This window comes from Elephas maximus, chromosome 22, assembly GCF_024166365.1.
Source record: "Elephas maximus indicus isolate mEleMax1 chromosome 22, mEleMax1 primary haplotype, whole genome shotgun sequence".
NCBI classification, from domain to species: domain Eukaryota; kingdom Metazoa; phylum Chordata; class Mammalia; order Proboscidea; family Elephantidae; genus Elephas; species Elephas maximus.
In genome coordinates, this window is record NC_064840.1 from 10,210,736 (window position 1) to 10,324,686 (window position 113,951).

A 113,951-nucleotide genomic window follows, 5' to 3' on the forward strand; every position below is an offset into this window, starting at 1 on the left:
CTACTCACATCTCTGGAACCAGAGAAGAACGGCACTCTTGGCAAAAGTTAAGTGCTTGCGTATCTTTTACTGCGCCCCCTGCCCCCAAGCAGGCTTCGGTGGCTATTGATTTCCCTGGGCCTGAGATGGGCCCATTTCGGTGCCCTGAGCCATGTTCCCGGACTTGGAGAAGGAATAAATTCACAGCAGGGGAAAATGATAATTTGCCAGCTCCACTAGCTGGGGAGCTCAGGACAGAAACAGCTCCTGTCCAGCCATAAACGGTCTGTGGACTTTGAATAACTTTCCCCCCTGCATGGACCCATGTGGGCCTATTTCAGTAGAATAGGCCGTTGCTGGCAGACTGCAACTGTTTAAGCTGTCCAGTGGAGAGGTGGGTGTTTGATATTTGACATGGCTTTGCCTATTAAAGAGTGTCCTTGCCTACCCATATCATGGGCCTCAGGACTGGTGGCTCCACTCAGGTCATCCAGCTACCCACAACAGAGGTCCAAGGATAACTGGTACTTCCCAGTACTTACAACAAAAAGCACTGGGTGCCCATGGTCCATCTGCAGAACTCACTCACCTGTATGCTGTAGGGAACAGGGATGTGCTTTCCTCAGAGACACTTGGGGGATGGTTCTCAGCCCCCTGCCTTATTCAGAGTGTGGTCCCCTGCTGCAACCAGATACCACTACCTACACCAAATACCCGTGCCCCTCTAAGACTGTAGGACAGAGACTGTACCACACACTTGATGACCAGCTACCTGGACACCTGAGCTGAATCCACACAAGAAAAGTGAATGCACTCATATGGCCATATACCTGATAACAGCTCTAGCCATCCGGTGACAGGACGTCAGAGCGCCAAAGGCGAAAATAATCAAGCTAGCTCACTCAAGCAACCCATTTGGGCTATCAAAACAAAACAAAGCAAGAAACTAGGATACGGTAAGCAAACATAAACTGATACAATAATTTATAGATGGCTGGGAGACAACAGTCAATATTAAACCACATAAAGAAACAGACCATGATCACTTCAACATGCTCTCAAAACAGAGAATCAAAGAATCTTCTGGATGAAGGTGCCTTCCTGGAATTACCGGATGCAGAATTCAAAAGATTAATATACAGAACTCTTCAAGACCTAAGAAAGGAGAAATTAAAAAGGTTCTTCAAGAACATAATGAAAAATTTAATAAGCTGCAAGCATCCATACAGAGACAGCAATCAGAAATTCAGAAGATTAACAATAAAATTACAGAATTAGACAACTCAAAAGAATGTCAGAGGAGCAGAATCGAGCAAGTGGAAGGCAGAATTGGGGACCCTGAAGATAAAGCACTTGGCACCAATACATTTGAAGAAAAATCGACAACAGTGAAGAAACCCTAAGAACCATGTGGGACTCTATCAAGAGAAATAACCTACAGGTGATTGGAGTACCAGAACAGGGAGGGATAAAAGAAAATACAGAGAGAACTGTTAAAGATTTATTGGCAAAAAACTGCCCTGATATCGTAAAAGATGAGAAGATATCTATCCAAGATGCTCATCGAACTCCACGTAGGGTAGATGTTAAAAGAAAGTCATCAAGACATATTATAATCACACTTGCCAAAACCGAAGATAAAGAATTTTTTTTTTATGGTTGTATTTTACAAAAATAATTTTTATTGTGCTTTAAGTGAAAGTTTACAAATCAAGTCAGTCTGTCACATATAAGCTTATATACACCTTACTCCATACTCCCACTTACTCTCCCCCAATGAGTCAGCCCGCTCCCTCCTTCCAGTCTCTCCTTTCATGACAGTTTTGCCAGTTTCTAACCCTCTCTACCCTCCCATCTCCCCTCCACACAGGAGATGCCAACACAGTCTCAAGTGTCCACCTGATACAAGTAGCTCACTCTTCATCAGCATCTCTCTCCAACCCATTGTCCAGTTCCTTCCATGTCTGATGAGTTGTCTTCGGGAATGGTTCCTGTCCTGGGCCAACAGAAGGTTTGGGGACCATGACCGCCAGGATTCTTCTACTCTCAGTCAGTCCATTAAGTCTGGTCTTTTTATAAGAATTTGGGGTCTGCATCCCACTGTTCTGCTCCCTCAGGGGTTCTCTGTTGTGCTCCCTGTCAGGGCAGTCATCAGTTGTGGCCGGGCACCATCTAGTTCTTCTGGTCTCAGGATGATTTAAGTCTCTGGTTCATGTGGCCCTTTCTGTCTCTTGGGCTCATAGTTATCATGTGACCTTGGTGTTCTTCATTCTCCTTTGATCCAGGTGGGTTGAGACTAATTGATGCATCTTAGATGGCCGCTTGTTAGCATTTAAGACCCCAGACGCCACATTTCAAAGTGGGATGCAGAATGTTTTCATAATAGAATTATTTTGCCAATTGACTTAGAAGTCCCCTTAAGCCATAGTCCCCAAACCCCCGCCCTTGCTCCGCTGACCTTCGAAGCATTCAGTTTATCCCGGAAACTTCTTTGCTTTTGCTCCAGTCCAGTGACCTTCCGTGTGTTGAGTATTGTCCTTCCCTTCATCTAAAGTAGTTCTTATCTACTAACTAATCAGTACATAACCCTCTCCCACCCTCCCTCCCTCCCCACCTCGTAACCACAAAAGTGTGTGTTCTTCTCAGTTTATACTATTACTCAAGATCTTACGATAGTGGTCTTATACAATGTTTGTCCTTTTGCCTCTAACTTCACTCAGCATAATGCCTTCCAGCTTCCTCCATGTTATGAAATGTGTCACAGATTCGTCACTGTTCTTTATCGATGCGTAGTATTCCATTGTGTGAATATACCATAATTTATTTAACCATTCATCCATTGATGGACACCTTGGTTGCTTCTAGCTTTTTGCTATTGTAAACAGAGCTGCAATAAACATGGGTGTGCATATATCTGTTCATGTAAAGGCTCTTATTTCTCTAGGGTATATTCTGAGGAGTGGGATTTCTGGGTTGTATAGTAGTTCTATTTCTAACTTTTTAAGAAAATGCCAGATAGATTTCCAAAGTGGATGTACCATTTTATATTCCCACCAGCAGTGTATAAGAGTTCCAATCTCTCTGCAGCCTCTCCAACATTTATTATTTTGTGTTTTTTGGATTAATGCCAGCCTTGCTGGAGTGAGATGGAATCTCATTGTAGTTTTAATTTGCATTTCTCTAATGGCTAATGATCGAGAGCATTTTCTCATGTGTCTGTTAGCCGCCTGAATATCTTCTTTAGTGAAGTGCATGTTCATATCCTTTGCCCACTTTTTGATTGGGTTGTTTGTCTTTTTGTGGTTGAGTTTTAACAGAATCATATAGATTTTAGAGATCAGGCGCTGGTCAGAGATGTCATAGCTGAAAATTTTGTCCCAATCTGTAGGTGGTCTTTTTACTCTTTTGGTGAAGTCTTTAGATGAGCACAGGTGTTTGATTTTTAGGAGCTCCCAGTTATCTGGTTCCTCTTCGTCATTTTTAGTAATGTTTTGTATTCTGTTTATGCCTTGTATTAGGGCTCCTAACATTGTCCCTATTTTTTCTTCCATGATCTTTATCGTTTTAGTCTTTATGTTTAGGTCTTTGATCCACTTGGAGTTAGTTTTTGTGCATGGTGTGAGGTATGGGTCCTGTTTCATTTTTTTGCAAATGGATATCCAGTTATGCCAGCACCATTTGTTAAAAAGACTATCTTTTCCCCAATTAACTGACACTGGGCCTTTGTCAAATATCAGCTGCTCATATGTGGATGGATTTATATCTGAGTTTTCAATTCTGTTCCATTGGTCTATGTGCCTGTTGTTTTACCACTACCAGGCTGTTTTGACTACTGTGGCTGTATAGTAGGTTCTGCAATCAGGTAGAGTGAGGCCTCCCACTTTCTTCTTCTTTTTCAGTAATGCTTTACTTATCCGAGGCTTCTTTCCCTTCCATATGAAGTTGGTGATTTGTTTCTCCATCACATTAAAAAATGTCATTGGAATTTGGATCGGAAGTGCATTGTATGGATAGATGGCTTTTGGTAGAATAGACATTTTTACTATGTTAAGTCTTCCTATCCATGAGCAAGGTATGTTTTTCCACTTATGTAGGTCCCTTTTAGTTTCTTGCAGTAGTACTTCGTAGTTTTCTTTGTATAGGTCTTTTACATCTTTGGTAAGATTTATTCCTAAGTATTTTAACTTTTTGGGGGCTACTGTGCATGATATTGATTTGGTGATTTCCTCTTCGATGTTCTTTTTGTTGATGTAGAGGAATCCCAGTGATTTTTGTATGTTTATCTTGTAACCTGAGACTCTGCCAAACTCTATTAGTTTCAGGAGTTTTCTGGAGGATTACTTAGGGTTTTCTGTGTATAAGATCATGTCATCTGCAAATAGAGATAATTTTACTTCTTCCATGCCAATCCGGATATGCTTTATTTCTTTGTCTAGCTCAATTGCTCTGGCTAGGACCTCTAACACAATGTTGAATAAGAGCGGTGATAAAGGGCATCCTTGTCTGGTTCCCGTTCTCAAGGGAAATGCCTTCAGGCTCTCTCCAGTTAGGGTGATGTTGGCTGTTGGCTTTGTACAGATGCCCTTTATTACGTTGAGGAATTTTCAATTCCTATTTTGCTGAGAGTTTTTATCATGAATGGGTGTTGGACTTTGTCAGATGCCTTTTCTGCATCAATTGATAAGATCATGTGGTTTTTGTCTTTTGTTTTATTTACATGGTGGATTACATTAATGGTTTTTCTAATATTAAACCAGCCTTGCATACCTGGTATACGTTCCACTAGGTCGTGGTGGATTATTTTTTTGATATGTTGTTGAATTCTATTGGCTAGAATTTTGTTGAGGATTTTTGCATCTAAGTTCATGAGGGATATAGGTCTGTAATTTTCTTTTTTTTGTGGTGTCTTTACCTGGTTTTGGTATCAGGGATATGGTGGCTTCATAGAATGAGTTAGGTAGTATTCCATCATTTTCTATGCTTTGAAATACCTTTAGTAGTAGTGGTGTTAACTCTTCTCTGAAAGATTGGTAGAACTCTGCAGTGAAGCCATCCGGGCCAGGCCTTTTTTTTGTTGGGAGTTTTTTGATTACCTTTTCTACCTCTTTTTTTGTTATGGGTCTATTTAGTTGTTCTACTTCTGATTGTGTTAGTTTGGGTAGGTAGTGTTTTTCTAGGAATTCATCCATTTCTTCTAGGTTTGCAAATTTGTTAGAGTACAATTTTTTGTAATAATCTGATATGATTCTTTTAATTTCAGTTGGGTCTGTTGTGATATGGTCCATCTCGTTTCTTATTTGGGTTATTTGTTCCCTTTCCTGTATTTCTACAGTCAGTCTGGCCAATGGTTTACCAATTTTGTTAATTTTTTCAAAGAACCAGCTTTTGGCTTTGTCAATTCTTTCAATTGTTTTTCTGTTCTAATTCATTTAGTTCAGCTCTAATTTTTATTATTTGTTTTCTTCTGGTGCCTGATGGATTCTTTTGTTGCTCGCTTTCTATTTGTTCAAGTTGTAGGGACAGTTCTCTGATTTCGGCTCTTTCTTCTTTATGTATGTGTGCATTTATCGATATAAATTGACCTCTGAGCACTGCTTTTGCTGTGTTCCACAGGTTTTGATAGGAAGTGTTTTCATTCTCATTGCATTCTATGAATTTCTTTATTCCCTCCTTAATGTCTTGTATAACCCAGTCTTTTTTCAGCAGGGTATTGTTCAGTTTCCAAGTATTTGATTTCTTTTCCCTGATTTTTCTGTTACTGATTTCCACTTTTATGGCCTTGTGGTCTGAGAAGATGCTTTGTAATATTTCGATGTTTTGGATTCTGCAAAGGTTTGTTTTATGACCTAATATGTGGTCTATTCTAGAGAATGTTCCATGTGTGCTAGAAAAAAAAAGTATACTTTGCAGCTAATGGGTGGAGTGTTCTGTATAAGTCTATGAGGTCAAGTTGGTTGACTGGAGCAATTACGTCTTCCGTGTCTCTATCGAGCTTCTTACTGGAAGTCCTGTCCTCTCCGAAAGTGGTGTGTTGAAGGCTCCTACTATAATTGTGGAGGTGTCTATCTCACTTTTCAGTTCTGTTAAAGTTTCTTTTATGTATCTTGCAGCCCTGTCATTGGGTACATAAATATTTAATATGGTTATATTTTCCTGATCTATTGTCCCTTTAATCATTATGTAGTGTCCTTCTTTATCCTTTGTGGTGGATTTAACTTTAAAGTCTATTTTGTCAGAAATTAATATTGCTACTCTTGCTCTTTTTTGCTTGTTGTTTGCTTGATATATTTTTTTTCTATCCTTTGAGTTTTAGTTTGTTTGTGTCTCTAAGTCTAAGGTGTGTCTCTTGTAGGCAGCGTATAGATGGATCATGTTTCTTTATCCAGTCTGAGACTCTCTGTCTCTTTATTGGTCCATTTAGTCCATTTACATTCAGCGTAATTATAGATAAGTATGTGTTTAGTGCTGTCATTTTCATGCTTTTGTGTGTGTTGCTGACAATTTCATTTTTTACACTTACTTTCTTGTGCTGAGACGTTTTTCTTTGTAAATTGTGTGTTCCTCATTTTCATAGTAGTTGAATTTATGTTTGCTGAGTCGTTATGTTTTTCTTGGTTTTTATTTTGAGTTGTGGAGTTGTTATACCTCTTTGTGGTTACCTTAATATTTACCCCTATTTTTCTAAGTAAAAACCTAACTTGTATTGTCCTATATCGCCTTGTTTCCCTCTCCATATGGCAGTTTTATGCCTCCTGTATTTAGTCCCTCTTTTTGATTATTGTGATCTTTTACATGTTGACTTTAATGATTCCTTGTTTTGAGCATTTTTTTCTTTTTAAAATTAATCTTAATTTGTTTTTGTGATTTCCCTATTTGAATTGGTATCAGGATGTTCTGTTCTGTGACTTTGTGTTGTGCTGGTATCTGATATTATTGATTTTCTGACCAAACAATTTCCTTTAGTATTTCTTGTAGCTTTGGTTTTGTGTTTGCAAATTCTCTAAGCTTGCGTTTATCTGTAAATGTTTTAATTTCACCTTCATATTTGAGAGAGAGTTTTGCTGGATATATGATCCTTGGCTGGCAGTTTTTCTCCTTCAGTGCTCTCCATATGTCATCCCATTGCCTTCTTGACTGCATGGTTTCTGCTGAGTAGTCTGAACTTATTGATTCTCTTTTGTAGGAGACCTTTCTTTTATCCCTGGCTGCTTTTAAAATTTTCTCTTTATCTTTGGTTTTGGCAAGTTTGATGATAATATGTCTTGGTGATTTTCTTTTTGGGTCAATCTTATATGGGGTTCGATGAGCATCTTGGATAGATATCCTTTCGTCTTTCATGATATCAGGGAAGTTTTCTGCCAACAGATCTTCAACTAGCCAACAGATCTTCAACTAGCCAACAGATCTTCAACTATTCTCTCTGTATTTTCTGTTATCCCTCCCTGTTCTGGAACTCCAATCACACGCAAATTATTCTTCTTGATAGAGTCCCACATGATTCTTAGGGTTTCTTCATTTTTTTTTAATTCTTTTATGTGTTTTTTTTTTTCAGCTATATTGGTGTCAATTCCCTTGTTCTCCAGATCCCCCACTCTGCATTCCAATTGCTCGATTCTGCTCCTCTGACTTCCTACTGAGTTGTCTAATTCTGTAATTTTACTGTTAATCTTTTGGATTTCTGAATGCTCTCTATGGATTCTTGCAGCTTATTAATTTTTCCACTATGTTCTTGAATAATCTTTTTGATTTCTTCAACTGCTTTATCAGTGTGTTCCTTGGCATTTTCTGTAGATTGCCTTATTTCATTTATGAGGTCATCCCTGATGTCTTGAAGCATTCTGTAAATTAGTTTTTTATATTCTGCATCTGGAAATTCCAGGATTGTATCTTCATTTGGGAAAGATTTTGATTCTTTAATTTGGGGAGTTGTAGAAGCAATAATGGTCTGCTTCTTTATGTGGTTTGATATCGACTGCTGTCTCCGAGCCATCTATGAGATATTGTAGTGATTTATTTTATATTTGCTCACTGAGTCTTATCTTGTTTTGTTTTCTTTCAATATACGTAGATGGGCTAGTAGATTGTGCTGTCTTGATTGTTGTAGCCTTTGAATCACTTATGTCCTATTACCAGCTGGTTTGGGCTGTTACCAGATATATAAGCCTAAGAGTCCATTCACTATTCTTGAGTAGAATCTGATTTTGGGTCACCAAGTGTGTGGTGCAGACTGTCACCTATCCACCTAGAGTAGTAGTGGTGATAGTTGCGTGTACCAGATTTTAGTAGCAGCAGGGGGTCACACTCCAGGGGGCGCAGGACAGACTTCCCCCAAGTGCCAGTGAGGTAGGTGTGTCTCTATTCCTAAAGCACTTTGGTGGGTGGGCTCTGCAGCTGTACCTCAGGCACCCAATGCAAGTACCTCTACAGATTTGTAGGTGTCACCATCCTCAGACCCCTAAGGCAGGAGGCTAGGTGGTCTGGGGGGAGCTTCAGCCCTCAGTTCCCCGTTATGGGTCAGTAACGGCTCTGTTGAATACGTAGAGATATCAGACCTGGGAAACTTGTCTTTCCAGTAATCCACTAAGACAATTACAGTCAGATCCCTATTGGATTGCCTTTGCATTATAATAGCCACCTCGTTCCCTATAGGGATGAAAGCCCAAGACTGTGGATCTCATATGCTTGGCTGGAGCTGGTTCTGTATTTTTAGTCCAATTTCGGGAAGTCAGGGAAGGATTTTTAGTCCTTGGGTTTTTTGTAGCTGCTTCAAGAGAGAATTTTAAGAGCAGCTAGGGATAAACGAAAAGTCACCTACAAAGGAGAGTCAATAAGAATAAGCTCAGACTACTCGGCAGAAACCATGCAGGCAAGAAGGCAATGGGATGACATATATAAAGCACTGAAGGAAAAAAATTGCCAGCCAAGAATCATATATCCAGCAAAACTATCTCTCAAATATGAAGGTGAAATTAGGACATTTCCAGATAAACAGAAGTTTAGGGAATTCGTAAAAACCAAACCAAAACTACAAGATATACTAAAGGGAATTCTTTGGTTAGAAAATCAATAATATCTGGTATCAACCCAAGACTAGAACACTGGACAGAGCAATCAGATCTTAATCCAGACAGGGAATTCACAAAAATAAATCAAGATAAAAAAACACTCAAAACAGGGAAACAGCAATGGCATTATGTAAAACAAGACTACATTAAAATAATAAAGAGGGACTAGAAAAAAAAAATAAGAAATGTAGTCATAGATCTTTCATATGGAGAGGAAGACAAGGCAATATAAACAGATGAAAATTAGGTTTAAACTTAGAAAAATAGGGGTAAATATTAAGGTAACCAGAAAGGAGACTAACTGTTGTACTCATCAAAATAAAATACATGAAAAAATACAGACTCATCAGAAGCAAAATCAACAGCAATGAATAAGATGAAAAGATAATACATAAAGATAAACTACTCAGCACAAAAAATTAAGTGGGAAAAAGAAACTGTCAACAACACACAAAAAAAGACATCAAAATGACAGCACTAACTCATACCTACCCAGAATGACACTGAATGTTATGGACTAAATGCACAGATAAAGAGACAGAGAGTGGCAGAATGGATTAAAAAAAAACACGATCCGTCTATATGCTGCCTACAAGAGACACACCTTAGACTCAGAGACACAAACTAAAACTCAAAGGATGGAAAAAATGTATCAAGCAAACAACAATCAAAAAAGAGGAGAGGCAATATCAATTTCTGACAAAATAGACTTTAAAGTTAAATCCACCACAAAGGATAAGGAAGGACATTATAAAATGATTAAAGGGACGATATACCAAGAGGATATAGCCGTATTAAATATTTATGCAACCAAGGACAGAGCTTTAAGATACAGAAACTCTAACAGCATTGAAAAGTGAGACAGACAGCTCCACAATTTCAGCAGGAGACTTCAACACACCACTTTGAGTGAAGGACAGGACATCCAGAAAGAAGCTCAATAAAGACATGGAAGATCTAAAAAATGCCACAATCAACCAACTTGACCTTACAGATATATACAGAACACTCCACCCAACAGCAGTCAAGTATATATTCTTTTCTAGTACACATCGAACATTCTCTAGAATAGACCACATATTAAGTCAAAAAGTAAGCCTTAGCAGAATCCAAAACATCGTAATATTACAAAGCATCTTTTTCTGACCACAAAGCCATAAAAGTAGAAATCAATAACAGAACAAGCAGGGAAAAGAAATCAAATACTTGGATACTGAACAATACCCTGCTGAAAAAAGACTGGGTTATAGAAGACATTAAGGAGGGAACAAAGAAATTCATAGAATCCAGTGAGAATGAAGACACTTCCTATCAGAACCTTTGGGACACGGCAAAAGCACTGCTCAGAGGTCAATTTATATCAACAAATGCACACACCCAAAAAGAAGGGACAAAATCAAAGAATTATCCCTACCACTTGAACAAGTAGAGAGCAACAACAACAACAACAAAAAAACTTCAGGCACTAGAAGAAAGGAAATAATAAAAATCAGAGCAGAACTAAATGAAATAGAAAACAGAAAAACAATTGGAAGAGTTAATAAAACCAAAAGCTGGTTCTTTGAAAAAATTAACAAAATTGATAAACCACTGGCTAAACTGACAAAAGAAAAACAGGAGAGGAAGCAAATAACCCAAATAAGAAGTGAGATGGGCGATAATACAACAGGCCCAACTGACATTAAAAGAATCATATTAGATTACTATAAAAAATTGTACTCTAACAAATTTGAAAACCTAGAAGAAATGGATGAATTCCTAGAAACACACTACCTACCTAAACTAACACAGATGAAGAACAACTAAATAGACCCATAACAAAAGAAGAGATTGAAAAGGTAATTAAAAAAAAAACTCCTAACAAAAAAAAGCCCTGGCCTGGATGGCTTCACTGCAGAATTCTACCAAGCTTTCAGAGAAGAGGTAACCCCACTACCACTAAAAGTATTTCAGAGTATAAAAAAGGACAGAATACTCCCAAACTCATTTTATGAACCCAGCATATCCCTGATACCAAAACCAGCTAAAGACACCACACACAGAAAAAAATTACAGACCTATATCCCTCATGAACTTAGATGCAAAAATCCTCAACAAAATTCTGGCCAACAGAATTCAGCAACATACCAAAAAAATAATTCACCATGACCAAGTGGGATTCAAACCAGGTATGCGGGGATGGTTCAACATCAGAAAAACAATTAATGTAATCTATATAAAAATATAAATAAAACAAAAGACAAGAACCACATGATTTTATCAATCCATGCTGAAAAGGCTTTGGCAAAGTTCAGCACCCATTCATGATAAAAAAAAAAAACTCAGCTAAATAGGAACACAAGGAAAATTCCTCAACATAATGAAGGGCATTTATACAAAGCCGAAGGCCAACATCATCCTAAATGGAGAGAGTCTGAAAGCATTCCCCTTGAGACTGGAAACCAGACAAGGATGCCCTTTATAACCACTCTTATTCAACATTGTGCTGGAGGTCCTAGCCAGAGCAATTAGGCTAGATAAAGAAATAAAGGGCATCCAGATTGGCAAGGAAAAAGTAAAAGTATCTCTATCTGCTGATGACATGATCTTATACACATAAGACCCTCAAGAATCCTCAAGACAACTACCGAAATAGAAAAGTTCAGCAGAGCATTAGAATACGGGTTAAACATACAAAAATCATTTGGATCCCTCTACACCAACAAAAAATACATCAAAGAGGAAATCACCAAATCAATACCATTTACAGTAGTGCCCAAGAAGATAAAATACTTAGGAATAAATCTTACCAGAGATGTAAAAGACCTATACATAGAAAACTGCAAGAAACCAAAAGAGACTTACGTAAGTGGAAAAACATACCTTGCTCATGGATAGGAAGGCTTAACACTGTAAAAATGTTTATTCTACCAAAAGCGATCTCTAGATGCCATGCAATTCTGATCCAAACTCCAACGACATTTTTTAATGAGATGGAGAAACAAATCAATAATTTCATATGGAAGGGAAAGAGGCCCCAGAGAAGTAAAGCATTACTGAAAAAGAAGAACAAAGTGGGAGGCCTCACTCTACCTGATTTTAAATCCTATTATACCACCACAGTAGTCAAAACAGCCTGGTAGTGGTACAACAGCACATAGACCAATGGAACAGAATTGAAAATCCATCCACATATGAGCAGCTGATATTTGACAAAGCCCAGTGTCAGTTAATTGGAGAAAAGATAGTCTCTTTAACAAATGGTGCTGGCATAACTGGATATCCATCTGCAAAAAAGTGAAACAAGACCCATACCTCACACTATGCACAAAAACTAACTCAAATTGAAGACCTAAATATAAAATCTAAAACGATAAAGATCATGGAACAAAAAATAGGGACAACACTAGGAGCTCTAATACATGGCATAAACAGTATACAAAACATTACCAACAATGCAGAAGAAAAACTAGGTAACTGGGAGCTCCTAAAAATCAAATACCTATGCTCATCCAAAGATGTCACCAAAAGAGTAAAACGATTACCTACAGACTGGGAAAAAGTTTTTAGCTATGACATTTCCGATCACTGCCTGATTTCTAAAATCTACATAATACTGCAAAAAAACTCAACTGCAAAAAGACAAATAACCCAATAAAAAAATGGGCAAAAGATATGAACAGACACTTCACTAAAGAAGACATTCAGGTAGCTGACAGATAAATGAGGAAATGCTCACGATCATTAGCCATTGGGGATATGCAAATCAAAACTTCAGTGAGATTCCATCTCATTCCAACAAGGCTGACATTAATCCAAAAACACAAAACAATAAATGTTGGAGAGGTTGTGGAGAGACTGGAACACTTCTACACTGCTGGTGGGAATGTAAAATGGTACAACCACATTGGAAATTGATTTGGTGCTTCTTTAAAAAGCTAGAAATATAACTACTATAAACCAAAAAAAACCCAGTGCAATCGAGTTGATTCCGACTCATAACGACCCTATAGGACAGAGTAGAAATGCCCCGTAGAGTTTGCAAGGACCGCCTCATGAATTTGAACTCCCGACCCTTTGGTTAGCAGCCGTAGCACTTAACCACTATGCCACCAGGGTTTCCAGAACTACCATATGACCCGGCAATCCCACTCCTTGGACTATAGCCTAGAGAAATAAGAGCCTTTACATGAACAGATATATGCACACCCATGTTCACTGCAGCACTGTTTACAACAGCAAAAAGATGGAAGCAACCAAGGTGCCCATCAATGGATGAATGGATAAAAAACTATGGTATATTCACACAATGGAATACTACGCATCCATAAAGAACAGTGAGGAACAGTGTTATGCAGATGACGCAACCTTGCTTGCTGAAAGTGAAGAGGACTTGAAGCACTTACTAATGAAGGTCAAAGACCACAGCCTTCAGTATGGATTGTACCTCAACATAAAGAAGACAAAAATCCTTACAACTGGACCAATGAGCAACATCATGATAAAGGGAGAAAAAAAAGATCGAAGTTGTCAGGGATTTCATTTTACTTGGATCCACAATCAACAGCCATGGAAGCAGCAGTAAAGAAATCAAAAGACGCATTGCATTGGGTAAATCTGCTGCAAAGGACCTCTTTAAAGTGTTGAAGAGCAAAGATGTCACCCTGAAGACTAAGGTGCACCTGACCCAGGCCATGGTATTTTCAATCGCATCATATGCATGTGAAAGCTGGACAATGAATAAGGAAGACCGAAGAAGAATTGACGCCTTTGAATTGCGGTGTTTGCAAAGAATATTGAATACACCATGGACTGCCAGAAGAACGAATAAATCTGTCTTGGAAGAAGTACAACCAGAATGCTCCTTAGAAGCAAGGATGGCGAGACTGCATCTTATATAGTTTAGACATGTTGTCAGGAGGGATCAGTCTCTGGAGAAGGACATCATGCTTGGCAGAGTACAGGGTCAGCGGAAAAGAGGAAGACTCTCAATGAGGAAGACCCTCACTGACACAGTGGCTGCAACAATGGGCTCAAGCATAATGACGATTGTAAGGATGGCGCAGGATCAGGCAGTGTTTCGTTCTGTTGTGCACAGGGTCGCTATGAGTCGGAACCGACTCGATGGCACCTAACAACAACAACAACATGTTGTTATTGTTGTTGTTCAGTGCTGTCAAGTTGACTGCGACTCATGGTGACCCCATGATACAGAGTAGAGCTTCTCCAAAGGGTTTTCAAAGCTGTGATCTTTGAGAAGATCACCAACCCTGTCTTCCAAGACAACTCTGGGTAGGTCTGAACCAAGCTTTAGGCTGGTAGTCAACTGCTTAACCATTTGTACCACCAGGGACTAGTTCATCCACTATAATAGGAATAAAATACAGATACAGGTGGATTCATCTGGGGGCTACATGTGAAAGTTCTCCTTGAATTGCTTCTATTTTTCTCAGTAAAATATTAGGCAAGAAGAAATTAGGAGAGGCAGCTGACCAGTGAAATGCAGTAAGAATTGTAGGATCATAAAGTGTGATTAGTTAGCAGTTTCTATGAAGACACTTTTAGTTGAGGAAGGCATGAAACACAGACAACATGCAGCATATTAGACAACGCAGCACCCGTGCCCATGAGTTATTTAATCATTTAATAAATAATTTTTGTTCATTTACTCAAGGACAAGCACTCTTCTAGGCCTAGGGATATAAAGATGAACAAATGCAGGGGAGACTTTTAGGATACTTGGTCTTCAACAGACATAATTTTAGGTTATTAATATGTCAGGGCCATCTATAGGAGATTACGGGCCTGGAGAAACGGAACAATGCCAGGAAAGACCATGGTATAGGCTCTAACACTTCTGTGAGAGGTGTCTGGACCCTGCCCTGTGGATCACAACCCCACTCAGGTCTATCTTGGGGCAAAAGGCAGCCACCTCACTTGGCTTACCTAAGAGACTGGCCCGTGAGATGCACACATCATTACAATGCCTCACTGAGGGAAAAGAATGTCCTGGGTTAAGATGGGCCACGGGCTACAGACCAAGAGTTTTAGAAGATAGGAAACGGGCAATGGCGTGTGCCCTCCAAGTCCCCTGGTATGGAACATTTGGAGTTAGGTGAGCAACTTAGGTGAGCAACGGACGACAGGAGAGGACGGGGGAGGGGTGTTCTAAGAGGCATAGAGATTTTGTTTCCTCTCTCAAGGTACCGTCTTACATTATATAGTCTGTAGTCTTTCTTCATGATACATCCCTCCATGATGTCAAAGGCTTAGTCAGGGAGCACTGAAGCTGATGCTGTGGAAGGACGTCACAGAATAAGGAAACTTTCTGAAGGACAATAGATCAGAAAGACTAGGAAGAGACACAGCAAAAGGCTGTAACTCTCAAGAGGTAGGTCGCTGCCATCCGTTAGGCAGCCAGCATATACCTGGGGCTACCACCTGAGTCTCCGAAGGTTGGCATGTCCGGGAGAGCTGCTGATGGACACAGGCCCTGCATCATCAACTGATTCATTTGGACCATGTCAGTGGCAGCCGCAGTGAGAGACTCTGCCTCCATCCTGCCTTCTCTACAGAAAAACCAAACGATTATGAATGAGACTGAAAGAGCACTTCAGACTTGGGCTCCCCAGATGAAGGACTTAAGGCTGGGGCTAGGACCAGTACCTTCACATGTCAAGTTGGGGATCATGTTGCTCGTGGCAATGATTTTTTTCTCAAGAATGTACTGCGGCACAGAATCGGTGTATTACTCCTCCTACGAAACCATCATCCCCCAGAGTCTGACAGTGAAGGGAAGGGAAGACCCAGTGGAAAAGGCATCCTACACGCTATATATCCAGGGCCAGAAACAGGTGATTCACTTGAAGGTGAAGAAAGACTATTTTGTAAGCGACTTTCGGGTCTTCAGCTACCACAATGGGATCCTGGAGCAAGATATGCCTTTCATCTCACAGGACTGCTACTATGAAGGCTACATAGAAGGAGTCCCAGGCTCTTTTGTTTCTGTCAACACATGTTCAGGCCTCAAGGGCATCCTGATTAAGGAGGAACAATCCTATGGCATTGAGCCCATGGAGTCTTCTAAACGGTTTGAACATGTGCTGTACACCTTGGCACACCAAGCTCCAGTCTCCTGTAGTGTCACCTCCAATAAGAATCAACAAGGGGTGTCCATCAGCCAGCAACAAGGGAGCAGGAAGCTTCATAATCTAGGGGTGCCTTCCTACTTGTGGTCACACACCAAGTACGTGGAAATGTTTGTCGTGGTGAACCACCAGCGGTTCCAAATGTGGGGCAGTAACGTTAATAAGACAATCCAGGGAGTGATGGACATCATTGCTCTGGCCAACAGCTTCACTAGGGGAATAAACACAGAGGTAGTGCTGGCCGGAATGGAGATCTGGACCGAGGGGGACCTAATAGAGGTCCCCGTGGACTTGAGAGTTACACTCAGGAATTTCAACAGCTGGAGGCAACAGAAGCTCTTCAGTCGTGCGAAGCATGATGTTGCTCACATGATTGTTGGGCATCATCCCGGACAGACCATGGGACAGGCATTTCTCAGTGGTGCCTGTTCAAGGGGTTTTGCAGCAGCTGTTGAATCCTTCCCTCATGAAGATGTCCTCCTGTTTGCCGCACTCATGGTCCATGAGCTGGGGCACAACTTGGGTATTGAGCACGACCATTCGGCCTGCATTTGTAAAGATAAGTACTTTTGCCTCATGCATGAAAACATCACCAAAGTAAGTGGCTTCAGCAACTGTAGCTCTGACTCCTTCTACCAGTTTCTCCATGAACACAAAGGGGCGTGTCTGTTTAACAAGCCAGGGCACAAAGGTCGTACACGTAGGGATGCCTCCTGTGGAAATGGTGTGGTGGAGGACATGGAAGAGTGTGACTGTGGTCCTAACTGTGCCACTCACCCATGCTGTGACCCAACATGTAGACTGAAGCCGGAGGCACAATGCAGTAATGGATTGTGCTGTTCTTCCTGCAAATTCAAAGCAAAGGGAACGCCTTGCCGTCACATTCAGGGAGATTGTGACCTCCCAGAGTATTGTGATGGTAAATCTGAAGCATGCCCCGCAGATGTGTACAAGCAAGATGGCACATCTTGTGAAGGAACGAAAGCTTGTGTTGAGGGTCAGTGTAACAGCCCTGATCATCAGTGCAGGAGTATTTATGGGTTCCATGCAAAGTCTGCCCCCAAAAATTGTTACACTTCATTGAACAGCAAAGGGGACAGGTTTGGAAACTGTGGCCGTCCTACTTCGTCTAACCCAAGATACGTTCAGTGTGATGGTGATAACGTATTCTGTGGGAAACTTGTATGTACTGATATTGACTACTTACCAATAATCAAACCCCAACATACAGTGATTCAGATCCCTGATACAAAAGAATGGTGTTTTGGCTTAGATGCTTATGATGGTACTGATATTCCTGATGACGGAGACGTGCAGAGTGGGACTTACTGTGCCCCAAACAAGGTCTGTTTCAATTACTCCTGTACTGATTACAGTACGCTCACCTTTGAGTGTGATCCAGCCGTAACGTGTCATGGGAGAGGAGTGTGCAACAATTTACAACACTGCCATTGTAGGGATGGCTTTGCCCCACCTAACTGCAGTCAACCAGGCACTGGGGGTAGCGTGGACAGTGGTTCCCCTGGCAAGCCTAGCGAAAGTGGAGGAGGTGGTGGGGGTGAGCAATCTGTTTACTTGAAAGAAAAACCCCTCCTAGATTTGCTAATTGTATCAATTCCTGTGGTTCTTTTACTGTTATTACTATGTTTATGCATCATCTGTTGTGTATGTAAGTTACGTGGTGCAAAAAAACAACCTCCTCCCACCGAAAAGGTTCCAGAGGAGATCCCAGCAGAGGCCCCAGAAGAAGAGGTTCCAGAAGAAGAGGTCCCAGAAGAGGAGGCCCCAGAAGAAGAGGCGCCAGAAGAAGAGGAGCCAGAAGAAGAGGCCCCAGAAGAAGAGGCCCCAGAAGAGGAAGGTGGTGAAGAAGAGGAAGAACCAGGGTCAGAAGACTAGTAGTGGGAGAATGAAGCCAACTATATCAAACAACTGAAGCACTGGGTAGGAATGAGAGGCTCAGTGAAGCAAAGGTTAAGTGGGAAGTGCTAGTTCCAGTGACTCTGATGAGGAACTATATATAAAAGAGGAGTTCCCCCTACTTTCTTTATTCATTTTAGTAATTATGATTTTATTTACTAAAATGAATACATTAAATTATTATTTTACAAATTTTTGCTCTTCTTCATTTATGAAAGAATTTCATCTGTACTCTTTAAATAAATCTTTGACAGCAAAGTCCTTGTCTCAAAAGGGTCAACTTTTTTCTCACTAGAAAATGTTTTCCAGGACATGCCATCTTTCATTTAAATTTACATATAGTTTTATCTATACCTGTATTTACTCCTATTGCTGGAATTTTCACCTCAAGTAACAACTGTCTATAATGTCAGGGCAGTTGTTTATATAATTGGTTGTTTTAATTTGTCCTATAAATGTGCATTCATGAAATGAGAGATGAGGCATATCTTGAGGTCCCCTGTGGTTATTGGCTTTGGTTCTGTGGGAGAAACTAGATCTGATAAGACAGAAAAGCCTCATTTATCCTGGGTTAAGGAGGCAGTGTTGTATAGCCATATAACTTCCCAAATCTGGCAGATGTTTAATATGCTGTATATTCAATTCCTCCCACCCACCCCACCCCTCCACCCCAGTATTTCCAGGCCCTTCCAATGGCTATATTCTCTTTTTAGCTAAGAGATTTTTTTTCCTAGCACAGTTTTCATAGCTCTTCCTGTATACTAATGTTCTTGGAATAAATTTTCAAACCTCAGATATCCCAAGTCACCTGCTGGTAGCAGTTAGCCTTTCAAGTACCTCTCAGTATAGAGGCACCTACCACAGTGCTGCGTACATACATGAAATTATTATTTTCTCTGCTATTTATTGTAATTAGTAACTTACTGATTTACAGTTAGAAGGAATCTTCCTGTTATAGGTAACAGAACTTTGCAGGTGTCAATTACTTCTTTCAAAGACAGCACAAAGAAAGTATAATATTAATATAACTCATTCTGTCCCACACACCGTGTTAAACTCTTTACTCTCATTGTCTTAATTTATTCCTCCAAACCACCCTCTCAGGCCTCTATCTAGAACATGAGGAAACAGAAGCCAAAGAAATGATAAAAGCAGTCTAGTGCTAATAAAGGTGGAGCCTGGGTGCCTCCCCTGGTATGACTGCATCTACATTCCCCGCTGCCTCCAGGAGACTTTCACTTGAGTAAAAGAAGTGAGGGAGAAGACACTCAATACGTCTGCAATTGCCTAGAACTGGGCTTCTCCTCAGTGACTCTAATGAAGGAAAGCCTTACAAATGGATGCTGATCTCTACTGTGAACCTACCACATTGTACAGTCAATGTCTATTGAAGTGTCTTTTCTGCTCTTAGATCCTGACATCATGGAGAGGCAGGTTTACATCTTATTCAGCTCTGTGGGCCCTGTACACTGTAGGTGTTTAATAAATGTTTATCACGTGAGTGATTTAACCACAGCCAACTTTGAAATACAGGACCAGATTCCTCCCCTGGGCAGGATGCCTCTTGCCAGTTTGTGGCCATGGAATGACCAAAATCTTGCTCAGGTGCAATACTGCTGCAGACTGATGAACAATCAAGATAGTCATAGAAAGATTATAAAACACCAAACTTCGGGAAGTGAAGGGTTAAGGCTATTAGGTAGACAATGGCAGAAAAGTGATCAGTTTTTATGTGGGGAGGAGTGAGCAGGTAGGTATAATTCGGGGTTTGAAATCTACAAAGTTCAAAGGTCAGCATTCCCTGTAAAGTTTGGGTGAAACAGCCTATTCCGCAATATGTATGACTGCCTCTAGGAAGTGCATTCTTTTGCCTGGGTTATGTAATCTCCCAATATGTGTGGGGGATTCCGAGGAATGCTTACACGGTACACTAGTCTGTGTTGGTAGCCATTCATGACCCAGCCAGCTGCCACTTCAGAAGACTCTGATCATGACTTCTTGCAATCCTTCACCTGCCATCTCTGGGCTGCTTTGTTCTCTCTGGGCTACCTTAAGCCAGTGGAGTCCCAGGCTCTTTCCTTAGTCCCCCAAGGCATAGCCAAGTCCAGGCTCTACAGTTTTTATCCAGACTTGGAGAAAACAAAGGTGAATTACAACGTGAAGAAAACATATTTGAATGCTGTAGATAATAATGTTTCTGGAGTCTACAGGTCTTGCCCCTCCACTGGGGGACTTACATAGGCCATCTCTCTCCTTGGCCCTGACCGGACATCCTTTCTTGTCCCTGTTGGAGTCCCTTTAAGAATGTCTCTCTACTGGAAGGACCCCGGTGGTCATGGCCCCCAGACCTTCTGTTGCCCCAGGACAGGAACCATTCCCGAAGCCAACTCTTCAGACATGGATTGGACTGGACAATGGGTTGGAAAGGGATGCTGGTGGGGAGTGAGCTTCTTGGATCAGGTGGATGCTTGAGACTACGTTGGCATCTCCTGCCTGGAGGGGAGATGAGAGGATAGAGGGGGTTAGAAGCTGAAGAAAAGGACATGAAAAGAGAGAGTGGAGGGAGATAGCAGGCTGTCTCATCAGGGGGAGAGTAATTGGGAGTGTGTAGCAAGGTGTATATGGGTTTTTGTGTGAGAGACTGACTTGATTTGTAAGCTTTCACTTAAAGCACAACAAAAATTATTTAAAAAGAAAAAAAGAACGTTTCTCTAACCCAGAGTCAAACTCTACTCCCTTCTCTGGGGCTCAGTGAAAGGAAAAAATAAACCCAATTTATAGAAAACCTACATTCTGCCAATAATGAAGACAAAATGATACATTAGTTTGAAGAAAATTTAGCTTCTTGCATCCCCAAACTTCAGTCTTGAACAAGATATTGTTTTGTCTGGGGCCAAAAGTGTCATTGAACTCTCAATAAAAGAGCAATAAGAACATTTTGCAGTGAGAACAGGTCTAAGATCCTGACCCTCCCACATGAGCACCAAGAAAAGCTACTAGACATCTGCCCTCAACCCTGTAAGAACTCAGAAAAAATAGATGAAGGATGGCAACAAGTTGCAAGATAATGGCTGTTATGGATTAAATTGTGTCCCCCCAAAATGTGTGTCAACTTGGTTAGGTTATGATTCCCAGTATTGTGTGGCTGTCCTCCATTTTGTGATCTGATTTGATTATCCTATGTGTTACAAATCCAAACCTTTATGATGTTAATGAGGCAGAAGCAGAGGCAGTTATGTTAATGAGGCAGGACTGTATCTACAGGATTAGTTTGTATCTTGAGTCAATCTCTTTAGAGATATAAAAGAGAAAAGCAAGCAAAGAGGAGTGGTACCTCAAGGAATCGAAGAAAGAAGTGCCAGGATCAGAGCATGTCCTTTGGATCTGTGGTCCCCACATTGTGAAACTCCTAGACCAGGGGAAGATGGATGACAAGGACCTTCCCCCAGAATGGACTGTGAGAGAAAGCATTCCCTGGAGCTGACACCCTAAATTTGGGCTTCTAGCCGCCTAAACTGTGAGAAAATAAATTGCTGTTTATTAAAGCCATCCACTTGTGGTATTTCTGTTATAGCAGCATTAGGTAACTAACAGGATTTGGTACCGGGAGTGGGGTGATGCTCTAACAGATACCTAAAATGTAGAAGTGTTTTAAAAACTGTTAATAGGTTGGGGCTGGAAGAGTTTTAAAGTGCCTAATAGTCTATCAGTCTGCCACTTGTCTGTCAGTTGGTTGTACTGTGGTGGCCTGTGTGTTGCTGTGATGCTGGAAACTATGCCACCAGTATTTCAAATACTAGCAAGGTCACCCACAGTGAACAGGTTTCAGTGGACCCTCCAGGCTAAGATGGACTAAGGAAAAGGATCTGGTGATCTACTGAAAAAACTGGCCAGTGAAAACCTCGTGAATAGCAGAATATTGTTTAATACAGTGCCGGAAGATGAGCCCCTCAGGTTGGAAGGCACTGAAAATGTGACTGGGGAAGAGCTGCCTCCTCAAAGAAGAGCAACTTTAATGATGTGAATGAAGTCAAGCTTTTGAGACCTTCATTTGCTAACATAGCATGATTCAAAATGAGAAGAAACACTTGCAAACATCCATTAATAATTAGAACATGTAATGTACAAAGTATGAATGTAGGAGAATTGGAAAGTCATCAGAAATAAAATGTAATGCATAAAGATCAATATCCTAGGCATTAAGTGAGCTGAAATAGGCTGGTATTAGCCATTTTGAATCAGACAATCATATGGTCTATTATGCCAAGAATGACAAATTGAAGAGGTATGGCATTACATTCATCATCAAAAAGAACATTTCAAGATCTGTCTTGAAGTACAACCCTGTCAGTGATAGAACAATATTCATATGCCTACTAGGAAGACCAGTTAATAAGACTATTATTCAAATTTATCCACCAACCACTAAAGCCAAAGATGAGAAAACTGAAGATTTTTATGAACTTCTGCAGTCTGAAGTTGATCAAAGATCACTCAAGATGTACTGATAATTACTGCTGATTAGAATGCAAAAGCTGGAAACAAAGAAGGACTAGTAGTTGGAAATACGGGCTTGGTGACAGAAACAATGCCAGAGATTGCATGAGAGAATTTTGCAAGGCCAATGACTTCTTCATTGTAAATACCTTTTTCCAACAACATAAATTGACTACAGCTGCGGAAGACGATGGAAAAGCTCAATATGATTTGTCAGAACAAGGCCAGGGGAGGACATGGAATAGACCATCAATTGCTTATATATGCAAGTTCAAGATAAAGCTCAAGAAAATAAGAGCAAGTCCCCGAGAGCCAAATACAACCTTGAGTATATCCCACCTGAATTTAGAGACCATTTCAGGAACAGATTTGATGTACTGAATACTAAAGACTGAAGACCAGGCGAGTTGTGGAATGACACCAAAGACATCATACATAAAGAAAACAAGAGGTCATTAAAAAGACAGGAAAGAAAGAAAAGACCACAATGGATGTCAGCAGAGATTCTGAAATTTGCTCTTGAGCATAAAGTAGCTAAAGCAAACAGAAGAAATGATGAAGTAAAATAGGTGAACGGAAGATTTCAAAGACTGGCTTAAGAAGACAAAATATAGTATTATAAAGAAATGTGCAAAGACCTGGAGTTAGAAAACCAAAAGGGAAGAACACACTTGGCATTTCTCAAGCCAAAAGAATTGAAAAAAAATTCAAGCCTCGGGCTGCAATACTGAAATATTCTATGGGGAAAACATTGAATGACACAAAAAGCATCAAAAGAAAATGGAAGGAATACACAGAGTCACTGTACTAAGAAGAACTGGTCAATGTTCAACCATTTCAGGAGGCAGCATTTGTTCAAGAACTGATGGTACCAAAGGAAGAAGTCCAAGCTGTACTGAAGGCATTGGCGAAAAACAAGGCTCCGGGTATTGACAGAATACCAACTGAGATGTTTCAACAAATGGATGCAGTGCTGGAGGTACTCACTTGTCTATGCCAAGAAATTTGAGGACAACTACTTGGTCAACTGACTGGAAGATATCCATATCTGTGCCCATTCCAAAGAAAGGTCATCCAACAGAATGCAGAAATTATCTAACAATATCATTATTATCACACATAATTAAAATTTTGCTGATAATCATTCCAAAGCAGTTGCAGCAGTATACCGACAGGGAGCTGCCAGAAATTCAATCCGGATTCCAAAAAGGACGTGAAATGAGGGATATCACTGCTGATGTCAGATGCATCTTGGATGAAAGCAGAGAATACCAGAAAGATGTTTACCTGTGTTTTGTTGACTACTCAAAGGCATTTGACTGTGTGTATCATAACAAATTATGGACAACATTGTAAAGAATGGGAATTCCAGAACACTTAACTGTGCTCATGAGGATCCTGCCCTTATGCAGTCATTTGAACAGGACAAGGAGATAATGAATGGTTTAAAGTCAGGAAAGGTGTGTGTAAGGGTAGTATCCCTTCACCATACTCATTCAGTCTGTACGCTGATCAAATAATCTGAGAAGCTGGCCTGTGTGAAGAAGAATGGGGCATCACAATTGGAGTAGGACTCAACAACCTGCAATGAGTCTTACGCAACCTTACTTGCTGAAAATGAAGAGGACTGAAAGCACTTACCGATGAAGATCAAAAACTACAGCCTTCATTATGAATTGTACCTCAACGTAAAGAAAACAAAAATGCTCATAGCTGAACAAGTAAGAAACATCATGATAAATGGAGAAAATATTGAAGTTGTCAAGAATTTTACTTTACTTGAATCTACAATCAATGTCCTCGGGAGCAGCAATCAAGAAATTAAACAACATATTGCACTGGGTGAATCTGCTGAAAAAGACCTCTTTAAAATGTGAAAAAGCAAAGATATCACTTTGAGGACTAAGATGTACCTGATCTAAGCCATGGTATTTTCAATTGCCTCATATGCATGCAAAAGTTGGACAATGAATAAAGAAGAGGGAAGAATTGACACCTTTGAATTATGACATGGTTGAAGAAAACTGAATATCCAATGGACTGGCAAAAAAACAAACAAACTGTCTTGGAAGAAGTACAGCCAGAATGCTTGTTAGAAGCAAGGATGGTGAGACTTCATCTCACAGACTTTGGACATGTTATCAGGAGGGACCAGTCCCAAGAGAAGGATATCATGCTTGATAAAGTACACGGCCATCAAAAAAGAGGCAGACCCTCAATGAGAGGGATTGACACAGTGGCTGCAACAATAGGCTCAAATACAACAACAATCCTGAGGATGGTGCAGGACTGGGCAGTGTTTGGTTCTATTGTATGTAGGGTTGTTATTATTCAGAATCAACTTGATGGCACCTATCAACAACAATAATAAAAGCCTAGATTGCATTGAGTATCCCTGGTGGCGTAGCGGTTAAAAGCTTGGCTGCTAACCAAAAGGTTGGCAATTCAAATCTGCTAGCCGCTCCTTGGGAACCCTATAGGGCAGTTCTACTCTGTCCTATAGGGTCGCTATGAGTCAGAAGCGATTCGATGGCACCTAACAACAACAACAGATCGCCTTGAAGAGACTGTTGGTGAAATCATGGACATCAAAAGGCAATTCCAGTGAGGGCTCAGAAGGACATGAGGAGAGCTGTAACACCAAAGATGGTACAGACAGTGAGAAGCAGCAGCAGAGAAACAGCAGCAGCAGAAGCAGGAGACTGGTGTTAGTCAGCATGGTGCTGACCCACGGAGCAAGAATGCTGACTGCCTTCAGGCAGGAGACTTCCAGGCAGAGTAGGGTACCACCAGGCACTTATCGGTGGAGCTAGGCTTGCTGACCCATGGAACAAGAGAGCTTAACGACTTCCAACCAGAGTAGGGTGCCTCCAGGCACTTATCGGTAGTGTTAAAGAGCTTTAGATCACTTGCCCAAGCAGGGCAGATTACGGGCCGGCTCAAGAGGCCCAAGGCACCAAGAGGCGAAGGAACCAGAAAGCAGATGCTGAAGAGACAAGTAGCACAAGCAGCAGAGCTTCCTTCATCTCAAAGGCTAGGGCCACAGTCTCTGGGGTTTCAAGAGTGGGGCCATGGCTTCCTAGATTTCAAAGAGTCAGATCTTCACCATCTCAGTTCTGGAGTGTGAGGCTGCCATTCACAAGTGCCAGAGGGATGGGGCCAGATCCACTGACGAAAGCTGAGGGAGAGGGACTGCCATACCCAAGGAGGAGAAGAACAGGGCCTGCCGGGGCTAAGGGGGAGGGGTGACCACCCAGATGGACTAGGACAATGGGGCCACCCAAATCCAAGTGAGTGGAGTTTCCATCCCAGCGGGCCTGGAGGGCAAAGCTAAAGCCTAGGGTTGAGGGGCCTCCACTCAGAAACCAGAGAGCATGGCCAATACCCAAAGTCTGGAGGGCAGGGCCATTGTATAAATGACCTCACAGAAGAGAGGGTTATTTTCAAGCCTTGGGAGTTAATGTAATGTGTTCCTGCTGACTTGCTTGGTGCCTGTTATCCCTTCTTTCCCTCCAGTTTCTCCCATTTGTAATGAAAATGTCTATCTTGTGCCTGTTTCACCACTGTACTTTGAAAGCAGATAACTTGTATTCTAGATTTCACACCTGAAGAGGAATTTTGCCCCAGGATGAAATCTGGACTGAAGTGGATTTAAGACTTTTGGGATGATATGAAGGGGTAAGTGTGTTTTACATACAGCAAGGATATGAATTTTTAGGGCTAAAGGGTGGAATGTTGTAGATTGAATTGTATCCCCCCAAAATGTGTGTCAACTTGGCTAGGCTGTAAGTCTCAGTATTGTGTGGTTGTCCTCCATTTTGTGATCTGATATGGTTATCCTATGTGTTGTAAATTCTAGTCTCAGTGATGCTAATGAGGCAGGATTAGAGGCAGCTATATTAATGAGGCAGAACTCAATCTACAGGATTGTTTTATCTTGAGTCAATCTCTTTTGAGATATAAAAAAAGAAGTGAGCAGAGAGGAGTGGGACCTCAGACTGCCAAGAAAGAAGAGCTAGGAGTGGAGTGCATCCTTTGCACCCAGGGTCCCTGCTTTGAGAAGCTCCTAGATCAGGGGAAGATTGATGACAAAGACCTTCCCCCAGAACCGACAGAGAGAAAGTCTTCCCCCTGAAACTGGCACCCTGAATTCAGACTTCTAGCCTCCTAGAGTGTGAAAGAATAAATTTCTCTTTGTTAAGGCCATCTGCTTGTGGTATTTCTGTTATTACAGCACTAGATAACTAAGAAAAATGTGGATTTTAAATAGTAGAAAAATCTTTTTCCACTTTCCCTGCCCCCTACCCCTCCCAGCACAGTGGCCAGTAGCCTGTGTACAAAGAAGGGCCCCTAGTTCCTGGCTATTTAGTAAGTAGGACAGACGTTCTGACAGACTGTTCAGTGTCTATGTTCTGACCACTCTGTGAGTGGCCTGAATGACTGAAAACCTCAGTCTTGTCTGAATCAGAGCTTTCACAGGACAGGAGAGGGGCTGGTAGGCCAAGACTGAAGGCTGTGCCCATTTGAGAGCTTCCTGTGTTCACAAAGAAAAGGCCCCAGTCTCTGGCTCTGAAGATTCTTCAGGTGGACTGATCAATGTGTCTGTCCTGACCAGTCTACAAGCTAAAAGGTCTGAAACCTTGGTATGACCTGGGTCTCTCTGACCTTGGTAGGTCAGACAGCAGGCCTCTGGCTCTCACAGGGTACTGGAGGGAGTAGAGAACAAAGACTGAAGGTTATGCCCACCTAAGACTTTCTTCCGAAATTAGTGCTTTCAAAATCACCATGTAGATGGGGGAATTGAGAAAATTATCACATTGTAATATCCTGGATTCAATAAAAAAAAAAAAAAAAAGACAAGGTGTTGCAAAGAAACTGAAAGTATGGCCTATTCAACAAGATGAAGGGAGTGAGATTGCCTCTTTAGAAGGATGGATAATGGAGACAGAATTTAAAACAACAGTATTAAAGCATGCTTGAAGAACTAAAGATGTCTTAGGCTGGGCTTTCTAGAGAAAGAAAATCAGTGAAGTCTATACATGTATATGTATATACACAGAGAGAGAAAATGAGAGACAGAGAGAGAGAGAATTATATCAAGAAAATGGCTCACATGGTTGTAGAGGCTGCAAAGTCCTAAGTCTGTGGGTCAGGCTGGAGGCTTCTCCTTACTCATGTAGCTTCAGGGGCTCAGAAACTCAAGATTGGTAGGTCAGACAGGAGGCCTCTGGCTCACAGTCTGAGGAGGCTGACGAAACCAAAGATCGACAAGTAAGCTGCAAGCTAGTCCCAAAAACCAGAAGTCAGGTGAGAAGCTAGTTGCAAGATCCAGAGCAAGGAAAATCCAGCGGGCAAGTGCGGCGGGGCTGATGGTGGCTTCCTGAGACAAGGCAAGTACTGGATGCAGCCCTAACCTGCTGGGGCAATCTTGGCGGGGACCCAGCCAGTGCATACAGGCTATACACCCCTCTGGAATCTCACATAAAACAGCCCTCACCAAACAAGATAAGTGATTTTGTCTATTTTACAGTGCTACTCTCTCCTATCTATCTGATCCCTCCCCTCCCTGCCCCAGCCGGCTTTATTAACATTCGAATTCCCTGGGCCAGAGAGAGAAGTGCTCTGCGTTTTTTTTTCTTCTTTCTATAACCCCTTCTCCTGGCCTGGGAAAAACAGCAATTAACAATCAGGGGAAAAATCCTTTCCTGACTTCCCTAAACTGGAAAAACAGTACAGAAGCAGCTCCATCCAGGCATAAGAGATCCATAGTCTTTGGCTTTCATTCCTACACGGAACCAGGTGGCTGTTATAATGCAAAGGCAATTTCGTTAGAGATCTGACTGTAACTGTTTCAGCTGAGTAGTGGGGAGGCAGGTTTTGGAGGTCAGATACAGCTCTACCTATTAACAGAGCCCTCACTGACCCACAGCAGGACTGAAGCTCCATCCATACCACCTAGCCACCTGCTAAAGGGGTCTGAGAACAGTGATGCCTACCAGTCTTTAGAGGTACGAGCATTGGGTGCCTAAGGTACAGCTACAGAGCCCACCCACCAGGGTGCTCTAGAGAACAGAGACACTCCTTCCTCACTGGCACTTGGGGGAAGGCTGTCAGCACCCTGCCCTTCTCGGAGTGTGACCCCCTGCCGCTACTAGAAACCAGTGCATACAACCATTTCCACTACTCCTCTAAGACAGTAGATGAGAGCCTACACCACACACTAGGTGACCCACTATCAGGACACCTGAGCTGATTCTATTCAAGAGTGGACTCACAGGCTCATATACCTGTTAACAGCTCAAACCAGCTGGTAACAGGACATAACTGACGCAAAGCCTCCAACAATCAAGTTAGTGCAGTCTAGTAGCCCATCTGGGTGTACTGAAACAAAACAAAACAAGAAGATAAGACTCAGGGAGCAAATATAAAGTAAATCATTACAACAACTTATAGATGGCTCAGAGACAGCAGTCGATATCAAATCACATAAAGAAGCAGACCATGATTGCTTCTACAAACCCCCCAACCAGAGAATCAAAACCTTTCCCAGATGAGGATATATTCCTGGAATTGCCAGTTGCAGAATATAAAAAACTAATATACAGAATGCTTCAAGACATCAGGGATGACCTCAGAAATGAAATAAGGCAATGTACAGAAAATGCCAAGGAACACACAGATAATACAGTTGAAGAAATCAAGATTATTCAAGAACATAGTGAAAAATTTAATAAGCTGAAAGAATCCATACACAGACAGCATTCAGAAATTAAAAAAGATTAACAAAATTACAGAATTAGACAACTCAATATGAAGTCAGAGGAGCAGAATCAAGGAACTGGAATGCAGAATTAGGGAGATGGAGGATAAGGCAATTGGCACCAATATATTTGAAGAAAAATCAGATAAAAGAATTTAAAAAAATTAAGAAACCCTAAGAATCATGTGGGACTCTATCAAGAAGGATAACTTGCATGGGATTGGAATTCCAGAACAGGGAGGGATAACAGAAAATACAGAGAGAATAGTTGAAGATCTGTTGGTAGAAAACCTCCCTGGCATCGTGAAAGATGAAAGGATATCTACCCCAAGATGCTCACTGAACCCCATACAAGATAGACCCAAAAGAGTCACCAAGACATATTATCATCAAACTTGCCAAAACCAAAGATAAAGAGAAAATTTTAAAAGCAGCCAGGGATGCACGAAAAGTCACCTACAAAGAAGAATCAATAAAAAGTTTGGACTACTCGGCAGAAACCATGCAGGCAAGAAGGCAACAGGATGACATATATAGAGCACTGAAGGAGAAAAATTGCCAGCCAAAAATCATATATCCAGGAAAACTCTCTTTCAAATATGAAGGTGAAATTAAGTCATTTACACATAAACACAAGCTTAGAGAATTTGCAAAAACCAAACCAAAGCTACAAGAATTACTAAAGGAAATTCTTTAGGTCAGAAAGTCAATAATATCAGATATCAACACAACACAAGGACACAGAACAGAACATCCTGGTATCAACTCAGACAGGGAAATCACAAAAACAAAATAACACTAATTAAAAAAAAAAAAACGCTCAAAACAGAGAATCATTGATGTCATTATGTAAAAGATTACAATAATCAATAAAGACGGACTAAATACAGGAGACACAGATCTTCCATATGGAGAGGAAATCAAGGCGATATAGAGCGATACAAGTTAGGATTTTACTTAGAAAAATAGGGGTAAATATTAAGGTAACCAGAAAGAGGTCTACCAATTCCATACTTCAAAATAAAAACCAAGATAAACTTAACGATTCAGCAAAAAAAAAAAAAAAAAAAATCAACTACAATGAAAATGAGGAACACACGATTTACAAAGAAAAACTTCTGAGCACAAAAAAGTAAGTAGAAAAATGAAATTTTCAACAACACACAAAAAAAGGCATCAAAATGACAGCACTAAACTCATACTTATCTATAATTACACTGAATGTAAATGGACTAAATGCAACAATAAAGAGACAGAGTTGCAGACTGGATAAAAAAACATAATCCAGCTATATGCTGCCTACAAGAGACACACCTTAGACTTAGAGACACAAACTAAAACTCAAAGGATGGAAAAAAATGTATCAAGCAAACAACAATCAAAAAAGAGCAGGAGTGGCAATACTAATTTCTAACAAAATAGACTTTAAAGTTAAATCCACCACAAAGGATAAAGAAGGACACTATATAATGATTAAAGGGACAATTTACCAGAAGATATAGCCATATTCAATATTTATGCATGCAATGACAGGGTTGCAAGATACATAAAACAATCTCTAACAGCATTGAAAAGTGCGATAGACACCTCCACAATTATAGTAGGAGGCTTCAACACACCACTTTTGGTGAAGGCCAGGACATCCAGTAAGAAACTCAATAATGAAACGGAAGATCTAATTGCCACAAGCAACCAACTTGACCTCATAGGCTTATACAGATGCTCCACCCAACAGCTGCAAAGTATACTTTCTTTTGTAGTGCACATGGAACATTCTCTAGAATAGACCACATATTAGGTCATAAAGCAAGCCTTTGCAGAATCCAAAACACTGAAATATTACAAAGCATCTTCCTAGACCATAAGGCCATAAAAGCAGAAATCAGTAACAGAAAAAGCAGGAAAAAGAAATCAAATACTTGGAAACTGAACAATACCCTGCTGAAAAAAGACTGGGTTATACAAGACATTAAGGGGGGAATAAAGAAATTCATAGAATCCAATGAGAATGAAAATACTTCCTATCAGAACCTTTGGGACACAGCGAAAGCAGAGCTCAGAGGTCAATTTACATCAATAAATGCACACATACAAAAAGAAGAAAGAGCCAAAATCAGAGAACTGTCCCTACAACTTGAACAAATAGAAAGAGAGCAACAAAAGAAACCATAAGGCACCAAAAGAAAACAAACAATAAAAATTAAAGAGCAGAATTAAATGAATTAGGGAACAGAAAAACAATACAAAGACTTAATTTAACAAGACCAAAAACTGGTTCTTTGAAAAAAGTAGCAAAATTGATAAACCATTGGCCAGACTGACTAAGGAAACACAGGAAAGGAAACAAATAACCCGAATAAGAAATGAGATGGACCATAGCACAACAGACCCAACTGAAATTAAAAAAATCATATCAGATTACTATGAAAAATTATACACTAATTTGAAAACATAGAATAGATGAATTCCTAGAAATACACTACCTACCTAAACTAACACAAACAGAGGTAGAACAACTAAATAAACCTTAAAAAAAAAGAAGATTGAAAAGGTAATAAAAAAAACTCCCAACAAAAAAAAGCCCTGGCCTGGACGGCATCACTGCATAGTTCTACCAAGCTTTCAGAGAAGAGGTAGTAACACTACTACTAAAGGTATTTCAAAGCATAGAAAAGGATGGAATACTCCCTAACTCATTCTATGAAGCCACCATATCCCTGATACCAAAACCAGCTAAAGACACCACAAAAAAAGAAAATGACAGACCTTTATCCCTCATGAACTTAGATGTAAAAATCTTCAACAAAACTCTAGCCAATAGAATTCAACAACATGTCAAAAAAAAAATTCACCATGACCAAGTGGGATTCAAACCAGGTATGCAGGGATGGTTCAATATTAGAAAAACAATTAATGTAAACCATCACATAAATAAAAGACAAGAACCACGTGATTTTATCAATTGATGCAGAAAAGGCATTTGACAAAGTCCAACACCCATTCATGATAAAAACTCTCAGCAAAATAGGAATAGAAGGAAAATTCCACAACACAATAAAGAGCATTTAGACAAAGTCAACAGCCAACATCATCCTTAACGGAGAGATTCTGAAAGCATTCCCCTTGAGAATGGGAACCAGACAAGGATGTCCCTTATCACCACTCTTAATCAACACTCTGCTGGAGGTCCTAGCCAGAGCAATTAGGGTAGATAAAGAAATAAAGAGCATCCAGATTGGTAAGGAAGAAGTAAAAGTATCTCTACTTGCAGAGGACATGATCTTATACACAGAAAACACTAAAGAATCCTCAAAAAAAAAAAAAAAAAAAAAACTACTGAAACTAATAGAAGAGTTCAGCAGAATATCAGGCCACGAGGTAAACATACAAAAACCAGTTAGATTCCTCTACACCAACAAAAAGAACATCGAAGAGGCAATCACCAAATCAATACCATTCACAGTAGCCCCCAAGAAGATAAAATACTTAGGAAGAAATCTAACCAGAGACGTAAAAGACCTATACAAAGAAAACTACAAGGCACTACTGCAAGAAACCAAAAGAGACCTACATAAGTGGAAAAACATGCCTTGCCCATGGACAGGAAGACTTAACATTGTAAAAATGTCTATTCTACCAAAAGCCATCTATATATACCATGCAATTCTGATCCAAATTCCAAAAACATTTTTTAATGAGATGGAGAAACAAATCAACAACTTCATATGGAAGGGAAAGAGGCCCCGGAGAAGTAAAAGCATTACTGAAAAAGAAGAGCAAAGTGGGAGGCCTCACTCTACCTGATTTTAGATTCTATTATACCACCACGGTAGTCAAAACAGCCTGGTAGTGGTACAACGATAGACACATAGACCAATGGAACAGAATTGAGAATCCAGATATAAGTCCATCCACATATGAGCAGCTGATATTTGACAAAGGCCCAGTGCCAGTTAATTGGAGAAACGATAGTCTTTTTTCACATATGATGCTGGCATAACTGGTAACCATCTACAAAAAAGTGAAACACGACCCATACCCCACACCATGCACAAAAACTAACTCAAAATGAATCAAAGGCCTAAATATAAAATCTGAAACGATAAAGATCATGGAACAAAAAATAGGGACAATGCTAGGAGCCCTAGTACGTGGCATAAACAGAATACAAAACATTACTAACAATGCCGAAGAAAAACCAGATAACTGGGAGCTCCTAAAAATCAAACACCTAAGCTCATCCAAAGACTTCACCAAAAGAGTACAAAGACTACCTACAGACAGGGAAAAAGTTTTTAGCTATGACATTTCCGATCAGAGCCTGATCTCTAAAATCTATGTGATTTTGCTAAAATTCAACCATAGAAAGACAAATAACCCAATTAAAAAATGGCCAAAGGATATGAACATAGGCACTTCACTAAAGAAGACATTCAGGCGGCTAACAGATAAATGACAAAATGCTCTCAATCATTAACCATTAGAGAAATGCAAATCAAAACTACAACAAGCTTCCATCTCACTCACAGGCTGGCATTAATCCAAAAAAAACAAAATAATAAATGTTGGAGAGGTTATGGAGAGACTGGAACACTTATACACTGCTGGTGGAAATGTAAAATGGTGCAACCACTTTGGAAATCAATTTGGTGCTTCCTTAAAAAGCTAGAAATAGAACTACCATACGATCCAGCAATCCCACTCCTTGGAATACACCCTAGAGAAATAAGAGCCTTTACACGAACAGATAGATGCACACCCATGTTCACTGCAGCACTGTTTACAATAGTTAAAAAGTTGGAAGCAACCAAGGTGCCCATCAACAGATGAATGGATAAACAAACTATGGTATATTCACACAATGGAATACTACACATCGATCAAGAACAATGTCGAATCCATGAAACATTTCATAACATGGAGAAATCTGGAAGACATTATGCTGAGTGAAATCAGTCAATTGCAAAAAGACAAATATTGTATAAGTCCACTATTATAAGAACTGGAGAAACAGTTTAACCAGAGAAGAAAATACTCTTTGAAGGTTATGAGAGCAGGGAGGATGGGAGGGAGGGAGAGGGATATTCACTAATTAGACAGTAGATAGGTTTCATTTTAGTGAAAGGAAAGACAGTACACAATACAGGAGAGGTCAACACAAATGGACTAAACCAAAGATGAAGAAGTTTCCTTAATAAACTGAACACTTCAAAGGCCAGTGTAGCAGGGGCAGGAGTTTGAGGACCATGGTTTCAGGGGACATCTAAATCAATTGGCATAATAAAATCTATTAAGAAAATATTCTGCATCCCACTTTGGCGAGTGGCGTCTGGAGTCTTAATCGCTAGCAAGAGGCCGTCTAAGATGCATCAATTGGTCTCAACCCACCTGGAACAAGGAAGAATGAAGAACACCAAAGACAAAAATAATTACGAGCCTAAGAGACAAAAAGGACCACAGAAACCAGAGACTACATCAGCCTGAGACCAGAAGAGCTAGATGGTACCACCCGGCCACAACCGATGACTGCCCTGACAGGGAACTCAACAGAGAAACCCTGAGGGAGCAGGAGAGCAGTGGGATGCAGACCCCAAATTCTCATAAAAAGACCAGACTTAATGGTCAGACTTGGACTGCAGGGACCCCGGAGGCCATGGAACCCAGACCTTCTGTTGGCCCAGGACAGAAACCATTCCCAAAGCCAACTCTTCAGACAGGGATTGGACTGTAATAGGGTATGGAAAATGATACTGGTGAAGAACAAACTTCTTGGTTTAAGTGGTCACATGAGACTATGTTGGCATGTCCTGTCTGGAGGGGAGACAAGAGGGCAGAGGGAGCCAGAAGCTACTCGAATGGATATGAGTAGAGAAAGTGGAGGGAAGCACTGTGCTATCTCATCAGAGGGACAGCAATTAGGAGTGTATAGCAAGGTGTATGTAAATTTTTGTATGAGAGACTGACTTGATTTGTAAAGTTTCACTTAAAGCACAATAAAAATTAATTAAAAAAAATTATGGGGTCTGAAAAGCAACAAGAAAGGACTCAGCAAGACAGCTCAACATAGCCTAATGGAACTGTGGGCCAGGATCAAGAGAACTAACATATGTATCATGAGAATTTCAGAAGGAGAAGGGAGAGAGAAAGGACAGAAAGAATATTTGAAGAAATAATGGCAGAAAACTTCTCAAATATGATGAAGGATATGACTCTACAAATTCAAGAAGTTTAAATAAATCAGTTGAACACACACACAAAACAAACACAAGACACTTTATAACCAACCTCTCTAAAACTAAAGAGAGAATCCTTAAAGCAGTGAGAGAGAAGTGAATTGTAACATAAATGACCTGCAATAAGATTGTGCCAATTTCTCCTCAGAAACTTTGGAGGACAGAAGGCAATGAAGTGACATATTTGAAATGCTGAAAGAAAGGAACTGTCAACCAAATATTCTGTAACTGTCAAAACTGTCTTTCAAGAACAAGGACAAAATTAAGACATTCCCAAAGAAACAAAACTGAGGGAGTTCATAACACTAGACATGCCCTACAAGAAATGTTAAAGGTAGCCATTTAGATAGAAAGGAAAGGACACGAGACAATCACTCAAAGCCATACAAAGAAGAACATACCTCCACTAAAGGTAATTTCATGGGCAAATATTGGAGCCAGCTTTATGGTATACTGGGTTGGTAATTCTACTTATTATGTCCTACATGATTTATAACAACAAATGCATAAAAAATAAGTATAAATTTCTGTTACTGGTCACATGATATATAAACATGTAATTGGTGATAACAACAAATAAATGAGGAAGGTGGGAGGAAGAAAGGGTGGTATAGGAATAACGTTTTTGTATGTCACTGAAGTTGATATCAATTTAAACCAGGTTGTTATAAATATAATCCTCTCTTTTGCAGTAAGCTGAAGGATTGTGTGGTTTGAATCCACCTCCCCTTTATTTTTCCAATTCTGGAAGTTTTCTTTTTTTTTTAATTAACTGTCCATCTTTCTAAAGAAAATGGAACAGCATGTGTAGCAATTCTTCATTGTTGTCTATTATTTTAAAAAGATAATGCAGAGAGGCAGAGCCAATGTGGCTCAATAGACAGAAGTGCCATTCTGTCCCTTAGCAGCAAAGACCAAAAAAAATTAGTAAAACAGATACAAATGTCAATCCTGGAACCCTAACCATCAAAGAAAGGGATAAAGAACTACATCAAGCACTGAACAGAAGAAACTGACAAAGAACAGAGAAGGAGGAGAGCTACGGAGTGGAGTCCTCTGCTAGCTGATGCGGCACAGCTTTGGATCTTGGAGAACAGCCAACAATGACCCCAGACAGTGAGTACAGGAAGGCAACTTCACAGAGCTCCCAACAGGCGACAGATCACCTGAAACTGCCCTGCTGCACCATAGCTGAGTGACGGGCCCTGCCCACCTGGACAAGGTGGTGAGAACTATCATGCCCACAAACAAGCAAGCAACAAAACATGCCCAGCCCACTCACCCAGATATAACCAAATAAAACAGGATGAAACAAACAAACCTACAATGAATAAACGAAGAAAATAATTTCTGAATGTCTTTCAGACAGCAGACAATATCAAAACATATTTAAAAAAACAGGACACGATGGCTCCATTAAGTGACCAAAATAAAACACCAGATGAAAAGGCACTGGAACTACCTGATAAGGAATCCAATGGATAGGGAATTCAGGGCTCTCCAAAAGCTCAGGAAAGAAATCAAGGAAAACACATGCAAAACTAAGGAAAAAATAGAAAAATCATGGAAAATACAGACAAAATCAGGGAAAACACAAAGCAATAGAAGAATTCATGAAAATAACACATGAACAAAACGTCAAAAGAAACAAACAATTAGAAATCATACGAAAACTGCAATTAGAAATCCAAAAGATAAACAACAAAATTTCAGAAATGGACAACACAATAGAAGATTTTAGGAGCAAATTTCAAACATGGAAGACATAAGCAGCAAAACTGAAGACAAACCCATGCAACTACTTTGTTTGAGGAAAATCAGAGAAAATAATGAAGAAGACCTAAGAACTACATGAGATACAATCAACAGCAAAAATGTGCATGTGATTGTGGTTCCAAAACAGGGGGAAAAAATGGACAACACAGAGAGGATCATTGAAGACTTGCTAACACAAAACTTCCCTAATTTAATGACATATGAAAAACTGACCATTCAAGAAGCTATAGGATAGACACCCCAGAGAAAGTTACCAAGACATATCATAATCACATTCACCAAAACCAAAGTCAAAGAATGAATCCTGAGAGCAGCTCCAAAAAAATGAAAAGTAACATACAAAGGGGACAAAATAAGACTAAACTTTGATTACTCGGCAGAAACCATGCTGGCAAGAAGACAATGGGGTAACATATATAAAACCTTGAAAGAAAAAAATGCCAAACCAAAAATAATATATCCTGCAAAACTCTTGCTCAAATATGATAGCAAAATTAGGACATTTCCAGATCAACAGAAATTAAGGGAATATGTAAAAACCAAACCAAAATTACAAGAATTATGAAAAGGAGTCCTTCAGTTAGAGAACCAACACATCAGACAACAACCTGAATCCAGGACACAGGACAGCATCAGCCAGATACTATCCTAGGTAAGGAACTCTCAAGGATAAAACCAAACTAAAAGATTTACAATAGGGACCCAGAGACATCAATTTGTAAATGACAACGTAAGAGCAATAAAAGGGGGAAAAAATGAAGCAGGTATAGAATTTTCAAACAGAGAGGAAGTCAAGGCGATATCAAGTAACAAACAACTGGTTCAAAATTAGGAAGATGGGGGTAAATTTCAAGGTAAACACAAAGTTAACAAATTTACTCATCCAAATTAAAAAGAAAAACAGTCTTAGTAAACACAAAAATGAAAGAAATCCACAAAGAAAAGGAACTCAGCACAGGAGAGGAAGAAGAACAAAGAGAATGTCAGCACCACAAAAAACAAACAAAAAAACCCACTACAAAATGACAGCAATAAACTCACACTTATTGATAATCACAGTGAATATAAATGGCTTAAATGCACCAGTAAAGAGACAGAGAGTGACAGAATGGATAAAAAAAAAATGACCCATCAATCTGCTCATTATAAGAGACACACCTTAGAAACAAAGACATAAATATATTAAAAATCAAAGCATGGAAAAAATATACCAAGGAAACAACAACCAAAAAAGAGCAGGAGGGGCAATAATAATCTCAGATAAAACAGACTTTAAGACAAAATCCACCACAAAAGACAAGAAAGGACATCATATAATCATTAAAGGGACAATCCATCATGATGATATAACCATAATAAACATATGTGCACCCAACGACAGGGCTCCAAAATACGTAAAACAAACCCTAACAGCACTGAAAAGAGAAATTGACAGTTCCATGGTAATAGTTGACTTCAACACAGCACTGCTGGTAAAGGACAAAACATCTAGAAAGAAACTTAACAAAGACACAGAAGATCTAAAGGCCATAATCAACCAACTTGACGTCACAGACATATATAGAACACTTCACCCAACAGCAGGAAAGTATATATTCTTTTCCAATGCACATGGAATGTTCTCCAGAACAGACCACATCTTAGGCCACAAAGCAACTCTGAAATAAATCCAAAACAATGAAATAATACAGAACATCTCCTCTTATCACAACATAAAAGTAGAAATTAATAAAAGGAAAACCAAGGGAAAAAAAAAACATGCAAACTGCGTAACATCTTGCTTAAAAACTACTGAGTAAATAGAAGAAATCAAAGATGGAAAAAAAAACTCCTAGAATCCGATGAGAATGAAAACACATCATACCACAACCTTTGGGACACAGCAAAGGCGGTGCTCAGAGGTCAATTTATAGCAATAGATGTACACATCGAAAAAGTAACAGATAAAATAAAAATGTTAACTTTACAACTAGAACAAATAGAAAGAGGACAGCAAAAGAAGCCAACAGCCACCAGAAGGAAGGAAATAATAAAGACCACAACAGAAATAAATGAATAGGTAAAAAAAAAAAAAAAATAGAATCAGCAAAACCAAAAGCTAGTTCTTTGAAAGGGTCAACAAAATCAACAAACCACTGGCCAAACTGATGAAAGAATACAGGAGAGGCCTTTGGACAGTGGCATCTGGGGTCTTAAATGCTAGCAAGCAGCTATCTAAGATGCATCAGTTGGCCACCTGGAGCAAATGAAAATGAAGAACACCAAAGACACAAGGTAATTATGAGCCCAAGAGACAGAAAGGACCACATAAACCAGAGACTACATCAGCCTTAGACCAGAAGACCTAGATGGTGCCTAGCTACCACCAATGACTGCCCTGACAGGGTACACAACAGAGAATCTCTGAGGCAGCAGGAGAGCAGTGGGATGCAAACCTTAAATTCTGGTAAAAAGACCAGACTTAATGGTCTGACTAAGACTAGAACGACCCCAGAGGTCATGGACCTCAGACCTTCTGTTAGCCCAAGACAGGAACCATTCCCAAAGCCAACTGTTCAAACAGGGATTGGACTGGACTATGGGATAGAAAATGATACTGGCAAGGAGTGAGCTTCTTGAAACAAGTAGACACATGAGACTATGTGGGCAGCTCCTATCTGGAGGGAGATGAGAGGGTAGAGGGGGTCAGAAGCTGGCTGAATGGACACGAAAATAGAGAGTGGAGAGAAGGGGTATGCCGTCTCATTAGGGGGAGAACAATTAGGAGTATACAGCAAGGTGTATATGAATTTTTGTATGAGAGACTGACTTATTTGTAAACTTTCACTCAAAGCACAATAAAAATTTTTTTAAAATACAGGACAGGAAGCAAATAAGAAATGAAATGGAGGACATTACAACAGATCCAACCGAAATAAAAAGGATCATAACAGAATACTATGAAAAATTGTACTCTAATAAATTTGGAAACCTAGAGGAAATGGACAAATTTCTAGAAACAAACTACCTACCTAAACTACAAACTGAGGTAGAAAATCTGAACAGACCCATAACAAGAGAAGAGATTTAAAAGGTAAAAAAACAAAACAAACAAACAAAAAAACTGCCAAAGAAAAAAGTTCTGGCCCAGACAGCTTCACTGGAGAATTCTATCAGACATTCAGAGAAGCACTCACAACAGGAGTATTTAAACTATTTCAGAACACCGAAGAGATACTTCCGAATCCATTCTATGAAGCCAGCGTAACCCGATACCAAAGCTGGGCAAAGACACGACAAAAAAAAGAAAATTACAGACCAATATCTTCCATGAATATAGATGCAAATATTCTCAACAAAATTCTAGCTAACAGAATTAAGCACCTTCTAAAAAAAAAAAAAAAATACACCACAACCAAGTGGGATTCATACTATGTTTGCAAGGAAAGTCAATCAACATAATCTACCACATATGCAAAACAAAAGAATCACATGATCAGCTCAGTCAATGCAGAAAAGGCATCTGATAAAGTTCAACAGCCGTTCCTGATAAAAACTCTCAACAAAATAGGAATAGAAGGGAAATTCCTCAATATAATAAAGGGCAGCCAACATCATTCTCAACACGGAGAGGCTGCAAACATTTCCCCTGAGAACGGGAACACGACAAGGATGCCCCTTATCTACTCCTATCTAACATTATGCCGGAAGTCCTAGCTAGGGCAATAAGGCAAGAAAAAGAAATAAAAGGCATCCAAATTGGTAAGGAAGAAGTAAAACTATCCCTACGTGCACATGATATTATACATAGTGAACCCTAAAGACTCTACAAGAAAACTACTGGAACTAATAGAAAGATGCAGCAGAGTAGCAAGATACAAGATAAACATACAAAAATCAATTGGATTCCTATACACCAATAAAGAGAACTACAAAAAAGAAATCAGGAAAACAATACTATTTATAATAACCCCTAAAAAAATAAAATAGATTTCTAACAACAGATGTAAAAAACCTATACAAAGAAAACTACAAAACACTACTGCAAGAAAAAAAGAGACCTACATAAATGGAAAAAACACACCGTGCTCATGGATAGGAAAACTGAACATTGTGGAAATGTCAATTCTACCCAAAACAATATACAGATACAATGCAATCCCAATCCAAATACCAACAGCATTCATTAATGAGATGGAAAAGCTAATCATTAACTTTACATGGAAAAGAAAGAGGCCCCGGAAAAGTAAAGCATTACTGAAAAAGAACAAAGTAGGAGGCCTCACACTACCTGACTTCAGAACAGCTACAGTAGTCAAAACAGCCTGTGACTTGTAGAACAAAAGACACACTGACCAATGGAACAGAATTGAGAACTCAGAAGTAAATCCATCCACCTACAGCCAACTGACCTTTGACAAAGGCCCAAAGTCCATTAAATGGGGAAAAGGCAGCCTTTTCAATGAATGGTACTGGCAAAACTGGATGTCCATCTGTAAAAAAGTGAAAAGAGGGCCCACACCTCAAACCATACACAAAAACTAATTCAAAATGGATCAAAGACCTAAGTATAAAACCAAAAACTATAAAGATCATGGAGGAAAAAATAGACTCAAACCTAGGATCTCTAATATACAGCATAAATAGTATACAACCCATAACTAACAATACACAAGTACCAGAAGATAAGCTAGAAAACTGTAATCCTCTAAAAATTAAACATTTCTGTTCATCAAAAGACTTCACCAAAGGAGTAAAAAGAGAACATGCAGACTGGGAAAAAAAAATTTGGCCATGACGTATCTGACAAAATCCAAAACCTCTACAACAAAAAGACAAATAATCCAATTAAATAATGGCCAAAAGATATGAACAGACACTTCACCAAAGAAGACATTCAGGTGGCTAACAGGCACATGAAGAAATGCTCATGATCACAAGCCATTACATAAATGCAAATCAAAACTACAATGAGATACCATCTCACCCAACACTATTGGCACTAATAAAGAAAAAAAAAATGTTATGGATTGAATTGTGTCCCCCGAAGTGTGTCAACTTGGCTAGTCCATGATTCCCAGTATTGTGTGATTGTCCACCATTTTGTCATCTGATGTGATTTTCCTACATGTTATAAACTCTACCTCTACCATATTAATGAGGTGGGATTAGTGGCAGCTATTTTAATGAGGCAGGATTCAATGCTCCTTAGAAGCAAGGATGGCGAGACTGTGTCTTAAATACTTTGGACATGTTGTCAGGAGGGATCAGTCTCTGGAGAAGGATATCATGCTTGGCAAAGTACAGTGTCAATGGAAAAGAGGAAGACCCTCAACGAGGGGGATTGACACAGTGGCTGCAACAATGGACTCAAGCATAACAACGATTGTAAGGATGGCACAGGACCGGGCAGTGTTTCATTCTGTTGTGCATAGGGTCGCTATGAGTCAGAACCAACTCGACAGCACCTAGCAACAACAACAACAGCTTGTGCCTGTTCCATCATTGTACTTTGGAAGTTGATAATTTGTATTCTAGATTTCAGAGATTAAGAGGAATTTTGGACTTGGAGTTGATTTAAGAGTTCTGCTATGATACAACGGGGTGAATGTGTTTTACATGTGGCAAGGACATGAATTTTGGGGGCCAAAGGGTGCAATGTTATAGATTGAGTTGTGCCCCGCAAAATGCGTGTCAACTTGGTCTGTCCATGATTCCCACTGTTGTGTGACTGTCCACCATTTTGTCATCTGACGTGATTTTTCCCATAAGTTGTAAATACTACCTCATGATGTTAATGAGGTGGGATTCAATCTACAAGATTAGGTTGTGTCTTAAGTCAATCTCTTTCGAGATATAAAAGAAAGAAGCAAGCAGACACATGGGGATCTCATGCCACTAAGAAACAAGAGCCAGGAGAACAGTGCGTTCTTTGGAGCTGGGGTCCCTGCACTGAGAAGCTCCTCGATCGGAGAAGATTGATAACAAGGACCTTTCCCCAGAGCCAACAGAGAATGCCTTCCCCTGGAGATGGCACCCTGAATTCAGACTTCTAGCCTCCTAGATTGTGAGAGAATAAATTTCTCTTTGTTAAAGTCATCCACTTGTGGTATTTCTGTTATAGTTACACAACATGACTAAGACACAATGCAGGGAGATTTTAACTCTTATTCATTGCTGGTGGGAATGCAAAATGATTTTTGAAAAATGATATGGTGCTTCCTTAAAAAGCTAGAAATAGCAATACCATACAATCCAGCTATCTCACCCCTAGAAATATATCCTAGAGGAATAAGAGCCGTCACAGGAATAGACATATGCACACCCACGTTCATTGCATCACTATTCATAACGGCAAAAAGATGGAAACAACCTAAGTGCCCATCAACAGACGAATGAATAAACAAACTATGGTACATACACACAATGGAATACTATGCAACAATAAAGAACAATGATGAATCTGTTAATCATCTCACAACATGGATGAATGTGGAGGGCATTATGCTGAGTGAAATAAGTCAATCACAAAAGGGCAAATACTGTATGAGACCACTATTACAAAAACTCATGAGAAAGTTTACACATGGAAAGAAACAATCTTTGATGGATATGATGGAGGGGAGGGTTGAGGTGGGGAAAGAAAACACTAACTAGATAATAGATGAGTAGTAACTATGGTGAAGGGTAAGACAGTACACAATACTGGGGAGTCGCACAACTTGGCCAAGGCAGAGTCATAGAGGCTTTATAGACACATCCAAACTTCCTAAGGAACAGAGTTACTGGGCTGAGGGCTGGGGACCAAACTCTGAGAACATCTAGCAAAACTGGTATAACATAGGTTATAAAGAAAATGTTCTACTTCCTTCTTTGCTGAGTAGCACCTGAGATCTCAAAAGCTTCTAAGCGGCCACTAAGATACACCTGCTGGTCCCACCCCAAATGGAGCAAAGGAGAATGAAGAAAACCAAAGACACAGGAGAAAGATTAGTCCAAAAGGTTAGTGGACCACAACCATCACAGCCTCCATCAGACTGAGTCCAGAACAACTAGATGGCGTCCAGCTACCACCACTGACTGCTCTGAGAAGGATCACAGTAGAGGGTCCTGGACAAAGTGGGAGAAAAATGTAGAACAAAATTCAAACTCACACACACACAAAGACTAGGCTTACTTGTCTAACAGACACTTAAGAAACCCTGAGAGTATGGCCCCCGGACAACCTTTTAACCCAGTACTGAAGCCATACCTGATTTCATCCTTCAGGCAAAGATTAGACAGGTCTATAAAACGAGCTCACCACACATCTGTCAGTTTGTTGTACCATGCTGGCTTGCGTGTTGGTGTGATACTGGAAGCTTTGCCACCAGTATTTCAAATACCTTTGATGGACAGGTTTCAGCAGAGCTTCCAGACTATGACAGACTAGGAAGAAGGACTGGGCAGTCTACTTCTGAAAAAACTGGCCAGTAAAAACCTTACGAATAGCAGCAGAACACTGTCTGACATAGGGCCAGGATATGAGCCCCTCAGGTTGGAAGGCACTCAAAAGACAACAGAGGAAGAGCTGCCCCCTCAAAACAGAGTCGACTTTAATGACGTCGATGGAGTCAAGCTTTCAAGACCTTCATTTGCTTATGTGGCACGACTCAAAATGCGAAATAACAGCTGGCAAACATCCATTAATAATCTGAGCATGGAATGTACATAGTATGATCTAGGAAAATTGAAAGTAGTCAAAAAAGAAATGGAATGCATAAAGATTGCTATACTAGGCATTAGTGAGTTGAAACGGACTGGTATTGGCCATTTTGAATCAGACAATCATATGCTCTACTATGCTGGGAAGGACAAATTGAAGAGGAACGCTGGTGCATTCATAGTCAAAGAGAACATTTCAAGATACATCCTGAAGTACAATGCTGTCATTGACAGGATTAATATCTATACGCCTATAAGGAAGATAAGTTAATACAACTATCATTCAAATTTACACAGTAACCACTAATGCCGAAGATGAGAAAACTGCAGATTTTTACCAGTTTCTGGAGTCCAAAATTGATCAAACATGCAATCAAGATGCATTGATAACTAGTGGTGATTGGAATGTGAAAGCTGGAAACAAAGAAGTATCAGTAGTTGGAAAATATGGCCTTGGTGATAGAAACAGCACCAGAGATCGGATGATAGGATTTTGCAAAGCGAATGACTTATTCATAGAAAATACCTTTTCTCAACAACATAAATGGTGACTATACATGTGGACCTCCCGCTGCCATCGAGTTGATTCCAACTAATAGCGACCCTACAGGACAGAGCAGAACTGCCCCGTAGAGTTTCCAAGGAATGCCTGGCAGATTCAAACTGCTGACCTCTTGGTTAGCAGCCGCAGCACTTAACCACTACGCCACCAGGGTTTCCATCTGGATCTTATCAGATGGAAAACACAGGAATCAAATCTACTACATCTGTGGAAAGAGACAATGGAAAAGTTCAATATGATCTGTCAGAACAAGACCAGGGGCTCATACGCAAGTTCAAGTTGAAGCTGAAGAAAATTAGAAAAAGTCCGCGAGAACCAAAATATGACCTCCACTACTTCCCACCTGAATTTGGAGACCACCTCAAGAACAGATTTGAAACACTGGACACTAATGACTGAAGACCAGACAAGTTGTGCGAAAACATCAAGGACATCATACATGAAGAGAGCAAAAGTTTATTAAAAGGACAGGAAACAAAGAAAAGACCAAAATGGATGTCAGAAAAGATTCTGAAAGTTGCTCCTGAATGCAGAGTAACTGAAGCAAATGGAAGAAATGAAGTAAAAGAGCTAAACAGAAGATTTCAAAGGACAGCTTAAGAAGACAAAGGCAAATATTATAATGAATTGTACAAAGGCCTGGAGTTAGAAAATCAAAAGGGAAGCAGTTTTGAAGTGTTTATCAAGCTGAAAGAACTGAAGAAAAAATTCAAGCCTCGAGTTGCAGTTTTGAAGTTTTCTATGGCCAAAATTTTGAATGAGACAGGAAGCATCGAAAGCTGATGGAAGGAATACACAGAGTCACAGTACCAAAAAGAAGTGGTTGATGTTCAAACCATTTCATTAGGTAGCATTTGATCAAGAACCAATGGTACTGAAGGAAGAAGTTCAAGGTGCACTGGAGGCATTGGTGAAAAACAAGTCTCCAGGTACTGATATAATACCAATTGAGATGTTTCAACAAAGGGATGCAATACTGGAGGTGCCTACTTGTCTACACCAAAAAATCTGGAAGACAGCTACCACCTGACTGGAAGAGAGCCATTTTTGTGCCCGTTCCAAAGAAAAGAGATCCAACAGAATTTGGAAATTATTGAACGATATCATTAATATCACACACAAGAATATTCTGCTGAAGATCATTCAAAAACGGTTGCAGCAGTACCTCAGCACAGAACTGCCAGAAATCCAAACTGGATTTAAGATGATGTCTTGGTTGAAAGCAGAAAACACCAGAAAGATGTTTACCTGTGTTTTTTTTTGCCTATGCAAAGGCATTCAACTGTGTGGATCATAACAAATTATAACACTGCAAAGAATGGGAACTCCAGAATGCGTAATTACGCTCATGCGGAACCTGTACCTAGACCAAGAGGCAGTCATTTGAATAGGGCAAGGGATACTGAATGGTTTAAAATCACGAAAGGTGTGCATCAGGGTTGTATCCTTTCACCATACTTATTTAATCTGCATGCTGGGAAAAGAGTTCTAGAAGCTGGACTATATGAGGAAGAATGGGGCATCAGGATTGATGGAAAACTCATTAACAACCTGTGATATGCAGGTAACACTGCCTTGCTTGCTGAAAGTGAAGAGGACTTGAAGCACTTACTAACGAAGATCAAAGACCACAGCCTTTGCTATGGATTACACAACAAAGAAAACAAAAATTCTCACAATTGGACCAATAAACAACATCACGATAAAGGGAGAAAAGGTTGACGTTGTCAAGGATTTTATTTTAGTTGGATCCACGATCAATGCTCATGGAAGCAGCAGTCAGGAAATCAAACAATGTATTACATTGAACAAATCTGCTGCAAAAGACCTCTTTAAAGTGTTAAAAAGCAAAGATGTCACTGAGAGGTCTAAAGTGTGCCCGACCCAAGCTATGATGTTTTCGATCACCTCATATGCATGCAAAAGTTAGATGACAAGTAAGAAAGACTGAAGAAGAACTGATGCCTTTGAATTACTGTGTTGGCAAAAAATACTGAATATACCATGGAGTACCAGAAGAATGAACAAGTCTATCTTGGAAGAAAATACAGTCGGAGTGTTCCTTGGAAATAAGAATGGTGAGACTTCATCTCACATACCTGGCCACGTTACCAGGAGGTACCAGTCCCTACAGAAAGCATCATGGTTGGTAAAGTAGAGGGTAGCAAAAAAAGGGGAAGACTCCCAATGAGATGGATTGACACAGTGGCTGCAATAATGGGCTCAAACATAACAATGATTGTGCAGATGGTGTAGGACCGGGTAGCATTTCATTCTTTTGTACCTAGGGTTGCTATGAGTCAGAACTGACTCGATGGCACCTAACAGCAACAACAGCATAAAATAAACAATAGCACACATAGTTCAACCATATATACAAGAATAAATGAGCACACCAACCAAAAAGCAAAGATGAGAAGTCAGAAGGACAGGAAAACTGACAAATGGAAATGAGGAGCCTGAGGTTGAGAACGGGAAAGTGCTGACACATTGTGGAGTTGGCAACTGATGTCACAAAACAATCTGGGTATTAATTGCTTAATGAGAAACTAATTTGCTCTGTAAACCTTCACCTAAAGGACAATAAAAAAAGAAAAAAAAAGTAATCCTCATAGTAACCACAGAGAAAAAAACCTAAAATATATACACAAAAGGGAAGGAGCATGAAATCAAAATGGCTCATCACAAAAATTGAATGTCATATGTCAAATGACAAATGTTAGGAGTATTGAAGGAAATGAAAGACAAAGAAGGTATAAGAAGCAAATAACAAAATGGCAGAAATGAGTATTTATCAGTAATCACCTTATATGTAAATAGATTAAACACTCCAAAAGGCAGACAGTGGTAGAATTAATAAAAACAATAATAATAAATGACCTGCTTCCCAGTAGTGGAGTCTGGAGGCAATACACAGAAATGGTGCCTCACAAGGAAAAGAAGGAAGAGCAGGTCATCAGCCTTGGACTTCACGTGGCTGATGGAGAGAATGTATTTGGTGTCTGCCACATTTTTGCATCCTTCAATGACACTTGTGTCCGTGTCACCAATCTCTGTGACAAGGAAATCATCTGCCACGTGACTGGTGGAATGAAGATGAAGGCTGACTGAGATGAATCTCCATCATACACCACCATGCTGGCTGCCCAGAACGTGGCCCAGAGGTGCAAGGAGCTGGGCATGACTACCCTACCCTACATATCAAACTCTGTTACAGGAGGAATAGGACCAAGACTGCTGGGCCTGTATCCAGTCTGCCTTCAGAACTCTTGCCCATTCAGGAATGAAGACCACATGGATTAATAAGTCACCCCATCCTCTCCAACAGTAGCAAGGAGGGTGGTCACTGTCTATGAACAGGACTCCTTAAATTATTGTTTTCTGTTAATAAATTGCCTTTGCATATGCTAAAATTAAGAACAACAACAATATGGTCCACCTATATTCTGTCTATAAGGGACACATATTGGGCCCAAAGACACAAATAGGTTGAAAGTGAAAGGATGGAAAAAAATAATCCATGCAAACAGTAAAACCAAAGAGAGCTGGAGTAGCTATATTAATATCAGACAAAATAGACTTTAAGTCAAAATCTGTTATAAGAGACTTAGAAGGTCATTATATAATGAATTTATATTCATCTCAATTCATCAAAAAGATACAACAATTTTGAGCATATTTTTTTTATGCACCTAACATCAGAGTCTCAAAACGTGAAGAAAACACTGAAAGAAGTGAAGAGAAAAACTGTTCAACATTAATAGTTGGAAACTTCAATATACCACTTTCAATTACGGACAAAACATCTAGAAAGAAAACCAATAAAGAAATAGAGGATTTGAACAACACTCTAAACCAGCTAACCTTAATGTATACATACAGAACACTCCACCCAAAAAGACCATGCACATTCTTCTCTAGTGCACACAGATCATTCTCCAGGATCGGTCATATGTTAGGTTACAAAATAAGACTGAATAAATTTTAAAAAGATTGAAATCATACGGAGTATCTTCTCCAACCACAGTGGAATAAAACTAGAAATTAATAACAAGGAAAACCAGAAAATACACAAATATGTGGAAATTAAACAACAGATGGGATAGGGAAGAAATGAAGAGAGAAATAAAAATACTCAAAGTGAATGAAATTGAAAGCACAACACACCAAAAATTAAAAAGGATGGTGCTAAGGTACAGCTCACAGGGAAATTTATAGTGGTACATGCCTACATTAAAAAAGAAGAAAGATCTCAAATCAAAACTTAACTTTACATCATGAGGAACTAAAAAAAGGAGAGCAAACCAAGCCCACAGCTACCAGTAGGAAGGAAATAACAAAGATCAGAGCAGAAATAAACAAAATAGAGAATAGAAAAATAATACAAAGAATTCACGAAACCAGAAGTCGGGTTTTTGACAAACTTTTAACTAGGCTGACAAACAGAGAAGATGCAAATATCTAAAATAAAAAATGAAAGTGGGGCTATTACAACCAACCCTGCAGAAATAAAAAGGATCATAAAAGAATATTATGAAAAATTATATGCCAACAAACTAGATAACCTAAATGAACAAATACCTAAAAACACATAAACTTGCTACACTTACTGAAGAAGAAGTAGAAGACCTTGATATAATAAGTGAAGAGACTGAACTGGTAATATAAAACCTCCCAACAAGGAAAAATCCTGGATTAGATGGTTTCACTGGAAAATTCTACCAAAAATTTATAGAACTGACTCTAGTCCTTAAATTTTCAAAAAAGTAGAAGAAGAGGGAACATTTCCTAACTCATTCTGTGAGGCTAACATTAATCTGATACCAAAGCCAGACTACACACACACACACACACACACTCACACAAAACCAGACATACACAAAAGCTGTAGAGCAATATCTCTTATGAATATAGATGCAAAAATCCTCAACAAATGACTAGCAAACCAAACAAAAAAGTGTATTAAAAAGATTATACACCATGATCAAGTGAGATTCATCCTAGGAATGCAAGGGTGGTTCAACACTAGACAATCAGACAATGTAATACACCACAGTGATAAAACAAAGGAAAAGAACCATGTGATCATCTCAATCCATGCAGAAAAGGCATTTGACAAAAACCAACACCCTGCCACAATAAAAAAAACAAGCTAGGAATTAAGCTAGGAAAGGAAATTCCTCAACAAGATAAGAGCATTTACAAAAAACTCACAATTAATATCATAATCAATGAAGAAAGACTAAGAGCTTTCACCTTAAAATCAGGAACAAGATAAGAATACCTGCGCTTACTACCGTTGTTGTTAGGTGCTGTCTAGTCAGTTCCGACTCATAGCGACCCTATGTAGAACGGAACGAAACACTGCCCAGTCCCATGCCATCCTCACAATCCTTGTTATGCTTGACCTCATTGTTGCAGCTGCTGCGTCCAGTCCATCTCATTGAGGGTCTTTCTCTTTTTCTCTGACCCCCTACTTTACCAAGCATGATGTCCTTCTCCAGGGACTGATCGCTCCTGATAACATGTCCAAAGTATGTGAGACAAAGTCTCGTCATCCTTGCTTCTGAGGAGCATTCTGGTTGTACTTCTTCCAAGACAGATTTGTTCATACTTTTGGCAGTCCATGGTCTATTCAATATTCTTTGCCAACACCACAATTCAAAGGTGTCAATTCTTCTTCCATTTCCTTATTCATCAGCCAGCTTTCGCATGCATATGAGGTGACGGAAAACACCACGGCTTGCATCAGGCGCACGCACCCTAGTCTTCAAAGTGACATCTTTGCTCTTCAACACTTTAAAGAGGTCTTTTGATTTCTTGACTGCTGCTTCCATGAGTGTTAATGGTGGATCCAAGTAAAATGAAGTCCTTAACGATGTCAATCCTTTCTGTTTATCATGATATTGCTTATCGGTCCAGTTGTGAGGATTTTTGCTTTCTTTATGTTGAGGTGTAATCCATACTGAAGGCTCTGGTCTTTGATCTTCATCAGTAAGTGCTTCAAGTCCTCTTCACTTTCTGCAAGCAAGGTTGTGTCATCTGCATAACTCAGGTTGTTAATAAGTCTTCCTCCAATCTTGATGCCCTGTTCTTCTTCGTATAGTCCAGCTTCTTGGATTATTTGCTCAGTATACAGATTGAATAGGTATGGTGAAAAGATACAGCCCTGATGCACACCTTTCCTGGCTTTAAACCAATCAGTATCCCCTTGTTCTGTCCGAACAACTGCCTCTTGATCTATGTAAAGGTTCCTCATGAGCACAATGAAGTGTTCTGGAATTCCCATTCTTCGCAATGTTATCCATAGTTCGTTATGATCCACACAGTCGAATGCCTTTGCATAGTCAATAAAGCACAGGTAAACATCTTTCTGGTATTCTTGGCTTTCATCCAGGATCCATCAGACATTGGCAATGATATCCCTGGTTCCAGGTCCTCTTCTGAATCTGCCTTGAATTTCTGGCAGTTCCATGTTGATATACTGCTGCAGTCACTTTTGAATGATCTTCAGCAAAATTTACTTGTGTGTGATATTAGTGATACTGTTCGATTATTTCTGCATTCAGTTGTATCACCTTTCTTGGGAATAGGCATAAATATGGACTTCTTCCACTGGCTGGCCAGGTAGTTGTCTTCCAAATTCCTTAGCATAGATGAGTGAGCACTTCCAGTACTACATTCATTTGTTGAAACACCTCAATTGGTATTTCATCAATTCCTGGAGCCTTGCTTTTCGCCAATGTCCTCAGCGCTGTTTGCACTCACCACTATGATTCAATATTGTACTAGAAGTCCTGGCCAGAGCAACTAAACAAAAAAAAAAAGAAGTGAAAAGTTTCCAAATCAGGAAGGAACTAAAACTATCCCACTTCACAGATGACATGGTCCTATATACAAAAAACCCCAAAGGACCCGCAAGGAAGCTACTAGAGCTAACAAATGAATTCAGTAACGTGGCAAAGTACAAGATCAACACACAAAAATCAGTCAGATTCCTGTACACCAGCAATGAGCAATCTGAAAAGGAAATTAAGGAAACAATTCCATTTACACTAACATATACAAGAATAAAATATCTAGGAATACATTAACCAAAGAAGTGAAAGACTTTCACACTGAAAACTATAAAACATTATCAAAAGATATTAGAGAAGCCTAAATAAATGAGAGGACATTCTGTGTTCATGGATTGTTGTTGTTTTTAGGTGCCATCAAGTTGGTTGTGACTCATTAACAACAAAATGACAAACAACCCAATTTAAAAATAAGCAAAGGACTAAAATCAACATGATTCTGTCAAAACTCAACCACAAAAAGACAAACAACCCAATCAAGAAGTGGGCAAAGGATATGAACACACATTTCTCTAAAGAAGATATTCAGGCAGCCAACAGATACATGAGAAAATGCTCTCGATCATTAGCCATTAGAGAAATGCAAATTAAAACTACGATGAGATTCCATCTCACACCAGCAAGGCTGGCATTAATCCAAAAAACACAAAAGAATAAATGTTGGAGAGGCTGTGGAGAGATTGGAACTCTCATACACTGCTGGTGGGAATGTAAAATGGTACAACCACTTTGGAAATCTATCTGGCGTTATCTTAAACAGTTAGAAATAGAACTACCATACAACCCAGAAATCCCACTCCTCGGAATATACCCTAGAGATACAAGAGCCTTCATACAAACAGATATATGCACACCCATGTTTATTGCAGCTCTGTTTACAATAGCAAAAAGTTGGAAGCAACCAAGGTGTCCATCAACGGATGAATGGGTAAATAAATTGTGGTATATTCACACAATGGAATACTACGCATCGATAAAGAACAGTGACGAATCTCTGAAACATTTCATAACATGGAGGAACCTGGAAGGCATTATGCTGAGCGAAATGAGTCAGAGGCAAAAGGACAAATACTGTATAAGACCACTATTATAAGATCTTGAGAAACAGTAAACCTGAGAAGAACACATACTTTTGTGGTTACGAGGGGGGGAGGGAGGGAGGGTGGGAGAGGGTTTTTTTATTGATTAATCAGTAGATAAGAACTGCTTTAGGTGAAGGGAAAGACAACACTCAATACATGGAAGGTCAGCTCAATTGGACTGGACCAAAAGCAAAGAAGTTTCCGGGATAAAATGAATGCTTCAAAGCTCAGCGGAGCAAGCGCGGGGGTCTGGGGAACATGGTTTGCGGGGACTTCTAAGTCAATTGGCAAAATAATTCTATTATGAAATCATTCTGCATCCCACTTTGAAATGTGGCGTCTGGGGTCTTAAATGCTAACAAGCAGCCATCTAAGATGCAGCAATTGGTCTCAACCCACCTGGAGCAAAGGAAAATGAAGAACACCAAGCCCACATGACAACTAAGAGCCCAAGAGACAGAAAGGGCCACATGAACCAGAGACCTACATCATCCTGAGACCAGAAGAACTAGTTGGTGCCCGGCCACAATCGATGACTGCCCTGACAGGGAGCTCAGCAGAGGACCCCTGAGGGAGCAGGAGATCAGTGGGATGCAGACCCCAAATTCTCATAAGAAGACCAAACTTAATGGTCTGACTGAGACTGGAGGAATCCCGGCGGTCATGCTCTCCAGACCTTCTGTTGACACAGGACAGGAACCATCCCTGAAGACAACTCATCAGACATGAAAGGGACTGGTCAGCGGGTGGGAGAGAGACGCTGATGAAAAGTGAGCTAATTATATCAGGTGTACACTTGAGATTGTGTTGGCAACTCTTGTCTGGAGGGGGGATGGGAGGATAGAGAGAGAGGGAAGCCGGCAAAATTGTCAAGAAAGGAGAGACTGAAAGGGCTGACTCAAGACGGGGAGAGTAAGTGGGAGTAGGGAGTGAGATGTATGTAAACTTATATGTGACAGACTGATTGGATTTGTAAACGTTCACTTGAAGCTTAATAAAAGTTATTATAAAAAAAAAAAAAAAATAAGCAAAGGAGTTGAAAAGATTTTTCACCAAAGAAGATATACAAATGGCCAACAAGGACATGAGAAGATGCTCAATGCCATTAGTCATGGTTGTTGTTAGGTGCCGTGGACTAGTTTCCGACTCATGGTGCCCCTACGTACAACAGAACAAAACACTGCATCATCCTCACAATCACTGCTATGTTTGAGCCCATTGTTGCAGCCACTGTGTCAATCCATCTCATTGAGGGTCTTCCTTTTTTTTAATTGACACTCTACCAAGTGTGATGTCCTTCTCCAGAGACTGGTCCTTCCTGAAAACACGTCCACCCTCGCTTCTAAGGAATGTTCTAACTGTACTTTTCTCAAGACAGATTTGTTCATTCTTCTGGCACTCAGTATTCTTCAATAACACTATAATTCAAAGGCATCAGTTCTTCGGTCTTCCTTATTCATTGCCATTCGCATGTATATGAGGCGGCTGAAAACACCATGGTTCGGGTCAGGTGGACCTTAGTCCTTAAAGTGACACCTTTGCTTTTTAACACTTTAAAGAGGTCTTTTGCAGCAGATTTTCCCAATACGATATGTCGTTTGATCTCCTGACTGCTGCTTCTGTGGACGTTGATTATGAATCCAAGTAAAATGAAATCCTTGACAGCTTTAACCTTTTCTACATTTATAATGATGTTACGTATTGGTCCAGTTGCAAGGATTTTTCTTTTCTTTATATTGAAGCGTAATCCATACTGAAGGGCTGCAGTCCTTGATCTTCATCAGTAAGTGCTTCGAGTTGAGCCAAGAATACCAGAAATACCTTCTTCACCAGCAGATGGAAGATTGTGTCATCTGCATAATACAGGCTGTTAATGAGTCTTTCTCCAATCCTGATGCCCCATTCTTCTTCATATACACACAAATGCACACTTGTACACACATACACTGCACATGTATACACACACACACACACAAGTGCATATACAGGGACACACACACCTGCACACATACACACAGCAGATAAAATAGAGAAAGCAGTCAGTGCTACTAACTAGACAATAGATAAGTTGTAACTTTAGTGAAGGGTAAGTCAGTACCCAATACTGGGGAAGTCAGCACAACTTGACCAAGACAAGGTCATGGAAGCTTCAAAGACACATCCAAACTCCCTGAGGGACCGAATTACTGGGCTGAGGGCATGTGGGGACCATGGTCTCAGGGGACATCTAACTCAACTGCATAACATAGTTTATAAAGAAAAGGTTCTACATCCTACTTTGGTGAGTAGCGTCTGGGGTCTTAAAAGCTTATGAGCGGCCATCTAAGATACTCCAAAGGTCCCAACCTGTCTGTAGCAAGGGAGAATGAAGAAAGCCAAAGACACAAGGGAAGGATTAGTCCAAAGGACTAATGGATCACAAGTACCACAGCTTCTACCAGACTGAGTCAAGCACATCTAGATGGTGCCCGGCTACCACCACTGACTGCTTTGACAGGGATCACAACAGAGGGTCCCAGGCAGAGATGAAGAAATATGCAGAACAAAATTCTAACTCACAAAAAAAGACTAGACTTACTGGTCTGACAGAGACTGGAGAAACCTCGAAAATATGGCCCCTGGACACCTTTTTAACTTAGTACTGAAGTCACTCCTGAGGTTCACCCTTCAGCCAAAGATTATACAGGCCCATAAAGCAAAATGAGACTAAACGGGCACACCAGCCCAGGGACAAGAATGAGAAGGCAGGAGGGGACAGGAAAGCTGGTAATGGGGAACCCAAGGTTGGGAAGGGAATAGTGTTGACACATTGTGGGGCTGGCAACCAATGTCACAAAATAATATGTGTATTAATTGTTTAACGAGACAATAGGCTTTGTAAACCTAGGTGGGAATGTAAATTGGTACAGCCACTCTTGAAAACAGACTAACAGTTTCTTAAAAAAACTAAACAAACAAGACTCAGCTATTCCACTTCCAGAGAAATTAAACTTTATGTCCATATAAAAACTTACACAAATGTTCATAGCCATTTTATTTATAATAGCCAGAAGCTGGAAACAACCAATATGTTCCACAATGTGTGAATGGTTAACAAACTGTGGTACATCCATTATCACCGAATACTACTCAGCAATAAAAATAAATTAACTATTGGTTCATACCATAACTAGGGTGGATTTCAAGAGTATTAAGGTGAGTGAAAAAAGCAACCTCAAAAGGCCACCTAATGTATGATTTCATTTATATACCATTCTTGGAATGACAAAATTATAGAGTTTGAAAACATTTTAGTGATTGCCAGGAATTAGGGATAGTGGGTAGTGTGAGTACAAAGGGGTAGCACAGGAGAGATCTTTCTGGTATCTGGATTGTGGTGGTGGATACACATAAAACATAATGGCATAGAACTATACACACTATACCAATGTCAACTTCCTGCTCTTGTTATTGTACTGTAGTTATATAAAATATAATCACTGGGAGAAGTTGGATAAAGGGTATACATGACCTCTCTGCACTACCTCTGGAAGTTCTTGTGAATTATTTCGAGATTAAAAAATTAATATATATATGTATATATATATGACAGCCAAACATGTAAAGAAAAAAAAAAAAAACTATTAGAAACACAAGGAGTACTTGATTTAAAAAAAAAAAAACCCACAATTTTAGAGTAAGTCTCACACATACAGCATGTGTCTTTCAAAATTTTCCAGTTAAAGTAGGTAAATAATAAAGAAGGTGTTATGGGTTGAATCATGTTCCCATAAAATACGTGTTTGAGTCCTGACCCTTCTACCTATACTCTTATTTGGATATATGGTTTTGTTATATTAATGAGGCTGTACCAGCATAGGGTATATTCTAAACCTAACCACTCCTAAGTTATCAGCAGCAGCACAGACAGACAAAAAGTAAGAACGAGGGGAAAAGGTAGATGGCATGTGAAAATCAAAAAGGAACTTAGGAACACCGGGGCTATGGAAGCAGAGACAAGGATCTTCCTCCAGAGCCAAGAGAGAAAGATCCTTCCCTAAATCTATTCGTACTGAATACGCTCACACTACCCACTGTCCCTAATTCCTGGTGACACTAATTCAGCTGGTGTCCTGAATTCAAACTTCTAAACTGTGAGAAAATAAATTCCTGTTCTTTAAAGCCACCCACTTGTGGTATTTCTGTTATAGCAGCACTAGGAAACTAAGGAAGAAGTCCAAGCTGCTCTGAAGGCACTGGTGAAAAACAAGGCTCCAGGAATTAATGGAATATCAATTGAGATGTTTCAACAAACAGATGCAGCGCTAGAGGTGCTCACTCATCTATGCCAAGAAATATGGAAGACAGCTTCCTGGCCAACTGGAAGAGATCCATACTTATGCCTATTCCCAAGAAAGGTGATCCAACCGAATGTGGAAATTATAGAACAATATCATTAATATCACATGCAAGCAAAATTTTGCTGAAGATCATTCAAAAACAGCTGCAGCAGTATATCAACAGGGAACTGCCAGAAATTCAGGCTGGTTTCGGAAGAGGACGTAGAACCAGGGATATCATTGCTGATGTCTGATGGAGCCTGGCTGAAAGCAGAGAACACCAGAAGGATGTTTACCTGTGTTTTACTGATTATGCAAAGGCATTCGACTGTGTGGATCATAACAAATTATGGGTAACATTGCAAAGAATGGGAATTCCAGAGCACTTAATTGTGCTCATGAGGAACCTTTACACAGATCAAGAGGCAGTTGTTCGGACAGAACAAGGGGATACTGATTGGTTTAAAGTCAGGAAAGGTGTGCGTCAGGGTTGTATTCTCTCACCATACCTACTTAATCTGTATGCTGAACAAATGATACGAGAAGCTGGACTACATGAAGAATAACAGGGCATCAGGATTGGAGGAAGACTCATTAACAACCTGCATTATGCAGATGACACAACCTTGCTTGCTGAAAGTGAAGAGGACTTCAAGCACTTACTAATGAAGATCAGAGACCACAGCCTTCAGTATGGATTGCACCTCAACATAAAGAAAACAAAAAGCCCACAACTGGACCAACGAGCAACATCATGGTAAACTGAGAAAAGACTGAAGTTGTCAAGGATTTCATTTTACTTGGATCTACAATCAACAGCCATGGAAGCAGCAAAGGACCTCTTCAAAGTGTTGAAGAACAAAGATGTCACTCTGAAGACTAAGGTGCGCCTGACCCAAGCCATGGTATTTTCAATCACATCATATGCATGTGAAAGCTGAACAATGAATAGGGAAGACCGAAGAAGAGCTGATGCCTTTGAACTGTGGTGCTGGCGAAGAATACTGAATATACCATGGGCTGCCAAAAGAACGAACAAATCTGTCTCGGAAGAAGTGTGGCCAGAATGCTCCTTAGAGGCAAGGATGGCGAGACTGCGTCTTATATACTTTGGACATGTTGTCAGGAGGGATCAGTCCCTGGAGAAGGACATCATGCTTGGCAGAGTACAGGGTCAGTGGATAACAGGAAGACCCTCAACGAGGTGGAATGACACAGTGGCTGCAACAATGAGCTCAAGCATAACAACAATTGTGAAGATGGTGCAGGATTGGGCAGTTTTCATTCTGTTGTGCGTAGGGTCGCTATGAGTCAGAACCGACTCAACGGCACGTAACAACAACAGGAAACTAAGAAAATATAACAGAAACAATAAGCTTGGTATTTTATATACACACATAAGATTCTGTTCCCCACAGAAAATGCATATTCTCCTCTTATGCTCACTGAACAGCTGTAAAAATTAATGTTGAAAAAAGGCATGACTTCTGCAATATAGATTAGAAATGTATATAGGTACAGAAAATATTAAAAAATTACATGCAAATATTATGTGGACTTCTGATTTCCAGCCTGACATTAAAAGACCTTGGAAGTCATCACTCCTGTCCTTATAAGAAGAAAAATGCTGAAAAACTGAAAATCAGTAGCTCTTCTTAAATGCATCAGAGAAATGAAGTCACAAGACAAACTGCTGCCCTGAAAACTGAAGATACAGGGGGATACAGAGAATCACAACTGACTGGGAGCAGAAACTGCCCCTGGCCCCAGCCTGGGATAGTAATAACTTAAAAGGCAACTGACTAATTGCTGAAGACTGACCATGGATTAACTTGAGAGATAAAAACTCCTGGTGGCCCAGCCTTAGGGGGCTCCCCACATTTTCTTGAGTTTCACCTCCAGAAGCTCCACCAGGTTCTTACTGTGATGATAACTGAAAAATCCTCTCCTAATTCTGGCAGGGGAGGGGGAGAATAATCATTCTGAAACATGCTCAGAGCACTCTGTTCTGCTTAGAAATAGCCCGTCCTTAACGTAAACTATTTAATTGGTGACTAACTCCTTCTAGCCTTCTTGTTTCACCTAAGAGGTGAAAAAACAAGAAGGCTGAGAAACGCTTGTGAAGGTCACAGCCCAGGAACACAGGCTTACTAAAAAACTGAGACCTAATCAGAGACTTAGAGAACACTTCCTTCCACTCCTCCATATTCTGCCATCACATCAGCAGGGCTCTGGCATAACAACAGGAGACTGCGGTTGAAAACAATTTCAAGGCTCAGGCCCTATTGGACATACAGTCTCCAAAGACAACAGGGGAGAGAAAAGTGAGGACAGTACAGGAAATTTTAGCCTCTAACACCTACAGCTACAGCAAACAATAAAAACATCTTAACCCCCAGCCAGATAAACGTAAAACCTCACTCTAAAGCACAGCTACCTCAGTTTTTTTACCCAATACATCATGTCTGGCTTTCATCAAAAAGCTAAAAGGCAAAAAACACAGTACGAAGAAGAAGACACAAAACAAGCAACAGAACAGACTCAGATATGGCAGAGATTTTTAAATTACCAGATCAGGAATTTAAAATAACTATGATTAATATACTAAGGGCTCTAACATACTAAAGTGGACATGCAGTAATCTTAAGTCAAGGTTAATCAAGGAAAAAGATACGGAGAACGATATAACCTACTAACACTAATCAAAAGGAAGTTGCGGTAGTTCTATTAATTTCAGGCAAAGCAGACCACACCAAGAAAACTGTCAGTGATAAAAATGGATATTACAAAACGATAAAGGGTCAATTCTCCAAGAAGATATACCAGTCCTTCATGTGTATGTGCCCAGCAACAAAACATCAAAGTACATTAGACAATAGCTGATAGAACTGCAAGGAGAAAAAAATAAATCCATTTTATAGTTGGAGACTTCAACACCGTTCCATCAGTAATTGACAGACCCAGCAGACAGAAAATCAGGAAGGATATAGATGAACTAAACAACACCATTTATCACTGGATACCATGATTAACACATATAGAATACTTTATCCAACGACACCAGAATCCATTTTCTTCTCAAAGTCACATGGAACATTCACCAAGAAAGACAATATCCTGGGCCATACGACACACCTTAACAAAGTTAAAAGAAGATAAATCATACAAAGTATACTGTCATACTATAATTGAATTAAACTGAATAGATATCAATAACAGAAAGATAACTATAAAATCCCAAATTGTTTGGAGACTTAAACAACACACTTCTAGAATTATACATGTGTCAAAGAAGTAGTCTCAAGACCAATTAAATAATATTTTAAACTAAATTAAAAATGAAAATATAACTTATCAAAGTTTGTGGGATACAGTGAGAGCAATGTTTAGAGGAAAATTTACAGCAATGAATACATGTATTAGAAAACAAGATCTAAAATCGATAACCTAAGGAAACTTTAAAAAAAAAAAAAGCAAATTAAGTCTAAAGTAAGCAGAAGAAATAATAAAATTACAGAAGTAATTAATGAAGTTGAAACAGGAAAAACAATAGGAAAAAGTCAACAAAACCAAAAGTTGGTTCTTTGAAATATCAATAAAATTGATAAACCTGTAGCCAAGCTAACCAATATAAAAAGAGAGAAGACACAATTACTAATATCAAAAATGAGAGAGAAGCCGTCACTACTAATCTCATGTAGCTTAAAAGGATAATAATGAAATATTGAGAACAACTCCATGCCCATAATTTTGATTAAGAGATGAAATGGACCAATTCCTTGAAAGACACAATTTATTAAAACACACACAAGGAGAAATAGATAACCTAGATAGGTCTTTATTTATTAAAGAAATTGAACCAACAGTTAATAACCTTCCAAAACAAAAAGCACCAGGCCCAGGTGGTTTCACTGTGAATTCTACCCATTTTTAAGAAAGAAATGATATCAATTCTCTATAACCTCTTCCAGAAAATAGAAACAAAAGGAATACTTCTAACTCATTCTGTTAGGCCAGTATTACCACTCTAATACCAAAACCAGAAAAAAACATTACAAGAAATGAAAACTACAGACAAATATGTCTCATGAATGTGTATGCAAAAACCTCCAACTAAATACTGGCAAGTAAAATGCAACGAAGTATAAAAAGAATTATATATGATGGCCAAGTGGGATTTATTCTGGGTCTTTCAACATGTGAAAATCAGTTCATGTAATTAATCACATCAACAGGCTAAAGAAGAAAGGTCATATGATCACATCAATAGATGCAGAAAAAGCATTTGACAAAATCCAACACCTATTGAGGATTTTAAAACTCTCAGCAAACTAGGAATAGAGGGGCACTTCCTCAGGTACAAAACACCTACAGTTAAAATCATACCTGATAGTGAGAAATTGCAAGTTTTCCCCCCAATATTAAGAAAAAGGCAAGGATGTCCCTCCTCATCAATTCTATTCACCATTGTACTGGAAGCCCTGTTGTTGTTGTTGTTAGGTGCCGTCGATTTGGTTCCGACTCACAGCAACCCTATGCACAAAAGAATGAAACACTGCCCATTCCTGAGCCATCCTCACAATCGTTGTTATGCTTGAGCTCATTGTTGCAGGCACAGTGTCAATCCACCTCGTTGAGGGTCTTCCTCTTTTCCGCTGACCCTGTATTCTGCCAAGCATGATGTCCTTCTCCAGGGACTGATCCCTCCTGACAACACGTCCAAAGTATGTAAGACGCAGTCTCGCCATCCTTGCCTCTAAGGAGCATTCTGGCCACACTTCTTCTAAGACAGATTTGTTCGTTCTTTTGGCAGTCCATGGTGTATTCAATATTCTTTGCCAACACCACAATTCAAAGGCATCAATTCTTCTTCGGTCTTCCTTATTCATTGTCTAGCTTTCGCATGCATATGATGTGATTGAAAATACCATGGCTTGGGCCAGGCGCACCTTAGTCTTCAAGGTGACATCTTTGCTCTTCAACACTTTAAAGAGGTCCTTTGCAGCAGATTTACCCAATGCAATGCGTCTTTTGATTTCTTGACTGCTGCTTCCTGGGCTGTTGATTGTGGATCCAAGTAAAATGAAATCCTTGACAACTTCAATCTGTTCTCCGTTTATCATGATGTTGCTCATTGGTCCAGTTGTGGGCTTTTTGTTTTCTTTATGTTGAGGTGCAATCCATACTGAAGGCTGTGGTCTTTGACCTTCATTAGTAAGTGCTTGAAGTCCTCTTCACTTTCAGCAAGCAAGGTTGTGTCATCTGCATAACACAGGTTGTTAATGAGTCTTCCTCCAATCCTGATGCCCTGTTATTCTTCATGTAGTCCAGCTTCTCGTATTATCTGCTCAGCATACAGATTGAATAGGTATGGTGAGAGAATACAACCCTGACGCACACCTTTCCTGACTTTAAACCAATCAGTATCCCCTTGTTCTGTCTGAACAACTGCCTCTTGATCTATGTAAAGGTTCCTCATGAGCACAATTAAGTGCTCTGGAATTGCCATTCTTCACAATGTTATCCATAATTTGTTATGATCCACACAGTTGAATGCCTTTGCATAGTCAATAAAACACAGGTAAACATCTTTCTGGTATTCTGTTTTCAGCCAGGATCCATCAGACATTGGCAATGATATCCCTGGTTCCACGTCCTCTTCTGAAACCAGCCTGAATTTCTGGCAATTCCCTGTTGATATACTGGTACAGCCGTTTCTAAATGATCTTCAGCAAAATTTTGCTTGCGTGTGATATTAATTTTATTGTTCTATAATTTCCACATTCGGTTGGATCACCCAAGAAAGGTGACTCCCAAGAACTGGAAGCCTTAGCTAAGGCAATAAGACATTAAAGTACATAAAAGGTATAGATACTGGGTAGGAAGAAATAAAATTGTCTTTGTTTGTAGATGACATGATTTTCTACTTAGAAAATCCAAAAAAATCGACAACAACAAAAAAAGTCTCCGGGAGCTTAGAAGGTTGAGAGAAACAGGTTAATATACAAAAGTCAACTGCTCTCCTATATGGCGGCAATGATCAATTGGAATTTGAAATTAAAAGCACAATACCATTTGTTTTAGCTCCAAAAAACGAAATAGTGTAACCAAAAAAAAAAAAACCCGTTGCCATATATATCTAACAAAATACGTGTAAGATCTATGCGGGGAGAACTACAAAACTTCAATGAAAGAAATTAAAGAAGATTTACATAAATGGAGAGATATTCCACGCTCATGGATGGTAAATTTAAATGCATAATCCTAAGTGAAGGAAACTAGCCTGAAAAAGCTACCTACTGTATGATTCCAATTTCATGATATTCTGGAAAATGCAAAACTAGAGAAATGGTAAAAAGATTAGTGGTTGCCAAGAGTTCAGGGGGAAGGAAGGAATGAATAAGTGGAGCAGAGGTCATTTTTAGGGCAAAAAAACTATTCTGTATGATACTACGGTAAACCTGGTGAGAGCTGGAACTCAATAGAGCTGCCTTTGACAGGATGCACTCTTACCACTCTTGCTCATTTTAGTGGAAAACATTTGAGTTTTCCTTCTCTGACAGGTCTCCCCCTTATACAGGTTCTGGCTTCCTCAAGTTTTACTGTATAATGGTGAATATATAACATTATGTACTTGTCAAAGCCCACAGAACTGTATAACATAAAGAGTGATCCTTGACTTTAGTTAATAATGTTTTATCAATATTGGTTCACTAATTTTAACAAATTAAAAGCTTCCTCGACACATCGAAACACCCTGAGGGACTGAGTTACTGGAGCTGAGGTCTGGGGACCATGGTGTTGGAGGATAACTAGGTCAACTGGCATAACATCGCTCATAAAGAAAATGTCCTACATCCTACTTTGGTGAGAAGCATCTGGGGTCTTAAAAGCTTCTGAACGGCCATCTAAGATACATTTATAGGTCCCAGCACGTTCCGGGCAAAGCAGAATGAAGAAAACCAAAACACAAGGAAAATATTAGTCCAAAGGACTAACAGACCACGGGAACCACAGTCTCTATCAGCCTGAGCCCAGAACTAGATGGTTGCCGGCTACCACCACCTACTACTCTGACAGGGATCACAACAGAGGGTCTGGACAGAGTGGGAGAAAAATGCAGAACAAAATTCAAATTCACAAAAAAGACCAGACTTACTGGTCTGACAGAGACTGGAGGAACCCCCAAGACTATGGTCCCTAGACACTCTGCTACCTCAGAACTGAAGCCACTTCCGAATTCCACCTTTCAGCCAAGGATTAGAAAGGCATATAAAACAATAACACACTTGAGGAACATGCTTCTTATTCAGTAAAGTATACGAGACCAAATGGGCAACACCTGCCCAAAGCAAAGACAAGCAGGAAGGCACAGGAAAACTGGATGAATGGACACTGAGAACCCAGGGTGGAAAAGGAATGGGGGAGAGTGCTGACATATTGTGGGGACTGTAACTAATGTCACAAAACATACTGTGTATAAAACTTTTGAATGAAAAGCTAATTTTTGCTGTAAACTTTGACCTAAAACACAATCAAATTTTTTTTTAAATACAGGAGAACAAAAATTTTTAACAAATCAACTACACTGATGTAAGATGTTAATAATAGGAGAAACTGTGGGAGAGGGGCAGCAGGGAAAATACACTTTGTACTTTCTGCTCAAATTTTCTGTAAACCTAAAATTACCCTAAAAAATAAAGTCTATTAATTAAAAAAATTTTATATCAGAATAGAAATGTTAAATTTCCCCCTAATTCATGAAATTGATTGTAAGATGGGATTTTGGATGTACATGTGTGTTTCTCTGGAGAACATTTCTTTGGGAAAAACCACATAAATGACAATGCCTCCATCAAGGATGTCTAGTTTAAGATTATACTTGGCATACTGTATAGGTCTATCTTGGCTTTAGGCAGAAGATACCGTGGCCCTAGACATGGGTATGTCTGAGGGGAGATTTATTCTCTAGACTCCGGAAATTGGCTCCTTAGATTCTTAAGGACCTAATTTCTTTTCCTTGTGTTGTTACTCATGTACTCCAGGAAAGATCTACTGATACTTCCAGGATGTGCTGTTCCTTTTTTGAAGCTAATCCCTGGCCTTGTCATATCTGGGGTTTCAGAAGTGCTGTTCCTCACCCTAATGGGCAATATCAACCACCACATAGGACACGGATGTGGCCATCCCTCAAATACAGAGGGAATTTTAGAGAAAGGCTCAAGATGAGTCACCTTCAATGAGGTGACTGATGATCCAGAGAACGGCCTTAGAACAAAGCGGTTAGGTAACAAAGTGGTTAGGTAAAAGACCGTGCTCACAACCTCTTTTGGAGGCACAAAATGTTTAGGGTTTGAAAAGGGCTGTGTGGTATGGAACGGGGAAGAGGTGTTGAGCAGCAGAGCCCTGGGACCTGCCAAGAGATCCATAACCCCTGGAACCTTAAGTTCCAACGACTCACAAGAATAACGGATACCAGAAGGGGTGGGGGAAGGGTGTTCCATGGGGACTGGGACTGAGGAAAAAAGGATAAATTTTTTTTTCTCTTCTCAGGGTCTGATCCTGGGTCAGCGTACTGGCTGGAACTCTGCAAGCTTCCTCTCCTTGGTATACTCCTCTATAAAGACAACAGCAGCTCAGCTGAGGAGCACTAAAACTGTTGTTTGATGAAGGCTGTGGAGTAAGGCTATTTCTGAAAGAAGAGAACACAACAGGAGTAGGAAGAGACATAATCAAAAGGCAGGTGTCATCATGTAATACTCAGGGATGGGAGCAGCTGTTCTTCTGGCAGACACCGTAACTATGAGCTTCTCCCAAACAACTGTGTCACTAACAAAGATTTTGGTCCCCGGTAAAGCCTACTGACAGACAGAGGTCCACAATCATTAGCTGTTTCACTTGGACCATGACAATGGCATCCCCAGTTAGGTACTTTGCCTCTCTCCTGCTCCTTCGCCTATGAAATCAAGTGGTTATGGGTAAGGCTTGCAATTCCTTTTCATCCAGGAGTCACCAGATGGGATATTTGGAAATGGGCCCTTCTCTTATAAGGCTACATGTCATCTTGTTGCTGACAGGGTCTCTTCTTCACGGGATGCATTATAAGCAGAAACCTCTTTATCATGAAATAGTAATCCCTAGGAACCTGATGATGTTCAAAGGATTGGAAGAAAAAGCAGAAAAGGTGTCTTATGTTCTTCTGATAAGAGGAAAATGGCATATTATTAACTTAAAGCAAAAGAGAGGATTGTTCGTCAAGAACTTCCCTGTTTATACACATCGAAATGGGAAACTAGGCTTGGACATGCCTTTTATACAGGATGACTGTTACTATGATGGGTACTCAGAGGGTGACACAGATTCTCTTGTGACTGTCAGCACTTGCTCAGGGCTAAAGGGAATCCTAAGCTTACATGGCACTGTCTTTGGCATCAAGCCTATAAATACCTCAACCAAGTTTGAGCATATGGTTTACAGCGTGTCTCTAAAATCAAGTGGGTCTTGTGCAGTCAATAGAGATGAACACGAAGAGCTCTTAACCAATTCACAATTTCAGAGCAGGATAGAACCCTTCTCAGTTTCTATGTCTTATATGTGGTCACATCCCAAGTACATAGAAATGTTTATTGTGGTTGACAATAAGCGGTTCCAAATGTGGAATAGTAATGTGACCAAGACGACGCAGATGGTAATGGACGTCCATGCTCTGGTCAACAGGTACATGAGGGAGCTAAATGTGAAAGTAGTACTTGCTGGGTTAGAGATCTGGACTGAGAGAAACCTAGTGCAAATCTCCATGAATCTACAGGAAACGCTTCAAAATTTTAACCAATGGAGAAACTGGCATCTTTTGAGAAGGGTGAAGCATGATGTTGCTCACATGATTATTGGCCAAAATCTTAGAAAGTATCAGGGCCATGCATTTCTCAGTGGTATCTGCACTGATAAGAATGCAACCAGTGTTGAATCGTTCTCTCATGAAGATATACCCCGTCTGGCAGCTCTCATGGCTCATGAGCTTGGCCACAACCTGGGAATGAAGCATGACCATGTGACCTGCAAGTGCCATGGCCAGAACCTCTGCACTATGCATGAATTTATTACTGCAGATATGGGCTTCAGCAACTGCAGCTTCCACTACTTCTACCAGCTGTTGCATAAGCACAGAGGGGACTGCCTGTTTAATAAACCTGAGCTCCAGAGCTCCTTTGGAAAGTCATACTGTGGGAATAAGATAGTGGACCAAGGAGAAGAATGTGATTGTGGCAGTGTCCTTGATTGTCAAAAGGATCACTGTTGTCTGCCTTCATGTCGGCTAAAGAAGGGTTTGGATTGTGCATTTGGATCCTGCTGTAAAAACTGTAAATTTCTAAAGGCAACCACACTCTGCCGCCCCAGCATGGATGAGTGTGACCTCCCAGAGTACTGTAATGGCACCTCCAAGTGGTGCCAGGCAGATACCTACAAGCAAGATGGTACACCTTGCAAAGAACAAGGCTATTGTTACCATGGCCAGTGCAGAAGCCTGGAGAATCAGTGTGTTAAAATCTTTGGACGGGGCACTAGGGTGGCCCAGGAGAGCTGCTATCATTACATGAATACCAAGGGCGATAGGTTTGGGAACTGTGGCAGTGAGTCTAAAGGAATGTTCAAGATTTTCCACAAGTGCAAGGCCAACGATGTAAAATGTGGGAGGCTGCTATGTGAAAACATCGAAAAGCTTCCACACATTGAAAAACGTAACACACTTATCCAGTTCCCCACGGAGGACTCGTGGTGTTGGGGTGCAGAGTTTTTTGAAGCCACAGACAGGGCTGATGAGGGGGAGGTGAAGGATGGTACCCCATGTGGTCCACAGAAGATCTGTGTCAATCGAACCTGCTTAGATACCACTGTGCTCCACTATGACTGCAACCAGGAAAAGTGTCATGGAAGGGGTGTTTGCAACAATTTTAAGAACTGCCATTGTGCTTATGGCTATGCCCCTCCAACATGTGAATCTGAAGGTTATGGGGGCAGTTTGGACAGCGGCCCAGCTTCACATGTCCCCTCTGACTCTCAGTATGGCAAAATGCTGAAAATCCTAATCTGGGTCCTGCCTATCCTTTTATTATTCCTCATTCTTACTACCTTTTTGTTTGTCTACATCCATAGACGATCTAAGACCAGTGTCAATGCAAAAAATTCATCGGAGCAGCAAGATGAACAAACGTGACACACATTTGATAATTACCTTTCTTTCTAGTAATAAAGCCAAATGTGAAATGATACTGCAGGAACATTTTAAGAACTGGACTTCTTAACTCTGGTGTCCCACAGGGACTAGGAAGACGGAAAAAAAAAAAAAAATTTTGGGGGGGGTCTCCATCTGGTATTATATATGCTGAATGCTTGTTAATTTTTAAATCTAAAGAAGCTCCCTAGGTCTAGAGACATTCTTTCTTGTTCTGTGCTATATAGAAATCAGGTCTCTGGAGCTTTGGGTGTCATTGAGGGTCCTCAAGATGTGATCTTGACATAGCAAGGGGCCATGTTACCCTCCATGCTAGGGCTGAGGTCCATGGCCTAAAACCTAAAGAGATATCATTAAGCTCTTTAACGTATCTACAGAGAGCTACTTTGGAAAGGTCTCTGGAACTTACTTTTCAGAGTATCCTCCCATTATAATCCTGTCAATTCTCTCTAACCTTAAGGATTTTGCTTTGAAAAGACCAAGGTAAGTCATCAGGGTGAGAAGAATCTGAGTATTAGTTTCAGGTGCTCAGGTTAATTATCATCTCAGTCACCTTGTCCATTCAGCTTTTCCTTTGTTTGGGCATCACAGTATGAGGTGCCATGGCCTCAGTTTGGCTTTGGTCATAACTGGAAAGACAACCATTACTTGCTAGGTAATTCAAGACAAAGAAACAGATTAGACAGACATTCCCACTCCTGAATGAGGCTCTGTAGTCTGGGAAACTTCTCTTTCTCAAAAGCTTCAAATTCTAACTATTAGTCATTCATTTACTTGTTCATTCATTCACTGGTGGTGCACCGGTTAAGAACTCGGCTGCTAACCAAAAGGTCGGCAGTACGAATCCACCAGCTGCTCCGTGGAAACCCTATGGAGCAGTCCTACTCTGTTCTATAGGGTCGCTATAAGTCGGAATCGACTCGAGGGCAACGGGTTTGTTTGTTTTAGGATGAACCATGTGTAACTGATTATTAGACTATTTTGACCTACAAAACTAGAAAGTTTGTATGGTTCAAACCTGGAAATTAACCACGTACACGCCCTATGAAACAAACCTTGGACTTTTGCTTATAAACTAGAGTTGAGAGCTATTGATTCCTAGAGTTTCTAATCTTTTAGTCCCAATTTCTGTTAAATCTTATTATCCTCTGTAACTTCAAAAGGTTGGCCTTAATTTTCTAGGGCAAATGGTCCCTACTCTATTCAAGTCCTAAAACAATGAACACATAAGAGACTAAGATACAGTGTGTTTGAGGAGCCCACTGCTATTTTTTGATAGCTGTCGTCCTTGACTCTTCTCAGAGTTTCCAAAACTCTTTAAAGAACAGAAACGCAGGACTTTCTATGTCCAGCCTCAGAGAGACTAACAGCAACAGTAAGACCTGAGGAAGTTGCTGAATGTCTCCCTCCCCACCACATCCCCTACAACCACACGGTAGAGAGCCTGAAAATAACACGTATAAAAAATTACCTTGAATTTATTTTTTCTAGAAGATATTTAAACAAATCTAATATTCTTGAGGTAATATGAGTCTATCAGATGGAAGGTGGCTTCACCTCTCTGAACAGGGAAGATTTTAAGAACCACTAGTGAATCTGGGAATGACTGGAGATATCCTGCCCAATTAACCCAAAATAGCTACAGACCATGGCACTATATACCTTCTCCTCAGTTATTGACTATCTCGTTATCTGAAATTTCACATTTATGGCAACAGTAACAAATCTACTATCCGATTATTTTGCACATTAACATGACCAGTGGGACATACAGTACCCACCTACATTTTCCGCCTCTTGGAGTTATTGGGAAGCTGCTGTCCCACTGATTAGTATCGACCTGTATAATAACTATTTGAAATGGAAGAAATACAGCCTCCACCTTCACATAATGCCAATTTTACATAACAACCTGGTCTTTGGAACCTAACCAAGTCGATACATGAGGAGGGGGTATATCACCTTTCAGTTCCACAGTTTAGGGTATGGTTATAAAAGACTTAAGATATCTTTCTCTAAATTCTTTTCAATCCATTTGTGTGGAATAATTCTAGTTCCTAAATGTTCAGTGTCATAGTTTCAAAGAATAGTGGAGTTGTTGGCAGCAAAAGCAAGGGTGGGCTCCAATGGTTCTAGCCCTCTGCTATAGAATCTCTTCTGCGAGCATAATAATGGTGTTTGAGTGTCTGCATCACGCCGAGTCTCTTGCTTTAGTTGGTGGAACTTGTGCTGTGTCCAGCCATATACTCCACAGTTGAGCAGACCCTGGGATGCTGCTGTTAGAGCCTGGAGGAGATGAAGGGGTGATGGAGCCCATCCTTCAGGTTTTTAGGGACCCAGGGAACAGTCCCCATTCCCCTTATTTATAAAGCATTGTTATATTATCTCTCTCTCAGACATCTAGATCTAGCATCAGTTTTTTATATATTTCTAGCTCTTCCTGAACTCACTCTCTACCTTGTCAGCGATGAATCACAGTTGGTCGTATTTCTTAGCATTCACATAAAGACAATAAAGTGGCTTCAATGGCCCCTCCTTATAGCCCCAAGTCCCACGTTAAGTTTGAGAAAACTGTCCTGTCAGCATAGTCAGCCCCCAAACCCATAAATCTGATAAAGGAGGAAAAGAGAGAATCATTGCATTTTCCCCATTCTGTAACTCACTTACCCATTCATTTCACTCTGGATGAGAAAAAATCATGTTACTACTGATATTTCATAAGAACATGCCCTAGCAGGTCCTTGTTTTTTGCTGCCTATCCCTTAAAAACACATCAATGAAACGAAGTTGATCAGATACATAAGCTCTGGAATGCATGGCAGCACTTGAACAAAAGTACCTATCTTATCTGGAAGGAAAATTTCACATTTTTTCATAATAGTATAAATAACACATTTTTTCCTTTGCAAGGTAGAAATAAATACCCTAAGAAAAATAATTTTGCATACCGAGTAAAAGAAGTGTCAGAGAATAGGATAAGAAGATGTAAGAGCAGAGATGCTAGATGTTGGAGAAGTTACCTGGAGAACATAGAGGGCCATGTGAAGCTTGGTGTCCTGTGGTTTGGTCAGCTTTAAGATCATCAGAATGACAGCTGTGAATACACGAAGCATAAAACCTGCTGTCATGCCTGGCTGCCTGGTTGCTCAGTACACATGCCAAAGCACTACTACAGAAGTACAGGGAATGGACACTATATGCATAATGAAGACCAGCAGTGAAATTAACCAGTATGTAAACCACTGGGCATTGGGCCTCAAATTTTTATTGCTTATTGAGTAAGCTTTGAAGATTAGTGTGGTAATGGTGCCAAGACATACTATGGAAAAAAAATAAGTTACACTTCTTAGCATTTTAGAGTTCACCCAAGCTCTCTCATCAGTATTGTACAACCTGATCCTCACTACAACCTAATGTAGTAGAAGGGCAGGCATTAATATCTCTGGGTTTTGTCAAGACATTTTTCCTCTCATATATCAGGTGGCATCTCATTTCTAAATTATCTTAATCTAATGAAATAAAATCATAAGATGAAAATGGAAAATATGGGTGGGGTCAACGTAAAGTTTACAAGCTGGACAGGAATTTGCAGTCATCCTTCTTGGTAAGTTCAGATCCACCAGGCACTCCTTAGAAACCCTATGAGGCAATTCTATTCTGTCCTATGGGGTCACTATGAGTCAGAATCGACTCGAAGGCAATGGGTTGATTTTTTTTAAGTTCTTGATAAGACCACTTTGCCTGGATGGAACCTAATAGTTGCACTCTTCTCTGACCAGCTCTTCCCATTAAGATACCCACCTGGGCCCCAGCAGCAAAAGAAGGCCACTGGGTAGAAACGCACTCGCTGTTCCACAATGTGAATCACTGCCCACTGTTCACTCCCCAGAAGGCCTGTCGATTTCACAAACTTCTTATACAGTGTCTGCGCTTGGATGAGTAAGACCTAGACATGGGTGCAGGAGAGAGCAGTTTGCCTCAGGCTTGATAAAACTTCCAAGGTCTATTTCCCTATCATTTTAGAGAGATCATTCTCTTAGAATCTCACAGCAAGAAGAGTCATTCTCTTGTCTTCACCATCTGAGATCAGGCTTTTGCTGAGAGAATATTATCTTCAGATGGAACATTTAGTTGACCAGGGAACTGGACAGGTATTAGCCAACCTTGTGGTTACTATGTTCAACACCTGAACCTGACATCGACCCTCAGGCTTCGTGCTCCCCGCCCCCCCACCCCGAACTAAGTACAATACATACGGCAAGTGAAAACTAAAATCTAACCAGTTCCTTTTTTAAGACACTTTATTAGAGATTGTGTTAGAAAGCGTTCTGTGCTTTTGTTGTTATTGTTAGGTGTCTTCGAGTTGGTTTCGACTCATAGCATAGGATGGAGTAGAACTGCCCCATAGGGTTTCTAAGGAGTGGCTGGCGGATTTGAACTGCCGACCTTTTTGGTTAGCAGCTGAGCTCTTAACCACTACACCACCAAGGTTCCAATACTGTGCTTAACACCATTAAAATTAATACTTTAGCGCCATGGCTGAATTTAAATTCTCAGCTCTCGACAAAAAAATTAAAAACTTTTAAGTCTCTTCTTGCCCTTAGGTGGCATATAGATTGTTTTTTCCTTCCATGCAGAGGCTATCTGAATAAAATTTAGCTAAGGAAAGAAATACACATCAGTTCAGAAGTCTAATTTGTGTGTGTGTATGTGTATGTGGGGGGGTAATAATCTCTGTAAAAAATCTGACCAAATCTGGATCTTTCCCTAATAATCCAGATCTGCTTTCTAAATTCATAACCCAATCACATAGTTAATTAAGCTCAGCCACGTAGTTTCCTTTCCCCACAGACATAAGAATCAAAAGGAGGCGTGATCTCATTTAAGAATAATTACATCTAGTAGAATCAGTTCACCAGCTATTGATTTAAGAAGAATCTAGATTCCTAATTCTGAACGTCCATTGAAATCTGGGCTATTATGAAGTAAACAGGAATCTCCTAGTACCAAGATTTGGGATGCCCCATCTCTCCCGTCAATCAGCTCCAAATGTGAGCCATCAAAGCCATTTTAATATAAACTAGCTTTGCACATTCTTTACAAAGTTGCTAATTCGAGCTGAGCTAGTTCCATGACTTATTCTTGAAGTGTCAAAGAAAATCTTCCACAATTACATTTGGTTCACAGGTACTCTGACCTATTTTCATAGTTCTTTGGCTGATTTAACATATATGGTTAGTGGTAACTCTCTCTGGTGATTCAAACAGTAGTCATGGTAGAAGTGAAGAGATCACAGACTGAGGAAGCATAAATATGTGCACTGGGTTTAGTATAAAACAATAGAAAGTGGAAGATACTGTAGAGAACTAGAGAGCATATGCACCAAATAAAGTTTTTAAAATGCAATTTTTAAAGAAATGGTGTGCTAGCAAAATCATATTTGTGGGCTGACTAGGATATGAGAAGAGGAGAAAATGATACTGAAAAGTAGGTATGATAAATAAAAAAACATTTATTTGCTTACTGGTTTTGTACTAGGCAGTTACATATAAATAACTTACTTTCCCCTGACCGATTATTTTAATTGTACATCATCCTGATGGTATCAAATGAGTGTTTGATAACTGCATGAGCCACTCAGCACCCTAGACAGACATGGCATAAATGCGAATTTATGGCCAAATGAAGAAATGAGAAAAGATTATTGTTATTTGAAAAATTAAATCAAAGCACATGTCCTATATTCCAGTGTTGTCACTCTGTTTAAAGGATACATATGACATATACTAGTTTTGGAATGGTCCTCCACGGTGATCCATAGCAACATGTATTAGTTCTAGTCTGAACATAATCCTCACATAATGAACACAGGCTCTTTCCCCTACACAATCTGATCTTGGGAAGTCCAAAAGGCTGAGATAGTAATTAAATTGTCAAGATATCCTAGCCAATTTCTTAGTTCTAGGGCCACAGGAAATGCCTTTCTGCCTTATCCTTCCAAGTTATCCCAAGTCCTGGGAATACCAACCCCCCCCCCGCCTTCCTCCCCTTTGCCAAGGCAGGTAGGTGGCATCATACCACAATGGTGAGGAGGCTGAGTAGAAAGCTGGCCAGAAAAATGATGATCCCATAAAAATAAAGTATGCTACAGACAGATGTGTTGGCAGAAGGCAGGAGTTCAGCCATGGCTGATGGTGGTGAAAGCATCAGGATACACCTAGGAAGACAATGAGTAGACAGGAGGACACTACAGATATAAGACTAGAGACATACCCGTTCAGTGCAACAAAAGTTAATAAGTTTTGCTAACCCTTGCCTGTAACTCCTTGTTCCTCCCCATAGCCACATTATCCTCTAGTCACTCCGTGTTCTATTTCTACTTACGTGTTTTGTGCCTTGACGATACCTTGCTCCATTGCCCATTTCCAGTACAAACACCTTTGGTCAGAATGTGTACAGAAAGTCTTTTTCCAACCCTGTTTTGTAGACAAGAACAGGTGCAGTCTACAATGAAAATGACAGATTTGGTCCTTACTTACCTGTGGCTCTGGCTGAAGTTGCGGAAACATTCACTCGTATTGCCCAGACAGAATACAGGGACCATCAATAACAGGGGTATCAGGCTAGGGAAGAAAAACAAACAAACTTATCACCCTCATGTCCGGACTGTCTCACGACTTCTCCCTTTGCAGAATATTTTCCTGCCCCTTTCCCAGCTCCATCACCCTACCAATGTCTGCACATGCGTGCACATTTAGTTTATTCAAGAAAAATACTGCACTTTCCAGTTCCCGGGACAGTGAAGTGAAGAATGCATTTTATACCTGGGTTAATGAACCCTAAAAAGAGTTTCATAGAGAGTCCCTAGGAATTGTGCAGTCAGATCAAAGTCCAAGTGGGTCAAAGAAAAAGGAAAAAGCTACCAAGAAGCTCTGTGCTCAGTCTTTTTCACTCTCCACGGTGAGCTTCATTCTCATCAGCCCCTTCCTGGGGGCTTTTCCAAAGCATACCTTTCAAAAGCCAGCTATTAATCCAGCTAAATATAGCCAGCCTCCTGTAAGAGGAGAAGATCCAGGAGTAAAAGTTATAAAGTCTAAAACCGACTCTAATCAGATGTGACCACCACTCTAGGTGTGATCCAGCCCCTTTTTGGGCATCATAACTGTAAAGGACACAGAGAGTGTTATGAAGACGGATGAGCTCTTAAAGGTCATCTACTATAGCTCTTCATGATTTGGAAAAGGAATTAGAGCTCCAAAGGCTTAAAGGGATTTTGTTCAAGGTCACATAGAGCTGATGGCTGGATTGGGGCTAAACATCAAACTTCCTCCCTATTCTAGCTGGGAAAATGGGACAAGTGACCACATATTTGTTGCTCCCTATTCAGGAAGGCTCTGGGTCTATGAGGACCTAGGAGTGATAGATTCAATAGCAATAAAGGGCATTGTCCTCCACTTTGTTCCCACCTAGACACCTGAATAATGAGAGTCTACACCTTGCTAGGAAGGAAATAAAAAATCTTACCTTGACATAATGATGGCCATCTGACCAACTCGACAAGTATAATCTATCACCTATGAAAAGAATAAATGTGAATAATGCCTTAGGACATTGCGAATCACATCACAATAAATACCATGTCATCACTCACCACTCAATAGAACAAAATGATTTCTGCGAGTAGTCTTGCTTCTTTCAAGCAACATTTGCTATAAAATTCAATGAAATAGATAGTTATTTAGCATTGGAGATAACAGAATTTTATTTGTAAATAAAATACTCTAAATAAAAGTATAACCAAAAAAAAAAAAAAGGTGACAAAGAGTCTGTAGGAAGTAGCTTAATTTAAGATGTGGATACCAGAACAAACTATCTTAAGAAGAAAGACCAATACAAAATCACACAGTAACTCTCCATCACTGGTTCAGGCTTCCTCTTTTAGATACAGAGAGGTGGGGATTTTTTCAGACCTTATGGGTGGAATGAAAGTCATGTATAAGATGATCAGCAGAAAGTATAATAGGCCAGGTTTAGTATAACAACCAAACCCAGAACCAAACCCACTGTTGTCGAGTTGATTCCGACTCATAGCGACCCTACAGGACAGAGTAGAACTGCCCCATAGAGTTTCCAAGGAGCACCTGGTGGATTTGAACTGCCAACCTCTTGGTTAGCAGCCATAGCACTTAACCACTATGCCACCAGTGTTTCCTTAGTAAAACAGGTCAGGGTCAAATAAGCCTTTTGGATAGAAAACCTGTCAGACTCTAGAAGAAAGAACATTTCAAAAATTCCTACTTGTATTAAACATTGTAAAACAACTTAGGAAAAAATGGTTCCTACCCACTAGTAGTTTCTGATGAAAGATTTTGAAAAGAACACCTTAAAAAGATAATAGGATAGAAGAAATCTTTTTCCTATTTTTTAATTTTTCTTTTCTTTAAGGTGGTGGCCATATCATATTCTGGAATGATACTGTTAGGGATCAATAAGCAGAAAGTGAATAATTAATGATCAGACATTGGTAACTGATCTGCCCTGACTAGTTTAGATCAGGAATAGCAAATAACTTCAAGTCGGATGGCCAGTGTTGACTCCAGGAAGTAAGTAAAATTAGTCTTTGGTGTCCTCTCTCAGCCTTCTCTTTTTTTCTTTTTATTCTATTTCCCATTAGGTGGCTGTCCTGGGTTTAATTCTTCTTATCTGGTTTGTCAACGGATCCCTGATAAAAAGCTTACTGATAATGCTTTAGGGTAGAATAAAAGATGAAGAAAGACCTCAAGACTCCTGGAATATAGTTATAATGATATAATAACAGGCAGTGGGGTTGATATTTTGAGTTGGAGCTTGTCTCCTTGGAACTAGTGATACAGCATGAGTTATAAAAAGAAGTATATGCATTGGTGTGCATAGAAAGCAGTAGAATGCCAAATAGGAGGGCTAATCTTGTGCTTCTCCCTCCTTTTTCCTTCAAAGATTAATTTGTTCTCCTGCCAGAAGCCTATGCCTCAGAAAAATAATTCTTCCATGTTGTCCCCATCCTTGGCTTCTAGTCTCATTATGACAACTTCTTTAGCAGATGACTCTGGCCGAATAACTTCTCCTAAGTCCCAGTCAGTCCCTTGGCTTATGAGTGAATGAATGAATACATGAATGAATAGAAACTTTAAATACTACCCCATAAGGCCATTGAGGAAACCCGGGTGGCGTAGTGGTTAAGTGTTACTGCTGCTAACCAAAGGGTTGGCAGTTCGAATCTGCCAGGTGCTCCTTGGAAACTCTATGGGGCAGTTCTACTCTGTCCTATAGGGTCGCTATGAGTCAGAATCGACTCGATGGCACTGGGCTGGGGTTTAAGGCCATTGAACTTTGTAGGCGTTCATCTGCTTGAAGCGAGGGAAATAAACTGTCTCCTAGTAGTACCTTACAGTTCTACGATTCTAGGATTATCCAGAAAAATTTGTAAAAGGATATATATACCTATGGGTCCTTATTAACTTACAGAGAACTCAAAAACCACACAAGTTTAAAATGTAGAAGAGTATCTGTAACCATGGCATCTTCAGAGTCAAAAAGAGAAAGAGACACTAGAGCATAGGCCTGTGCTACACAATATAGCAGCCACTAGCTAGGTGTGTCTAGTTAAATTTAAATTAAGATCAAACAATTAAAAGTTCAATTCCTCAGTCATACCAGCCACATGTCAAGTGCTCAATAGCCACATACAGGTAATCTCTACTGAAATAGACGGTGCATAAAATATTTTGGTGATTGCAAAGAGTTCTCTTGAACAGCACTTGTATGGACTGTGATAACTTCTCCAGGATGCAGACTAAGGGGCCTTTTCATGTTAATTTTTCAATTATTTCTCCATTGACCTTCCTCTTTGCATTAGAAAAAGAAAGAAAAACAAAAGTTTTAAAAGCATTCTCTGCTCCTGCCTTTCTTCAACAGTGAGCATCTAGAACAAGGCTAGAAAAAGGTAAGAAGGATATCTTCTCAAGAAGTCAATCTGATGAAGATTTCATAGAATTACAGCATTTTAAAACTGGAAGGGACATTAAAGATCACCTAGACCAAACACTTCATTTTAGACGGAAATTTGAGGCCCAATAAAGGGAGATGATATACGCAAAGTCATACAAGAGATAAATGACAGAACTGGGTCTAGAACACAGATCTCCTTATTCACCCTGAAATGCTCTTTTCATCTCCTGGACACCCTTTTAACTCAGTACTGAAGTTACTCCTGAGGTACTCCTGAGGTTCACCCTTCAGCCAAAGATTACACAGGTCCGTAAAACAAAACGAGACTAAATGGGCACACCAGCCCAGGGGCAAGGACGAGAAGGCAGGAGGGGACAGGAAAGCTGGTAATGAGGAACCCAAGGTTGAGAAGGGGAGAGTGCTGATACATTGTGGGGTTGGAAACCAATGTCACAAAACAATATGTGTATTAACTGTTTAATGAGAAGTTAATTCACTCTGTAAACTTTCATTTTAAAGTACAATAAAAATAAATAAACTGTGAAAAAAAAGAGACACACTGAGAACAGACAAGATGAGGGGAAGGCCACGTGAAGACAGAGGCAGAGATGGGAGTGATGCAACCACAAGCCATGGAATGCCTGGGGCCATCAGAGGCTAGAGGAGGAAAGGGACAATTCTCCCCTAGGGCTTCCAGAGGGAGTGTGGCAACACACTGATTTCATACATCTGCCCTCCAGAACTGTGAGAGGATAAATTTCTGTTGTTAAAAAAAAAAAAAAAAAACCTCTTTTCATGGTGCTGTAGTACCACCTATTCATTCGACAAATACTTATGGAGCTTCATTATGTGCCTGACAGTATACCACTTGCACGTATGCTCTCAGGAAAGATATGTTGGGAGGCTTTCCAGACTTATTTACTCTACGGTGCCCTTAAACAAAAATCCCCCTTCAAAAAACAACAATGGAATGAATACTGCAAAAATAAGAACACTGGAATATTTAGTAAGATATGTATCCCAAACAAAAAACCCAGTAGCACTTAATCACTACACCACCAGGGTTTCCAAGTTATGTATAATAAGATGAAAATACATAAAGACATTTAGAAAAATAAAAATTTCTAACATCATAAAAATGTCATCTGCCAGGATCATTCAGTGTTATACTAAAAGAATGAGAAATAAGAATCCAGGTGTAGTCTACAATGGAATACTATTATTCAGCAATAGAAAGAAGAATGGGTTACTGATACACGGTACCATGAATGAACTTCAGAAACACTACGCTAAATAAAAAAAGCCAGACACAAGAGACAATGCATTGTATGATCCATTTATACAAAATGTCCACAAAAGGCAAGTTTATAGAATATAAACTAGATTAGTGGTTGTCTGGTGCAGAGGGTGGGAAGGATTAACAGTAAATGCGCATGAAGGATCTTCCTGGGGTGAAGAAAATATTCTAAAACTGCTTTACAGTGATGATTGCAAAATTCAGTAAAGTTACTTTAATAATCATTGAATTGTACTCTTGAAATGGGTTAATTATGTGATATGTAAAATATGCCCCCCCAAAATAGGTGTACTCAATTAATGTTCTCCTCTCTTTTATAATCGTAATGCTGGATAGTGCCAGAAACTGTCTTTGTGAACCAAAGAATGATAGACAACTACTCTCTAGATTCACCTTATTTTCTGACTGCCACACATTAATTCCTCTGCCCTTCTGCAAACCAGTATCTGTCATGCACACTTACTGAAGAAATGTGGCAGAGCAGAACAAACACTCTCCATTTCTAATCTCTGTAGCCCAAATCTCATGTTAGCAGATAGAGCCCCTTCCCTGATTCTCCTCCAAGGCCTTTTTCTTTTAACTCTAGCAACAATGCTGGATTGGTATGCAGCCAAGAAGAATTTCCTTTACTGGGAATAGAACTAGGTATGAATGGCAGAATTTTAAATGTTTCCTACAATCAAAACTTTTTTTTTTTTTTTTTGGTGGCAAGGGAAAAGAGAAAGTCATGCCAACAGAATGGAAATCCTGTGGGAACATGGCTTTTCTTTGATTAACCAAAAAAGACGAAAACCAAACCCAGTGCCGTCAAGTCGATTCCAACTCATAGCAACCCTATAGGACAGGGCAGAATTGCCCCATAGAGTTTCCAAGGAGCACCTGGCAGATTCGAACTGCCACCCCTTTGGTTAGCAGCCGTAATGCTTAACCACTACACCCCCAGGGTTTCATTTGCCTCCATCAATTCACCTCACCAGTGCTGAGTGTATACACTGTTTATCAGGGACATATTGGTTTCTTTGGAAACTCTGGTGGCGTAGTGGGTAAATGCTATGGCTGCTACCCAAAAGGTCAGCAGTTCAAATCCACCAGACGCTCCTTGGAAGCTCTATGGGGCAGCTCTACTCTGTCCTATAGGGTCGCTATAAGGTGAAATTGACTCAACAGGTTCAGTTTTTTTGGTATTGGTTTGTTTCAGCCTACTATTCTTTTTTTAATTGTTTTGGTGCTTTAAGTGAAAGTTTACAAATCAAGTCAGTCTCTCACACAAAAACTTACATACACCTTGCTACATACTCCCAATTGCTCTCCCCCTAATGAGACAACCTGCTCCTTCCCTCCACTCTCTCTTTTCGTGACCATTTCGTCAGCTCCCAACCCCCCTACCCTCTCATCTCCCCTCCAGGGAGGAGAGGCCAACATAGTCTCAAGTGTCCACCTGATGCAAGAAGCTTACTCCTCACCAGCATCCCTCTCCAACCCATTGTCCAGACTAATCCATGTCTGAAGAGTTGGCTTTGGGAATGGTTCCTGTTCTCGGCCAACAGAAGGTCTGGGGGCCATGACCACTGGGGTCCTTTTAGTCTCAGTCAGACCAGTAAGTCTGGTCTTCTTATGAGAATTTGGGGTCTGCATCCCACTGCTCTCCTGCTCCCTCAGGGGTTCTCTGTTGTGTTCCCTGTCAGGGCAGTCATTGTTTGTAGCCGGGCACCATCTAGTTCTTCTGGTCTCAGGATGACGTAGTCTCTGGTTTATGTGGCTCTTTCTGTCTCTTGTGCTCGTAATTACCTTGTGTCCTTGGTGTTCTTCAGTCTCCTTTGATCCAGGTGGGTTGAGACCAATTGATGTATCTTAGATGGCCGCGTGCTAGCGTTTAAGACCCCAGACGCCACTCTCCAAAGTGGGATGCAGAATGTTTTCTTAATAGATTTTATTATGCCAATTGACTTAGTTGTCCCCTGAAACCATGGTCCCCAAACCCCCACCCCCGCTACACTGGCCTCCGTAGCATTCAGTTTATTCAAGAAACTTCTCTGCTTTTGGTTTAGTCTAGTTGTGCTGACCTTGCCTGTATCGTGTGTTGTCTTTCCCCTCACCTAATGTAGTTCTTATCTACTATCTAATTAGTGAATACTCCTCTCCCACCCTCCCTCCCTACCCCTTCTCGTAACCATCAAAGAATATTTTCTTCTCTGTTTAAACTATTTCTCGAGTTCTTATAATAGCGGTCTTATACAATATTTGTCCTTTTGCAACTGACTAATTTCACTCAGCATAATGCCTTCCAGATTCCTCCATGTTATGAAATGTTTCAAAGATTCATCACTGTTCTTCATCAATGCACAGTATTCCACTGTGTGAATATACCCTAATTTATTTATCCATTCATCCGTTGATGGGCACCTTGGTTGCTTCCATCTTTTTGCTATTGTAAACCGTGCTACAGTGAACATGGCTATGCATATATCTGTTCGTGTAAAGGCTCTTATTTCTCTAGGATATATTCTAAGCAGTAGGATTGCTGGATCATACGGTAGTTCTATTTCTAGCTTTTTAAGGAAGCACCAAATCAATTTCCAAAGTGGTTGTACCATTTTACATTCCCACCAGCAATGTATAAGTGTTCCAATCTCTCCACAGCCTCTCCAACATTTATTATTTTGTGTTTTTTGGATTAATGCCAGCCTTGTTGGAGTGACATGAAATCTCACTGTAGTTTTGATTTGCATTTCTCTAATGGCTAATGATCATGAGCATTTCCTCATGAGCATACCATTCTTGACTATCAGCTCTGAATTAAACTCACCAGTGGAGATGTGCTCTGTCCACTCTGGTTGTGTTTCATCCTCAGCTCTGTGTACAGGTACCAGATGTAATTGACAGTGTAGAGAAATGAGGAAATGTAGAATATCTAGGTGAAAATCAAGACAACTTATCATAACTGTCCCACTCTGACTTTTTTCAACTTATTCCATTATTTTTGACTATGAGAATCCTATCTATTGGACTATTAATAATATACTATCTAGTATACATACCATGCAAAACCAGGCCAAGTCTGAGAATTCTACTCCGGCCTACCTAAAACACGGCCCAACTTCCTTGTGGCTGTTCAGAGCAACAACAGCATTATCCATGTTCTCTCACCCAACTGTTGACCTTAATGAAGATATCATGGAATCTCTTTCTATTTTATTTTTTAAGTGAAAAGGATTTTTAATTAAATCTTAATTAAATAAAGATTCCCATTTCTAGTAATGATATCAAAAAAACCAAACCAAACCTGTTGCTGTCAAGCTATTTTGATTCTTAATGACCCTATAGGAGACCCTATAGGTAGAACCACCTGATAGAGTTCCCAAGAAGCACCTGGTGGATTCAAACTGCCGATCTTTTGGTTAGCAGCCATAGCACTTAACCACTACACCACCAAGGTTTTCATAAAAAGCAAGAAAGAAACACCCCAGGCATCTAGAATATGGTAAAGACGGTACCTGGCAGAGAATATTGCCAATAAATATTAAGTGATTTATGGTAATGACCGGAAAAAAAAAAAAAAAACTACACAAGCTATATAAAATAGTTTTTTAAAATCCTTAAAAGCATCAAAGAATTGTCAAGATAGCAAGGAACCAGCAGGACAAAACCTGTAAGAAGGGTTTTCTGTTTCCAGCCTTGATAAAATAGCAGGAACAGAATTTACTCTCCAGTCTTAAACATTTAAATATTGGACAAAATATATGAAAATAAGTGATTTTCAAACACTGGACAATAAGTAGTGTAAGACAGTAATCCCTGAGAGAAAAAAACAAATGAGATAAGTCCATCAAGTGCCCAGCTCATGGGTTGGATTATGGTGCTGGAGAAGAATATTGAATATACCGTGGACTGCCAGAAGAATGAACAAATGTGTCTTGGAAGAAGTACAGCCAGAATGCTCATTAGAAGCAAGGATGGCAAGACTTTGCCTTGCATACTCTGGACATGTTATTAGTAGGGACCAGTCCCTGGAGAAGGACACCATGCTTGGTAGAGTAGAGGGTCAGTGAAAAAGAGGAACACCCTCAACCAGATGGACTGACACAGTGGCTACAACAATGCATAACGATTATAAGGATGGAATAGGATTGGGCAGTGTGTTATTCTGTCGTACACAGGGTTGCTATGAGTCATAACCAACTTGATAGCACCTAATAACGACGATGTACCCTTTTGTCCTTTATTTCCTCAAATTCTTCCTGTCTTTTGTGTGTTTAGCTGATTTTTTGTGAAGAATCATTTTGATTCCCTTCTCATTTCATTTTGTGTACCTTTTTGTAGAAATTTTCTTAGTGGCTACCATGAGGGTTACCTTTACCAACGTAAATATATAATAACCTAGTTTAGATTGATACAAATTTAACTGCAATAACTAACATACAAAAACTCTGTTCCTATACCATTCCCCCCCTTTATGTTACTGATGTCATGAATTACATCTTTATACATTATATACTCAGTATCTTATATTTATAATTAGTATTTATACTTTCTATCTTTTATACTACATAGAACACACAGTCTGTCTTAGGCTGGGTTCTCTAGAGGAGCAAAACCAGTGAAGGGTCTAGAGAAAGAGAGATATTTACTTCAAGGAGATGGGACATGCAGTTGTGGAGGCTGGCAAGACCCAAATTCGTGGATCAGACGTCAGGCTGGAGAGTCTTCCTGACTCACGTGGTTGCAGTGCTGACAAACCCAAAATCAGCCAGTCAGACAGCAGACTGCTGGTTCGTGGGGATGTGGAAGCTGGTGAATCCCAAAATGTGCAGGTCAGCTGGCAGACTGCTCGCTCATGGTCCAAGAACCAGAGGTCAGAGGATGACGAGCCAGATGCAGAATCCAGAAAAATTAATTTGCTTAAAACCCCACAGCTAATACAGGTACCAGATCAGGGATTTGAACCCAGATCTGTTTGACACCAATTGCCATGCTTTAACTCCAAGCCACAAACCTCATGTTATTTGCAATCCAAACTCGTACCTCTAAAGTATCTGACTAATACATTCTCCCAGGAAGTTAAATTGGCTTCTTGCACTATGAAAAGATGACTGCTAACACTTCACCTATATCAAAGTAAACACTAGAAGATCCAAGAGTAAATAGAGAGTAAAAACAGTCTTTGGCATTGTCATTTTTCTCTTATCTTGTTTCTCCATAGTAGTTTTTCCTGGTAAACAGAAATTTAAGCACAGAAATAAACCTTGCCCCTTTTGGAGAGAGGATGGAATTTATTCCTGACCCCAATGTTGAGCAGGACAGTTGTGTACAATCGAATTAATTCCCTCAGTGCAGAGCTGGTCAGCTAATGGGATTAAAAAAAACAAAACTCAGCAGTGCAGACTACAGGTCAGATTCCATCTTTCTGAGCCAGACGCTGCAGTGTATACAAGCTTTCCGATCCAGATGTTGCTCCAGCACTGTAACACCACAAAAGGAGCAGCGCCTGGAAAACCCTGCATCTGAATCTATTTGTCAAACGCGGCTTCTGATCGTCTGCTCCTGAAACTCACTTTGTTTCTCAGGTAAATTCCAGATTATTTCTTGGTAAATGATTGATTTCTTCTGTTCCAGTTCAGTGAAGTGGCATAAGGGTGCTCCAGTTGTACCGAGTCAATTCTCCTGCCTCACCAGCACTAAAAAAAAACGTCTTTTAAAACCCTATTTACTATTTGTATCAGGCAAGAACTCTATAACCGCAGCCACATAATAAAATTATAACACAAGAGGTGAACAAGCCTGGTTCTGATTTGTACCCCTCACCCACCCCAGCAGAGGAGGAGAAGTCTAACACAGAAACACAGTCGCATGTCCTGAAATTTCAGCACCCTAAACTGGGAAAGGACTTTGAAAGCCCATTTAGTACAATGATTTCCAAATGCCAATTCAGAAACTAGTGCCCGAAGTCAATTCTTCAGACAAAGATTAGACTGGACTATAAGACATGAAACGATACTGGTAAATAAATAAATAAAATCCTGTCTCAAGGAGAAAAAAAATATTAGTGCTGATTCCTAACAAAATATTCATTGGTCTAATAAATGAGAAAAATATAGGCAATGTAACGAGTTTTTCATATAGCTAAGTTAAGCAATTTAAAGAATCATCCTTTATTCTAAGATTATACACTGCCTAGTGTTTTGTTATTAAATTTTATTTTTATGAAATTAGATGTTAATTGTTTTTTAAATGTTCTTAACTTAGCAAAATACAAGTTGCCAACACTGGTAACAACTCTCACGTTTTTGTTTTTATTTTACTCATTTGTAAAATCCTGAAGTCTAGGAACAAGTGAACCATTTATCTAGTGTATCACCTGGTCTTCAGGCAAAAGGCAAAAACGGAAAATTCATTTCACAGAGATGAGAATTATGGATACATATGATAAGAAAACACCAGAGTGACCCTGATGATTTACTAACAATCCTCAAGGATTTTATCCAAACTAAATTCTTTCCTGTTACTACCTAAGCCTATTTCATTTCATTCTGATTCAGGTGAAATGAATAATAACTGCTAACCATGTTCCAAAAAGCTCAGCAACAAAGATATTTTTTCAAAAGGATCTTCCTGCTCAAAGAATGGCACAGGAAATCTGGATTCAGAAAACTGGATATCTGGTTAGTTTGGATCTGGTGACTCATTCTCTTTTCTTTACTATGGCTCTCTTAAAGTCTAGGACCTCTTCATCTGCTTGTGCAAACAAGGGAATGCCTTGTTCCCTCCATCCCACTTTTTTCTCAAGAGCCAGACAGAAGAGAACTTTGAAAAATAGAGACATTTCATCTAAACTGATTAGACTGTGGAAGTGGGGTGCATGAAGAAGACGAAAATTTTTATTTTTCAACTGTATACCCTTCTTTACTATTTTAACTTTTATCCAGGGCATGCTGTAGTTTTATAAACTATACATACTAATTTATTTAATACAAAAAATTGAAAAAAAAATGAAAATGCTTCATTTTAAGGCATGTATGTATTTGCCTTGTTCTCCAGCTCTCTTAGAAGTATTAACTTATGTACCAGGATGCTCCCATAACATGGGGAGGGAGAAAAAAGTCATGTCTGGGTTTGCTTTTTAATGGAATAACAATCAATTAGAATATCTGATTCTCAGCTCTAAAGTGGAAGAAAATAGGAAGTATTCTTAAACGATTCTTACTGAAGTAAAAGAAGTAAAGTCGAATGTTACGCCATAAAGGACTACTGAAAATATTCTCATCATAATTTGTCTAAAGAGAAATCTAGCTATGGTACCAGATTTAAGGAGATCTCTTCAAGGACTTTACAACTAAGTCTAGGAAACTTTGCTTCTATAAAACGGATACTTGGGTGTGCTGTCAAGTTAAATAGGTCAATAGTTAACTCAAAAAGAAAGACCAGACTTGCTGGCCTGACAGAGACCGGAGAAACCCTGAGAGTATGTCCCCTGGACACTCTTTCAGCTCAGTAATGAGGCCACTCCTGAGGTTCACCCTTCAGCCAAAGACTGAACAGGCCCACGGAACAAAACAAGACTAAAGGGACACACCAGCCCTAGGGCAGGGACTAGAAGGCAGGAAGGAACAGGAAAGCTGGTCACAGGGAACCCAGGGTTGAGTAGGGAGAGTGTTGACATGTCATGGGGCTGTTAACCAATGTCATACAACAATGTGTGTACTGTTTGATGAGAAACTGGTTTGTTCTGTACACCTTCATTTAAAGTACAATAAAATAAATAATAAAATAAAGAGGTCAATAGTAATGGGATTACCAGACAATCAAGACAGGCTAGACTGGAAAAAAAAAAAAAAAAGGCTCTACATGTTTTACCTGGGGCTAGTGGAAAATTACGTTTAAGTCAGACTTGGGAAAGTTTCAGTTTTTAGTACTATTCAGTTTTTTTTAAAGAAATTCAGAGAAAAGAAGGGTCTTGCTGGGTGCATACTACTTGACTGTTAAAAGAGGCACTGGATCACATAAAATGCAGCTCTGGTCTGGTACTGACCTAGATCTCCTCCCTTCTGGTCCCAGGGCACTATCTACTATTTTTCTTACGATGGCTTATATAATTGGAGGATATTTTCCCTTCCCACAGACTCTCCCGGGCCTGTGAGCTTTTGGCAAATGATTAATTTCTCCTGTTCCAGTTCAGTGAAGTGGTATAAGGGTGCTCTGGTTGTACTAAGCTAATTCTCCTCTCTGACCAGCTCTGGGTTTTCTACATCTAGCACATACTGGCCATTTCCAAACCAACTTTGGGAGAAGGAGAATCTAAAGCCTTGACAGAAGAGGTGACTTATCTTGTCAAAAAGAATTTCTGCCTTAAACAGCTCTCACCATAGCAAACTATCAAAGAAGATTCTGAAATCTTTCCAAACTGGGCAATAAACTGGATCCACTTTCAGGACTGGGAAGAAGTAATCAGTCTTGGTATAGCACTTAGTTTGTTGTTAGCTGCCATCAAGTCAGCTCCGACTCGTAGCAACCCCAAGTACAACAGAATGAAATGTTGCCTGGTCCTGTACCATCTTCACAATTGCTGGTATGCTCGAGTCCATTTTGCAGCCATTGTGAATTTTCAGCGTCTTCCAACCTTGAGAGCTCATCTACTGGCACTAAATCAGACAATATTCTGCTGTGATCCATAGGGTTTTCATTAGCTACTTTGCAGAAAGATAGCCAGGCCTTACTTCCTCACCTGTCTTAGTCTGTAAGCTCCACTGAAGCCTGTCCACCATGGGTGACCCTACTGGTATTTTTGTTTGTTTTACTGTGCTTCAGGGGAAAGTTTACAGCTCAAGTTAATTTCTCACACAAAAATTTATACACATACTGTTTTGTGACATTAGTTGCAATCCCCACAATGTGACAGCACACTCCACCTTTCCACCCCAGGTTCCCTGTGTCCATTCAACCAGTTCCTGTCCCTTCCTGTCTTCTCATCTGGCCTCCGGACAGGAGCTGCCCATTTGGTCTCGTGTATCAGACTGAACTAAGACCCTGCTGGTATGTGAAATACTGGTGCCATGGTTTCCAGCATCGTAACAACACACAAGCCACCACAGTTACGACAAACGGACAGACAGATGGTGGGCATTTAGTTTAATGATCTTAATTTCCTTGCTCAAACAGAAAAACCAACAAACACTACATTCAGACAGCATCTTTAATGTTATGTTAGCTGCCATCAAGTTACAACTGTGTAATTTTACAAAACACATGGGTGCACATCCTATTTGATATTTTCAAAATCTCTATGAAGATTAGACTTGCAATAATAATTTTATTTTACAGAAAAAAACAAGGGATAAAAGTCAAACAACTTACTCATTTACTTACTTATTTTGTGTGTGTGTGTGTGCTTTAGGTGAAAGTTTACAGCTCAAGTTCATTTTTCATTCAATAATTGTTTTGTGACATTAGTTATAATCCCCACAATGTGAAAGCACACTCCCCCTGTCCACCCTGGGTTCCTTGTGTCCATTTGACCAGTTCCTGTCCCTTTCTGCCTTCTCATCCTGCTTTTGGACAAGAGCTGACCATTTGGTCTTATACATCTGATTGAACTAAGAAGCACATCCCCTGAGCGTACTATTTTTTTTTTATACTCCTGTCTAATCTTTGAAGAGAGGGCTTTAGGAATGGTTTTGGTTCTGGGTTAACAGTGTGTCTGGCAGCCATAGTTTCGGGGGTTCCTCCAGGCTCCGTCAGACCGTTAAGTCTGGTCTTTTTACATGGATTTGAGTTCGAGTCTACGTTTTTCTCCTGCTCTGTCTAGGTTTGTCTGTTGTATTCCCTGTCAGGGAAGTAAGTCATTGGTGGTAGCGGGCTTCTTCTGGTCTCAGGCTGGCGAAGTTTCTGGTTCATTTGGTCCTTTAGTCCTTTGAGCTAGTATTTTCCTTGTATCTTTGGTTATCTTCATTCTCCTTTGCTCCGAGTGCCATAGGACCAATTGATGTGTCTTAGATTGCTGCTCCCAAGCGTTTAAGATCCCAGACTCCACTCACCAAAGTGGGGTGCAGAACGTTTTCTTAATAAACTATGTTATGCCAGTTGACCTCAATGTCCCCTGAAGCTATGGTTTCCATCCCCAGCCCCAGCTACGCTGTCCCTCAAAGTGTTTGGATATGTCCAGGAAACTTTTTAGCTTTTGCTTTGGTCCAGTTGTGCTGACTTCCCCTGTATTGTCTGTTGTCCTTCCCGTCACTGAAGTCGATCCTTGTCAAAAGTTTTCAATTAGCAATAATCGTACCTCAGATAAGCCTTGGCTATGATATTGCCACTGAGCAAAGCTTAAAGTAATATATTTTTAACAGCAAAACAAAATCTACTATATGAGACCAAATGGTAAACGTTTACCCAAAAGCCAACATGAGAAGGCAAAGACAGGGAGGGAAGCTAAGTCAATGGAAACAGAATAAAGAGAATGGAAATAATGAAAATGCTGATACATTGTAAAAATTATAACCAATGGCATGGAACAATTGATACTAAAATTGTTAAAGGGGAATCTAACTTGCTGTGTACACTTTCACCTAAAACACAATAACCCAATAAATTATTTTAAAAAAAAGAAAGTCTAGATCCCAGGTCTCTCCTTACTTTAGGTCTTGGTCTTTCTCTACTATTGCTCTCATAAAGTGAATAAACGGACCAGCTGAATTATTTCATCTGAACTGCGGGCCTCAACTTAAAGGACAAAGCCAAGTAAAACAGTGTTTTTTTCCTCCAAGCTGGCAGAATTTACTGGGAGAAAGGACAATGGGGAATACTGAGACTTTTATTTTAGTCTGGAAGAGTGTGGATTTTTTTCTATTCTAAAAACTAATTTAGACATTTTTCAAGAATTATTTAAACAGTGACATCACACAAAACGGTGCTGGGACAACTGGATCTTCACGTGCAAAATAGTTAAATTTGACCTATACTTCACACCATATATGAATTAACTCAAAATGGATCAATGACCTAAAAAAAAACTAAAACTCTTAGATAAAAACATAGGGATAAAGTTTCAGGACCTAGACTGTGACAATGGATTCATAGATATGACACCAAAATCACAGACAACAAAGGACACAACAGATAAATTAGATTTCATGAAAATTAAAAACTTTTGTGCATTAAAAGACTTTATCAAGAAAGTAAAGAGACAACCTACAGAATGGGAGAAAATATTTGGGAACCATGTATCTAATAAGACTTTAGTATCCAGAATTTATAAAGAACTCCTGTAACTCAACAGCAAAAGGACAAACGACCCAAGTAAAAAATGGGCCAAGGATTTCAACAGACATTTCTCCAAAGAAGTATACAAAAGGCCAATAAGCACTTGAAAAGATGCTCATCATCATTATTTATTAGCAAAATACAAATCATAACCACAATGAGATCCCACTTCACACCCATTAGGATGGCTAGTAACAGAAAAACGAAAAATAACAACTGCTGCTAAGGATGTGGAGAAATTGGAACCCTTGCGCATTGCTGGTGGGAATGTAAAATGGTAGAAGTGCTGTGAAAAAGTTTGGTGGTTCCTCAAAAAGTGAAACACAGAACTACCACATGACCTAGCAATTAAACTGTTAAAAAAAAATTTCCCTGTCAAACCAGAATTCCATATCCAGCAAAAATACCCTCCAGGCATTCCTGGTGAAATAAAGACAGTCTTCGATGAGGAAAAACTAAGAGACTTTGTCATCAGAAGACCTGCCCTTCAAGAAATGCCAAAGGATGCTCTTCAGGCTGAAGGGAAATGATACCAGAGGAATCTTCAGGAATGAAAGAGGAGCCAGGGAATTGGTAAATATCTGGGCAATGCAAAAGACTATTTTTTTCTATAAATTTTTAAAAATAATTGTGACTATTTAAAACAAAATATGATAACACTACCTTGTAGAATTTTCAATGTATGCTGATATGTACTGCATCTATAAAAAAAAATTTTATAGATGCAATACATATCAGCATAGCACGAAAGTCAGACGGAGGAGTATAAAGTCCTACACAGTTGCAAGGTTTCTACAATAACGAAGCGGTATAATATTAACTTAAAGTGTTCTACGGAGGGTTATGTATGTATATTGCAATCCCTAGAACAACTACTAAAAAAACAATACAATGAGTTATAGCCAAAAATTCAATGAATGAATTATTACAGAATACTAAAAATATGCAAATAATCCAAAAGAAGGTGGGAAAGAGAAGAAAGAGGAAGAGGAAACAGAGGGGACAAACAGAAAACAAATAATAAAATGGTAGAGCTAAATCTAACCACATTAATAATTATATTAAATGTTAATGGTCTGAACAACAAAAAAAAAACCCAGTGCCATCGAGTCGATTCTGACTCATAGCGACCCTATAGGACAGAGTAGAACTTCCCCATAGAGTTTCCAAGGTCTGAGCTAGGAGTCTCTTAAAGAGTCAGATAGTAAATATTTTAGGCTCTGAGGGTTGTATAGTCTCAGTCATAACTACTCAACTCAGTCCTTCCACCGTAGTGTAAAAGTGGTCACAGACAATAAGTAAACACATGGAATAGGTGTGTTCCAATAAAATTTTATTTTTGAAAATAAGCAGTGGGCTGGATTTAGCTTGCAAGCTGTAAAGTGCCAGTCCGTTGTCTAAACACTTCAATTAAAAGGCAGAGATTGACAAAGTGGACTAAAAAAAAAAAAAGCAAGATCCTATTATACGCTGCTGACAAGAGTTTCTCTTTAAATACAAAGACATAGATATGTTGCCATCAACAAGTGAATCAATAAACAAGCTGTGATACTGCCATAAGATGAAACTCAGCAAACTAGCAACAAAAGGAACAAACTACTGGTACACACAGAAACGGATGACTCTCAAAATCATTATGCTGAGTGACAGAAGCCTAGTTAAAAAAGGATAAATACTGACGATTCAACATTTATATAAAATTCTAGAAACTGTAAACCAATCTAAAGTGACAGAAAGCAGATCAGTCATTACTTAGAGACTTGGGTATTGGGAGGGTTGAACTCAAAGAGGCAGGAGAAAACTTTTTGGGGTGACAGAGAAATGTTTTTTTACCTTGATTGTGGTGATGATTTCATGGGGGTATACATATGTCAAGACCAATTAAACTGTATACTTTTTATATCTGAAGAAAGTTGTAAAACAAATGAACAAAGTAATGTTAATCACATCCATGCCAAGCACAAGGTAAATATTATTAGTGGCTATTTTACAGATCAGAAAGATTAAATACTTGCCTAAGGTCACAGAGTTAATGATCCAGGATTCTAATACAGATCTGTTACTTCAAAGACTACAGTGTTCTGCTTCTAAGTATTTGAATTTTAATCTTTCCTGTGTTTTTATTTCCTTATCTGAGTAAACAATACCACCTTAACTCTTTTTAATTCATGAGGCTAATAGCAGGGCTGAGCAAATTATGTCTCTATGACATTTTGAGTTCATATGAGATAGGTAACACACTGGTACATGGACTTCATACCAGCAATTACATATTATTATTTTTCTATTACATTGAAAGAAATTTCCCCTCTAGTAACAAACTCCAGAGGAAATATCTAACAATGGGTACAGACTTCATTTTATCCTCTATTTTTTCATATTGCAAATCTCAAAAATATAGAAGAAATATCATATACTAATGGTATTGTGTCAGTTAATTCATTAATAAAATCCAAGAAAGATATAAAGCCCATGTATGTTCATCTGTGGTATTTCTGGAGCCCTGGCAGAGCGGTGGTTAACAGCTCAACTGCTAACCAAAACATCATCAGTTCAGATCCACTAGCTACTCCTTGGCAACACTATGGTGTAGTTCTACTCTGTCCTATAAGGTATCTATGAATTGGAATCAACTTGATGGCAACAGGTTTGGGTTTTTTTGGTTTTGTTGGTATTTTTAAAACTCAGTGTATATCATATTCCCATAATGAAAAACCATACAGTCATTTCAAATGATGTTGTAGAGAATATATCATTACATGGAAATATGGTCATGATATGTTCAGTAACAAAAACAAATTACAGAAAGTATTATTTGTTTTAAAAATATGTACACTCACAGAAAAAGATTGGAAGAGTATATGTGTGCATAAAATATTAAAAGTGATTATATCTCCAAAGTTTTAATTATTTATCTTTTCATTTCTCTGAATTTTCCAAATTTTCTATAATAAACAAGTAGTGTTTTTTAATATGGAAAAACAATACCAGCTCCTGTTTCAAAATGTAACCTTAAACAAAAGGTTCTCCACTTCTTAGGATAAAAAAAAAAAAAAAAATTTTTTTTTTTTTTTTTTTAGGATAGATTACCATATTTTTGTTTCCAATTTAGATCTTGCAAGGTGCAGTGACAGTCCAGTAGCACTCACCTGTCCAACTGCTTGCAGGTTATAGCAGATGATGTCCTTATTGGCGGCTGAAGTTCCATACAGAAGAGCCTCAGTGAGCCAGCATATTCCCAGGAGCAGGTCAGAGAAGCTCAGATAAATGAGGGGCCTTATCTGCCAAAGCAACAAAAGCCTCATTTCATTAGTAATATATCCAGGAGAACACAACAATCAATACCTTCATGCTTTACCTTCCTAGCATAAAACCAGGCATCATTTTTGCCAAACCTTTGCCATTGGTTGAATGTGGGAATGCAAGATAAGAAGGAGTCTACAATCACAGCTATCCCACCTGTCCTGGGATCAGAGTGCCTGTGAGTAGATTAGTATTGGACCTTATTCCTCAGAGGGACACTCCTTCCTGAGATGTAGGATCAAGGAAAGAATGGACAAATGAAGAGAAAATCTGTAGCTGAAAGGGAAACAACTGGGAGTGTTTTATCTAGTTGCACAGCTAACATCTTCTAAAGATAGGAAGTGAGATAATCTGCTGAGTGTTTAGGAATGTGGTTGAAGACTTAGAAGAAAAATGAAACCAGACATTGGTATCAATGAAAAGTCAGGGTGGGGATGATTGTCAGTATAAATTTTGTATGTTGCCTTTCAGTTGCCAACCACCTTTGTGAAGTTTTTCACTTTCTATTTCTTTCTGGTCTCTCCACTCTCGCCTGTCTAAAAATAGTCTTGATCCTTTTAGGAAGAAAATAATAGAATGTTTATTGAGGGACATTAAAGAAAATCTAACATGAAGAAATAAACCATGCTCATGGATTATAAGACCCATATTATAAAAGTGTCACTTCTTCCTAAATTAACCTACAGATTAAATGCAATCTCAATTAAATTTCAACAAGATTTTCTTGTGGAACTTGACAAAGTGACTCTAAAACTGATAAAGAAATACAAAGTGTCAAGAAAGCCAAAACACTCTTGAAGAAAACGAAGGAAGAAGACTTGCCTCACCATATATCCAGAATTAATACAAAACAAAAGTAAATAGGATATTGCTGTACCGGCACAGGGATGGACAAATAGACCAATGGAACAAAATAAAGAGCCCAAAGGAAACCTATGCATATATATACCCATTGCCACCAAGTCGATTCCAACTCACAGCGACCCTATACGTCAGAGAACTATCCCAGAGGGTTTCCAAGAAACAGCTGGAAGATTTGAACTGCTGACCTTTTGGTTAGCAGCCAAGTTCTTAACCACTGTGTCACCAGGACTCCATGCATATATATATAGACCTTTAATATGTGATAAACCAACCAGCTGCTGTTAATTCTGACTCATATGTTTCAGAGTAGAGCTGTACTCCACAGGGTTTTCAATGGCTGTGATCTTTCAAAAGCAAAGCACCAGGCCTTTCTTCCAAGGTGCATCTAGGTAGATTCAAACAGCTAAGCTTTCCGTTAGTAGCTGAGTGCTTAACTGTTTACACACCCTGGGACTCCCTGATATATGACATAGCTGGCTTTTTAGATCCGTAAAGAAACAGTAGACTTCTAAAACTATGATACTAGAACAACCACATATCCATATGGAAAAATAATGAAATTGGACCCCTAGTTTAGACTTTGCACTATACTCAAAAATCAGTTTCAGGTGAACTAAGGGCCTACACGTGAAAGGCAAAAATTATAACATTTTTATGAGATAATATAGGAGAATTCTGGTTAGGAAAAGTTTTCTTAAAACACAAAAAGCTCTAAAAGAAAAAAAGTTAAAAATTCAACCACATTAAAATGCAAAATGTCTGTACATCAAAGATACTTTTAAAAAAAAAAAAAGACACCATAAAGAAAGTACAAAGACAAGTCACAAAGTAAAAGAAGATATTTGCAACACATATAGCTGAGAAAGAGCCAGTATCCAAACTATGTTAAGAAAAAAAAAAAAAAAAACATTAACAAAAAGTAAGACAATCCAATGGAAAAATAGGCCAAAGATCTGAACAGGTACTTAACAAAAGAGGAAATCCAAATGGCCAGTAAACACATGAAAATATGCCTGACCTCATCAGTAATCTAAGAAAAACATTAAATCCATAATGAGAAAGAATTACACACCCATTGCAAAAGTTTTAAAAGTCTGACAATACCAAGTATTAACAGGAACATGAAGCAATGGGACCCTTCGCACACTGCTGGCACAAGCATTTGAAAATAATTTGTCATTATCTAGGAGATATGCATATCCTATGAAACAGAAGTCTCAATGTTAAATACCCTACAGAAATCTGTCTACGTGTGCAACAGAAGACATGCACAAAAATGTTTATAACAGCATGAATAAATTGTGCTATAGTCATAGCATGGAATGCTAAACATCGATGAAAACAAAATCAACCAGAGCTATATACAACAAAATGAATAAATCTCACAAATAATATTAAGGAAAAAAGCAAGTCAAAAAACAGTATTACTCCATTTATATCTAGTTCAAAAATAAGCAAAACTACATTGTTTATATATATATATATATATATATATATACACAACCTGCTAAATTTTAAAGAAAAACAAAGAAATGATTATCTCAAAAATCCAGAGGTTATCTAGAGATGAGGGGGAAGGGATAGAGCAGGTGTGTTTGGGGCAAAGGAAATCTTCAATTTCTCATCACTAGTGTTTGTTTATAATCATTCTTTAAACAGTACATACATGTCATACATTCTATTCCATTCCAGTATATTTTACAATATAAAGAAATTTTTAAAGTCTTCATCAGATACTACTTAATACAAGAGCCCACCACCCATATGTCAACGTATCATACTGTTGTGGACTGTGTGTTGCTGTGATGCTAGAAGCCATGCCACTGGTATTCCAAATAACAGCAGGGTCGCCCAAGGTGGAGAGGTTTCAGAGGAGCTCCCAAACTAAGGTAGACTAGGAAGAAAGGCCTGGAGATCTACTTCTGAAAATTAGCCAATGAAAACCCTATGGATCACAACGGAATATTGTCTGGTACAATGCTGGAAGATGAGCCCCCTAGGTTGAAGGCAGTACACGATGGCTACAACAATGGACTCACACATGCCAACAATCACAAAGATGGTGCAGGACCAGGCAACGTTTCATTCTGTTGTAAATGGGGTCACCATGAGTTGGAACTGACCTGACAGCAACTAATGACAACAACAATATAAGAACTAATTGCCCCACTTGTATTAAACAGAATTTTTCTTTTATCTTTCTTCCGAATAAAAGGAGGGTTAATAGGGGTGGATGGTCAATGTTACCTTGGCTAACAGAAACATAAATAAGTGAAATAATGCATATTAAACACATGTAAAACTATAAAATATTTAATAAATATCAGATATTATTATTTTAACCATATATGGCCTTTGTTCTGAGTAATCTTGCTAAAATTCCAGTCAGATAGCACATTCACAGGTTCTACTGGCCTATGGGAAACTCTGGTGGTGTAGCGGTTAAGTGCTACAGCTGCGAACTAAGAGGTCAGCAGTTCAAATCTGCCAGGTGCTCCTTGGAAACTCTATGGAGGCTGCCCTACTCTGTTCTATAGGGTCGCTTTGAGTCGGAATCAACTCGATGGCAGTGGGTTGGTTGGGTACTGGCCTATGACCTGCCACAGGTTTATAACTGTTATTGGACAAAAAGTTAAAACTGAATACAAAATACATCCTAGAGGAGAAAGGCAGCCAAGCAGTTTAGCGAGCAAGAACATAATTCTGGACATCAATTGAAGAAACAGCCCTGTTGCTCATTGAACACCTAAAGACTTCAGCAGGAAAAGGAGGCTAAAAAGAGGTCTGTTTGCTTCCACTCTGTGGAAAACCATGAGCTCCAATAATAGGATAAAATCAATCGATTAAACAACAAAAATTAACTTAGAATCTATTACTTAAATCAGGAAAGATTTCACCCCTACTACATATAATTTTTTTACATATAATGGTGGGTTACGTGTAATAGACACTCCCTGGTGGTCTAGTGGTTAGGATTCGGTGCTCTTACCACTGCAGCCCGGGTTCGATTCCTGGTCAAGGAAGCCGTTCTTCTTCCTCTCTGCCCACAAACTTGCTGTGCACCTCCACACCTGCCTTTTGGAAACTCTGGTGGCGTAGTGGTTAAGTGCTACGGCTGCTAACCAAAAGGTCCACAGTTCGAATCCGCCAGGCGCTCCTTGGGAACTCCACGGAGCAGTTCTACTCTGTCCTATAGGGTCCCTATAAGTCGGAATTGACTCAACGGCAGTGGGTGGGTTTTACACATAATAGAAGCCGCAGTGGCACAGTGGCTAAGAGTTTGCGGCTAACCAAAAGGCCAGCAGTTTGAATCTACCAGCTGCTCCTTGGAAACCTTATGGAGCAGTTCTGTTCTGTTCTGTTCTGTTCTGTAAGGTCGCTATGAGTTGGAATCAGCTCGACAGCAAAGGGTACACATAATAAGATACTATGTTGAAGGGAATGCAAATAAGTGTATGATACAGCCCATGCCTTTAACAAAAATACCATCAGCTCTGGCTTGGTAATAAGGGAGACCCGGAAAAAGCATAACTCTTTGAAAGTATGCATATTTGTGTATGCCTGTGTTCACATTTGTACTTTCAATATCCAATTTTTTCTCCTTTGAATTTTTTCTTGATACTATGTGTTTTCACTGATGAAGGCATGCTAATTAAAGGACCAATTCAGAATTTTTGTTATGAGTTATAAATTTTTATATCCATTATCTGGATCACATATGTGCCAGCAGCTTCTGGACAACATAAATTCTGCCAATATGAGTCAATGATAAAATCGGGTTTTTTAAAAATTTTACTTCTTAAAAATTTGCAAAACATGAAGGCGCCTGGCAAGGACTACACATAACATTTTATTCTAGTCTCCTTCTTCTTAGACTTTTTGTTATTTTCCATAAAACTTTTCAAACATGGTACAACGCACTCTTCCTTACTGCAAAAGTAGAACTTACAGCCAAATAAAACCAAGAGATTCTTTTTTATCTCAGGAAAATTACCACTACAATGCATTCTTCATTACTGCAAAATCAGTCCTTAGAGGCAAAATAAATAAACTAACGGAATTTAAATCTCAGGAAAATTACCACTACTATGTATTCTCCATAGCAAAAGCCGCAGTAACAGGCAGGAAGCAGACACAGCTGCCCTGGAACACCACAGAACTGCTCACAGCTGTGCGTTCTACCTGCTACACACAGAAGCAGTGATTTGGCCATAAGAGTGAATGCAGGGTCAGAATAACTCATAGGAGTTTCAGTCTTTTGAAAAGTACCACTGCAATGCATTCTTCCTTATTGGAAAGGTATTATTTACCGTTCAGGAGCTAGAAGAGAAGGGAGCCAGTAACACCTGGAAACAATGAAGGACATAAAGGAGAAAATGGCCACTATGGCTGAATGAAGACTGCCAATAGCTTATTCTCAGGATAAATACATTCTCACAAGAACACAGTAACTGAGAAACATAATGAGGGGGCTTATCTCACAGAAATAAAGGCAAACCTGTCAAAAGTTTAGAAAATTCATACATCTGGGAGGCATAATCTAACACAATGCTCAATCTACACAAAAATGAGGCTCCCTCAGGATTTTTTAGTTTCACACATTTCAAGACACTCCCACCTTGAGGCTTAACATGTTAAAATCAGGCTACCCCCTTTCCAAAGAACTCCAGAGGCATAAAAAGTGGCTGGAATACAGTATGTCCCACAGATCTTGAAAGTGCTTTAATTTAAATCAAGAGCAAGGGAAGGATGGGGAGAGCAAACAAACAATGTGTGAGAGGCTTTCCCTAAGAAGGCTCCGGGCCCAGGGCCATGCTGGTGAGGTCAAAGGCTTAAAACACCTCCTCTAAAATCCTGCTTCACAATACTTCTATTTAAGTGAAATCAAGAGACAAAGGATATCGAAAGTGAACCTTAAAGAAAACGAAGTCACACAGTTCAGTGTAGTGTATCTGTCTCAAGTCTTTTTTAGCAGTGAATGCCCTGGGCCACTTTCTTCTCTCTTCAGGTTGCCTCTCTGAGTTGCTGTCCGATCAGCTAGTCCCCTCAAAGATTTCCCACTCATTTTTCCAAGTTTCTATGACTATTTTTAATTTAATAAACTACTTGTCTTTCTCAGATGACATCTTCCAGGTGTTTTTGCTGTTAAAAATGTTTTTTTGATGAAGAAATAAAAGAAAACAGCAGAGTATGGCTGAGATTTTTAAGTTGGAAAATTTGGAATTCTTTTCCTAGGCCAAGAAAACTGTAAGTGTGGTAACCACTTATCTAATGTTGCTAAGGTCCTTTAGGCTCATGGTTATGCAAAAGGTATGAGAACTGAAGTCAGAGAAGAGGAAGGTCACATCCTAAGATAAACTAGAACCTACATCTTTCCAAAACCCCAACTTACTGTCATGCTAGAAAGTTACTTTAGAGCAGCAGTTCTCAACCAGTAGCAATTTTGTCCCCCCAGGGACATTTGACAACGTATGGAGGTATTTTTGGTAGTCACTACTGGGTGGGGCGGTTTAGGGTTGCTACTAGTATCTAGTAGGTAGAGGCCAGAGATGCTACTAAACACCTTACAATGCACAGGACAGCCCCCCACAACAAAGAAATATCCAGCCCAAAAGGCTAATAGTGCTGATGGTGAGTATCCCTGACTTCAGGATGAAACTTAGCTCTCCTCACTATTCACTCATAACTTTATTAACTTAGTCACGTCTGAACTCAAATTCTAGCAAAGGAAGCAAACATTAGGGAAATCTGAATCATAGGAAGATGTTTGCCCTAAGATTGCTTCGGCAGGCAATGACAACACAGTATCAAGACGTCTACTTTCCAATTTTACTTACATAGTCATATCCTACCTCTGAAACTTCGAAATTCTCTTTTCATTGGGACATACATCTCAATAGTTTTAGAAGTGTACGTAGGGTCAGGCTTTGGAACGAAGACAGCCTGCATTCAAATCCCAACTCTAACACTTAGTAGCTATAAGACCTTGGGGAAGTCTTACTAGGGTTCCATTTCCTCATCTATAATATCAGACTGGTAATATGCACCTCACAGAGCTGCTTTAAGAATTAGACAAAAAATGTATTTAAAGTACTTAGCATATGTACCTAGAATATAATAAATACTAAATATTTTGTTTAATTTGGAGGGGGATTGTGGTTAAGAGTATGGACTTTTGAAAATCCCTGCTCTGCAACTCACTTTGTGACTTGAACAAGTTATTTCCTGACTTTAAGCCTCAATTTCCTAACCTGTGAAATGCAGCTCATACCATCCATTTCATAGGAGAGTAATGAGAATGAATAAGTATGTAAAGCACTCAGCACATCTGGAAAATACTAAATGTTCAATATACAGAAGCTCTTTTTATTAACAAAGTGGGCCCAATAAAACCCAGTGGTATTTTTCCACATACAAGGGTCTTCCATATGTGTCCTGAACTAAATTTTCCCTAATTTTGTATCATTTGGCTTGGTTAGAGAAGCAGTTCTTACATTCCTCTTAAAATCTTTACTGAGCTAGCAAATACTTCAGTCCTTCTAGTCTTCTCTGAATCAGGAAGCTTTTAAACTTGGTTTTTCTAGTATGAACAGCTTTAGAAAGAATGTATTTTTGCTCTGTTCTCTCCATTAAATTGTAATTGCCTAGAAGGCCAGATCAGCAAAACAAAATTTTGTATAGCAAAGTCCTTAAACCATCTCCTAACCCCACTAGCAATTTTACCATGATATCAAAATCAGAAAACTTACCTCTAGGCAGAACCCTACCATGCTTACAGGCTTCAGATAACACTCTGTGTCCTTAACTTCAATAATTAATACAAACAAAAACCAAAAAACCAAACCCAGTGCCGTCAAGTCGATTCAGACTCATAGCGACCCTATAGGACAGAACAGAACTGCCCCATAGACTTTCCAAGAAGCGCCTGGCGGATTCGAACTGCCGACCCTTTGGTTAGCAGTCATAGCACTTAACCACTATGCCACCAGGGTTTCCATAATTAATACATACCCCCCAAAATCCATATTTGGTCATCAATTTTTCAGAATTCAAAGTTAGTTAAAATAATTACCTATATACCCTAAAGACCTGATAGCTGTAACGTGAACAGACGTGTGTATACCAGTGCTCACTGCAGCACTTTTCACCACAGCCAAAAGTTGGAAACAACTGGAATATCCATCAACTCATAAATGGATAAACAAGATGTGGTACATACATACAACCGAACATCGCTCAGCCATAAAGATGAATGAATCCTGATGCATGCCACAATATGGACGAACTTAGAGGACATTATGCTGAGTGAATTAAGTCAGACACAAAAGCACAAATACCGTATATCACTTAATGAAATTAGCAATTACATAGAAACCATAAGTAATTAGTTCCCAGGGGCAGGAGAGAAGGGGAAAGTGAGGGTTTTTGCTTAGAGTGAACTGAATGAATGTTAATGGTGGTGGGATAATTTGGAAAAAGAATGGTTGTAGGACTTGAAAAGTATTATCAATGTCACTAAAGTATACATGTAAAAATTGATGAAATATTATGTTGTGTTTTACTGTATGTATATCACTATAATAAAAAAATTTCTTTAAAGAATTAGCCAGAAGAAAAGGGAGCTCTATGTAGTGTCTAGCATATCTCAATGTATCATAATGACAAATTTGTAAGTAATTCATAGAATTATTCCATCATTTATAGGTGAAAGTTCTCTTATTTATTTCAAAGGCCGAGAGACTAAAATTTCAAATCCAACACAAAAAGAGATTGCTCACCTCTGGAGATTTCTGTGTATTCTGGAATACAGCATAGGCAATAAGTGAACTTGAACCTATAACACTGAAAGAAATAGAAGATGATTATTAAAACAGGACATCGATTGTCCCTAACTTGATATACAGTTTTAACGTACTTCTATCAAAATCCCAGCAAGATTTTTTTGTAGCTATAGACAAAACTATTTTAAAATGTAAATGCAAAGACAAAAAAACTAGAGTAGCTAAAACAATTTTTTGGAAAAGAAGAATAAAGTGAGAATAATCAGTCCACTCGATTTCAAGACTTATTACATAACTACAGTAATCAATGCTGTGTGGTATTGGTGGAGGGATAGATACATAGATCAATAGAACTGAATAAAAAAAAAAACAGACCCATATAAATATGCCCTACTGATTTTTGACAAAGGTGCAAAAACAATTAAATGGAGGAAAGTGAGCCTTTTCAACAAGTGATCCTGGAATAACTGGACATCCATAGGCAATAAATAAATAAATAAGTAAACCCTGAGCTATGTCTCTGTAAGAATGGTGTGGGGGCAACGTCTGACAGTCTCACAGCTTAGGCTAAATCTTCACAAGGGAGAAAAGTCATTATCAGCATCAACAGCCCAAGGGTGACTGTATGAGGCAGAGGTCAGACATACATCCTCTCCTCAACCTTTTTACCAATTCTGACATCAGTCATCCCTCCCACAGCACTCTCCACTCCTCTGCTGGGTTCGATAATTTGTTGCAATGGCCACACAGAACTCAGAGACAATACTCACAATTGTGGAGTTTATTAGGGAAGTCAGAGGTTACAATTTAGGATCAGAAATGGCTCAGGATAGAGTTCTCTGATCAGGCAGCCTCTTCTTAGTCGTGCCCACAGGCAGGCCTCTCCCTGGCCCTTGGCTTCTCATCCTGGGCCCCTTGGGCCTCCTGGGCCTCTTGGGCTGGCCTGGCCTCTGCCCTGTTCAGGCAAGTGTTACAAAGTTCTTTAGCTCCACCGCCAACTGCCTGGAGGCATCCTACTGTGCCAACAAGCCCGCTGTCCAAAGGTACTCAGCTTTCTTGCTCCGTGGGCCAGAAAGCCCACCACGCCATCTCCTGCTGGTTTCGTGGTTCTGCTGCCTCTGCTGCCACTGTTTCTCTGCCACTGCTTCTCATTGTTTTGCGCCATCTCTGGCATTACAGCTCTCTCTCATCTCCTGCATCTAGGAAGTTCTCAGTGCAGGGATTCCAGGTCCAAAGGACACGCTCCACTCCTAGCTCTTCGTTCTTGGTGGTGTGAGGTTCCCCCCCAAGCACCTCTGGGATGGCTCATTTTAAGCCTAGCAGGATGGCAAAACTAACCAATCCCTCACTAGGGTTCTGTGCACCTTATTCGTATGGTCCCACCCCCAAATGGGTGCTATGCACAAGTTCCTCATTTGCATAGTCTCATCCAGTCACTTGGTGGGAGTTACCAGACTATGGTGAGAAAGGTCATATAAAAGCAATCCATCGCACCAGAGTCTCACAGCTTACGCTAAAATTAACTCAAAATAGATCATGGATTTAAATGTAAAACTTTCAGAAAAACAAGAGAAAAATCTTCAGTATTTAGGCCTGTCCAAAGCCTTCTTAGATTTGACACCAAAATCATAAATTCATAAAAGGAAAAACAGATAAATTGGACCTCGTCAAAATTTAAAATTACTGTTCTGCAAAAGACTCTGCTAAAGGGAAGAAAAGCCAAGCGACAGCCTGGAAGAAAATACATATCTAGAATATATAAAGAACTCTCAAAACTCAACAGTAAAAGAGAAAGTAATCCAACTAGAACATGGGCAATTGCCATTTCCCTTGAAGAAGACATGAAACAAAATAAAACAAAAACTCCTTGTTGTCAAGTCAATTCTGATCCATAGTGACCCTACAGGACAGAATAGAATTACCCTACAGGCTTTCAAAGGCTATAATGTGTATGGAAGCAGACTGCCACATCTTTCTCCCACAGAGTGGCTGGTAGCTTCGAACCACCGATCTTTTGGTCAGCAGCCGAGCACTTAACCACTGTTCCACCAGAGCTCCTGAAGAAGACATAACCCACACAGATGGCAAATAAGCACATGAAAAGAATCCAACATATTTCAGGCATTAGGGAAATATAAAAACCACAATGTAATAGCACTAAACAGCTATCAGAAAGGTTAAATTAAAAAAAAAAAAAAAAAGTAACACCACCAAATGTTGAGGAGGATGCAGAAAAACTGGACTATTCACACACTGCTGGTGGGAAAGCAAAAGGGATACACCTACTCTGGAAAACTCTTTGTCAATTTCTTAACAAACTAAACATGCAGGTTTCACAGGACCCAGCAATTGTACTCCTGGGCATCCATCCCAGCAACATGAAGACTTATGTTCACACAAATACAACTACATAAATACTTATGGCAGCTTTATTCATAATAGTCAACCACTAGAAACAACCTAAAGGTCCTTCAGCAGGTGAATGGTTAAGCAAATTCCCAATGGGATACTACTAGGCAATAAAAAAGAACAAACTACTGACGCAGCTCCAGATAATTATGCTGCGTGAAGTCAGTCAGTCCCAAAGGCTGCATGCTGTTTGGTTCCACTTAATATTCCTGAAATGCCAAAGCTACAGGAATGGAAAAGAGGCTTGTAGTTGTCAGGGATTCAGGGGGGTAGAAGCGGGAGAGAAGAGAGTAACTATAAAAGGGTTGTGGTGATAGATGAGTTTTGTATCTTGATTTCATCACGGTCCATATCTTGGTTGTGACATTGTACTACAGTTTTGCAAGATGCTACCATCAGGGGAAACTGAGTACAGGATACAGGGATCTCTTTGTATTATTACTTCTTACAATGGAATGATCTTCAATCACCTCAAAACAAAATGTTTAATTAAAAGGAAAAAAAAGGACAATGGGGCTCTTTCATTTTTGCTATTCTTTTAGAAACCAATCCTGTTGACCAGGTTGTGTTTTGATTTTCAAATGCTACCCCTCAATCTGTTTTTCCTTTTGTTATTGTTGTTGATGTTGCTACATTTTTACTCATAAGATATCAACATGGAAAAGAATAGTATTTCTCTCCAGTAAAGGAGTACAAGCAAATCCCCAGGGAAAAAAATGCAGAAATTGCAAAATCCTCCAGTCTTGCTTATACTAGTTTCGACAATCATATCAGATTAAATAAACGTACCTCAGAGTAGCCATGACAAATTGTATCCACTGTATTACAGAAAAAACCTAAATAAAACCAGGAACAGAAAATTAAACTTTTTACACTAAACATTCAACTTTACCCTAATTTCAGTGTTTATTAACTATCTGAGCAGCGCAAGTTCTTCTTCAGTGCCTAACCAGAAGACACTATAAGCTTGAGAATGTGTGCAGAGGCTGAATAAGCCCCTGGAAAGGCAGGTGGCTCCTTTTACCCTCATTTGTTCCTAAGTCTCTAGGAAACAGTAAGATAAAAAGAACAGGAAGGTAAATGGAAAATGACTGAATGAAAAAAGAAAGTTGGATGAGAAAACTAATAAAAAGAATAAAATGGAGAAGAGGTAGGAAAAGATAAATTTTGAGAGAAAATAGACAGGTATGGGGAAAAGAATGGACAAACTCAAAAGATAAGGCAAAGAAACTTTAAACAGAGTTGACTGACAGACAGCTAAACAGAGAAAAAGTGGAATAATAACCTATAGCGAAATGGAAGAAAGATCAGTAGTATGGAGTAAGGTACTGAGAGTGAAAAATATAGAACAGGGAGGAAAAAAAGGGGGGGAAAAGGCAGAGAGGAATGGCTTCTGATCTCACCAAGTCCCAGTTGTCTTCCAGAATGCTAGCCTCCAATGCAGGGGCCATAGGGACTTCGGTCCCAGCTTCCTTTAAGCAGCCGGATCTTTCCCAAGAGTCAGGTTCTGAATCCGAAGAAGGGAACAGTTGGCTCCACCCCTAGCCCAGCTGGGCCCCTCCCTACCCTATCCTGCCCTGCACCTTGAGGGCAAGGAGTGAAGGTGGCAACAAGTGGAGGAGAAAGCCAAGCAGAAAGAACAAAAATAGAAAGAGCAGGTGACACGGAAACAAAGTTCTAAGGAGCATTAGGAATTTTAAGAAGTGACAAGAGGCAGGAATAATGAAAAGAAGTAGAGAGAATGAGTCATAGTGAAAAAGATAAATTGAGCTGCAGGAGGGAAATGGAACGGAAAAAAGGGAAAGAAATGGCAAGGAGAGAGGCTGTCTTAAAACTTGCCCATTTGGGGACAGAAGGCTGTAACAGGGAAGACAGTGCATGTTCACTCAGTCAATGATTTCTAGTAATACCAGTGCAAGCTGAGAAGAGATTATTAATATCTGTCATATTTTTGAGTACTAACATCTTAAATATTCTGAATCAAAAATTCTCATCACAAGTATAATTAATTATTAAATTACATTACTCATTTAATATACTTATGTTTAAATATCAACCTCGTGCAAAGCAGTGTGTTCCGGAAGATAAAAAGACAAATAAGGTACAGATTCAGCCTTGCAAGAGCTTATAATATACTAGAAAAAATGGCTCGACAACCAAAAACTCAAATGATCTGCATGCAACAATAATATACACACGGAGCAGCATTTCAACAGGATTTGGAAGAACTGGTAAAATCTGGACAAAGAGTGGGAGGGGAAAGCCGGAGTAAGAAGGAAGAACATTCACTTTTGAAACCATTTCTTTCATCTAGCCATCATTTCATTCATTCTACAAATACTTATTAATAACATAAATTATATCATTTGCATGCTTTGAGTAATTTAAATACATGATTCATTTATTTTAAGATTATCACCTGGAATGGAAGACACAACATGGCTAAGCAGAAGAAGGTTCTAATCACTTTGCTCAAATTATTAGATGGATAAATAAAAATCACAGAAAATGTCTGAATCAGAAATGCCTACCATAAGGGCCTGGTGAGTGATTTGAGGCTTCTCATCATATATCTAATAAGGGTGAGGGTACTAATGACAGTCTCACCAAGTGATAAGCGAATGCTTTAGAACAAAGGACTCTTGTCTCAGCCAAGAACAAACCTCAAATTGTTCAGTGATCAGCCACATCCAGTCGGTCGGCTGCTCTTCATAGCATAACCAGCTCTGGAGAACTTTCCTCTTGTGGCATCTTCTTCTAAAATATCTTATGCCAGCTGCCAACATTTAGGGGCTTACTTTTCAATTTTTCTCTCTGGATTAGTCCCTGCCCTTCTATACAGTCAGCATTTATCTCCTTTGAAGTATCTTTGGAAACACAGTCTTCTCATCTTTCTTTCCTACAAGAACTAACCCAAGCCCCAATGATAGAGCAGGTGGTATTGATTTTCAGTTTTCCCTTCCCCTCTTTTTCCTGGTTCCTTAGCAAACTCAATACATCCTAGCTCTCACCGAATGTAATAGGCTACTATATTATACGTCAATTTAAGTAAGAGATCTTTGTTAAACTTCTACCATGAGCCAGTTACTACAGTGGATACAAAGTCAAGATAAAGCACCCATATAGTAAAATATTTCTATTTAAGCAAAAAAATTTTCTGAAAACAATATTTAAAGATTTTAAACAGTAATAACTACCAATTATCAAGGCCTTTCTATGTGTGTTAGGCTCTAGGCTAAGCACTTTAATCCTCGACACAATCTTTGAAGTAAGAAGCGGTATTATCCACATTTTACAAATGAAAAAACTAAGGCTTGAATAAGTTAAATCACTTCCCTAAGGTTACAGAGTTATCAAGTGGAAACGGCAACTTTCAAACTCAGTCAATCTGACTCCAGAGTTCTCATTCTTAACCACCATAGTATTCTAACAATGAGCTGGGGAGAGGAAGAACAGAGAACTGATAATTTTAAAAATTAATGTAACACCAAGGGAGCTCTTTGAGCAGCTCAGAGACAGAAAGAATAGTTTGTGCTGAACAGAGCAGCAAAGATCTTTGAGAGATTAGGCAAGGATTTCTTAGCTACGACACCAAAACACACAAGCAATGAAAATAAAAATAGATAAATCGGACTTCCCGAAAATTAAAAAAAAAAATTGTGCTTCAAAGGATATTATCAAAAAAGTAAAAAGACGGCCTACAGAATGGGAGAAAATACTTGCAAACCAAACATCTGGTAAGGGTCCTGTATCTAGAATATATAACCCAGAACCCAGAGCTGTCGAGTCGATTCTGACTCACAGCAACCCTACAGGACAGAGTAGAACCGCCCCATAGAGTTTCCAAGGAGTGCCTGGCGGATTCAAACTGCCGACCCTTTGGTTAGCAGCCGTAGCACTTAACCATTACGCCACCGAGGTTTCCCTAGAATATATAAGGAACTCTTATTAGGTACTACTGAGTCGGTTCCAACTCACAGTGACCCTATGTACAACAGAATGAAATGCTGCCTGGTCCTGCGCCATCTTCACAACTGCTGCTGTGTTTGAGCCCATTGCTGCAGCTACTGCGTCAATCTATCTTGTTGAGGATCTTCCTCTTTTTCACTGACCCTCTGCTATACCAAGCATGATGTCCTTCTCCAGGGACTGATCCCTCCTGATGACATGTCCAAAGTATGTGAGATGAAGTCTCACCATTCTCGCTTCTAAGGAGCATTCTAGACAGATTTGTTCATTCTTCTGGCAGTCCATGGTATATTCGGTATTTTTCGCCAACATAATAATTCAAAGGCATCAATTCTTTTTCGGTCTTCCTTATTTATTGGGCAGCTTTTTCATGCGTATGAGGCGATTGAAAACACCATGGCTTGGGTCAGATGTACCTTAATCATCAAAGTGACGTTTTTGCTTTTTAATAAAGAAATCTTTTTCAGCAGAAAAGAACTCTTACAGCTCAATAATAAAAGACAAATAACCCAGTTTAAAAACAGCCAAAGACTTGAATAAACATTTCTCCAAAGAAGATATAGAAATGGTCAATATGCACATGAGAAGATGTTCAACATCATTAGCCATCAGGGAACTACAAATCAAAACCACAATAAGATACCACCTCATACCCACTAAGATGGCTATTATTAAAAATAAATAAATAAGCAACAAGTGTTGATGAGAACTTATGGAGAAATAGGAGCCTCACCCACTGCTGACGTGAATGGCACAGCACCATTGGTGTAGTCTCTTTGGCAGTTCCTCAAAAAGTTAAGCACAGAGCTATCATATGGTCAGAATTCTACTCCTAGGTATACACTCAAGAGAAATAAAAACATACTTCCACACAAAAACTTGGATATGAATGAATGTTCACAGCAGTATTCATGATAGCCAAAAAGTATAAACAAACAAAATGTCCATCAACTGATGAATGGATAAAATGTAGTCTATCCATATGGTGGAATATTATTTGGCAATAAAAAGGACATAGTATTGATGTGTACTACAATATGAATGAGCCTTAATATTATGCTAAGTAAAAGAAATACAAAATCACAAAATACCACATATTGAATGATTCCTTTCATATGAAATGTTCAGAATAGGCAAACCTGTTAGAGACAGAAAATAAATCAGTGGTTGCTTTTTTAGTGCTGGGGGAAGTTTGGAGAGTGACTGCTAACGGGCCCAGACTTTCTTTATGGGGTGACAAAAAACTATCTAAAATTAGACAGTGGTGACAGCTGCATAACTCTGAACATACTAAGAAACCACTGGACTGTATATGCATGTAAAGGGTGACCTGTATGGCGTGTGAACTACATCTCAATAAGGCTGTTACTAAAAAAGTGAAGTTTGGGTCTAGCAAGAGGAAGGAAATGTCCCATTACTGGGATTCATGGTGTAATGATTAATGTATAACATGTTACGGTCTTTCCTACTGAATAGAATAATATTTAGAATAAAAAGTGTAAAACAAACATTGTAAGAGGTAACTGAAGATAAATTGTAAGAGAGCACCTGACTCCTCTAAATGAATCTACCACTTCAGGCCTGAACAAATTACATTCCAGCACTTTGATAGAACTTGCAGGTTAACTCAAAAGAACCAATGAGAGCTATCTGAGAGTTCATGGGAAAAAGGAAAATTGCTACAAGTCTAGCTGTAACTAAAATATTCGTTTAGTTTTATAAGGAGGAAGAACAGAATCTGAAGACCAGGCAAATCATAAATCATGGGTCTTAGTATTGATCCCGGAGCCCTGGTGGCATAGTGGTTAAATGCTCAGCTACTAACCAAAAGGTCAGCGGTTCAAATCCACCAGCTGCACCTTGGAAACCCTATGGGGCTGTTCTACTCTGTCCTATAGGGTCGCTATGAGTCGGAACCAACAACAACAACAGTATTGATCCCAGTTAAGAGTTTAGAATGAATTATCCAAAAGATGTGTTTTTAAACAGAAGAAAGGTAACCGCTAAGTCATCATTACAAAAAAAAGAAAATTGCCTTTAAGTTGATTCCAGCTCATGGCGGACTTCATGTGTACAGAGTAAAACTTCACTCCATAGGGTTTCAAGGCTGTAACCTTTCAGAAGCAGATTGCCAGGACTTTTTCTGAGGTGCTTCTGGGTGGGTTTGAACCATAAACCTTGTGGTTAGTAGTCTAGTGCTTAACTGTCTACACCACCCAGGGACCTAAGTCAGCATCCCGCACCCGTTGTCGTGGAGTTGATTCTGACTCATAGCTACCCTATAGGACAGAGGAGAACTGCCCCATAGGGTTTCAAAGCAGCACCTGGTGGATTTGAACTGCCAACCTTTCGGTTAGGAGTCAAACTCTTAACCAGTACACTACTAGAGTTCCACTAGCCATTAAAAGATGCAAATCAAAACCACAATGTGAGATACTATCTCACCCCATTAGAATGGCAATGATCAAAAAAATGGAAGACAATAGGTGTTGGTGAGGCTGTGGAGAAATAAGATCTCTCATCCACTGCTGGTGGGAATATAAATGGTACAGCCTTCAGTACGGACTACACCTCAACATAAAGAAAACAAAAATCCTCACAACTGGACCAATAAGCAACATCATGATAAAAAGAGAAAATACTGAAGTTGTCAAGGATTTCACTTTACTTGGATCCACAATCAACGCCCATGGAAGCAGCAGGCAAGAAATCAAAAGACACACTGAATGGGCAAATCTGGTGCAAATGATCTCTTAAAAGATGTCACGTTAAGGAATAAGGTGCGCCTGACCCAAGCTATGGTGTTTTCAATCAACTCATATGCATGCAAAAGCTAGACAATGAAAAAGAAGACCGAAGAAAAAAAAATGATGCCTTTGAATTATGGTGTTGGCGAAGAATATATCATGGACTGCTAGAACAATCAACAAATCTGTCTTGGAAGAAGTACAGCCACAATGCTCGTTACAAGTAAGGATGGCGAGACTTTATCTCACATACTTTGGACATGTTATCAGGAGGGACCAGTCCCTGGAGAAGGACATCATGCTTGGTAAAGCAGAGGGTCAGCGAAAAAGAGGCAGACCCTCAACGAGACGGACTGACATAGTGGCTTCAACAATGGGCTCAAACATAACGACCACTGTGACTGGGCAGTATTTCATCCTGTTGTACATAGGGTCATTATAAGTCAGAACTGATTTGAGGGCACCTGACAATTAAAAAAAAAAAAAAAACGGTTAAGTGCTGAAAGGCTAGCAGTTCACACCCACTCAGAGAGGCACCTTGGAAGACAGGCTTCTGAAAGGTCACAGCCTTGAAAACCCTATGGAGTAGTTCTACTCTGCACACATGGGGTCACCATGAATCGGAACTGACTCCACGGCAACTAACAACTGTGGAAAACAGTTTGGTGGTTTCTCAAAAAGTTGAACATAGAACTACCATATGACACAGCTACTCCACTCTATTACATACCAAGGGACTTGAAAGCAGTGACACAAACAGACACACGTACCCCAATGTTCACAACAGCCCAAAGGTGGAAAAAACCAAAACGTCCATCAGATGAATGGATAAAGAAAATCTGGTATATACTCATTGGTATATACCACATGTGGACTACCACTCAGCTTTAAAGAGAAACGAAGTCCTGATACATGCCACAACATGGATGAACCCTGAAAATGTTACACTGAGCGAAATTAATCATTTGAAAAGGGAAAAATACTGTACGGTCTCACTTACATGAAATTAGCAAATACATAAAGAAACTAAAATTTATTAGCGGTTACTAGGGTGGAAGGGAAGGGAAAAGGGGGAGTTTTTTCTTAGGGGGCAGTGAGTTCATGTTAATAGTGGTGGGATAATTTGGAAAAGGATAGGGAGAAGGGTTGCACAACTTCAATAAAATCAATGTCACTGAATTACACAAGTAGAAACCGTTCGATTGGTGTACGCTTTGTTGTGTATATTTGCACCACAATAAAAAAAATTGAAAT

General features: G+C 39.5%; 2 protein-coding genes and 1 non-coding gene across 6 annotated transcripts; 1 reads left to right on the forward strand and 2 right to left on the reverse strand.

Moving 5' to 3' along the window:
- Nucleotides 1-15,533: 15,533 nt before the first annotated feature.
- LOC126066069 (disintegrin and metalloproteinase domain-containing protein 1a-like) lies at nucleotides 15,534-18,067 on the forward strand. Its single transcript, XM_049866894.1, has one exon. The coding sequence runs from the start codon at nucleotides 15,545-15,547 to the stop codon at nucleotides 18,065-18,067; it is 2,523 nt and encodes an 840-aa protein (XP_049722851.1). The 5' UTR covers nucleotides 15,534-15,544.
- Nucleotides 18,068-18,778: 711 nt separating this feature from the next.
- TMEM116 (transmembrane protein 116) lies at nucleotides 18,779-107,488 on the reverse strand. Of its 4 annotated transcripts, none has more exons than XM_049867074.1 (11): nucleotides 107,385-107,488; nucleotides 106,771-106,817; nucleotides 103,570-103,633; nucleotides 94,774-94,905; nucleotides 83,181-83,285; nucleotides 76,615-76,664; nucleotides 75,630-75,713; nucleotides 75,169-75,307; nucleotides 72,892-73,036; nucleotides 72,111-72,184; nucleotides 18,779-20,581 (listed from the first exon to the last, which is right to left on the reverse strand). In XM_049867074.1, exons 1-11 carry the CDS (start codon nucleotides 107,430-107,432, stop codon nucleotides 20,480-20,482), a joined length of 990 nt encoding a protein of 329 aa, XP_049723031.1. In that variant the 5' UTR covers nucleotides 107,433-107,488; the 3' UTR covers nucleotides 18,779-20,479. The 4 variants fall into 4 exon arrangements, with proteins under 4 accessions (XP_049723031.1, XP_049723032.1, XP_049723033.1 ...); XM_049867075.1 differs by lacking the exon at nucleotides 18,779-20,581 and adding an exon at nucleotides 49,276-52,409; XM_049867076.1 differs by lacking the exon at nucleotides 18,779-20,581 and adding an exon at nucleotides 61,519-66,549.
- Nucleotides 90,610-90,689, reverse strand: LOC126066190 (U4 spliceosomal RNA). The gene has a single exon (XR_007515042.1). It is a non-coding gene; the product is annotated as a U4 spliceosomal RNA (small nuclear RNA).
- Nucleotides 107,489-113,951: the final 6,463 nt, after the last annotated feature.

Excerpts from the sequence above, each read along its gene's own strand:
- TMEM116 (XM_049867073.1), bottom strand. The coding sequence starts at position 107,432 with ATGGCCCCTGCATTGGAGGCTAGCATTCTGGAAGACAACTGGGACTTG. Across the intron at positions 76,665-83,180 it reads GACAGAGCACATCTCCACTG|GTGATAGATTATACTTGTCG; the intron begins GTGAGTTTAATT and ends TTCTTTTCATAG. Across the intron at positions 75,308-75,629 it reads AACTTCAGCCAGAGCCACAG|GTGTATCCTGATGCTTTCAC; the intron begins GTAAGTAAGGAC and ends TTGTCTTCCTAG.
- LOC126066069 (XM_049866894.1), top strand. The coding sequence starts at position 15,545 with ATGTCAGTGGCAGCCGCAGTGAGAGACTCTGCCTCCATCCTGCCTTCT.